General features: G+C 53.0%; 27 protein-coding genes across 27 annotated transcripts; 15 read left to right on the forward strand and 12 right to left on the reverse strand.

Annotated features, from left to right (window-relative positions):
- Positions 1-1,938: 1,938 nt before the first annotated feature.
- Positions 1,939-4,356, forward strand: C8A04DRAFT_39977 (autophagy-related protein 3; the record flags this gene model as incomplete). The annotated part of the gene is made up of 3 exons (XM_062784781.1): positions 1,939-2,179; positions 2,239-2,923; positions 2,985-4,356. 3 exons carry the CDS (start codon positions 1,939-1,941, stop codon positions 4,354-4,356), a joined length of 2,298 nt encoding a protein of 765 aa, XP_062633691.1.
- A 6,532-nt stretch (positions 4,357-10,888) lies between these two features.
- C8A04DRAFT_39978 (uncharacterized protein) lies at positions 10,889-12,071 on the forward strand (the record flags this gene model as incomplete). Its single annotated transcript, XM_062784782.1, has 3 exons — positions 10,889-11,127; positions 11,458-11,517; positions 11,612-12,071. The coding sequence occupies 3 exons, from the start codon at positions 10,889-10,891 to the stop codon at positions 12,069-12,071; spliced, it is 759 nt and encodes a 252-aa protein (XP_062633692.1).
- A 5,460-nt stretch (positions 12,072-17,531) lies between these two features.
- On the reverse strand, positions 17,532-21,764 carry C8A04DRAFT_39979 (uncharacterized protein; the record flags this gene model as incomplete). The annotated part of the gene is made up of 3 exons (XM_062784783.1): positions 17,532-17,706; positions 17,797-18,464; positions 18,528-21,764. 3 exons carry the CDS (start codon positions 21,762-21,764, stop codon positions 17,532-17,534), a joined length of 4,080 nt encoding a protein of 1,359 aa, XP_062633693.1.
- Positions 21,765-22,710: 946 nt separating this feature from the next.
- On the forward strand, positions 22,711-23,225 carry C8A04DRAFT_39980 (microtubule-associated protein CRIPT-domain-containing protein; the record flags this gene model as incomplete). The annotated part of the gene is made up of 3 exons (XM_062784784.1): positions 22,711-22,860; positions 22,925-23,048; positions 23,140-23,225. 3 exons carry the CDS (start codon positions 22,711-22,713, stop codon positions 23,223-23,225), a joined length of 360 nt encoding a protein of 119 aa, XP_062633694.1.
- A 391-nt stretch (positions 23,226-23,616) lies between these two features.
- C8A04DRAFT_39981 (Alpha/Beta hydrolase protein) lies at positions 23,617-24,675 on the reverse strand (the record flags this gene model as incomplete). Its single annotated transcript, XM_062784785.1, has 2 exons — positions 23,617-24,141; positions 24,226-24,675. 2 exons carry the CDS (start codon positions 24,673-24,675, stop codon positions 23,617-23,619), a joined length of 975 nt encoding a protein of 324 aa, XP_062633695.1.
- A 1,076-nt stretch (positions 24,676-25,751) lies between these two features.
- On the reverse strand, positions 25,752-26,935 carry C8A04DRAFT_15035 (pinin/SDK/memA/ protein conserved region-domain-containing protein; the record flags this gene model as incomplete). Its single annotated transcript, XM_062778335.1, has 4 exons — positions 25,752-25,865; positions 25,929-26,204; positions 26,272-26,340; positions 26,408-26,935. 4 exons carry the CDS (start codon positions 26,933-26,935, stop codon positions 25,752-25,754), a joined length of 987 nt encoding a protein of 328 aa, XP_062633696.1.
- Positions 26,936-27,565: 630 nt separating this feature from the next.
- On the forward strand, positions 27,566-28,085 carry C8A04DRAFT_39983 (PHF5-like protein; the record flags this gene model as incomplete). Its single annotated transcript, XM_062784786.1, has 3 exons — positions 27,566-27,582; positions 27,672-27,945; positions 28,047-28,085. 3 exons carry the CDS (start codon positions 27,566-27,568, stop codon positions 28,083-28,085), a joined length of 330 nt encoding a protein of 109 aa, XP_062633697.1.
- A 441-nt stretch (positions 28,086-28,526) lies between these two features.
- C8A04DRAFT_32141 (uncharacterized protein) lies at positions 28,527-30,110 on the reverse strand (the record flags this gene model as incomplete). The annotated part of the gene is made up of 2 exons (XM_062781989.1): positions 28,527-29,514; positions 29,587-30,110. 2 exons carry the CDS (start codon positions 30,108-30,110, stop codon positions 28,527-28,529), a joined length of 1,512 nt encoding a protein of 503 aa, XP_062633698.1.
- A 1,010-nt stretch (positions 30,111-31,120) lies between these two features.
- C8A04DRAFT_32142 (uncharacterized protein) lies at positions 31,121-36,640 on the reverse strand (the record flags this gene model as incomplete). Its single annotated transcript, XM_062781990.1, has 3 exons — positions 31,121-32,047; positions 32,112-36,207; positions 36,264-36,640. The coding sequence occupies 3 exons, from the start codon at positions 36,638-36,640 to the stop codon at positions 31,121-31,123; spliced, it is 5,400 nt and encodes a 1,799-aa protein (XP_062633699.1).
- Positions 36,641-37,155: 515 nt separating this feature from the next.
- On the forward strand, positions 37,156-39,222 carry C8A04DRAFT_32143 (nucleolar complex-associated protein-domain-containing protein; the record flags this gene model as incomplete). The annotated part of the gene is made up of 1 exon (XM_062781991.1): positions 37,156-39,222. One exon carries the CDS (start codon positions 37,156-37,158, stop codon positions 39,220-39,222), a length of 2,067 nt encoding a protein of 688 aa, XP_062633700.1.
- A 25,920-nt stretch (positions 39,223-65,142) lies between these two features.
- Positions 65,143-67,737, forward strand: C8A04DRAFT_15033 (STE like transcription factor; the record flags this gene model as incomplete). The annotated part of the gene is made up of 5 exons (XM_062778334.1): positions 65,143-65,266; positions 65,322-65,950; positions 66,023-67,035; positions 67,119-67,202; positions 67,431-67,737. 5 exons carry the CDS (start codon positions 65,143-65,145, stop codon positions 67,735-67,737), a joined length of 2,157 nt encoding a protein of 718 aa, XP_062633701.1.
- Positions 67,738-71,000: 3,263 nt separating this feature from the next.
- Positions 71,001-72,092, reverse strand: C8A04DRAFT_39988 (uncharacterized protein; the record flags this gene model as incomplete). Its single annotated transcript, XM_062784787.1, has 2 exons — positions 71,001-71,594; positions 71,691-72,092. 2 exons carry the CDS (start codon positions 72,090-72,092, stop codon positions 71,001-71,003), a joined length of 996 nt encoding a protein of 331 aa, XP_062633702.1.
- Positions 72,093-72,865: 773 nt separating this feature from the next.
- Positions 72,866-73,943, forward strand: C8A04DRAFT_32148 (uncharacterized protein; the record flags this gene model as incomplete). Its single annotated transcript, XM_062781992.1, has 4 exons — positions 72,866-73,165; positions 73,274-73,466; positions 73,527-73,845; positions 73,910-73,943. The coding sequence occupies 4 exons, from the start codon at positions 72,866-72,868 to the stop codon at positions 73,941-73,943; spliced, it is 846 nt and encodes a 281-aa protein (XP_062633703.1).
- An 861-nt stretch (positions 73,944-74,804) lies between these two features.
- Positions 74,805-79,208, reverse strand: C8A04DRAFT_15049 (cell division protein anillin-domain-containing protein; the record flags this gene model as incomplete). The annotated part of the gene is made up of 5 exons (XM_062778339.1): positions 74,805-75,532; positions 75,581-76,135; positions 76,194-76,545; positions 76,696-79,017; positions 79,110-79,208. 5 exons carry the CDS (start codon positions 79,206-79,208, stop codon positions 74,805-74,807), a joined length of 4,056 nt encoding a protein of 1,351 aa, XP_062633704.1.
- A 1,350-nt stretch (positions 79,209-80,558) lies between these two features.
- Positions 80,559-83,272, reverse strand: C8A04DRAFT_32150 (L-Aspartase-like protein; the record flags this gene model as incomplete). The annotated part of the gene is made up of 18 exons (XM_062781993.1): positions 80,559-80,717; positions 80,797-80,880; positions 80,937-81,016; positions 81,077-81,182; positions 81,232-81,263; positions 81,361-81,371; positions 81,437-81,540; positions 81,596-81,619; positions 81,678-81,800; positions 81,862-81,927; positions 82,000-82,166; positions 82,236-82,254; positions 82,313-82,455; positions 82,516-82,531; positions 82,611-82,646; positions 82,754-82,789; positions 82,875-83,093; positions 83,249-83,272. The coding sequence occupies 18 exons, from the start codon at positions 83,270-83,272 to the stop codon at positions 80,559-80,561; spliced, it is 1,449 nt and encodes a 482-aa protein (XP_062633705.1).
- Positions 83,273-84,720: 1,448 nt separating this feature from the next.
- C8A04DRAFT_15042 (pyridine nucleotide-disulfide oxidoreductase-domain-containing protein) lies at positions 84,721-86,409 on the forward strand (the record flags this gene model as incomplete). Its single annotated transcript, XM_062778336.1, has 2 exons — positions 84,721-84,805; positions 84,863-86,409. The coding sequence occupies 2 exons, from the start codon at positions 84,721-84,723 to the stop codon at positions 86,407-86,409; spliced, it is 1,632 nt and encodes a 543-aa protein (XP_062633706.1).
- A 174-nt stretch (positions 86,410-86,583) lies between these two features.
- On the reverse strand, positions 86,584-87,540 carry C8A04DRAFT_15048 (uncharacterized protein; the record flags this gene model as incomplete). Its single annotated transcript, XM_062778338.1, has 3 exons — positions 86,584-86,679; positions 86,731-87,421; positions 87,485-87,540. 3 exons carry the CDS (start codon positions 87,538-87,540, stop codon positions 86,584-86,586), a joined length of 843 nt encoding a protein of 280 aa, XP_062633707.1.
- A 5,165-nt stretch (positions 87,541-92,705) lies between these two features.
- Positions 92,706-101,069, forward strand: C8A04DRAFT_15044 (uncharacterized protein; the record flags this gene model as incomplete). Its single annotated transcript, XM_062778337.1, has 11 exons — positions 92,706-93,429; positions 93,519-93,672; positions 93,732-96,450; positions 96,517-97,193; positions 97,252-97,480; positions 97,538-97,650; positions 97,710-97,921; positions 97,975-98,544; positions 98,612-98,663; positions 98,720-100,893; positions 100,957-101,069. 11 exons carry the CDS (start codon positions 92,706-92,708, stop codon positions 101,067-101,069), a joined length of 7,737 nt encoding a protein of 2,578 aa, XP_062633708.1.
- Positions 101,070-104,224: 3,155 nt separating this feature from the next.
- C8A04DRAFT_15031 (uncharacterized protein) lies at positions 104,225-106,411 on the forward strand (the record flags this gene model as incomplete). The annotated part of the gene is made up of 3 exons (XM_062778333.1): positions 104,225-104,904; positions 104,965-106,141; positions 106,286-106,411. The coding sequence occupies 3 exons, from the start codon at positions 104,225-104,227 to the stop codon at positions 106,409-106,411; spliced, it is 1,983 nt and encodes a 660-aa protein (XP_062633709.1).
- A 288-nt stretch (positions 106,412-106,699) lies between these two features.
- C8A04DRAFT_32155 (mitotic checkpoint regulator, MAD2B-interacting-domain-containing protein) lies at positions 106,700-107,992 on the reverse strand (the record flags this gene model as incomplete). The annotated part of the gene is made up of 1 exon (XM_062781994.1): positions 106,700-107,992. One exon carries the CDS (start codon positions 107,990-107,992, stop codon positions 106,700-106,702), a length of 1,293 nt encoding a protein of 430 aa, XP_062633710.1.
- A 717-nt stretch (positions 107,993-108,709) lies between these two features.
- C8A04DRAFT_32156 (stress-activated map kinase interacting protein 1-domain-containing protein) lies at positions 108,710-111,319 on the forward strand (the record flags this gene model as incomplete). Its single annotated transcript, XM_062781995.1, has 3 exons — positions 108,710-108,732; positions 108,793-111,100; positions 111,200-111,319. The coding sequence occupies 3 exons, from the start codon at positions 108,710-108,712 to the stop codon at positions 111,317-111,319; spliced, it is 2,451 nt and encodes an 816-aa protein (XP_062633711.1).
- A 1,324-nt stretch (positions 111,320-112,643) lies between these two features.
- Positions 112,644-113,234, forward strand: C8A04DRAFT_32157 (uncharacterized protein; the record flags this gene model as incomplete). Its single annotated transcript, XM_062781996.1, has 2 exons — positions 112,644-112,688; positions 112,791-113,234. 2 exons carry the CDS (start codon positions 112,644-112,646, stop codon positions 113,232-113,234), a joined length of 489 nt encoding a protein of 162 aa, XP_062633712.1.
- Positions 113,235-114,391: 1,157 nt separating this feature from the next.
- Positions 114,392-115,738, reverse strand: C8A04DRAFT_15053 (uncharacterized protein; the record flags this gene model as incomplete). Its single annotated transcript, XM_062778341.1, has 3 exons — positions 114,392-115,232; positions 115,485-115,539; positions 115,612-115,738. 3 exons carry the CDS (start codon positions 115,736-115,738, stop codon positions 114,392-114,394), a joined length of 1,023 nt encoding a protein of 340 aa, XP_062633713.1.
- Positions 115,739-119,847: 4,109 nt separating this feature from the next.
- Positions 119,848-123,203, reverse strand: C8A04DRAFT_39999 (uncharacterized protein; the record flags this gene model as incomplete). Its single annotated transcript, XM_062784788.1, has 3 exons — positions 119,848-120,224; positions 120,258-121,884; positions 123,060-123,203. 3 exons carry the CDS (start codon positions 123,201-123,203, stop codon positions 119,848-119,850), a joined length of 2,148 nt encoding a protein of 715 aa, XP_062633714.1.
- Positions 123,204-128,439: 5,236 nt separating this feature from the next.
- On the forward strand, positions 128,440-129,783 carry C8A04DRAFT_32160 (uncharacterized protein; the record flags this gene model as incomplete). Its single annotated transcript, XM_062781997.1, has 2 exons — positions 128,440-128,869; positions 129,302-129,783. The coding sequence occupies 2 exons, from the start codon at positions 128,440-128,442 to the stop codon at positions 129,781-129,783; spliced, it is 912 nt and encodes a 303-aa protein (XP_062633715.1).
- A 2,773-nt stretch (positions 129,784-132,556) lies between these two features.
- C8A04DRAFT_15052 (uncharacterized protein) lies at positions 132,557-134,380 on the forward strand (the record flags this gene model as incomplete). Its single annotated transcript, XM_062778340.1, has 4 exons — positions 132,557-133,283; positions 133,357-133,630; positions 133,684-133,890; positions 133,963-134,380. The coding sequence occupies 4 exons, from the start codon at positions 132,557-132,559 to the stop codon at positions 134,378-134,380; spliced, it is 1,626 nt and encodes a 541-aa protein (XP_062633716.1).
- Positions 134,381-136,365: 1,985 nt separating this feature from the next.
- C8A04DRAFT_32162 (uncharacterized protein) lies at positions 136,366-136,803 on the forward strand (the record flags this gene model as incomplete). The annotated part of the gene is made up of 1 exon (XM_062781998.1): positions 136,366-136,803. One exon carries the CDS (start codon positions 136,366-136,368, stop codon positions 136,801-136,803), a length of 438 nt encoding a protein of 145 aa, XP_062633717.1.
- Positions 136,804-137,901: the final 1,098 nt, after the last annotated feature.

Raw genomic sequence — 137,901 nt, forward strand, 5'->3', positions numbered from 1 at the left:
TCGGCCACGATCCAACACGACTGCTCATGGCCCTAGGCCTGAGCCCTTGACAGAACTTTCTATTATATATCCTAGGTATGTGCTTAACATATGTAAAATATTCTATACTTTTTATGTATAAAAATCCACCCCTCCTGAGCATATGCCTAGCATATATACTCTGTTACCCGTTTTTTCACAACCCACTTATCCCTATAAAACTGGTCAGGGTATCAAACTCTTATCAGTCTCCACTTTTGATAAGTGTTTGACCCCCCGACCAAAAATGCCGGCTTAAACGGAATAGCAATAAAAATCTTGGACCTAGTCCTTACCTAAGCAACCAAATACCGAGGACTGTCTTCCAATCAATTTCTCCAAACTCTATCAATCTAACCCAGCCGCTCCTGCGTTCTAAGCTGCATTCTAAAAGCAACTCAATCGTCGTTGCTTGATAATTTGCGATGATCGCCACAGAATTGCGACCGAAAGAACAACCCCGAGTGTTTTCGTCCATGCTGGTACTGTGTGTTGCTGGTGAGCTTTGGGGGTATGAAAGCTTGGTACGCATATTGCAACGGTGCCACGCGAGCTCAGCCCTACGCCCGTGGAGTGGGGCGGAACGGAGGTGGTGTGGTGAACTTATCACAGGGCAAGACAAAAACAAGAAAGGGAAGAAACAATGGAAAGAAAAGGGAAAGGGGATTGGCAGAAGATTATGGGAAGTAATAACTTAGAATTAGATTGGCGGTCTTTTAATTGTCAAGCCCTGGTGACCGGTTCCTGAATTGATCTTACAAGCAAGCGCGATCGATAACAACTCGGCAGGTGTTCAAGTCGCCATTTCCCCACCAACTTCACTTGTTCGGGTCCTGCCTTCCCATACATGTACCTAACGTAGAGGTAGACTTCCAACCAATTTGGCAAATCTCAATTCCTACAAGTTAGGATTTTTACCACCTTGATTTAATACCTCCAATTACCCGTTCCTTGCTGCGTCACTTTCAGCGGCGACCGTCCTGTAGGATACAAGGGTCGCTTACCTCCCCATTCGTCTTCCCCCCCCCCCCCCCCCCCCACCACCTACTTCAATTCAGCTTCCTACCTCAACCGACCCTTCTTGATACTTTTGCGCAACGCCTAAAATCCTGCAGATACGCGTGGATTAGATGAAAACAACGGCCGGAGGCCAGCTTTGTGCGCCTTTGTTGCTCCGTGGCCGTCAGGGGTGGACGCATGGGCTCGGCGGATCTGCATAAAACAGAGGCCCTCTCGCCAATTATTTCAGATCTTATTGGGTCTTCGCCAGGAGCACAACAGCACATCAGCTTTGGTCTCCGGAAACTTGGCCAAACAGATGCAGGAGAACGATTTCAGGCACCGAAACGCCGCATTACCGCATTCGCGCAACAGCGAGCGACTAGACACTCCTCCCACTCTGCGCAAGGTCGTTAGCCGCCTTTGTGCCCTTTTGATTGAGGAAAATGAGACTATTCCGATTTCGAGCAGACTCGGTAGTTGCTGGGTCTCCGACACTTTGGAAAGGATCCAGCTCACCGCCCTCAGACGCGTCCACGGCCGAGAAGAGCTAGTGAAATACGGGGCGAGAGGGTGATCGGCAGCCGCAGAGAAACTGAGCCACTCGCCTTCGCAATCGAGGCTGAGAGATGATGCACGGAGCCGGAGACACTCGTGTGAATTTGAGACGGTGTGTAACGTGGTTGATAGGTTCCCCAAAGCCCAGTCTCAGGCGCCGACCGGTGGTAAGACGCACTCGCGATCGTCTTTTGTCGCCCACGTCACGCCTCTCACCAACTCTTCTCTTCTCTCCATTGTGGCCGTTTCAACCATGCTACTATTGCCCTTGAGGCCTTCTGCCCTGTTCAATCGCCAGCCCTACTAGCAAAGCATGGCGTTCACCGCCAAACGTCCGACATGACGCTCCTTACCGCGGGCATCATGCCTCCTTGGGCAAAACGGGTGTGCCGTGTCCCACAATTGCACCGTCACTCGCGTCTACAAACATCGTTGTTAATTATCTTCCTCTGCCTTTGCCATGGGACCTCGGCTCAGCTCGATCCAGTGAGAAACTTTTGCCGGCGGTTCGGCCACCAAACGGCTGTTATTGATAGGAAGCTTTACATCGACGGGGGGTTCATCAACTACAACCCCATCTCCCAGTACCCCACGAATTATTCCAGTACGTGCTGTTCTAGGCTAGTTCTGGGCGCGTTGCTAGGGATTAACCGAGGTTTCTAGACACCGGTCTTCTGTACCATGACCTTGATACCCCTGGCGCAGGGCGAATGCCTCAACTCTACGCCAACTTAACCAAGAACTCCACCATCCCGACCGTTCACGGTGGCACACTATGGGCGGACGATATCAATAAGCGCTTTTACCTGTTTGCTGGGGAATACTACCAACAGCCCCCCACGCCGCAATTTACTCTGTGGTCGTTTGACACCATCTACAATACTTGGGAATCTTTCGGCTCTCCGGCCGAAGATGGCGTTGCTGCCGTGTCTTACGGTGCCGGGGTTTCGGTCCCTGAAATTGGCGAAGGGTTTTATTATGGAGGATGGAAATCGAACAACACCGTCCCAGGGTGGTCCGGTCCGCCAAAAGCTGTGTCAGCCCTGGTGAGATACAACATGGACTCAAATACCTGGTCCACCGACAACGGTCCGGATTCCGTTGGAAGAGCAGAGGGTTCAATGGTGTTCATCTCCATTGGAGATGGGGGTATGCTAGTGTACTTTGGTGGTATTCAAGACCCTCACGGCAACGGGACCTGGATTGGACAGCCGATGACGACAATTCTTCTCTACGACGTGCTTAGCTCAAAGTGGTATACCCAGAACGCGACGGGAGACGTTCCCCAAATGCGAAGACGTTTCTGCGCTGGGTCAACGTGGGCCTCGGACCAGTCAAGTTACAACATGTAAGTGAACGGGAAATATTCCGGCATTAAAAGGGACGTGTCTTGTTGACAAGATTGACAGTTACTTGTACGGCGGTGAAGGTGTAACCCCTGATACGCCGGGCTTCGATGACGTTTACGTGCTTTCCATCCCCTCGTTCCAATGGATCAAGATATATCCTCCCGACGGCAATGCAACAGGACCTTATCTTCACCACTCACTCACCTGTAACGTAGTCGGTAAGGCGCAGATGGTCGTCATCGGTGGTACATTCCCAACAACCAACGACTGTGATGCTCCTTCTCAGTACGGCTTCCACAATCTTGATTTGGGCGAGCAGAACCGGGAAAAGGCATTATGGCAGATATTTGCCCCCAACCTCACCGATTACACTGTCCCAGCGCCCATCATTGCCGCCATCGGGGGTTCGAACAGCGGAGGTGCCACCAAGACAGCTCCCGTAGGGGGATTCAGTAACTCCGACTTGCGCGTACTCATGACTCGCCAGGCCAACGTCCCAACCCGAACCCCAACACGTTCGATACCCAACGCCACTGGCAGCCCGGGTCGAGGCCAGCCCCTTCCTACAGGCGCGATCGCCGGCCTCGCCGTGGGGTGTGTCGTGGCGCTGATACTCTTCGTCATTGCCATCATCCTGATCCGCCGTTGCCGTTATCGTCGCCGCCATGATCTCCCGCAAACTTATGCCGCAAACTCCCAATCACAGGCGAAACGAACCCTCCACGCCAGCACTCACGAATGGGGCAGCAGCCGCAACACTCAGAGCCTGTTAACCACGCAAACACCCAGCAGCCCCAATTTCCAAAGCCCGTTTTTGGTTCAGCACCCCGAGGTCGACGGGAATAGTCACTCCTCCCGACCCGCGGAGCTTCCCGTAAGAAACGACACAATGGCGCCTCCAGATCCAGGGACGACATCGTGGCTATCCCCAGATGACAATCCCTACACGCCCGGCCCAGCAGCGGCAGCGGCCGCGGTAAGCAGCGAAAGTGTTGGGCCTGAGACTAGGATCGATGCCGAAGGCAGATTATGGGTCCAAGTACCGCGGCACTCAGGGGCTGGCGGCATTTTACTGTCCCCATCTTCACATGGTCACGGTAGCCCTGGTGGGAATGTCAGTCCTGCAGGTGAAAGGTCCGGGAGTAGGAACGAGGAAAGAAATACGGGGTGGTGGGGCCGATATTTCCGGGTCGGGGGACAACAACACAAAGGGAGCTCGAACCTGAACTCGAATGCAAACTCCCCTGTGGTCGGTGTAACGGAGACAGATGGTCCGCCGTCGCATGGGCGACAAGAACGAGAAGTCGAGCTTGAGCAGCCTGCGGCGCCACAGGAACTGAGCGGCGAACCGAGACTGGAAGGGGACGGGCCTTGGGAGGAGAGAGAGGAGGAACATGGCCGGCCAAAGCACCTTACCTTTTACCATCCATGAAGCCCGTCTACAGCCGTGGCTCGGTGCGTTTAAAGCGATTTGGTGTTAACTCAACTTGGGAGGAGTTATAGAGGTGTATGGAACAGGAGGAGTTTATATTTGACGTTGTGCTCAACGAGTGTTAACATAATTCCTTACGTACTCCCGAGATAACGGTTTTTTTAGGATGCAATGTACTAGAATTTTGTTCCATAATTAAGAGTAGAAACAGGGCATAAAGAGACAATGATAGGGGACGGAGCACCTCTACCAAGAACAAGAACAAGCCGAATAATTGAACATCCGCTTGCACCAGTTATAGCTCTGTCATGTTATTACATTGAGGTTTGATCCTTCTATGGCATTCAACAAGGTGACAGTATATCTTACTGTATGGCCACTGGGTATAGAACAGACATCGTTCCTTCCTTCCTTCCTCTCCCCAGCCCCGGCCCTCTATAACCCACTTCTCCGTTGCTCCTCCCAACCGCCCCCCCAATATACCGGCTACGGTCGCATGGCGTATTTGGGGGAGCCATGGGCGTCCAAATGGTACATCACGAAAGCAAAGCCTTCAGGTTCAAATCCTGCGTGCTGCGCCAGCCGAAGAAAAAACCACCCGGTTTTTCGTAACCGTCCCCCATTCCTTGACCCCTACGGGGGATTGAGATGATGGGGCGGTGAGCTTTTTGACTTTTTTTCTCTCTCAATACTTAAATTACTAGTATCATTTTGCTTCAGCCATACACCTACTATAAATCTCAGTCCATTTTTTTTTCCCACTTTCGGTCAAGAAGTGAGATATTTCAAAGTTAAATACTTCTTAACTTTCAAAATCTCAAAAATGACCATACCGCCGACTAGGACGTCAGCGAGCACTGCACGGCCAGCTGGAAGCCCTTGTTCGACCTCGAAATCATAACGAAGGTTTCGAGCAAAGCTGCTAGGAATGTTATTTAAGGACAGTGCCACTGAGCAAAAGACTTTTAACACTGGGCTGGTAGTTTGGGTTGGTGTGCTATGGCAGGACCTCGAGAACAACGACCCATTTCACACGACACTTATGATCCTTATGCAAGATTAACCAAACCAACCTTCAGCGTCCCAACTGTGGCACACCGGCCATAGATAAAGCCCCGCGAGACAGCGAGTGTCAGTCCTCCACGCATCTCAGTTCCACAGTCGGCTCATTTTTCTTCGCCCCGAGTACCCTCATGGCAGCCGTCGACCCGTGACAAGACCGCTTACGGCACGTCGCGCCCCGAATCAGTTCGGACATATCTCGCAGGAACATGCCCTTGCTTTTGGGTATCACATGCGACTCCTTTGCTGAGGAAACGTTTATTCCCGTCTCCTGATCGGATGGAAAGGTCCGACTACGGTTGTGAAAGAGCATGGAGTGTCTTTGTTAGGCCCCTGACGAGACAGATGATGAGCATTACACCATACAACCAAGACATCATCACATCGCGGGGAGCGAGACACAAGATCGAAATATTGATTGGGAATCATAAAACAAAAACACAACGCGGCACACACCCGCGTGGGGTTTTTCTTTTCGTCGCTCATCATAAAAGGATCGGCCCGGTCTATCATCAGCTTGTTGGTTAGGCTGTCGGCTGGTTTCCTTGCCGGTCGATCCGATCCTATTTGATCAAGGTCCAAGTCCTTGCCAAAGGGGGGTTTGTTTCACAGGGAGGGAACAAGTACTATGCATTTCAGTTTCGGTGAGGAGGACAATGGGAATTCTCGGGAACGGGATCTGCCTTGTTCCAACCGCCATCCAAGGGGACCTATCGCGTGACGGACGCGGTTGGCTGCACCATCGATCGGGAAAGCGAGGCGTGCCTCCGCGAGCGGGCGGAACCGAACTGTCGGGAACGGAATGGCTGGGGGGAGGGGGGGCTTGTGCAGGGGTAAGGATCTTGGTTTCCGTGTTGGTGGCTGACCTTGAAGAAAGCGTTGGAGGAAGCCAGTCGATGAGTTGATCCCCGGCTTTGCTTTACGAGACCGGCGCTCAAACCAGCAGTTTGAACTTTTACCTCTTTTTTTCTTCATTTCCTCGCCCAGAAATACCCGAAAAGAACTTTTATCGTCCCTCTTGTTTGCGCCGAGATAGGCAACAATGCTAGCTGGTCGGTGCTTGCGACATCGGAGGCTTCGGATGACACAATCCAAGGCCTCCGGACAAGCCTCCGAAAGTGGGGCCGGGGCCGGTCCGAGGACGTTCGCTAAACTTCCTCTTTCGGGTTCGCAGTCGGCACCCTCCGGGCCGTCCAACAAATGGTCTACGGATGCTGATAGCAGAGGAGGGGGAAGTATCGCAGAACCTAGACCCGTCGGTCTTAACTTTCTCACATGGAAGCGAGTTCGGCGCACCAGACAGGGTTCCGCTGGAGTTTGAGGATCCTGCACTTGTGAGCCGGTTTGGCTCAGCCGAAAGGGTGCGTGTCCGGCGAAGATAACGGGGGGAGAGAATCGCAATAATTAAGTATGGGGGGCGAGTCGGATAGGGTTGCAGGGCCCGTCGCCGTCGTGGGTCGTTGCAAGCCCTCAAGAGAAAGGGAAGCCTGGCTTTCCTTATCTTTGGCCCTTTATAACCCTGATAAGAAGCCCACCACCACCTGGATCCGATTGAGGGCATGAGGAGTACCTGCAGCATTACATCGGAACACGGCACGGGCTAACCACTCGGGATCGATGGAGAAACCGTCGTATGGTTGGGTCAACGCCGACGTGGTGGTGTCGAAATGCGATCGTGACCCCCACTACAACTACCCCTGCGTCTTCAGTTCTTCTTTCGGTGACTTTCTCATGTTTCCGGCGCGAACGAGCCCACTCGAAGCAGCTTGAGTCGTTGAAACCCGCTGATATCCGGGCTGTGAGATGGTGGGGGCCGCCCCAGAGCGCGAGATTTCTCTGAACTCAACCTGAAGAATCGGAAATCACGAACGTGGTAGCTGAATTTAGCCAGCACGTCGAGGCATACTCCAGTGACCGTGTCCTGGCATGCTAAAGAAGCTCTGAGAACGCCCCCCTCCCCTTTAAACAAGTTCTGAGTGTTTTCATCGAAATGACATGGCTCGCGGATTTCGACTCAGGTCTTGGGGAACGCTCCTCACAAAAGACATAGGGCGAGCTAACGGTAGTGAATGCTGTGGGCTCGGTGTCTCAGATTAGAGGACTACGAACGTGATTCGACCCTCGTGGTGAGCGAACTTGTGGTGGCCGGCGGCTATTACGCTCGGATGCCGGAGATAGGTTTGCATCATGTGTCTTCAAAGGCTGCTTTGTACTTTCGAAGCGGCCGGGGATGCACCTCGCGGCGCCCGCAACGCAATGAGTCTGCTGATGCGTGGGGGGTTTGCCTTAAATGGTGGGGGTAGCGTTCGATGATGCCAAATGAGGAGAGACAGTGTTGTTTGCTCGTATGCCACGACTATGGAAGTAACGGGCGACGCATTCAAGCGGCAGGTAGTAATTGACCGGATGGTATTTATTAGAGTGGCATTCGCTTCTGCTGCATCCCGTGGCCGTGCCGGGAAAACTTGCTCTTGACCAAGTTGGCCGGGCGTAATGCCCCCCACGCGCGAGAAGGAACCTTTACATTCACGGGTTGAGATTGCTCGTCTCCAAGAGCCCAAATCCCTTTCAAAGGATCCCACATGGGTATGGAAGAGGCGATGCACGATCCCAACCCTGCTCAGCATGGGAGTGGACCAGAGACCGGATGACGCACCCAGAAGGTCGAATGAGGCAAGGCGCGCAATTCGATGCAGCTTCGGCACCATCTGGATTTCGGGACGCCCTGGGTCGGAAAAACCCAGGCCCAACCAGGACCAGCATCAAATGGTCCTCTTGCGGGATCTCAGCGGGATAGTGCAGTTAGATTGGTGCCGGCATTGAGAAGGTACTCCTTGTGAATGGTACATACGGATATCCACGAGCAACAGTGATCGGATGAAGGGGGCGCTGTCAGAACTGGTGGTTGGTGGGGGGGTTTTGTCCAATTGGCAAACGAGTTTGAAACTTCATGAGCAAACTGAAGACAAACGTCCCGGACCCTTCGTCCCCGGTCCGTACCTGCCTTCTAGGGAGATATCTATGAGACAGCCTGATAGTTGAACTACCCTGATTTGTATGGATCTGAAGGATGTCCCTTCCAAAGGCCGACGCAAAGCCAGATCGAGTGGGGCCTAGTTGTGCGCGTTGTGGCAAGCGGCTCATGGCGTGATGTTTTGACAGGCCGTCGTCATCCGACGATTCGTTTCCAGCACTGTCGCAGCCGGCCAAAACGATCGTGGACATCAGGTGTGCGGGTCTACGAGGATGGAAGAACCCAGCCAAGGCAGGGAGGGCAATTGAGAAAAATTTTCACAAAATCTCAGGCTCCGCGCAAGCTGACAGCAGGTAGGGCAACAGCCTTGTCGTGCATCGGAAACCTTGGAGGATCGCGACCGCCCAAAAACGTGCCCAGGGTGATGGATAGGAAAGGGCGATGGGCAGGAAGTTCGATGGGGCCTGTGCACCCTGCTGGTTCGACAGAGTTTTCTGGAGAGCACTCCCTGGAATCGTCGAGCAAGCACGACAGTCAGATTCCTTGATTGGCCCAAAACCCACACTCATCCTTGGCCCAGGCTTCTTTTCTGGTAATGGAGAGGATCCAACGGAACCGGACGAGTATCACTTTGAGCGCCGCGTTATGACTATGCAATCGACAGCGCCGGGGACACCTGCAACCCGAAAGTTGAAGGGGGTTTCAACGAGCACCCTCGCGGCTGGCCTTACCATGCACACCCTCCACCGTGAGCAAAGTTGAACACCAGTCCACGGGAAGCTGGAGGTCAATGGCAGCGAAATATCACAACATTCTTGCAACATGCCCGTAGTATTGCCTGCTTCTCTGGTCCCGGTCTTTCCAGGCTTCATCATCAGCCTTGTGTATTTGTCACCGGATCGACCCCGGGACCGCTTCTATGTCGCTTTCGCTGTCTTTCTGCTGACACGATCACAAACTTACACAGTAACCTCAAGCATCCGACAGAGCCGACACTGCAACTCGGCATGAAGCAAGGACAGGCACGGGGACGGAGAACATGATCAGGGACAGGGGCCCCCGCCAGAGCTCCCCACACTGCTGGCGTCAACCCCACTGAAACCCCCTCCCGCTCAGCCCTCGCGGGACAGCTGTCGTGCTCCTCACCTGCTGCAGCGCCTCCAAGATGCCAGCTTGTTAGCTAATCGATGTGACAGGCGGGGACGGCATGACCTACAAGAAGACCGTAAGCCCTCTCGGAAAGAACCCTCGCGAGTCCTTCCTACCGCTTCATTCTTCCAACTTCCCATCTATCGACGCTTCTTCCCGTGGTGTCTACATACACAAGTACACAACCTACCATCGGCGGGGAACATTCGAGCCTCACACATCACAGCAGTACCCCCTGCCCTGGGACTTGCACCGACCGTTGCCCACAAAACGGATCCAGGTGCAACCGATCACCACAAACTGGGATCGCTCACCGCAGCACCAACGACGGGGCAAAACGATTGGCCCGCTCACACCTCCGACGATCTCCGTTCTCGGCTGCTTCCAGGAACCGTCCGTATTCTGGGGTTGGTGGGGGATCGAGCTTTGATGAGCAAAGCAGTCATCCACTTCAGATAACAAAAACGGGTGATCTGCCTGTGAGAATCACGAAACTTCTTTCCCTCACTCGTTTCCTCCAGCGGTACAAAGACTTCGACTCGTTCCCGTTTGTGTAATCCCATTCTGGAGGACTTAAAAGACTGGAGCATTGTTGGCCCATCCAGGATAGCGCCTCTGTCACACAAGGCACAAAGGACATATCGAGCCTTCCACTCCTTGTCTCATTGTCTCGCCTACTTTTCAACCCCCTTGCCTTGAAATCTTTTCAATTGACCCTCACTGGAACTTCAATCCTTCTTGCCAAAAAAAAGGAAGCCGTTTTTGAAGCTGTGCCCTTACAGCTTGCGTGAGCCGGCCCGTTACAACACCACGCTGCGCAGAGCTCACCAACGAATCGATCGCCCCGGCGGATCACAAGTTTCATAACACCCACGCCCCGGCAGTGGGATATCACTTCCCGACGACAGCCGAATCGAGATTCTATTCGGCGAACTTTTGTCAGTCAATCTCGCCCATCAGCCCCACGAACCATCCCGCGGAACCGCCAGACGGGGCACGAAATACGCTGGCAGCCAACGCGACAGGCTGCGAAAATTTCTGCTTGCAGCATACATATTTGCCACCGCACGACACCACTCAAACCGCTAGCTCGTTGGACGCAGTTATTTTTTCCCAAGCTGCCTTGGAGCACGCCGAATTGCGAGCTCAAATACGGCCCGATACATCTGGACCGCCTTGACTCATCGTCTTCAGTCTTGATTATCCTCTCTTCTTCCGTCGGATCCTGAGAAAGCTCTGAGCTCTTTGCCCCTCTACTAGACTTTTGAAGATTCTGGACGGAGAACAGCCGACTCAGTCCCTCCCTTTTTGACTTACGGCGCCTCAACCAATCACCGGCTCGCCCCAATGCACCAGCACCGCAGAAAGTCCGGTCACGCCTCCGGCAACCCGTCTTTGACAGACGTCCGCAAGGCCGTCAGCGCGACAGACCCTTCATCAAAGAAGTACTCGTCTCGTCCCACGATGTCGAGGAGGTCTACACCACAATCACTCCCAAAACTAGGGAAAAACCCCCGCGACCGGGAAAAGGAGTTAGACCAGGAGCGTTGGTGGGACGAAGAACGGGAGAGCTTCCCGGAGTATTGGTACGTCACCACGAGTTTTGCACCCCGCCTTTTTTGTTGGTGTGTTTCACGGCTTGCCGTTTTTTGGTTGTTCCTTCACCTGCCCCCTCAGGGAGAACGTCCCTTTCCGTCCGACTGCATCGTCACCTGACATGCGGTTGATTACCTCCCTAATAGGACCCCAAGTTTCCCCCACAAAGTGCGGAAGCACCAGGCGGGTGAATAGGGGGAGGTTTTGGGGAAGGTGCCGAGTTGGTCTTTTTGGGAAGGCCAAGTGTTTTGTGTTCCTGCATATGATCCATTTCACACTGGAATTGAGGTGGTCCAACGCTAACAAGTTTCCGCCTCTAGCATGATTTGCGAAAAGCAGTTCGTCCCATATGATGATCAGTCTCTCTACTGCTCTGAAGAGTGAGTTCGACGCAAAGGACTTGGAATCCGCTTTTAGTTGAGGATGGTTGACTAACGCCAGCTCGCTTAGATGTCGCATGCACGACCAGAACAGCGCCAGTATTTCCTCTGTGCCGAGCCGGTACAGCAGCAGCAGCTACCCAGCTACCACCCAATATCCCTTCTACTCTGGGCCGCCAGAATCTAGAGACATCATCCCCCGCGCTTCCCCCTCACGGCCGAGTTCAACGCATGTCTCCCCGCCCGTCAACCCCGCATCAGCCATCGCAGCCCTGAAGTCGCTCTCAGTCCGGCCGGCAAGCCCCACGTCGCCCGTCGGGACCTATCACCAGGGCATCTGGCCCTTCGCGCGCAGCACGACGGCTACCAGCCCCAGCAGTTCGTACACGAAACCATCTCCGGGCTTCTTCTCATCCACGTACGACGGCGCCTACTACGGTGCCGGTGCCGATTATTACGGCACAAGCTCCGATCGGCCACTCCCCTCTCGCCGGCCAACGGCCTATTCGAGGCCAAAGAGCATAGAGCTCGTGACGCCCATGTTGGGGCGGTAGCGTGCCCTCCACAAAACCACCAGCACCCCACATTTTGCGTGGCATGGCGGGGGCTGCGCGGAGAGCGCCTTGGCTGGCCTCGTGAGACGGGCTGGGCGCACATATTCATTATATTCATTCGGGTCACCAGGTGGTGTGAGATTCAACCGGTCGATTGCATCATGGCCCCTCACCACAACGGTTACAATCCGATCGCGAGAGCGCTCGTTTGCTTTACTCGGTGTGTAAGGCGGGCGTCCCTTTTCCATGGGTGGTGCAACCTCGGCGCGGGAGGAACGGAGGAGAAGGGGGGAAATGTGGGCGTCCCTTCTCGGGGGTTATCAGACCACCGCCCATCATGCATCTTCTGCAGCGATCGAGACCAGCCTATCTTCGGGGGTCTCGGTTTCCCCGCTCTCCCAGATCGAAATCAAGCACGAAAACTGGCATCAGCAGCATGCCAGCAACTCACTGACCGACCGCCCGTTTCTCTCGGCTATCTCCTCCCCGCACAATGGCCTGAGATCACGCCCGTGGCTTTTTTGGGGGGCAGCCACCGGTGTACCCCCCCTGTGCTTTCCTGATCCGTCTTGGGGCAGCCAGTGTTTTCTGGGGTAGGCCAGGGGTTGGCCTGCATTCCCACGCTACGTTAGCGCGGGGTTTTCGGAAGTGGTGCGTTGGCGCAATGGGAGGAAGCGAACGCCTTTGTCGGTGTTTTTCCTTTCTGGTTCTTTCTGCAGCACTGCGCTGCAGGACGAAATCACCCCCTTGCATCTTCGTGCTCATCTTGTCGTTTGACTCTGATTTCTTTTTTTTCTTTCTTTTTTTCTCTCCCATATTTCCTTGTCATTTGTTATTCAACACGCACGAATGGGGTAATCATGAAAAAAGCGGGTTAGGATTGACTTGCGGGTATGGCGCGATGTTAGGATTAGATGGGAAAAAGCAACTGTTTTCTTTTGGTGCATAATTTTTGCATTGGCGAGAGCCTGGGGACATTTCTTGGCATCACACGGAGAGAGACAATGCCCTGTGCTTCGGGGCGGATGGGCATGACATGACACCTCTGAATCCTGTCGTGGATACGGAGTATCATACTCGGCCTGGAAGCTTATGGGTTTTCTTGGAACTATAACGTATTTTCTGCTCTGATATTTCTCATGCTCATCTTTTTCCTTTTTGGGGGACTTCCTCATCAACGGTACCGACCGGTCGTCGGGTCGAACGCCCAAAGCGGCGTCAGCTAGATAGCATTTTTCCACTCTTCTTTTTCACTTCCCTGCTCAGCCTCCTATAATTGATATTCACCGCACTATTGGTATTTCCAAACCACACACCGTCTCCGCAAGACCACCTGCCCTCCTGCTTCATTCCCTGCCGAGCTGGTGTCGTTCTGTTCCTTGCAGGGTTAATGAGAGACAAGCCAGTCAAGTATCAACCAATTATGAATTAATGTGGAGCCTTGACAGCACACACAAACTCATCAACTCTGTTTCTCTTTGTCCAAAGCCATGCAGCAACATCATGCCCGCCAATCTGCACTACAATGCTGCCATGTGGAGAAACCTACTGGGGTTGGTCTTCTTTTTTTCTCCTCTCTACCGCCGTGTTCTAGCTCGGCTTGAAGCTTGATGCCCCTGTCAACTTGTCAAAGAAAGATAAAAGTACCATGTCAAAAGAAAAAAAATCTCCACTCCGGTGGAAAACTTTGTTCAATCGCCCCCTTGTCCGCACTCGGGCCGGGGAACGCTAACCGGTGTTTGGGGGCCACTCTTGTGGGGGAAGAATGAGAAAGTGAAAAAAAAAAAAGATGAAGAGACTCCTTTTACCTGTCTGCCTGCTCAGAGTCTAATGGTCTAGACTGACGGGGGGATGTTCAATCTGCTTTTCTCAACGGAGACAACTAAGACAAGCAGGTTCAGCATTCTTTTCCGTCTATTCTTGGCTGGCTGGCCGGTGGTCAGCTCAGCTGAGTGAGAATGGAGACGGAACGGAGGTGGTGGGGTTTGGTCAGATGGCTTTGATAACGGAATGAAGTTTTTTTTCTTTCTTCTTTCCAATTCTTTTTTGGGCATTTTCCGATTATGCCTTCCTTTCAGTGGAGAGCTTATTGCCACACACACACAAAAGAGATCTCGGTTAGTTAGTCAGCTTCCAAGGTAATTATAATCATAATTGGGCGACCTGCATGCAGATGGTGAGTGAGAGAAGGCGGTTAGAAGCAGGGGGGGTTAGACATCCCGTGGAGAAAGTAAAGTTTGGGGGTTTGACGTCTTTGGCCCTGACTAGAAACGTTTTTTTTTTACTTCCGAGGAGCGGACCGAGGACACTGGCCGACAGGTCGGTCGGCTCTGTGCTACCTCCGGCTTCGACCTCGGGCTTGGGTAGAGACCACGGGCTTTGGGGTGGGATGCCATCAATCCCCCCTCGCATTGAATGTTTTATCCATAGGCAGCGAAGTAACTGGTAACTGATCTGACTTATAACTCTAATCATCAAAGTCCACAAGCTCTATGTACTTATCCCAACCCCGGCTCCTCTCCTTTCAATTCCCTCTTCCGAGACTCGACAGCCCCATCCCCGCCAACCGATCATCGATCACCACCACTCTTTGCGCGCCTCTCTCGAGCACGTGTGTGTGGGTGGGTGTCAAACCTCATCTCATCTCCCCATCAAGCCTCATCTCATCTCCCCATCAAGCCTCATCTCATCTCCCCATCAAGCGCCCCCCGCCCCCTTTCCCCCCTTATTCGTCCCGAAAAAAGCCACGCCGAGTCTCAAAACGAAAAAAAGTCCACTCAGCCCCCACGAAAGCTAAAAAATCAGTAAAACGTTCGGCCCGGACATATTGTGGGGTAGGCTCGGCGGAAAGTCCCTCTCGATCAAGAGTCCGAGGCCGGGTTGGGGATGAGATAGTGGAAGAGAATACTGTGTATGATAGTTCTGCTTCGTGTTTGTGGGGAGAGATAATAAAGATAGAGAAGAGGTTGGGGGAGCGGAGGCCGAGGCGGAGTTGGAAGTGGAGGATCGTGGGCCGTTAGGGTGAGGGGAAGCGGAGTGATGTGGAGAGAGGGAATATATCTATCTTTCACCTATGTGGGTTGGTGGGTAAATCTGAGTTCACTACACTAACGCTCGGGGCTTGAGTGGAGTCACGATGTTTTGGGGAATTTGGGGTGGTGGAGAGGGAACTTTGTAGGTCTCGGGGGTAGATTGTGAGTCAGGGCGAGGGAGGCCGTGAATCGGAGAAAGAAGTAGGTATGGATGAAGGGGAAGTGAGTGCCCGGTGCCTGGGGAAATTTTTCTGAAGGTTTTTTGACGGGTTAATACCACCTATCAAGCTGTGTATGTGACGGGTTGTAGCATGGTTCCAGGCTCTTCATGGTAGGACTTGTACGGGGCGAATACCTACCGAGCATGCGATATTGGTCTACTCGGCGTTCTTGACCACCGCGAGACGGATACTTTATCCAGGGGCATTCATATCAACCTAACAGCATCACACTTTTAGCTCATGTCTAGACAGATCAAAGTCAGTTGCGTTGTCTAACAGCAGCCCCCTAGACTAGAACCCTCATAGCAATCGCAGTCAACAAACCTCAGCAACATATTCCTGCAACACACCGGCGCTATTCCCGTCTGTGTAACCGTCCGTATCTCCGCCGAGTTGTGAGACAGCCGACTGGGCATCTCCCAAAACGGGAACCGGGGAACGAGAGACTGAGTGATCGCCCGATGGGTGTCTCTCTTTTGTCTCTTGTTCTTTCAACGTACACTAGATGGGGAAAACGGAAGAGGGGAAAGAGCCGGCTTCCAAACAAACGGAAAAGACGGTGGTGCCCTGTTCTGTCTCTCGACTTCACCTGCGTTCAAGCTTCCCCCGCCAATGGTTATTCTTTACGGAGAATGCCCAACCCCGATGTCTGTGTTCGGGCAGCATGGAAATCACACTCATGTGCTCCTCGGATCGTCATAGACGCCCACGTAGCGCATGGTGTGTGGGCAGCTTGGGAGGTCTCTCTTTCTTCACAATCCGGGGTTGAGACATAGCCGGTCACACAAGCAGTCCGTTCGTCCATCCCCTTGCTCCCTATCGGGTGTAGTGTAACGATCAAGCCACCGGTCTTTGAAGACGAAGTCTTAACACGGCATGTCAGTCTTAATAGTGTACATATCAACCTGCTTCGGAGACGGGATTCCCTATCTCGACCGGATCAATTCTTCAAGATTGTACGCGTGCTTTCCCTAACCGGACCATTCACATCGAGACGGATTGCTAGGCAAAAAAAAAAAAAAGAAAAAAGGCATGGCATCTCTCCCATATGAAGTCCAGTCACGAGACGCCCGTTCCCTGCGAAGTCACAATGCAAAAGAACCAAGCTTGCGCCCTTCCTCCTTCCCCGCTCTTTCCCCCAACTCCTAGAGAGGGAGAGAGAAGAAAAAGCGGTTAGGCCCGCATCGATCGACGCCCAAACGATCGGCGCGGTCCTGTCGGCAGTGCACTGCATCTGGAAGTCGGGGAAACCGACTATCGTTACTTAAATAAGCAGGGCCCGCGAGGCACGGGTACATACGCAAGAGGGGACACTGGTAGCGGGAAAAGAGTCCTGGGAAGAAGAGAGCGGATTTAGGGAAGGGTGAGGGTGTTGTTGTTGTTGTTGTTGGTGGTGTCGATTGGTGGAATTGGTATGGATAAATAGAGATATTTCGGGGGTGGGAAGTGGATGAATAGGTAAACAAGCAGCAGGGCAGCAAGGACCAGGCGAGATCAACGTTGCTACCTACCCAGCGGGATCAATAGTCGGAACCTTGAGAGAGGGACGAAGTACACCGGAACCCAACCACTCATTCCGTTCAGTGATTTCCTTAGGTCAGGGTATATCGGAGGCACAGCGAAGGAATTGTTACGAAACGTGACCGAGTTCAGAATGAACAATTATCCCGGGATACAAAAACAAACACACCCTTGCTACACCGTAAAGCAATCAACAAGCCTCGCCCGAGCTTTTGAAGAACCCATCCACCTTGCCAGTGCCCAGTCTGTAGCAAGACCACAGACATCCATCCAACAGGTAAAAGCCTCGAACCGGATCAAAGTGTAGAATTTTCAAATCTTCTTTTTGGACTTGCAAACCGAAAAAAGTAAAAGGCTCGGAACCGCAATGTAAATCCATCCCCCTTATCCCCAAACATAATCACATCAAATCAGCCTCCATCCACCCCCGTTCCTCCCAGTCGCAGTCGTCATCAAAGCACTTCCCTCCTCAACCAAAAAGGGACAGGCAAAACCCACCCCCATCACCGCTGACCTCCCTTCCCCCAACCCATCAAAGCCACGGACGGGCCCGAACCCGCGATATCCCAGAACAGAAGAAGAAGCAGAGAAGAAAAAAAGCAGCCAGCCAACTCCACGTTTCTCTCTACCCACCCCTTCCTAGTCGTATTATTTATTTTCATTTATTTTTTCTTTATTTATTTTTTTTATTGCGGTCGCGAACTCGCCATCTCGCCATACCGCCCGCGGTGCTGTGTCGTATCATAGGCCTGTAGCACACGGGTCTGGGATTCGTCGGCTTGCGAGAAGGCATAACCGCGTTGCTTGCGCATGCGCTGCACCTGGCGCACCTTCCGGATGGCTTTTTGGAATTGCTCCATCCTAGTACACAAGTTGTTGATTAGTTAACCATTTCCAAGCCCACGTATGTGAGGATGGGTAGTTATAAGAGAAAGAAAGGGGAGAACATACCTCGGTCGATAATCCTGAATGTTATACTTCTGGATCTCCTGCACATGATGGTACGGCTCCGGCCGCCACAGACGTTTGCTAAACTTCCAGGCAAAGTCCCTCGCCAGCGACAGAATCGCCAGCGTCGGCATCTGAAGCCAAAACGCCGGGCTGGTAAACAACCGCGGGATCACGCCGAAGTACTCCACCGAGAAACCCAGCTTGGGCGCCACGGTGCCGTAGACAGCCACAAATACGATCCAGATCGCCATGCTGCCGGGGATGGCGATGACGTGGTACTTGGTCCAGTTGTTCGTGACGAGCGCGGCTTTGCCGAGCACGGTCAGGAGCACGGCACCGTACATGGCCGTACCCCAGACCCATTTGCCGGCCGGGTAGCTGTCGTTTTGGGGCCCGTCGTTGATGAAGAAGGCGGAGCCGCCGAGGTAGAGGATGACGGAGTGGTAGACGGCGTTTATGATCCACGACGAGAAGACACTGGCCTTGAAGAAACTGTTGTTCTGGCCGAGGCTGTATAGCTGCGGATAACGGTCTAGCAGGCGAGCGGAGACGAACTGGTCCAGAATGCCGAGGACGAGAGGCGGGAGGACGGTGTAGAAGACGTTGTAGAAGGAGAGCGTCCAGGATTCGTAGATGACTTCACCAGAGAAGACGTTTTGGAATACGTACTATAACAGGTTAGTGAATGTCAGCTACCGTAACCAAAGAGGGAAGGGCGGTGATATACGCACCCAAAACTGCGTCAGATAAAGGGTAATGTTCTTGTAGAACGAAAACAAAATAGCCTTGGCCACGCGGTGATAACTCCATGCGCCATGGACCAGAAGCAGTTTGCGGAGGAAGCGGAACTGCGCAATCGAGACGTCGGCGCTACGGGCAGCTTGAAGACCCTCCATACCGCTGATACCAATACCAATGTGCGCAGCCTGGATCATGGAGACATCGTTCGCTCCGTCGCCAATCGCAAGAAGAATAGACTCCTTTTGGTACTTCTTCACCAGCTTCACGACCATAGCCTTCTGCAGCGGTGAGACACGGCAGCAAATGACGGCCTTGCACTTGATGGCGAGGTCGAGGAAGAGCTTTTCCAAGTCCTTTTCCAGCGCGTAGGTCAAGGATTTCCCGTCAATGATCAGAGCCAGGGTGCCCATCTCGATCGACTCATCGCCCTGGTTTTGAATCGCGTCGAGCTTCTTTTGGATATTGTCCCGTGTCGCAGCGGCGTTTTCCTCGTTGACGATGAGAAGCATCATCTCCTCACTGAGCAGCTTGCAACTCATACCAATGTTGATAGCCGTTTCCTGACGATCACCCGTCAAGACCCAAACCTTGATCCCAGCTTCCTGAAGCGTGTGGATTGTCTCAGGCACGCCGTCCTGCAGACGATCTTCGATTGCAGTGGCACCCAAAAGGTAAAACTCCTTCTCAATAAGCTCGGCAGCCTTGTCCAGCTCCTCGGCACGGTTTCCGCTCACAGTCGTCTGGGCCTTATCGTACACCTTGTGCCACTCCTGGAACTCGTGTTCAGGAACCTCACGCATAGCCAAGCAGAGCGTCCGCAGCCCTTCCGAGGCGTACTCTTCGAGGTGGCGGAGGGTCACATCGACGTGGGGGTTGTTGTTGTTCAGGCGCTCGAGAATGACTGTATCGGCGCCTTTGGTGTAGCACCGGACTTTGCCGTCGGGGCAGCGGTAAATGGTCGACATTCGCTTTCGGGTAGAGTTGAACTCGCAAACGGCTAAGAGCTCGTACTCGAGCTTCTCGCCGTTGACCTCGATAATGACGGCGCGGGGTTTACGCGCAAAGAATCTGTAGCCCAGCTGCACTGCGCCATCGACAAGGGCACCTTCGTCGGGAGAAGCCGCCTGGTATTTGATGTTGTCTGCCTCGTCACGCTCTGGAATGACGGTGTGGCACACAGCGAGCAAGGTAAGGAACTGGTCGATTGCTTGAGCGGTCGGGTGGCCGTCTTTGAGATTCGCCTTGAGCTGCTTAAACTCGTGGATTCCTACCTCAACGCCGTCCTCAATGGTCGGGACGCGGTCCTCAGGAACGGTCTCAGCGTACATGATGCCGGCAATCGACGACGCCTTGAACTCCATTTGGTTGCAAGTCAGGGTCCCTGTCTTGTCTGAGAACACGTACTCGACCATGCCCAGCTCTTCGACCAGACTTGACGTGCGGCAGTTAGCCGGAGTGTCAGTAACGTCGTGGTACATGTCCAGGTCGTCGTTGATGAGAATACCGTGCCAATACTTGATCAGCTCAAGCGTGACGAAGAGGGAGATAGGCACCAACGCCGAGAACAGCACCCAGTATGTGACCATGTCCTTGATGAAAATGCGGAAGATGGCCAGGGCATCGCTCAACGTCTCCAGGTCGAGGTAAACGAGCCCGTCGCCGGAGACACGGCGCATGATGAGATCTCCGGCGGTTGAGATAACGCTGAGAGCCAACAGCATACCAACAAGCACCAAGACGAGTTTGTTCAGTTGCCTCTCAACCTTGGTCCGCTTGATGGGAGCAGCGGTTGCGTTGCGCATGAGCTTGGTCTCGTGGCCCGTGAAGACCACGACGCCGTGGATCCAGGGAGTGTTTCGAAGAGTAGCGCCACGGAGAAGCAGCTGTTCCGGGTTCAGCGACAGCTCCTTCTCGCCCCCACCAGCCTGCATGGTTAGGGTCGCCTCGTATGTGTACAGGCTGCTGTTGGGCTGTTCGGACCGGATACGGCCACCGAGCCGGCTGACCTCGGTCGAGCTAACCATGGAGGAAGTCTCGGGTAAGGCCTGCTTGATCTTCAAGTTGGTCTCACCATCCAGGTTGGCGGTCTCGATGTAGCAAAGTCCTTCGGGCTCGGAACTGGCTAGGAGAACTAGATCGGCCGGGAAAGGTTCCTCAGACTCCACGCGGATGATATCTCCCACGGCAACGTTAATCCACTTCGTCTCCTCGAAGCTCGAACCGCGCAAAACGCGGGCCTTGGACATATTGAGCGATTTGTCGGCCTGCTTCCGGCGATAGTCCTCCACAAGTTCTTTACCGGCAGATACCAAGAGCACCACAATGAGCGGGCCGATGGTGGTATACTGGTTGGTGGGAGAGAGTCCTGGGATCTGCTGCAGCGCGGCGGTGAACAAGAAAAAGATGTTGGCGAATTTGGAAAATTGTTCAAAGAGGAACTTGACGGGGAACGTCGCGACATTGTACTTGGCGGTCGAGATGTGGTTGTCGACGTACTTGTTCGCAGCATTCGCGGGGGGGTTGTTGAGGTGGATGATGCGGGGTCCGAGGGTCGCCGGATCGACTTTCGCTTTCCCAAACCCAAACTTGAAGTTCCCCATGTCGAACTTCTTTTCCTTCCGTGGGGTAGGCACTTCAACGGCCGTGTCTGTCCGGGCGCCCGCGTTGGCTCGGGGATCTGTCAGTGGGAGGTCCATCTCCGAGTACCCCTCGCCCATTCCTAGCCTATTTTTGACCCGCCCGAGAAACCCGCCGCCCAAGCTTAGCACACTATTCCTGTTCCTAGCATTCCCGTGTGCGGCCGAGGAGGCCTCTCCGCCAGCCACCGAGCCCCCCCCGTTTTGGTAGTATCCGCCATCGTCGGGGTAGTCATCGAAGTCGTCAGCGTATCGTTGGTAGTTGCCCAAGTCGGATGTTTGGCTGTATTGCCGGTTGATCTCGGGGCCGTAAGGCCCAACTGGACGCAACCCCGCGCCCGATGGCCCCGCGGCTGGCGGGCGTCCGGCGGGCGGTCTTTGTTGCCCGGAACCGACAAAATCATCGTAGGACACGGAGGGTCGGGAGGGCGCGCCGTCTTGGTCGTAAGCATAAGAGTGGAGAAGGTCGTCATCGGTCAGAGCAGATCGCTGCCCGGTGCTGTATACTGGTTGTTCATGATCAAGGTCTAGGAGAAGGTCATCGTTCTTTCGTGGGGCCGAGGAGCCCCCAGGAGGAGGGCGGCCAGCCATGCCGTGCGAGGGGCGGCGCCGCTCACGGCAAGTCGGGCGGAGGGTTGGGGAGTAAAGATCGGGTTGGGCGTCGGACCATCGATCAAGGGCGGTTGGGATCGGAACGAGAGGGATCGAGGGTCGGAATCGGAAATCGTGAGGTCGTTGTTAAGGTCTGGGAAAGAGCAGACGAAAATGTGGTAAGTTCGGTCAAAGTTATCGATGGTCAATCAGGGTAGGTGGTGAGAAGTCGTCGTGTTCGATGCTTGCACAGCCTCCTTTCAGCAAAAGGCCTGCGAATTGGGGGGGACCCCTGGGCAGCAGTGCTTGGCTTCGTCAGCCGCAACCGTGCATAGGAGTTGGTTGAACTTGCAGACGCCTCACAAAAAAGGTAAAACTTGGGGAACCAAAGCCAATCAGAGAAGGCACACAAGCCGCCGACAGTTTTTGATTGCACGCGTTGGTTTGCCAACGATGCTGTCGTCGTGAAGCCCTTGAACTTGTCAAAAGCTACATCTTTAAATTTATTATTCTCCAGCTGCAAATGATACGAGACGGGCCTGGGCGGTCGATGCAGGGTTAGCAAGGGGCTGCGACGGGCTCCGCTTGGTGACTTTCATTCTTCCGAAGCTTTCTATTGGCCTGAGTTAAAACGTCACCCCACCAGAGAGAAGTTGCTTCAAGCCTTGCACTGAAGAAGGTGTTTCGGGAGGTTGACCGACCAATCAGAGTGCTGCTGCGCTTCACTTGTCTTGCAGTCGCACAGATGCTGTGCCCGTGGTGACGAATTGCCCCAGGCCCCAGCCACAGCGGCTTTGCCTCCTCGCATCTTACAAGGCTCGCACCGCCTCTTAAGCTCGCAACCTCGCCAAGGTCACCTTCAAGACACGAACCGCATCACGACCTCTGTTCAAGGCAACCCTTTAACACGACAATAATTATAGAACAATTTGGGATAACCATCACGATGGTGTGTTCCAAGTGCCAAAAACTGAACAAAACTTCTCTTGCCACACCTGGGGTCAAGAAGAAGGCTGAGATGTACTATGGTTCTCCCGCATCAACATCATCAACAGCGAAGAAGTCGGCAACTCTCGGGCAAACGGGCATCTCAAAAGTGAGTTTAAGTTATCACGATTTCCCTTTTTATTTTTCTCTGAGTATCACTAACCATTCCATAGAGCAAACTCCTTTCCAAAGCGGCTAAGAACCCATATGCGCAGTATTCCAGCGCCTGTGGCCGCTGTAAGACCAAGGTTGCCCAGGGGCACACATTTTGCAACCAGTGTGCATATCGGACAGACTGTGAGTTGTTATTTTCTCTCTCCATTCATTTCCAAAACGGGAAAAGCTCCGTTATCTCTTTGAGGTTGACATCCAGACTGATCGTTTTCAGCATGTCATATCTGTGGGAAAACCAACAAAAAGAAAAGTAGTACAGCCGTGCCCGTTGTGGACGGTCAGAAACGGTCATTCAAGTGAATAGTTATGCGGTGGAATACGCAGTAGCAGACGACAAATCATAGCACCGTCAAACACGCCGTCCAATTTGATGGCGGGCCGGGCCACACCGCTGGATGGTGATTCTCTGCTTGGCCTTACGAGGCCACGAACAAGCGGAATGGCATAAACTGGCATGCCGTGAGAAGAAAGAATTTGGAAAGTCATTCGGGGCGGCTTTTCTCCTGATTTATTGGGCGTTACGGCGTATCAAGCTACTTTAAATTAGACGACAATGTCTAGGCGTGGTAATAATGAGGCACGGGAGGGATCTGTGGAAGGCAGCGGGCGCGTTTGTACGGTGTTGAGGACTTGGATTGCCAAGTCCAGATTGGTGCTGCTTCGCAAGATCACAAAAGATACTATCTTACTCCTAAATTGAAGCCTTCAGGGGCTGCTCCTTGAGCACCCCTTGCAAAAAGTCCTTGAAATGCTGGTTGGTCTCGCCCGCCGCCTCCCAGAGCGCCCAATGCGTGGCATTCACCTCCTTCTTGGTCAAGTTGGTGCAATACTCATGCATGTTGGCCGACATTGCGGGCGGCAGCGCATTGTCGCGAAGAGCCACCACCATCAGCGTCGGCAACGTGATCTTGTCCCGGCCCTCGTCGAACAACACCTTCTCCTCGTCAAAGTTGATCTTGCTGGTCTTATACCAGGACAAAGGCCCCTTGATCCCGTTCCTAGCATACTCATCCGCATAGTACTCCAACTCCTCCCCATTCACCAACGGACTCTCCCCAATCTTGTCCACCTCCAGCGCCTCCAGATCCAACCCCTTCGCCACATTAAACACCTGCTTCCCGTCATCCCGACGCGCGCCATACAACACCTTCAAAAACGCCCTAATCTTCTCCCGCCCAACAAGCGCCTCATCAACCTCCGTCCCAGCCCACTGCAACTGGTACCCAAAATTCGGCAGCACCTTGATAAACTCCTCGCGCGGCAGGTAGGTGCCCGAAGCCGGGAAATACGGCGTGCACACGCTAATCACACAGCGCAGCGCCTCCGGGTGCCACAGCGCAAACCGCCAGACCACGGCACCACCCCAGTCGTGGCCCGCTAGCACGATTGGCTCGACATCGTCGCCTTCGGCTTTGCCTTGGACGTGCCGGACGATGGCGAGCAGGTCCTTGACGACACGCTGGAGAGAGTAGGCGTGCAGATCGCTGGGGGCGTCGGTGCGGCCGAAACCGGCGATGTCGGGGACGATGACGCGCAGGCCGAGGGAGAGGAGGAGGGGCACTTGGTAGCGCCAGCCAAAGCTGAGGTCGGGGAAGCCGTGGACTAGGAGGGCGGTGCCGGTGGTGGGGGTCGAGGAGGGCGGTTCGGCGAGGAGGTAGTGGTAGGTGGTGTTGTACGGGTTGGAGGGGATAGTGTAGGATTTGTGTTGGACGCGGTGGTCGTTGGGGGTGAGTTTGTCGACAGCGGCCATGTTGGTGGAGTGTTTTATGTTCTAGTTACTTCTTATTGTTTCGTTGTTTACTTTGGGGGTGGTCGTTGTTGGTGTGAAGTGGATGGAGGAGGGGAGTAAACTAGGGGGAACGATGAAATAAATAGAGTTAAATAGAGTGATGGAGCTGCCGAGGCACCTCGAAGTGGGTTTTATAGGTATCCTGGCTCGCAGTATGTACCCCTCAGAGAACCTGTCAAGTACAGACGTCGAAGAGGGGCTCGAATGTAACTTACACGGGCACGACAGGACGAATCGAGATGCGAATTGGAGAGCCTCAGACACCAATCGATTCCTGACTCGGCCGTCATTCCCCGCTCTTTCGGGGGCGGGAGGAACAGAATGGTCCGGCCCGAATTGTTTCTCCCGCCTAACCACATATGACGGGAGTGGTGTAGAAAAAGTTTATCGGTCTGGGATTTCAACGGTCCCAAGCCGAGGCACACCCCTACATGGCAATTGGCATGGTTTACATCCAAACCGGTATTCTCAGTCGCCCATTGCCGTGGAGGACGCCTCGGCATGAAGGGAGTTGATTGTATGTAGTGTATTCGACCCGCTCGGACACGCCGGTGAAACTAGAGGACCTTTTGTCCCCGCAGACGGGAACGGATTTCGGTGGACGGATCAGACTGAGTACGAGGGCAGCGGTCCGATTCGTAAAACCGGACCCGCTGCACGGTGGTATCGCATTTTACTCAAAGCGAGAAGCATCGAGCCAATCCGCTTAACACAACAGCCGGTGTGCATACCCAATTCGGGAGTCTCAATGACGCGGCTGGGTGTAGGTCAAATTAATTCTTGCCTCGGATCTCACAGTATTTTTCTTCCTGGGGTGAGACAGAAGGTAATTTTCAGCGTGTCATCTTGTCCGAACTCTGGTTCGCATCTTCGGATCCGCTTACCAGAATACCCACTACCTAAACCGTTAATCCCTGAGCTGCAGATGGAACTCCAGCTTCCCTGGAGTAATGATATAGCGAAATATTATAGGTATTTACAAGCATAGATGACGCAATAATAATGGTATGTCGTATAAGGCGAAAAAATTTGAAGGATTAGTATATCACCGTATCCTCCTCGTCGTGCAAGACCACATCGCCTTGCTCGTCGTGCTCTGTAGTATCTCCTGTTTTTGGTGATGGTACAGCTATGCCTTTTGTGCTTGTTTCCTGCACCAGCGGCCCGGGGTCATCAGGCACGGCTTCCTTGGTCTGGGTCTCACTCATGCTGACTGGCTTGACCTCTGACTCGGTCTCCGCTTCCGGCCCAGGTCCCGGCCCCGGCCCCGGCTCAAGCTCCGGCTCCGGCTTTCGGTCAGGTTTTTGCTCCGACTTCTGGGGAGGAGGTGAGGGAGATCGTGGCCGGGGTATGACGCTCAACGCCCGGAGCCGCTGTTCCTTGCGCGCCTTGAAGTCCGCTCGTTCACGGGCGACGGTCTCTTCCGCCTCATCGACTTGGTCCTCGACAATGTCGTCTTGCTCTATCGTGGTTTCCCACGGGAGGTAGTACTGGGACAGAGTCAGTCAGATCACAAATGCGGGAATAGTAGATGCGGGAATGAAAGAAATGGCTTACAAGTCTCGGCTCGGCCTTTGTGTGCAGACTGTGGGCCTTGTCTAGCATCGCCGCGTGCCGAGTATTCATCTACACAAGCAAACCACATCAGCCCCTGTACAAACCTCATCTCGAAAGGCAAGAGATAGTAACATACCGCCTGCTCATCCAGCTCAACCTGCGCAATCTCTCGCCTCCTCTTCAACCCCGCCAGCTTCTCCGCCCGGCGCTTCTCATCCTCCACCCGCCGCTGCTGCGCTCTTTCCTGCTGTCGCTTCTCAATCTCACGCCTCCTCTGCTGCTGCGGGCCGGACGCGGACCGATTGAGCGCGCTGACTAGCCCGCCAAACAACCGCTGCCCGCGCTTCTTCTCCTCCTGGCTCACATTGTGTCGTGTTGGTGGGCCAGCGGCGACGGTTGCCGACGGTCGTCTCTGCGCTGCGGGTGAGCGTCGGAGTGATGGATTTCGGTCGGTATGGCGCGTTGCTGGTGATTTCCCCGTGAATGATTCATCTCCGTTGCGGGTTGAATTGAAGTCATCTGAGGCGCCCTCGGCCGTCAAGGTATCGGCGTTGTTTCTTGGCGGCGCTGGTGTCTGGTCTTCATCGAGCCTCAGGCGCTTGCCAGCAGCATCGTCTGTGGTGATTTCTGGTGAGGCTTTACGTTTGTTTGTGGCGTTTTCCATTCTGATTTATTTCGTGTTCATGAAGCGGATTGAATTGCGGCGGTGGTGGCGGATGCCCGGCTTGAACGTAAGTCGAGGCTGTTTTGCATATGCGCAGGCGCAAAGCTCGGTGGCTGGCGGGGCTGGGGCTCGCAGCTTAAGAGGAAAGTTCGCGACAGTTGAGAAATCAGCGGACCAAAGGTGTAACGTTTGGCGAGGTGGGGATTTAATGGCAGGATCAAGGTGCCCAATACAGCTGCAGCCTGCATGAAACCACGGAGTTTGGAAGATGTACCTCAAGGGAAAGGGGCGGCGCGATTTGCGATATGTTCAGGTTCATGTATGAGCGGACTGCCCCATGTGCTGCGTCGCTGCCCCAAATTCCTGGATGAGATTGGACCCGATATAACCCTAACCCTTTGTAATCCACCCATTACATCTGGAAATTACTGGAAATACGCCACCTGAGCCGCGGCTTGATCAGCGACACCTGTGACGTACCGAAAATATATTTCCAGTCGCGTGCATCTACCAGCCTTTGCATCCAAACCGCGGCAAACACTACGAACAACGACCGAGACCTCTCCCCGCCTCGTATTCTAGCTTCCTAACAAACACGACCTCACGAACCAACCATAGCCACTAGCCAAAATGTCCCGCCATCACCCGTACGTCCTCCCTCAACTCCCTAAGCCTCTCTCCCAATCCCCCTCTCCCGCTTTCCCACTACTTACTAACCCGATTCTCTCACTCCCAGTGACCTCGTAATGTGCCGCAAGCAATCCGGCATCGCCATCGGCCGGCTCTGCGACAAATGCGACGGCAAGTGTCCCGTGTGCGACTCCTACGTGCGGCCAACGACGCTGGTGCGCATCTGCGACGAGTGCAGCTTCGGCAACTACCAGAACAAGTGCGTGGTGTGCGGCGGCGAAGGGATCTCGGACGCTTTCTACTGCTTCGAATGCACAAGACTGGAGAAGGATCGCGATGGGTGTCCGAAGATTATTAATCTGGGTAGTAGTCGGACGGATGTGAGTTTTCCCTCCCTTGCCTTGTTCAGCTTGGCTTGCGATGAACTTCAGGGCATCTAAGAAAATATGTGGATATGTGCTGACATCGTTTCTCTCTGCAGCTGTTTTACCAGAAAAAAACGAATCGGACAGGGTTCTAGTGATGCTGGGGCCCGGGTATGGGCGGTCTGCTTCTCGGCACGGTGGACTTGGGAAAGCATACAGAAATTACTTACTCAGTTTGCGCCTCATAGCACATGGGTACGGAGTTGATACTAGGTTGACGGCGTTCAGGCGTTTGGTCAAGGGAGAGTTCAAAGCAGGAAAATGGGATAAACACCATCTAGCGGCACAAAGAGCCAATTTACCACTTTTGATATTTGAGACGATGCCTATTTGTTTTGCTTGGTTGTGCTAAAGTGTACTAAATACTACGGTGGACGTTCCATACATTTTGCAAAGGGAATGGAAAACAAAAGAAAAAGCCACCAACCGAACACGATGCTTGACTACGAATTCGGCCCAAAAAAAGGAACCGAACCCCTATCCAATAATACCGCGGGGCCTCGGCCTGCCGGCGGGTTATGGCCGGCGGAGTTGGTTTAAATATAGCTGACTTTGGTTCCCATCCCCGCCGTAGCCTTGATTTTGTTCCAGCTCACCCCAATAATCCGTACCAGCCTTTCCCGCACCTTCTTCCGGCTCACCAGCAGCAGCAACCCAATCACAAATGCCAGCATCCGCAGCAGCACGTACGGATTCGTCTGGAATGCCCGGGCTACTTCGTCGACCAATTTGCTAAGATTCCCCAGCACCGTTGTCGCCCGCGATATGAGCGTGGGTGGGGCAACAACCGCGCTGCTACTGCTGTTCCCGGCACCCCCTTGCCGCGGCAGCGGCCTCTTAGACCGCACCGAGCTGCTGCTGCTTCCAGTCCTAGTGGTCTTCTTTAGCGCCGGCGTTGTAGGTGGCGTCTTGTCGAGTCCGAAATCACCCTCCGTCGGTGACGACAATGACGACGCCGATGAGGACGATGCAGTCAATTTCTGTTTTTCCTTCTCCTTCTTCGCATTCCTCTCCGCCGTCTCCCGTCGCACTCGCTCCTCCTCCAGCCGCTTCTTCTCCCTCGCCTCGTTCTCCGCCCGCAGCCGCCGCGCCTCCTCGATATCCCGACGTATCGCCTCCTCGCGCTGGGCACGCTCCTCTTCCTCGCGCCGCTCCGCCTCGGCCTGCTCGTCATGCAGGGTGTCGAGTGCCTGCAGGAAGGCCTCGCGCCGCTCGTCGTCGAGCACGGGGCTCACGTTGATGAACTCGCGCGCATACTCCCATTCGTTGTTGCGTGGGAGAACGTGAAGTGTGTAGAGCTCGAGGAGCTTGACACGTGCGGCGAGGTCGCGCGGGGTGTCGGCACCGCTAGGGGCTGGGCGACGGGGCGTTTGTTGCTTCCCTGGTGATGCGTACCGGCGTGGGGATTCGGAGAAGCGGTCGGCGGGGATGTCAAGATTAGGGGTGCGGGCCGCGGCGAGATAGTTCTCAAGCCGTTTCTGGTTCAAAGCCTGGGTTTTGGAGTGTGCGAGGAGGAGGGTGGCCCTGCGAGGTGTTAGTCTCAAGCGAGAGCGAAAGCAAAAAAAGTAAAAATAAAAATAGAAGGCCGACACCTACAAATTGATAACCACCTCCGCATCCACGTCCCCCTCGACTCCATGATACCCATTGCGAATGACTTCCTCCCAGATATCTCCCGAGCGAACTTTGTAGCACAGCGTCCGCCACTCCTGCGCACCGAACGCGTCTTTGCCATCGTCCGGCTCCAGCTCAGCAATCGCGTTCAGCACAGTCAAGTACAAACTCCACACCTTGACCCGTGATGAGCGCGACGCCCGGATGACGGGTGCCGGCTCTGTCGGCGTCACGGTAGCCGTCGACCCGCTAGCATTAGACGCGCGGTCATCGCTGCCGTCGTTTGGGGATTGAGGCGGCGTGACTAAGGGTAGCACAGTCGACAGTGCCTCGGGAAGCCGACGCGTGAGGAAAAGCGTGGAGGCCTGTCGGTAGGTCTTGGAGATGTGCGAGGAAGAAGGATGGCGGGTCGAGGGGCTCGAGGACAGCGAGGTGATGGACGACGACAGGCCGCGTGCCTGCGAAAGGCCGTCCGCTGCCAGGTATGACGTTCGGTTGCTGGCCATAATGATGCCGATGGTGGGGGGTGAGCCACAAGAGAGAGTTGGAGGTGTCGTGTGTCGTGGAAATAAGGTCTTGTCACTGGGGGTTGACTTCACGTCATTCGTCCAGCTCCCGACAAAATCCAATCAAAACACAGTGGCGGCGGTGTCGTGTTTATTGTATTTTATTCTCCTTTTACTGTCCAGCCATCGTTATCGCCAGCAACCAGGAGACGCGCGCCCAGGATAAACGAGTCGAAATGTGTTGCGATAAGGTCGAATCGTCAAAAACGCGAAGCAGGTCCAAAGTTCCACTTTGAGTCCCCTGGAGACAGCAAACATGTGTCTGAGTGAAGCCCCGAAAGCCGCAAATTGCCTGCAGTCTTGAGCCTCGGCTCTTGCTGGGGACAGCTTGGGCGTGCCGATTGGATCGGGGTTCTATTGGTGGGGCAACGCCTGTTAGTGTTCAACCTCGCCGCCAAGAGAGGTTCTCTGATGGGCAGGGGTACACCGCTAACTCCCCACGCTCCCCGATCGTTCGACGACCCACTGAACGTCAAGAAAAACTTGGGGAAACCACATGCGCCCGATCAGCGGGGTGCAGACCGTTGCATGAAACCTCATTAAATGTGGTCGGACAAGAGTATGTAAATAGCTAGTAGTACTACATCATTCGGGAGAAGCTGTACAGAGCTGCCCGATCTTTGAGATCATCATCAAGCAAGCCGAGGGAAGTCCATGTCGGCTGAGGGTTAGGGTTAAACACACCATCCCTTCGGTGATCCCGACATGAGTGGCAGAAGAACTCCGAGGCACGTTGTAATATCCGGGTGACTTTAGACGATTTTCATATGGAAGAGTTTCATATGGAACAATGTTGATTTTTTTTAAACCTGGCTTTCCCAATCCAAAGAGTTCCCGAGGCAAATGTCTGACATTATCACCCAACTGCCATTACACACACAAAGGCACACAACTCAACCATAGGTACCTCCATTCCATTTCGGCGATACCGCTAAACAAGTGAGAGCCACTTATTGCAACATAGAATCCAGACTCTCGCCCAACTTCTCCTCAATCTCCACAATCCACCGCCTATTCTCCCTCTCCACCACCTCATCATCATCATCCTGCAACTCACTAATATACGGTAACATCTCCGGCAACGCCTGCAACCACTCCTCTCCCAGCCGGACCGTCAGGGCCTGCTGGCACCGGACCACACCTACTCGCACTCCCGCCTGCCCGCTGCGCAGGTGCTTAAGCAGTGACCCGTTGAGCTCCTTATGGTGCTCCTGCGAGTCCGCCGCAGCAGCTAGTTCAACCACAGCCGCGATCAGAGTTTCTTCCTCTTCCGAGGGCGTAGCAGCGGCTGCGGTGTTACCAAGTAGAAGGAATTGCTCGACTAGCACGGGCGCTACGACACCAAAGTGTGCCGGCGCCTGCCAGAAACCGTCCTGGTCGTGCTCAAAGCACTGCGCGAGGGTGCGCAGCACGCGCTTCCAGAGTGCCTTGGCATCGGCGTCTTGGAGGTTGGTTGACGACAGCACGGCGATGGCGCTGTCTGTGATGTAGGAAGCGTAGCTGGTGACGATGGACTTGAGGTTGCCGAAGAAAGTGTCGAGGAATCCGTAGACGGCGAAAAGACGGAGGGCACGACCGGAGGAATCGCTCTTGGGCAGGCCGCTGGCGGCCCACTCCATTAGCTTGGAGAAGACGGGCCGGAAGGCGGCGTCGTTGAGCTTGTAGATCATCTTGAGCGCATCGTCGCCGATGCGGGCCTCGATTTCGTCCAGTTCGGAGAGGGTAATCGGGGTTTGGGCCTGGCCTGATGCCACCGTCCTTCTCAGGTCTAACAAGCTTAAAAGGATGGTGGAAAGCACCGTCACGTTCTTGGACACCACCGCCTTGGAATGCTTATCGAGGGCTAGTCCCAGCACGTAGAGATACTCGGCAATAGCCTGGTTGATTCCCATGTCAGCAAATCAAAACTTGAAAACGAGTTATGAGTCGAGTATAACTTACCAGAGCCCCATGGCCAGAAGCGGAAGCCCAGTTTTGGTTGAGCGCATTGTAAAAGACCTTGGGCTCCACCAGCTTAGCCAGGAACTGGAGGCAGTGCATCCGGTTGTCGTTGGACTCATCATCGAGCTCCACAGCGGCCGAAGCGTTGGAGCAAGCCAGAAGGCGGTCGAGATACGAGCCGGTAATCATGTACGGGATATGCTGCGCCAACGCAGCCATAAACGCATACGCCGCGTTGTGCAGTTCGGCGTTCGGCGTCTCGCCCACCAGGCTCTGCTCCAGATATGCGAGCGCCTTAGGGATAGCAACAGGTAGAACTGGGACGATGCCATCTTGCAACACATCCACAAGCGACGCAAGGCACAGCAAGGCCATGACCCGGAGGCTCTCAGATGACTGGCCGAGGCAGTGATCGCCCGCAATGGTCGTGGCGGCCGCAGCCACTGCGTCGAGATCCTTCTTGCCGTATTTCTCCGAGATCTTGTCCACGCAAGTCACCGCGGTGTGCTTGTAGTTCATGTCGTCCGACTCACGGATAACGGCGGTCAACTGCGGTAGGAAAGCAAGCAGCGCTTCACGCGACTCTGGGTCGCCGGTGTTCTCGCTGTCGACACGCAGCTCGAGGGCCCGCAGAACCTTCTGTCGCAGCCCGACGTTGGGGCGGTCGAGCAAGGCCTCAACACTCTTAATGAATTCGGCAATGGAAAGAAGGTTGAGCAGGTTCGAGAGCGCGTCACCGCAGCGGTTGTGGAGGGCCTTCTTGCACTTGACTGTGGTCGCCAACGTCAGGATCCTCTCTAGCAGGGACGCATAAAGATCGCGGATCTTGCCCGTCTCCATGTCGTCTCTTTCTGCCAACTGCGTAATCTCGCGCTTCAAGCGCCTATTAGAGAGCAGGTGGGGAAGCAGGTTTAGTTGCTTCGCAGCGACCTTTTGTGTGTCATGGTCGCCGGCGGAATCGCCACCCAACAGAACCTTGGACAACGTGGGTTTCGGCTTGAAGATGTCGCTGATTAAATCCAAGAGCTGGATGAGCGTCTGCAACTGAATCTCAACCGAGAAAGAGCTCATCATCTGAGTCGTGAACAATATCATGTTGTCGGTCGCAGCATACCGGTCAACAAACATAGCTAGGATGGAAAAGAGGAAATCTTCGGCCCCGAGGTTCTGGACTAGAGAGATGAACAGGTCGTGCTTCCGGTGCGAAGGGATGTGTTCATATGCCGTCACGAAGCTAGCGAGGAGATCCTTAGTGCTGGCCACCACGTTGCGCCCTCTCTTGCGGAAGGTGTCGATCAGGGGCGGAATGACCTCCTTGATCGTTTGGTTGACAACATGAGCAGAGTAGTCGTCGGCCTGCTTCAACACCGAGCTGCCCATGAAGGTGAAGATAGGCATGACGCTTTGTAGCACAACATCGGGAGCGGTCCGGGCGAGGCTCGCGACTAAGAGGAGTGCTGCGTTGATCACGGTTGGACTAGATGATTTCTGAATGCAGGTGGCCAATACATCACCATACCCGACGGAGGCATCAATGGACAAATCCTTGTTATCTCTGTACACCGGGATCATGGCGAGGAGACTGCTCAGCACGAGATTCTGAAGGTAGCCCAGCTCCGAGCCGATCAGAGTGCCGAGACTATGAAGATCTGACAAGGTGGTGAAGAGACTTGGCAGCAGCTCGGGGTGGTTCGCTGGCTCAGACTCTTGCACAAGTTCCAAGACAAACGTCGTCTTGTTCAGTGCCGTCTTGACTTCTTGGTTGCTCTGTAAGGCGACTGCACGGCTTTGCTCCGTGGTGCTAACCCGTCTTCGCTTGTTCGCTGGCTTTTCGGCAACCAGCTTGACCTCGTCTTGCAGTGAATCAATAAATTCTAGTAGGATATCGCTCGTCAGATCCACCTTGCGCAAAACGTCCACGGCCTCGGCAATAACGAGGTTCTGCTCGGATGGTGAAGGTGTTTGGGTAATGTTGAACATGGACCGGGCCGTGGAGGACTTGACATCAGGCTTCATCGCGGGCCACATCTTGGTGATGCGGTTGAAGATAGCCTGGATTAACCTAGGCCGAAGAGTCGTTTTAGGGTCATTGATGAGCTGGAAGCAAGCCTTGAGGCCAGCGGTATGGTTCGCAATGACAATGTCCACAACCGCATCATCCACAGCAGCTTCGTCAACGGATTCCTGTGTGGCCAGAGCAGTGGCGTCTTCGGGACTGAGAGCCGCCCACCAATGCAGAAGTGGGAGCAAAAGATCGGTGCGGGAGGTGCCTGAAATGCTCCGTATCTGATTGAGCGACCGAAGTAACCGCAGCTTCGTCGCTAAGATCGGAGTCTCCGTAGCGTGCCCGCAAAGGAACTTCAATATGGAGAGTCTTGCAGCGTGGGAGAGATGACGCTTTTCCCCGTCTTTGCCAGACGAGCCCTTTGAACTCTCGAGAGCGCTGACGAGGGCCGCAAGAATGTGCCCATCGTGGATAACGGACTCTTCCAGGGACGGTACAAGCACCAAGCTAACTAGGGACTTGAGAACCTCGGAGTCAAGGGCATTCGGCACGCCGGTTTTCCCATACAGAACCTTGCTAGCCCAGAGCTGGCGTGGCTGTGCCTTCAGAAGTGAGGCCAAAACCGCAACAAGATCAGCGGTAGCACGGCGAACCTTCTTCGCGGGATCGCTCAGAGCAACAATGCAGTAAGGAAGAACCCCCTGGAAATCCGTGTCAACCGAATCACTTTCCTTGAGCCGTAGCTTGACCCGATCTAGAGCTGCCACCTTCGCCAGTGTGGGAAATGGCCCGGACCAGATGCGCATGTAGAAAGTGAGGTAGAACGGATTGCTTGTGGCCACAGGCCGACTGAGTACGGGAGTAGCATCGAATTTCTCCAGATCGCCGTCGGCAGCTGCGGCGGATAGGAAAACCGCGCAAAGGTCGTTTAACAATGGCGTCGGCCCCTGTGAAAGGCACGAATCCGTAGTCGGCTTGAGCTTGGACAGTTCCTGAAGTGTCGAGTCTAGACTGGGCTTCTCTTCAACGGATTCCACCCCATTTGCCTCCTCCTCGGCATCCAAGCCTTGCTCAAGCGCAAGTCTCGGTCGGATTGCCGCCCCAAGTTTAAGCTCAAGCTCTTCGATATTGAAGTCGATCTCCTCGATGGCGGCCCTAATAACATCTCCGGTATCTCCTCCGGCTTGAGATAACCCAACCAGACACGATCCGATCTCCTTGCGAATTTGTCCGTCTTGATCAACTGTGTCGTTGACCTTATGAGCAGCCAGAAGCAAGGCCTTGTAGATAACCTTGATCTGTTTGTCCTGCAGCAAGTTTGCCAGAAGGAGTGAGTTGACGGCGGGAAGACTCCTAACGTCGCCTTTCTTTGACAACCTATCAACAAAGGCAAGCGCAAGGCCATTCGCCAGCTTGTCGACCCGGTGTTGGCGGCCGATATCTACCAATGTCGGGACCAGATCCTGGACCTTGATAAGGGATTTCGCAACCCGGCCCGAAACCTGCTTTGCCGACCGGTGCTGTGCGAGGATGCACAGGCAAACGAGACCCGGGCGGTGTGTGTCGACGCTCCACCCGTGAACCAGCTGGTCCATGAAAGCCGTGAGGGCGGAGTCATTGAGGCTGCCCTTTGCGCCTAGAATTGCGACTATCATGTAGCTCGCTATCTGCGCCCCTGGGACCTCCTTCATGATCATGGCCTCGCTCAAGACCGGCCCAATCTGCTGGAGGAGGATGTGGTCATTCTGCAACTGTATGTTCTTCCTGCCTGAGCGCATTTTGTCCAACATCCCGTTGACAGCCTCCGCCATGACACCGCCCCAGAACGATACAAGAGCTGGGTATTCTTGTTTCGCCCGACATGATTCTAGGGTGTATTCGGAAATAATCGACAAGAACTCTGGTCGGTTCGTAGCCTGCTGTACGATCGCCGCCCGAGGAGGTGCTGTCAAAGACCGAATATAAGGGTCTAGAAATCGGTACTCTAAGGGGAACTTCGGGGGCAAAATGGAAAGAAGTGTGACGAAGGCCGGGATGGTGTGATATGGCAAGAAGGTCGTAATGAGCGTTGCGGTGTTGAACTCGTGAATCCTAGACGCCCATTAGCACCGCAATCAAATCCGGGACGCAAAGACAGCGGTACATACCTAAACCTCCGGATCAACCACTCAACGGCCTTGATTGCGGGCATCAGGCGCAACCGGCTTCCAACGAGGTGGAGAAACGAGTCGACCCGTTTGTCCAAAGCAGCATTATCCTCGGCGTTCATCTGAGTTCGGTCGGCCTCCTGGCTCTGCTCGCTGAAGAGGAACGCGCCATAGTGCGCAAAGCGTGGGTCCAGACCGCAGAGTTCCTCAAATCCCTCATGGCACACCTGGTAGATCTCGGCGAAGGTCTGACCGGCGGCCGCCCGGGGCTCCCAGATCAAGGATTTTGAGTGTGTCGCCTTGAGGGTCTTGGCGTTTAGGCTTGTCCTCGAGTTGGCGGCGATTTGCGCCAACTGGGCGGCGAGAGAGGACGCCATTTTGATCTTGTTTTATCGTCCCTGGGGGGCGTATTGGTCCTTCTTTCCACTCTCGTTTGTTGTCTGCGATGGTGAAGGGGACCCAGGCGCGTCGAATATGACGAATAGGCGAAGGGGCGCTGGTCGTCGACGCGAGATCGTTGGTCGCCAATTGAGTGCGTAGATACGGACTGCACACTATACCGTTGAATCGGACGAAAAGCGGCGACAAGGGGCAAGAAGTGGAAGACACTTCTCGCTGTCCGCTGTTCGAGAGACTCGCTTGATTTCTTCGGCAGCCTCCAGACCGAAAGCATCGTCCGTCCAGAATTTTTGCTGGGTCAGAGGGGCCGATAAGGCTGCGCTAGCCAACCAGGGGCTCTGGATAAGCTGCACCGGGGTGGGCTGCTCTCTGCAATCTTGAGGGTCTCTCCAAAAAAAATCCAACTGCAGCACTCCAAAAAACCACAGCAGCATCAAAGCACGACACGCAAACTCGTGAATCTCGGGTTTCTTGCCGGCCCGCGCCATTTACAATGAATTCCCGGCCGTTGAAACGGAGGAAGGTTACACCCCCGCGCGACGATATCCAAGATACCGGAAACACCGATACCAAGGTCCAGAAAGCGTTTTTCAAGAACGCCGCCGGCTGGAACCTCGAACAAAACTACGAGTCGAAATCGAGGAAAGCCAAGAAGAAGGAAGCAAAAAAAAATGGAAATGAGGTGGGGGGGAGACTCCCGGTGAGAACCGCTCAAGGGTCATGGCAAGTTCACGACGATGCCGAATCAATCGCTAGTGACGCCGACTGGCTCGAGGGCGAAGGAGACGACGGAGGCGCTGAGGAAGAGCCCGAGACTGCTGCGCCAGAACCGCCCAAAATTCCGGAGCGCGAGCAGATTCGCAAAGCTCAGGAAGAGCTCGCCAAAATAGCAACACAACTCAATGAAGACCCTGAGGAATACCCCGGTGCTTTCAAGTCCTTGGCCCGTATTGGCGACTCGCCCATCCCGGCCGTACAGAAGCTCTGCATTGTTACGCAGATGACTGTTTATAAGGACGTCATACCGGGCTACAGGATACGACCGGCTTCTGAGGAAGTTGCTGGGGAAAAGGTATCCAAGGATGTGAAGCGGTTGCGGACCTACGAACAGGCGCTGGTGGCAGGCTATCAGGGGTACATCAAGACATTAACGAGGCACGCGGGTTCAACAGTCGTCGAGACTCGGAGAGGAGGTCAATCGGTTTCCAGCATCGCGTTTACTTGCGCTTGCACTCTTGTCAATGCCGTCCCACACTTCAATTTCCGAGGCGAACTCCTGAGAATACTGGTCAAGAAGCTCAGTGGTCGCAAGGTGGACGACAACTTCACCAAGTGCCTACAGACTTTAGAGACACTGTTCCAGGAAGATGAGGAAGGGAATGCGACTATGGAGGCCGTCTCTCTTCTCATCAAGATGATGAAGGCTCGCGAGTACAGGGTGGATGAGAGTGTGCTCAACATGTTCCTCCATCTACGCCTACTGTCCGAGTTCGCGGGCAAGGCCTCGCAGGATTCGGTCACCCGTCCCGGCGACCAGCCAGTTGGCAAGAAGCAAAAGGCGAAAAAGGAGTTCCGGACCAAACGGGAGCGGAAGCTGCTGAAGCAGCAGAAGGAAGCGGACAAAGTCATGGCTCACGCAGACGCAGCGGTTAGCCACGAAGAGCGGGAGCGGATGCAGTCGGAAATCTTGAAGATGGTGTTCGCCACCTACTTCCGCATTCTTAAGGCGCGCACGCCGCATCTTATGGGAGCAGTCCTCGAAGGCCTCGCCAAATACGCCCATCTTATTAACCAGGATTTCTTTGGGGACCTGTTGGAGGCGCTCAAGGATCTTATCAGGGAAAGTGAGGTCTCAAAGCAGCCGGCGGACGGCGAGACGAACGGCACTGAGGAGGAGGAAGAAGAAGACGACGAGCTCTCAGTGATCCGCGACACCAGCAGAGAGGCCCTGCTTTGCACTGTAACGGCCTTTGCCCTCCTCGAGGGCCAGGATGCCCATAACGCCCGCTCCGACCTCCATCTCGACCTCTCCTTTTTCATCACCAACCTCTACCGTAGCCTTCTCAGCCTCTCCGTCAACCCCGATGTTGAGCTCGGTGCCAAATCTCTCCACCTTGCGGATCCCGATGACACCTCTTCCGAGAACCCAGCCAACCGCAAAACCAATAAAGTCAACCTCCAAACCACCACAGTCCTGCTCCTACGCTGCCTTACCGGAGTGTTGCTGCCGCCCTGGAACATCCGCTCGGTGCCGCCGCTCCGGCTGGCCGCCTTCACCAAGCAGCTCATGTCCGTAGCGCTGCAGCTACCAGAGAAGTCGTGCCAGGCAATGCTGGGCGTGGTGCATGATGTTGTGCACACACACGGGCGCAAGGTCAACGCGATGTGGAACACTGAAGAACGCAAGGGCGACGGCAGCTACAAGCCGCTGGCTGAGACGATCGAGGGGAGTAATCCGTTCACGACGACTGTGTGGGAGGGAGAACTGCTCAGGAAACATTACTGTCCCAAGGTTAGAGAGGAACTGAAGACCATGGAGAAGGAGCTGAAGGGGATATAAGGGGTAAAGTCTTTGGGTGGTGAAAGGGCAACGATGTGCGACTACGGGATGTGCAATTCACATTTGGGTAGATTTGTTTGATGGCATTGCAGTTGTTGGGAAACATTTGAGAACTAGATCATACCCCGAAGCCGTACGAAGTAAATCGTAACAACTGCATTGTCTCTCCCAAGCTTAACTGGTATCAGAACCCTGACTGGCTCGCAATCAGCCGCTGACTGACTGTAACCCTAACCCTGCCCCGCTCCCACAGGGGATATTGGCTAATATCCACATATACGCTCACCTGGCAATGTGGTTATTCTGTAATATCCACATCTACCGCTGATCGGGCGGTTCCTGGCCTTCTGATTAGTCAATTTGAGCTACTGTGATGGTGTTCTATATCATCAATACCCTCTGGATACGCTACATTGCCTGCATCTTCCAACCCTATATCCTATACAGGCTGCAAGATGGCCCGCCAAACCCTCCGCAAACTACAGCCAGCACCGGTGGCAACTGCGGTACCGGCAGCGGCGCGAGCGACCCGGCCGTCTATTACAGTATATACCGGGCCTTTGGAACCGGAAGAACTGGGCCCCGGCGACGCAGTCGCGGTCACGGCGCCCGCACGCTGCGCCGCGTAGAACCGGAACATTACCAACGACACCGAGCTAAAAGACAACCTCTACCATATATATACTACTATCTACGCCGAGCGGCCAATAACTACTAAGTAGGCATACGTACCGAAGCAGGCGGAGTTCTAGAGCTTCTACCAGGGCTATAGTTTCTAAGATAGAGAGACCGTTACAGAGAGCAAGCTGCTCCTGTTCCTTAAAAAGGAAGTTATATACCGCCCGCTCCGAGGTCCAAGCCAGAAGCTAGCGCCCGGTATACCGGCTACCGAGGCCCGGTTATACTAGCAGTCTATCCGGGCATATATTACAGCAATTATAGATCTATAGCAATAGTAATAGACTCTCGATATAAATAACCACCTATTACCCCGGGAGACTATAGCCCAGGAGTATATATAGACCCTATAATAGTAATATATAGCCTAGAGCCGGTCTATCTATACCGATAAAGGCCAAGATATACTTCTCAATAGCTATTTAAAGCCAAAGCTCTAGAGGATTACTAAGAAAATATAGGGCTAGACCGCCAAGACCCTAGCGAACATTAAGTAGTACCTCTAAACGTTAATAGACCTCCTCCTTAGCTACTATATACTAGCCTAGAGTAACAACTATAGGATAGTTAAGCTCTTAGACCTTTTTACATTTGAATTCCCCAGCAAAGGGCTAACCTAGTATATACCTCTGATCTTTATTACCTATACTAGGAAGACGAACTAATATAGCTAGCTTAAGACAGCTAAAGTACTTTGGAGCTAAGACCCTAGGATTTACCTTCTCGGTATACTTACCTTCTACCTCCTCTTCTAGTAGGACCTCTTACCAGAGCCGTTCCTAGACTTTAGAAGCCCCCGGCGTTAGTATAGTACCTACCTAATTAAGGCGGCCGATGCCGATCTATCTACTAGGATCTCCTATAACATTTAACAGAGCTAGGTTAACCAGGCTTTTAACTATACCGGTATAGTCTCTATAAAGAAGACCTATACTAGGTAAAGCTCTAGGGTAAAGACCACCGAGTTATAGGGTATAAACAAGGTATAAATCTGGCATACCGGGCAATAGAATCTGGACTAAATAGTTAGATATTATCTTAATATACTACCCTATAAGTTTATATAGAGTATTACCAGCTACCTAGTATAGATAAGGTATTTCAACCTACCCCAGGCTATACCGCTACTGTCAATACTCCTCTCGATGATCTGGCCGGAGCTAGACCAATAGGCTGATAGTACCTAGAAGCTAAAAGACCTAGCTAGTATAGGTACTATAAACCTCCTTATCTATCTCTATAAAATAATCCTCTAGGATTTGATATTCCTAATCGACCAATACCCTAAAAGCCTAATATAGAACTACCTAGTCTTCTAGTATCCTAAATATCAGCCCTTTATATACCAGATACTCACCTAGGCTAATAGCAACAAGGAGCTAGACCAGCTTATACTACTTATATAAGTACTCCTATAGTTTATAAAGCATCTATTAATAGTAGAGGTATAGTATATAGTACAGCTTATAGAGGTAATAGCCACTCTAACTACCGAGATAGCCAGGCTAGAAGCCCAGCTTATAAGTAGTTATACTAACTACCTCTAGTAAGTACTTACTAAAGCTATACTCTAGATCCAGCTACTAAAGGCTAGGCCAGCCAGGCTAATATCAGGGCTAGGGCTAAGGCCAGGGCCAAGGCTAGGGCTAAGGCCAAGGCCGGTACCAGCTATAGCCATAGTTATAATACCAGACCTTAAGCTTAAGCCAGTGTTGATAGATAACTTCTATATCCCCAGTACCAATAAGACCCTACCTAAATACTAAATAAGCCGGGCTATTAAGACCGTTAAAGCCCTTTAGCAGAAGTAGATAACCAGCTTACTGGGGTAACTGGCTATCTTAGTACTAGATACCTAATAGGGAAGCCAGTAGTAAGCTAGTTGACGATCGGAGGTATAGTAGTACTCCCTCTGCCTCGAAGCTATCCAGGAGATCCAGCAGGTAAGCAAATCCTAGTATATCGTCAAGATCTCAGCAATATATACTATAGCAGTGGACTACCGGTAGTCAAGCCGGTCGTTAGATATCTTCTATAAGTAGCTCTAGGTAAGCTATAAGCTCTGTAAAGCTAGGGCTGGCTAATAGGCCCTGGCTAACAGGCCCTAGTAAGGGCTAGACAGGGTATAGATATATAGATCTAAAGCTAGTAAATAGAGTATTTTAGCTATAACTATAGCGATATAATATATTATATATATTATAAGCAATATAGTCAGTCTTATAGTATACTATATTTACAGGGTATAGGCATAGATATTATAGAATATTGCCAGCTACTGATTAAAGTAGGCTAAAATTACGCTATTTTTGGATCAGCTGCTAGATCAGCTACTATAGGGTAGGTATAGTTATCCTCCTAGTATTAGAACCCTAACTGGCTTATAATCAGCCGCTAACTGACTATAACCCTAACCCTGCCCTACTCCTATAGGGGATATTAGCTAATATCTATATATACGTTCACCTGGTAATATGGTTATTCTATAATATCTATATCTACCGCTGATCAGACAGTTCCTAGCCCTCTGATTAGTCAATTTAAGCTACTATAATAGTATTCTATATTATTGATACCCTCTGGATATACTATATTACTGTCACGGACTGATGGCCAGCACGTTAGCTGGGCGCACGGACCCGTCAGCAGCAACCAATCAGGAACCAGCACGGGAGTGATCGATGGATCGATGGAACGATCGCGGGATCACTCAAAACGCCAAGAATAGGTGATCGATAGATCGTAGAACGATCACCACGATCAAGGTACAAAGGTACTTAGGACACTCTCTCTCCTAGATAGTATATAGTCACTCGTTCTAGAGGACTCTGGGAGTTCTCCAGTAAGTAATACAACTTATTCGCTACCAATTACTACAAACATTAAGACCAGATCATTATCTTATTGTAAACCTTTTAGCTTCACCGAATCACAACCCTAGTACACTACCTTCAGTAAACCCTTATAGAGTGTAGTTGAGACGGTTTGTCACACGTTACTTACTCCCTTTATTCTATTACGGTTCAGGCGAAGGTACCGACATTATAAGCACCGATATTACCATAACTGAAGACGGATATCAGGTCCCGTAGACCGACGAGCAGGCTAGAACTATATTCGTCGCGTTACAGAAGAAAATCAAGGAGCTCGAGAACGAAACCAAGACCTAAAAGGGGCAGCTCTCGGAGTACGAAGACAAGGTCGATAGTGTCTAGAGAGCTAAGCTTAAGATCAAGGCTCCTGAGAGGTTCGACGGCAAGAAGGAGGACCTTACGCGTTTCCTTACGGAGTTAGCCTCTTATATCGAATACTATAACGACCGGTTCCCCGATGAAGGAACCAAGGCCCGCTATGCGGCTTTAAGGCTTACCGGCTAAGCTGTACGATAGTTCGAACCGACTCTCAGCAACTACGTCGCGTATAAGGACGTTGATAACACCCTACCGTTCACCTGGAAGGTCTTCAGCAACTTTGACGACTTCAAAATGGAGTTACAGAAGGTGTTTGGCGATCAGGATAAGAAGGTTCACGCTCAGGACCGGCTCGCTCGACTACACCAGAGCAAGTCCGCCGTAGCCTACGCTATACTGTTTCGACAAGATGCCATTTAGGCCGGGATCAACGAAGACGGACTGATATCCCTGTTCTACAACGGCTTAAAGGAGGAGGTAAAAGACGAGCTCTATAAGGAAGACCGCCTAGATGACCTTAATAAGTACATCGCTAAGGCCATCTACATTGACGACTGCCTTTACGCCAGAAGACAGCAGAAGAAGGGACAGCAGAAGCTAGTGGTCGGGGTAAACCACGCTAATAAGGGGAAGAAGCGATAGGGAAGTACAGCCTACGGTACCTAGTCTAGACCTATAGAGGTTGACGCGATCTAAACCCGGTAGCCTAGTAAACAGCCTCGTAATAAGACCAGTGTCACTTGTTACAACTGTAGGAAGAAGGGCCACTATAAACACGAATGTAGGAGCCCGTAGAGGCAAGGTAGAACGCCAGGCTAGTAGTCTTCTGTACCAGGACGTAAAGCCGCTGTCATTGAGAAAGGAATCAAGTTCAAGGAAGTTACTACCAGCAGCTATAGGTAGGACGACTTAGAGGATATATACGATAGGGAGGTATACCGGCACTACTTTGGAATAGAGGAACAGTTCGAAGGTGAGAACTCGGACGAGGAGAAGGACTTAAGGACCTCTGAGGTCGAGCTCTCGGACGTCGAGGAAAAATTCCATATATATCTATAGGAGCCTATCGACAGCGACGACGAACGGCTCTAGGATGATCCGTATAGACAAGTAGCGCCGCTGTACGCTATAACTACTACAACTGAGGAGTAGGGTCTTACTCTAGTACAGGACTAGTAAGGTCATTGGGGAACTACTGAAGAAGGATAAACCCCGGGACCTAACCTTCAGTATATAAGGAAGAAGGTACTTAAAGGCTGAGGAGCAGTTGAGCACCTTAGGGAAATACTATTCGGCCTGAAGTATGACTATCGTCTGCTATAAAGACGACTTCAGTATAAGAACCGTATACAACGAGAGTTCTAGGCAGAATATATATATTAACAACGGGAATTCGAGGATAAGGACAACGAGTTAAGGTAGGTACGAGAACTCTATACGGTATACCTTGAGGAACTTATCAAGGTGGTGAAAGAGGGGAAGGGGATTCCCTCGTAGGTAACGGAATAGGTGGCCGAATACTAAGCCATAGGTGCTATACACTACCAAGAAGATTTAGGAAACGACTTCAGGCTCTCCGAGGAGCCTGTAAACCACTAAGCTTAGAAGTAAAACGACAGGTCGTATAGTACAGGCAGAACTGGCGTAAACAACGACCTTATAATGATCTCCCAGCCAGCCCAGTAGAGGTGGCTGTAGTTCAGGACCAGAGCCAGGATAACAGGCTCTAGGTCATCGCCAAATGGAACCGCCTATAGGCCTTAATACTAGTGGATAGTGGCTTACAAGCAGACCTTATCAGCCCTACCCTAGTTAATAAATGTAGGATCCTCTGGAGAATGAAGAAAGTACCTTATCCAGTACGAGGACCGTTCCTAACCCAGATGGTCAGGAGGGAAACCAAACCCCTGGATATAGAGGTAGAAGGGAAAACCACGAGGGTAGTGTTTGATATCGTAGATATAGGAACTACCAAGGACATGATCTTAGGGTTACCCTGGTATAAGGAATACGACCTAGATATCAGTTGGAAGGATAGTGGCTACCTATAACCGCGTGACCCGTGGGAGTATCCAACCAACAAGATAGGAAGCGTAAGAAAGGAGCCACAACAGGGCGAAGCATAAGGGAATACAACCTCTATAGGCCCGCCGTAAGAAGCAGCCAGTAACGAACAACAAGCTCTAGATTCTAGGAAACGCAGTCTACGACAATAAAAGAAGGTACGGGTAGACTAAGAAGTCGCCGTCGTCTCAGTCGATATAGAAGGGAAGCTTACGATCGAATAATAGGTCAGCCCAGTTAAGGCGGTAAGTATTGAGTGTAGAGGAGAAAAGATCAATATACTCGAGGTTACAAACGTCGAAGCAGGGAACAATAAGTTCACCTACTATAGGGGGACTACGAAGACTACTATAACTGGTAAAATTCCCCAGGAGTATAAAGGGTACCTGGCATTTTAAGCCAAGCATCTTAAGGGACTCCTAGAATATGGACCTTAGGACTATAAAATCAAGTTAAAGGAGGGAGTATAGCTTAAGTTCTTCAAGGTTTACTATATTAACGAGAAATAAGACGCCGAGTTGAGGAAGTATTTAGACGACAACTTGAAGATCGGGTATATCCGGCTATTAACTTCACCCGCCGGATATTTAGTGTTGTTTATCCTAAAGAAGGATGGGAAACTCAGGATATATATAGACTACCGACAGCTAAATGACGAGACTATCAAAAATAGATATCCCCTACTACTGATTTCAAGACTCCGAGATCAGTTGGCTAGAGCTTGATACTTTACCCGTCTCGACCTTCTAACAGCGTATACCTATATCTACATTAAAAAGGGGGATAAATGGAAAACAGCTTTTAGGACACCTTACAGATACTTCGAGTACCTGGTAATGCCCTTCGGCCTTACCAATATACCTACGACGTTCCAAGCAGCAATCGACTATATTATTCGACCCTATCTCAATAAGTTTACAGTATACTATTTAGATAATATTCTCATCTACTCTAAGATACTCGAGGAACACCGACGGTATATACGACAGGTGCTTGACGTACTATATAAAAGTCAACTATCGGTCAACAAAGAAAAGAGCGAATTTCACGTCTAAAAGACAGTTTTCTTAAGCTACGAAATCTTACCTGGTAGAGTTAAGATCGAACCTTAGAAAATTCAGGTGATCGTGGAATAGCCAACGCCTACCAACACTACGGAGGTTTAAGGCTTTATCGGATTTACAAACTTCGTCCGGATGTTTATCCAGAACTTCGGCGATATTGTACGACCGCTATACGAACTTACCAAAAAGGAAGCCGAGTTTAAGTAGGAAGACACCTAGGAACAGGCATTTAGGGAAATTCAACAGAGTATCCTGGTAGATCTAGTACTCTTATTGCCAGACCCCAATCTACCTTTCGAGGTAGAAGCCAACGTGTCGAACTTCGCAATCGGGGGATAACTCGGATAGAGGGATAAGAACGGGAAGTTACATCCGGTGGCTTTCTTCTCGAAGAAACTAAACGGGCCCCGTCTCAACTACCCTATCTACGACAAGGAACTGCTTACTATCATCGAAGCATTTTAAGAATGGAGACCGTACTTCAACGGGACGACCTATCCGGTATAGGTCTATACCGACTATAAAAACCTCAAGTACTTTACGACGACTAAAGTCTTAAACGGGTAGTAGACCAGATAGGCAGAATTCTTATTGGAATTCAACTTTATAATTAACTACAAGAAAGGCACGGAAAACGTACGAGCAGACACCTTAAGTAGAAGAACTGATCACCAAGATAGTAACGTACTGGAAGACTCGCCAACACTACTATAACAACGGACAGATAGTACGCTCTACTACGCCTTATAACCGATTGAAGACTACAAGACTGTAGCCGTTTAACGACAGACAGAGGAGGAAACGCCCCTATAACAGTTGGTAGAGTATTATATAGTCTTTAGGGAAGAAAAAGGAGGACGGGAATTTCAGGGAACTATTGCCAGCGGGGAACGGGCCGACTGGGAAATAGACCTAGAGGCGAATACCCCTAGCCTATAACTGGACGGAACGAGGCTCTAGTACTACGATAAAGCCTATATCAGGACCCGAGATCAGAAGGACCTCGTGCTCGAAGTATACCAGTTAAAACTTAGGGGATATATAGGAATCGGGAAAACAGCTGCCAAGATTAAATAATACTACGACTTCCTATACCTTAAGGAAAGGGTCAAGGAGGTTATTAACGAGTGTAACCTCTGTAGACGGAGCAAACCAGGACGATACAAACCCTATAGACTATTATAGCCATTACCCGTCGCCGAACGACCATAGAGTTTAGTAACCATAGACTTCATTACTAAATTGCCGGAATCTAAGGACCCTACGACATAGGTGAAGTACGACAGCATCCTTACCGTGGTGGACAGACTTACCAAGTGGATATACTTCCTACTATATAAGGAGGCTTAGACAGTAGAACAACTCGCAGATATATTCTACCGGTACGTCACGTCAATCTACACCTGGCCGAAAGAATGGATCACAGACTGGGATACTAAATTCGCGTCAAAATTCTAGCAAGCACTTATAACGAGGCTCGGAACGAAAAGCAAGTTGTCGACAGCGTACCACGTATAAATGGACGGCTAGATAGAACGACTTAACCAGATTGTTAAACAGTACCTACGACTTTACGTCAACTTTCAACAGGATAACTAGGTTAAGCTGTTACCTGTTGTACAGCTGGCTTACAATACCACGGAAACCGAGATAACAAAAGTCACGCTATACTTCGTGAACTTTGGGTATAAACCCGACCTAAGATAGGGACCCAATATCGAGGTGCCCTAGGCCGCTGTTAAAGCAGATAAAATAAGCTTACTATACGTGATGCTTAAGGAAGAACTCGAGTTCGTGAGGAAAAGGATGAAAAAGTTCTACAACTAGAAAAGGCTTAAGGGACCTTGCCTAGAAAGGGGAGATAAAGTCTACCTCAGTTTATGAAATCTTAAAACTAAACGACCTAGTAAGAAACTCGATTTCAGGAAGATTAGGCCGTTTAAAATCGACAAAAAGATTTCGGAGAACAACTACACCCTTATACTTCTATTAACCATAAAGCTAAGAACGAACGTTTTTTATATAGTACTGTTGGAACCGGCATCTAAGAACTTACAACTGGATAAAGATACTGAAGCAGAGGACGAGGAAGAAGAATGGGATATAGAGGAAATCCTCGACTTAAGAATCACAAAAGGGCAACTGGAATATTTAGTCAAATGGCTAGACTTTGGCCCTGAAGATAACTTATGGCAACCAGCGGGAAATTTAGTCAACTACCTAGAGAAGTTACAGGATTTCTACCGCCAGAACCCTGATCACCCTATATACCTAGAAAAGACCAGTTGAAGCCGTCGTTAAAAGGTATAGAGGAACTAGGAACGAGGAACGATGGTCAGCAAAAAAAAAAGGGGAGAAGAATAAAAAGAAAAAAGGTCATAGTAGGGGTTGAACCTACGACCTAGTATAATAGCAGCCCTGAACCCCCCCCTCTTAGAGGTGTTCAGGACGGCTAACGCTAAGCATATACACTACTACTGTGCTACGCGACTATTTTATTTGTTAAAAGACGACGAAACACTCACTTAAGAAGGGAAGGGTCAAGGATATTTGGGGAAGAAGGAACGGCCGAAGCAGAAGGGCCGGTAAAGGGTTCCGACGCGGCTAACGCCTCTGTCTCCTCCCGTTCCACGTACTCTAACTCCTCTACTAAGTCAATACCCCTCGATACGGCTTATATCATCTTCTCGAACTACGTTCGCTTTTGCTTTCGTAATCGAAGGACCTACTCCTCTACGGCTATAAGTTCGTCTTCCAGCTTTTGGTATTAAGCTACGATAGTACGAAGCTACGAAGGGGAAATACCAAGAACGTTGTAGTTCGGAAGCTTAAGACGGACGTACTTAGCGTACCGAGAGGAGTCGGTAACGGAAACCTCGTAGGAACCGAGGCCGTACGACGAACAGGAGGAATAAGGCTGTATGACGGATAAACTGTCGGATAATAGTATTATAGCTAGGAGATAGTTAGCTCGGAGGGTCGAGGAGGTAGACTTTCGTTTAGATACCCGACCCGCTATTTTGGACGAAGAGTGTATATGATATAGGAGGGAAAAACAGAATATATACTAACAAAGAACCTATAGCCTTTCGGGACGAAAGCCTTAGAGGAGGGGCATCGTATCACAGACTGATGGCCAGCACGTTGGCTAGGCGTACGGACCCGTCAGCAGTAACCAATCAGGAACCAGTACGGGAGTGATCGATGGATCGATAGAACGATCGTGGGATCACTCAAAACGCCAAGAATAGGTGATCGATAGATCGTGGAACGATCACCACGATCAAGGTACAAAGGTACTTAGGACACTCTCTCTCCTAGATAGTATATAGTCACTCGTTCTGGAGGACTCTGGGAGTTCTCCAGTAAGCAATACAACTTGTTCGCTACCAATTACTACGAACATTGAGACCAGATTATTATCTTGTTGTGAACCTTTTGGCTTCACCGAATCACAACCCTAGTACACTACCTTCAGTGAACCCTTGCAGAGTGTGGTTGAGACGGTTTGTCATATAAGGCTAGACCGCTAAAACCCCAGCAAATACCGAATAATACCTTTAAATATTAATAGACCTCCTCTTTAGCTACTATATACTAGCCTAGGGTAATAACTATAAGGTAGCTAAGCTCTTAGACCTTTTTATATTTGAATTCCCTAGTAAAGGGCTAACCTAGTATATACCTCTAATCTTTACTACCTATATTAGGAAGATAAACTAATATAGCTGGCTTAAAATAGCTAGAGTACTTTAGAGCTAAGACCCTAGGATTTACCTTCTTAATATACTTACCTTTTACCTCCTCTTCTAGTAAGACCTTTTACTAGAGCTGTTCCTAGACTTTAGAAGCCCCTAACGTTAGTATAGTACCTGCCTAATCAAGGTAGCCGATGCCGATCTATCTACCAGGATCTCCTATAATACTTAACGGAGCTAGGTTAGCTAGGCTTTTAGCTATATCAATATAGTCTCTATAAAGAAGACCTATACTAGGTAAAGCTCTAGGGCAAAGACCGCTAAGTTATAGGGTATAAGCAAGGTATAAATCTGGTATACCAGGTAATAGAATCTAGACTAAATAGTTAGATATTATCTTAATATACTATCCTATAAGTTTATATAGAGTATTACCAGCTACCTAATATAGATAGGGTATTTTAACCTACCTTAGGCTATACTACTGCTACCAGCGTTCCTCTTAATAATCTAGCTGGAGCTAAACCAATAGGCCGATAGTACCTAGAAGCCGAAAGACCTAGCTGGTATAAGTACTATAAACCTCCTCATCTATCTCCGTAAGATAGTCCTCCAGGACTCGGCATTCCTAATCGACCAATACCCCGAAAGCCTAATATAGAACTACCCGGTCTTCTAATATCCTAAATATCAGCCCTTTATATACCGGATACTCACCTAGGCTAATAGTAATAAAGAGCCAGACCAGCTTATACTACTTATATAGGCGTTCCTACAGTTTATAGAGCATCTATTAACAGCAGAGGTATAGTATATAGTACAGCTTATAGAGGTAATAGCTACTCTAACTACCAAGATAGCCAGGCTAGAAGCCCAGCTTATAAGCAATTATACTAACTACCTCTGGCAAGCACTTACCAAAGCTATACTCTAGATCCAGCTACTAGAGGCCAGGCTAGCTAGGCTAGCATCAGGGCCAGGGCTAAGGCCAGGGCTAAGGCTAGGGCCGAGGCCAGGGCTGGTACCAGCTATAGCTATAATTATAATACCAGACCTTAAGCTTAAGCCGGCGTTGATAGACGACTTCTATATCCCTAGTACTAACAAGACCCTGCCTAAATACCAGATAAGCCAGGCTATTAAGACTATTAAAGCCCTCTAGTAGGAGTAGATGACCAGCTTACTAGGGTAACCGGCCGTCTCAGTACTAGATACCTAGTAGGGAAGCCAGTAGTAAGCCAATCGACGATCAGAGGTATAGTAATACTCCCTTTACCTCGAAGTTATCTAGGAGATCCAGCAGGTAAGTAAGTCCCGGTATATCACCAAGATCTCAGCGATATATACCGTAGCAGCGGACTACTGGTAGTTAAGCCAGTTATTGGATACCTTTTACAAGCAGCTCTAGGTAAGCTATAAGCTCCGTGAAGCCAGGGCTGGCCAATAGGCCCCGGCTAACAGGCCCCGGTAAGGGCTAGGCAGGGTATAGATATATAGATCTGAAGCTAGTAAATAGAGTATTTTAGCTATAACTATAGCAATACAATATACTATATACGTTACGAGCAATATAGTCAATCTTATAGTATGCTGTATTTATAGGGTATAGGTATAGATATTATAGAATATTACTAGCTATTGATTAAAGTAGGCTAAAATTATACCATTTTTGGATCAGCTGCTGGATCAGCTACTATAGGGTGGGTATAGTTATCCTCCTAGTATCAGAACCCTAACTGGCTTATAATCAGCCGTTGACTGACTATAACCCTAACCCTGCCCTGCTCCTATAGGGGATATTGGCTAATATCCATATATACGCTTATCTAGCAATGTGGTTATTCTGTAATATCTACATCTACTGCTGATCAGACAGTTCTTAGCCCTCTGATTAGTCAATTTAAGCTACTGTAATAGTGTTCTATATTATTAATACCCTCTAGATATACTATATTACCTATATCTTCCAACCCTATATCCTATATAGGCTATAAGATAGCCTATCAAACCCTCTATAAACTATAGCCAGCACCAGTAGCAACTATAGCACCGGCAGTAGCGTAAGCGACCTAGCTGTCTATTATAGTATATACTAGGCCTTTGGAACTAGAAGAACTAGGCCCTAACGACGTAGTTACAGTTACAGCGCCTATATACTATGCTGTATAGAACCAGAATATCACTAACGATACTGAGCTAAAAGACAACCTCTACTATATATATACTACTATCTATACTAAGCGGCTAATAACTACTAAGTAGATATATATACTAAAGCAGATAAAGTTCCAGAGCTTCTACCAAGGCTATAGTTTCTAAGATAGAGAGACCGTTATAGAGAACAAGCTACTCCTGTTCCTTAAAAAGGAAGTTATATACTGCCTACTCCGAGGTCCAAGCCGGAAGCTAGCGCCCAGTATGCCGGCTACCGAGGCCTAATTACACTAGCAGTCCATCCAGGTATATATTATAGCGATTACAGATCTATAGCAATAGTAACAGACTCTCGATATAAACAACCACCTATTGCCCTAGGAGACTATAGCCCAGGAGTATATATAGACCCTATAATAGTAATATATAGCCTAAAGCCGGTCTATCTATACCGATAAAGGCTAAGATATACTTCTTAATAGCTATTTAGAGCTAAAGCTCTAGAGGATTACTAAGAAAATATAGGGCTAGACCACCAAGACCCCGGCGAATATTAAGTAATACCTCTAAACGTTAATAGACCTCCTCCTTAGCTACTATATACTAGCCTAAGATAATAACTATAGGGCAGCTAAGCTCTTAGACCTTTTTATATTCGAATTCCCTAGTAAAGGGCTAACCTAGTATATACCTCTGATCTTTACTACCTATACCGGGAAGACAAACTAATATAGCTAGCTTAAGACAGCTAGAGTACTTTAGAGCTAAGACCCTGGGATTTACCTTCTCGGTATACTTACCTTCTACCTCCTCTTCCAGTAGGACCTCTTACTAGAGCCGTTCCTAGACTTTAGAAGCCCCCAGCGTTGGTATAGCACCTACCTAATTAAGGCGGCCGATATCGATCTATCTACTAGGATCTCCTATAACATTTAACGGAGCTAGGTTAGCCAGGTTTTTGGCTATACTAGTATAGTCTCTATAAAGAAGACCTATACCAGGCAGAGCTCTAGGGCAAAGATCGCTGAGTTATAGGGTATAAGCGAGGTATAAATCTGGTATACCGGGTAATAGAATCTGGACTAAATGGTTAGATATTATCTTAATATACTACTCTATAAGTTTATATAGAGTATTACCAGCTACCTAGCATAGATAGGGTATTTCAACCTACCCTAGGCTATACCACTACCGTCAACGCTCCTCTCGATGATCTGGCTGGAGCTAGACTAATAGGCTAATAGTGCCTAGAAGCTAAAAGACCTAGCTAGTATAGGTATTATAAACCTCCTTATCTATCTCTATAAGATAGTCCTCTAGGACTTGGCATTCCTAATTGACCAGTACTTTAAAAGCCTAATATAGAACTACCTAGTCTTCTAGTATCCTAAATATCGGCCCTTTATATACCAGATACTTGCCTAGGCTAATAGTAACGAGGAGCTAGACCAGCTTATACTACTTATATAGGTACTCCTATAGTTTATAAAGCATCTATTAATAGTAGAGGTATAGTATATAGTACAGCTTATAGAGGCAACAGCTACTTTAACTACCGAGATAGCCAGGCTAGAAGCCTAGCTTATAAGCAGTTATACTAACTACCTTTAGTAAGCATTTACTAAAGCTATACTCTAGATCCAGCTACTAAAGGCTAGGCTAGCCAGGCTAGTATTAGGGCTAGGGCTAAGGCTAGGGCTAGTACCAGCTATAGCTATAGTTATAATACTAGACCTTAAGCTTAAGCCGGTATTAATAGATAACTTCTATATCCCTAGCACTAATAAGACCCTACCTAAATACCAGATAAGCTGGGCTATTAAGACCGTTAAAGCCCTCTAGCAGGAGTAGATAACCAGCTTACTAGGGTAACTGGCTATCTTAGCACTAGATACCTAATAGGGAAGCCAGTAGTAAGCTAGTCGACGATCAAAGGTATAGTAGTACTCCCTTTACCTTAAAGTTATCTAGGAGATCTAGTAGGTAAGTAAATCCTAGCATATCACCAAAATCTCAGCAATATATACTATAGTAGTGGACTACCGGTAGTCAAACTGGTTGTTAGATACCTTCTATAAGCAGCTTTAGGCGAGCTATAAGCTCTATAAAGCTAGGGCTGGCTAATAGGCCTTAGCTAACGGGCCCTAGCGAAGGCTAGGTAAGGTATAGATATATAGATCTAAAGCTAGTAAATAGAGTATTTTAGCTATAACTATAGCGATATAATACGTTATATACGTTATAAGTAATATAGTCAATCTTATAGTATACTATATTTATAGGGTATAGACGTAGATATTGTAGAATATTGCCAGCTACTGATTAAAGTAGGCCAAAATTACGCCATTTTTGGATCAGCTACTGGATCAGCTACTATAGGGTAGGTATAGTTATCCTCCTAGTATTAGAACCCTGACTGGCTTATAATCAGCCGCTGACTGACTATAACCCTAACCCTACCCTACTCCTATAGGGGATATTAGCTAATATCTATATATACGTTCACCTGGTAATATAGTTATTCTATAATATCTATATCTACTATTAATCGGATAGTTCCTAGCCCTCTAATTAGTCAATTTAAGCTACTATAATAGTGTTCTATATTATTGATATCCTCTGGATATACTATATTGCCTGTATCTTCTAACCCTATATCCTATATAGGCTGTAAGATGGCCTGCCGAACCCTTTATAAACTACAGCCAGTACCGGTGGTGACTGTAGTACCGGTGGCGGCGTAAGCGACCCGGCTGTCTATTACAGTACGTACTAGGCCTTTGGAACTAGAAGAACTAGGCCCTGGTAATGTGGTTACAGTCACGGCGCCCGTATACTATACTGCGTAGAACTGGAATATCACCAATAATACCGAGCTAAAAGACAACCTCTACTATATATACACTACTATCTACATTAAGCGGCTGATAACTACTAAACAGGTATATACGTTAAAGCAGATAGAGTTCCAGAGCTTCTACTAAGGCTATGGTTTCTAAGATAGAGAGACTATTATAGAGAGTAAGCTACTCCTATTCCTTAAAAAGGAAGTTATATACTACCTGCTTTAAGGTCTAAGCTAGAAGCTAGTACCTAGTATACTGGCTATTAAGGCCTAGTTATATTAACGGTCTATCTAGGTATATATTATAGCGATTATAGATCTATAGTAATAGTAATAGACTCTCGATATAAACAACTACCTATTACCCTAGGAGACTATAGCCCAGGAATATATATAGACCCTATAACGGTAATATATAGCCTAAAGCCGGTCTATCTATACCGATAAAGGCTAAGATATACTTTTTAATAGCTATTCAGAGCTAGAGCTCTAGAGGATTACTAAGAAAATATAGGGCTAGACCGCTAAGACCCTGGTAAATACCGAGTAATGCCTTTAAATATTAATAGACCTCCTCTTTAGCTACTATATACTAGCCTAAGGTAATAACTATAAGGTAGCTAAGCTCTTAGACCTTTTTATATTTGAATTCCCCAGTAAAGGGCTAACCTAGTATATACCTCTGATCTTTACTACCTATACTAGGAAGATAAACCAATATAGCTGGCTTAAAATAGCTAAAGCACTTTAGAGCTAAGACCTTAGGATTTACCTTCTTAATATACTTACCTTTTACCTCCTCTTCCAGTAAAACCTTTTACTAGAGCTGTTCCTAGACTTCGGAAGCCCTTAACGTTAGTATAGCACCTACCTAATCAAGGTAGCCGATGCCGATCTATCTACCAGGATCTCCTATAATACTTAACGGAGCTAGGTTAGCTAGGCTTTCAGCTATACCGGTATAGTCTCTATAAAGAAGACCTATACTAGGTAGAGCTCTAGGGTAAAGACCGCTGAGTTATAAGGTATAAGCGAGGTATAAATCTAATATACCGGGTAATAGAATCTAGACTAAATGGTTAAATATTATCTTAATATACTACCCTATAAGTTTATATAGAGTATTACCAGCCACCTGGTATAGATAGGGTATTTCAACCTACCCTAGGCTATACTACTACTACCGGCGCTCCTCTTAATAATCTGGCTGGAGCTAGACCAATAGGCCGATAGTACCTAGAAGCTGAAAGACCTAGCCGGTATAGGTACTATAAACCTCCTTATCTATCTCTATAAGGTAGTCCTCCAGGACTTAACATTCCTAATTGACCAATACCCTAAAAGCCTAGTATAGAACTACCCAGTCTTCTAGTATCTTAAATATCAGCCCTTTATATACCGGATACTCACCTAGGCTAATAGCAATAAAGAGCCAGACCAGCTTATACTACTTATATAGGTACTCCTATAGTTTATAGAGCATCTATTAATAATAGAGGTATAGTATATAATATAGCTTATAGAGGTAATAGCTACTTTAACTACTAAGATAGCTAGGCTAGAAGCCCGGCTTACAAGCAATTATACTAACCACCTCCGGCAAGCACTCGCCGAAGCTACGCTCCAGATCCAGCTACTAGAGGCCAGGCCAGCCAGGCCAGCATCAGGGCCAGGGCCAAGGCTAAGGCCAAGGCTAGGGCCGAGGCCAGGGCCGGTACCAGCTATAGCCATAATTACAATACCAGACCTCAAGCTCAAGCCGGCGTTGATAGACGACTTCTATATCCCCAGCGCCAACAAGACCCCGCCTAAATACCAGATAAGCCAGGCTATCAAAACCATTAAAGCCCTCTGGCAGGAGTAGATGACCGGCTTACCGGGGCAACCGGCCGTCTTAGCACTAGATACCCAGTAGGGAAGCCAGTGGCAAGCCGGTCGACGATCGGAGGTATAGTGGTACTCCCTCTACCTCGAAGTTATCCAGGAGATCCGGCGGGTAAACAAGTCCCGGCGTATCGCCGAGATCTCAGCGATATATACCGTAGCGGCAGACTACCGGCAGTCAAGCCGGTCGTTGGATACCTTCTACAAGCAGCTCCGGGCAAGCCGTAAGCTCCGTGAAGCCAGGGCCGGCCAACGGGCCCTGGCTAACAGGCCCCGGCGAGGGCTAGGCAGGGTATAGATATATAGATCTGAAGCTAGTAAATAGAGCATTTTGGCTACAACTGCGGCGATGCAATATGCTATATACGTTGCGAGCAATGTAGTCAGTCTTGCAGTATGCTGTGTTTGCAGGGTATAGGCGTGGATATTGTGGAATATTGCCAGCCACTGATTAAAGTGGGCCAAAATTGCGCCATTTTTGGATCAGCCGCCGGATCAGCCACTATAGGGCGGGTGTGGTTATCCTCCTGATATCATCCCCGTTTCCGTTCCCGCCATCTTCTCTGTTCAGGTCTGGACTCTGCAACACCGCCAGATTCAATCTTGGCTCTTTTCGATCCACCACCTTGCCCGCTCCGCCGTGCCAATAACACTTAACCCCGTTAGCCCCCTTGCCCCCCAAGTAATGGAACCCATCAAGTTGTTTCTGTCAGCATCGTGCTCCCCGGTGACGGATTATGGAAGCGTTCCCCGAAAACAACGCTAGCCTGTCAGAAGAAAAAAGGGGGACTTAAGCCCAGGGGTCAAACGTATTGGTATGCATGTTAGAGCTTTCGCCTGTAAGAACGGGCATTGGTTCCGAAATAGGAAATCAGGTCCCTGAGCTCCTGGTCAACGGTTTACAGTGCCAGGTAATGTGAATGTCACCCTGGGTTGAGTGCTGAGTTCGCTGACGTGTTTGATTGCAAAAAAGCAACGCAGGAGTAGGTGGGGGTTCGGTGAGTTTGTGACTGTCACTTTGTTGGGGTTTGACAAGCTGACTTGTGAACATGAGTAGTTGAACCACTTTTTGTCAACGAAGAGGTTGAGACGTGATACTTCGGTCCGATATTATCATACGTTCTTCAGCAATGGTGGCGAAAAATTATATCAACAACGAGCCCGGATAACGGCGAACTCCATCCCGTCCGGCGCAAACGCCCTGACTCGTAATGATTACTCCTCTGTTCCCTTTGTTGACAGTGTCATCGCGGGTACTGAGCCACGCTGCGGGCGGACAGCCAACGGTTCGAACGGCTCAGGCATATCCCAATGATCATCTCAGGCCATAGCACCGCGTGGCTGTTCGGAAAGCGTTTCCCCGAAGACTTCATGCGTCCCTCGCCGCCCACTTACCGATCCGCTTCGGGATCCTTTGCCACGCTCTCACGCGGGAGACACTACTGTCCGAGCGTCTCGATGATGCCCGCGGCCTCGAACCCACGACAAGGATAGTGGGAATCGCCCGTGATAGTAGCGATCATGCCGCCAGGGTTCCTGGTTTCAGGAGGCCGATCTGGTTGTTGAGCCTGTTGCTGGGGTGTTGATGGTGTGCCGTGTGAGGGGGACCTGCATAGTCCGGACGAGCACGGGGGCTTTCTGCAGGGCGAAACTCGGCTCACGAGAGGGGGGGGCAACAAAAATGGAAAGAAGGCTTTGGGACTGTCATCGACGGGAAAACGGTCGTTACCTCTTCTGGGTCAAGGAGACACTGCCGGCATCGCTGACATGGCCGGGGTTCTCTGAATCGAGTTTTTCGTTCGTGCTGGAAGGTGGTGTGCAATGCTACCACTCGGCATTCGGCCGACACGAGTAATACTTGCAAGGGCGGATCATAGCAGGATCCCGGGTCCAGGGGCTGCCCCGCCGTGGTCGACCGCACGCACGGGGATCTGTTGGCCGCGTTGGTGCACGGTGCTCGATCCAAGGCGAGGAATTTCGAATTCGTAGTCTCTGGGCGAAGGGACCTTACGTTGGCCGTGCCTGGGTCCCGGCGATTCGGTTCCGCAAGGAGAAGGGGAGAAGGGCGGGGAAAAGACGCACCGGAGCTCGGTCATGGCCCTAAATACAGGACTTGGCGGTGATGTTGTGGTGGTATTCCGAGAGCTGAAAGTGGCCAGGCCAGGGGACACCATACTCATACGGGTTGGGTTTGTAGTGTGGGTTGCTGCTGTTAACCCTACACTAGTGTACACAACCGAGAAATGCCAGTCAGTCGGCATCTTGGCAGTATAGAATGACGGCGAGAATCTAAAAAACGTTCGAGCAAACGCAAGTCAGTCAACATCGCAATAAACCTCCGGCCTATTCTCGATTCTCAAACACAGAGTTGAGCCTCCTGCTTCTTCAACCGGAGTCAATTTCCACTGTTGCATCATCACGTTCCTACGGTGCACAACAATCGACATATCACACTGTTTGGACAAGCCGTCCTTCTGGAAAAAGTTGTGACAAGTGCTGTCGAGTTTCATGTCTTTTCCCGACCCCTGAACTCCACGCCCGAGCGCAACGGCGCTTGTTTCGTTCTCGGCTCCCGCCGGACTAGGCCGAATTGGATAGATGTCCCTTCCCTGTTCTGGCAAATCCGAACAATGTTGCCCCGCCTTGCCCGCTGTGAGGGCCCCATGATAACCCCGTCCCTTGAAAAAATAATGGGGCCGAGCAACTCTCCGATTTCCCAACCTGAACTTCCTTGTCCTTTTCCCCCTCCCTCGCGTGGGCTAGAACATTCGCATTCAACGGCGGAACAAGGTTCCAACTCCCAACGGCAACGGGTCAAGTCCTGCATCACACTGTTTGCTGCTTGGAATTGCTTTTTGGTGTTCTGTGCAACATGTTGCACTCGCACGGCCGAGAGGGAACGCCCCGCTTATGCAGGGCTGCCGGCCACTGTCAGGTACACCAATCGAAGCTGCAGGAACCAAGAGCGAAAAGCACGAACCCACCATCTTTCCCCTCGTCTGCGCCGACCTTTCCCCCAAGATCACCTCGTCCTCGACGACCCGACGCTGTTACCGTGACCATCGAATCTGTTTCGAGATCTGCCCGCGACAAAACACCCCCTTTCTTTCTGCGTTTCGCATTCTGATCTCCCTTGGCAACCAGCGGGATGCCCCAGGGTCACGAGCGCGTGGTGTTTCGCGGGTAAGCCGGCACGAGGATGGCTAACACGGCACTTGGCATCGCTTGCGTGCTGATGAATTGTGAAGGGTACACCACACTGACTAGCCGAAGGTTTCCTAACATCCATTGACGGGTCCCACGAACTAGTGAGTGAGGCTGGTGTGTGGCTCTAATTCTTGTTCTCACAATACGTCAAAATGACCCTCTGACTCCCCTACACCCTCCACATACTCCGTTGTGTGTACGCCCTACTCCACTGCACAACGTTGGGTGAAAGAGGATGGACGGCTCTGCCCGACCACAACCTCGGCCACACATAGATCGCTCGCTGCAGGAACCAGATCTTGACCTCGCGTTGGGCCATACACGTAGTTGTTTGTGTTGTGTGGGGATGAGGGTGTGTTCCCCACACACGTCTTAATTCGCGGGCTGTCCATACACACACGGGAACATGGACACAACAGATATCTTTTACCGCCGTCCTGGCGGGTAGTGCAACAATCTGACTGATGAAGTGACTCTAGTGTCCCATGTGTGGCTCAACCTGCTTTTTCGGATCGCACAGCGCGTGATCTGAGCAGATCTGATAGGGCAGATCGTTATTGGTCGCCAGCTCACCCACCCACGCGGCCATCTTCTGCGGCCACGTAAGATACTATTCTATTCCTAGCCGTAAGCTATCAAACGGCTTGGGCAGCTCGTCCCCGCCCGCCAATGGCGTTAGCTATGTCTTCACTCTCACACCGCACTTTCTACGCGAATGTCGCTCTGCGCTCCTACTATAGTGTATTAACCAGCCCCATGTTCGGGAGTCCGACGCCGAAATGTGTATCACCAAGTTCACCTCCTGATGCGATAGATACCCGCTATTGGACGGACAAGCAATCATAACAGCGCGAACTTTTCTGAGCTTCCGCCCTGGATATGTGAAACAGCACCTCGTCCCCCTTGGGGGATGAATCAATGAGAATGATCACCGGGGTGGGAGGGCGCATCAACACCGAAAGGGAATGCTCCCCGGCAGGATGGCATGGTTAACACGAGTTTACCTTGGTAGCGTGACGGGGGAAACAGCAGAATCATACATAGGACATGCGGGTTGATCAGGAGAGTCCAAGTTGGCGCTTTACCGAACGACACTCATTCGGTACTCCGTGTCATTGAATGCTCTCGGCTCCTTGCCAGCGTGTTTGTCCTGCCGTGCCTGCCGACTGGATGAGCACACGGACGGGATAAACCTTCCGCAACATCCCCCACCATCGGCGCGATCGGGGTAGCGCCAGGGGTTGCACAATACAACCTCACTCGACAGAGAACGGACGCAGCTAGGATCCAACCGGGGAAACAAAGACAAGCCTAAACAACAAGTTGCCAGGTGACGAACAGCCAGCCGGGTCTAGAGCTCGCATGACATGGTCCATGACCGAGAACATACGAGAGGAGAAGACCTTTGTCTGCCGGTCGTGGGGGGTCAGCTTCTGAAACAGAGAGCTTCTGTGTTTCAGAGATGCTCTGGTTGATCAGGCGGGAGATACCCACCTGCCGGATAAGATGCTTTGCATAAGGAATCTGTCGGGCGGTGACGCCAGCCCACCAGCGCAAACAGCCATACTTGAGTTTTCGCATCATCGATTCTAGAAGTGAGTGTGAACGCAGATCAACACACACGGCCCCCGCATGGACGGCGTAGAGGGCGCGGAGCTTGCCGTAAGTAAGCCTTGCAAAGTTGAGAAGACACAGCCTTGTCGTCTTCCACAATGCGCCGCCGGGGAGGATTGAAGAGCAGAGAGTATTATGTAACGGGAGAACCGATGTCAACGCGAAGGTGGCCACAGCCCCTGCGGCTTCCTTTCCTTTTTAGCGGAGCAAAGACCCGAAGAGCCTCCGTCGATCCCGGCCGAAAAAGCCGCCGGCAAAGGAGACGGACGGACGGACGGACGGGGCTGGCCAGCTTTGACAAATGCATGACGCGATACCGAGTACACACGCGAACGGGGAACTCGCCGGGGCAAGCTTCTGCTCTCCTAGCCCAGCTGACTTCGTGTCCAAACGCCGCACACTCTTGCCGAGTCGTTGTTGCCAAGGAATGGGCTTTGGCCCAAAGAGAGGAAGACGACGAAGAAGTGGAGTGAGGGACCCCTGGACCCTTGTCAACAGTGCAGCGCTGAGCTATTTCTGAAGCATGTTTCAGACCCGACCAGGGTGGGTTGAAAAGGCACACCAAAATGCTGTGGCTGGAGCTGTGGACGACACCGCCCGCCCGCGCCAACGCCAGCGTTCGGTACCTGACCCGACCTTCCCAGTCTGGGATGTTGGGGGGGTCGAAGCGGCACAGTTTCGTGGGACCGTTCTTTCGCTCACAGCCAGGCTGAGGCCAAGCGGGGAGCGGGATCGAAAAGTGAGCGACGGGTCAAAGAGGATGGGCTCCGTTCAATCCATCAACTCCACCGCCGGTAAGGCACTCACGCACTGAAGAATCGATCTCCCCGAGCGCTACCTGACGGTGGAGATGGCGAAGTGGTTTGTGGATCGGGAATGGAGGCACGAGATGACCAGGCACGCCTAACTCGGTCCGTCGTGCGCGAAAATGGAGTTGTCAACTGGGGAAGCACTAGGCAAAAACAATGATGAAGCGGAGCACGCGGGAAAAAAGCTGTTGGTTCTGGTCGATGCGTGCTCTTCCAAGATCTCTCAGATCTCACTTACCCTCAACCACTGCTTCGGGCCGCAGCTCTGCCGCGCTGGTTGGTCCCCTCTGCCATGATTTCCACTTGTGGTAACAAATCTGTCCGTCGTCCCCGGGGGGATACGCTTCTGAGATCTCCAACTGCGCCGCTTTTGTCACGCGCAATTGACCGTGACCGGCAAACGGCTAGAACACCGATGTCCCACGAAAACATGGAATAAGACACTGGGACGGGGAAAGCAATCTTTCCTCCACGCCGCATTCGCCGTCTCACAAACCCTCTGGCTTGCAGAAAATTGCAACGCTACATTGGCGGTTCTGCCCGGTTGCGAAGCCCCAATCAGGAAACGGGGAGAATGAGCCCTCAGGTATCCCATTCGTTTTCCTGAACGGAGGAGTGCTGCGCGGTGCTCACTCTCTCCCAAAAGAAAGCCGCGAGATATTTTTATGAACAGCCAATTTCCCGTCATCAGGACAATAATAAGGTTCGGTCGGGCCCAAAGGTACGACCTGCGGCCTGTAATCAAGGCCGCAAAAGCAGGCCCGTCTCGGTTACGTTCTTTCCAGAGCGCTTCCACAAGACGGTGCGCTCATGGCCAGTGCTTTTGTCGACAGGAGAAGCAGAAACAGAAAACAAAGGTGTATTGGCTCGAAGACCCCGGCGCTGGGCGCCACAGAGTGGGAGGTTATCCAATCACGGCTGCACACACCAACAGCATAATGTAGCGGACTGACCCGCAGCGCGTCAACTGAAGCCTGAGGTCAGTCGGACGAGGCGCCCAAGGAAAACGAAGAGAAAATAGAACCACGAGGGGTTGCCCGTAGGGGAAGAGTGAGCGGAGGGGAGACTGAGCGAGGAATTTCGAATGGCCTTGGAGAAGTGAGGTTGATGTGTGTGTCGTTTGCATGCCAGCATGTACAATTCTTGCTCCCTGTGCAATGCGATGCCCTCCACGGCCACGCCACCCATCGTCCCCCATCGCCTCGCAGTAACGAAAAAAGACTTTCAATCTTGCCATCGGTGGAGCGACACCAAGCGGGTAATGCAGGAGAGGCGAAAGTTTGCTGGGTGCCAGGGAGTCCCATCTGTCACTCTGCTTCTCTGCTTGAGTGGTGTCATGGCGCCAGCAGAGGATCCCGTCGTGCATGGATGGATGGGTACGTTTTGCCCGTCGCGGCTTCCCACTGGGGAGACCCCATGAACAACAGGAGATCATCGAGTCGTCGCTACGCTGCGAACTCCACCCCAACGGTTTGTTCCTTGCCTCCGGCTGCAATGCATTCTCCGTCAAACCCCACGACCTCCCGAATCTCGGAGCGGGAGATCTTTGGGCGGCGTGGAGTTGTGCAGGTTCGGGTGTTGGGCGAAAGCGCCAGCTGATGATTTGTGGACACCGGGGTGGCTGGCCCTTCCCACTTTGCGGCTTGCAGACTTCTCTGGCGCAGACAGGACTGGCTCAAGGTCTGTGCTTCCATTTGCAGACCCCTGCGGTGCCTCCTTCCTCCACTTTTGCACAGCAGAGCAGTTAAGGGGATCCGCTTTCTATGGCCCGGTCACTCTCAGCCATTGGCTCATGCCGCTGGGAATCCCTGAGCCAGGCAAAGTCATTAAACCCCCCCAGGGCCGCCCACTTGCTCGCCCTTCTGGTCCATCTCGCGATCCTCTTTCCAAGCCTCCCCTTCATCCCCCTCTCTTTCCCCTTCGCTGGATCCCGTCGCAGGAGGCTACCCGACTTTTCTCTCTCCTGCAACAACGTGCACTGTGTCTCTTAGTACACTTGCATTACCAGCTGTTCATTTTTATTTTCTTATTCTCCCGATCAAACGTCCCAGAGGCCAAGTCACCTCGTCGCCTTGCAGCCGTCTTCTCGCCTGAGTGCAAGCGCTCCTGGTCAAGCATCCGACAATTCACGTCGCAGCCCATCGCCCACCGCCACCACCACCTTGACGAGCGGCTCGTTGTGCCTGTTTGATAGACGTCGATACCTGGGTATCTGCTAATCGGTTTCGTTTCATTGCACCAATTGTTTCCCCACCGATTTTAATCGACTTGCGCGAGTTGCAACCGACACTCGCCCGCCGTGCAGACGTCGTCGCTTGCATCGCCCTGTAGTGTCAAAGACTTGGGTCGCGTCCTCGAAACAAGCCGTCTCTTTGCTCCGCTTTCCTACACCGCACTAGTCGGCTTATATCATACGCTGCCGGTGTCCCCCAACTCGCTTGAGGCAAATTGGGGAGAGGATTGAAAAGAAGGGCTGGAAGTGTTCTCTCCTATGTTACGGGCTGGCCTCGAAAATAAAACGACACCGAAAACCGAAGTCGCAGTTGTTCCCGGGCAGCGCCTGAGAACAAGAAACGCCTCCCTGCCTTGCTGGGTTCCAAGGTCGCATATCAATAGGGTTGGCTTCCGAGCGTCTCACGACCGTTAAAACCCCCATCACCAGCGTGCTCTACGCTTCTTCGCCAACGATCCACAAGCTGCGACTGTTGCGCAATGTTTTCGCAGCAGAGCGCGAGTATGGCGTCGCAACAGATTCCAGAGACGTTCATGCTGAGCGCCGAGGCTCAGCAGTCGCTTCCACAGGACGCTCAGGTAGCGCTGCAACAAGTAGACAATCGTGAGTGCTGGCCTCCGAGCGAGCTCAGGCGCGCCATTGCTAACCCTGTCCATAGTCAAGTATTTTCTCCTCTCGGCCCCAGTTGATTGGACGGCCGATCAATACATTCGGCGTTTCCTTCTTCCCACCGGCGAGTACGTGTCCTGCGTGCTGTGGAACAACCTCTTCCACATCTCGGGTACAGACATTGTAAGATGTCTGTCGTTCCGCTTCCAAGCCTTCGGCCGGCCGGTGAAGAATTCCAAGAAGTTTGAGGAAGGCATCTTCTCCGACCTGCGCAATTTGAAGTCGGGGACAGACGCAACGCTCGAGGAACCGAAAAGCGCCTTTCTTGATTTCTTGTACAAGAACAACTGCATCCGTACACAGAAGAAGCAGAAGGTTTTCTACTGGTACAGCGTACCCCACGATCGGCTTTTCCTGGACGCCCTAGAGCGGGACCTGAAGAGGGAGAAGATGGGCCAAGAAGCGACAACATGCGCCGTCAGCGAGCCGGCGTTGTCCTTCCAGTTCGATTCGTCGCAGTCTTTGTATGAGCAGCTTACAAAGGCCCAGCAAGCCAACTCGTCCTCGTTCAACCCGCAGCCGGTGTCTTTTTCCCAGCAGCAAAACACCTCCCCGGTGATGGCTCCGATCGACTCGATGCCTCCTCCGCAGATGATGCACCAGCCGATCCCCCAACACGTCCCTCAACACGTCTCCCAGCAGCTCCCTCAGCAAGTTCCCCAACAGGTACCTCAGCAGATTCCGCAGCAGATTCCACAGTCGGTTCCCCCGATGCCGCAATCGATGGCCCCGTTAGCGGATGGACTAGAGAACATGGCAGCGCCCTACGGGACTATGACCATGCCGACGAGCATCGCGACATCCCAACCTGTGATCAAGCGGGAGCCTGACTTTGCCCGGGTTCAGTACAACCAGAATGGCGTCCCGATGGCCCAGACCCACCAACGCCACACCTCGATGCCGGCATTTGGTTTGGAGTACTCGCCTGCGCCCTCCTTCGTCTCGTCCCACTACGAGGATTACAGCCAAAGGGGTCTTTCCTTTGAGCCCCTGACCCCCCCTCAGCAATCCCTCGGTATTGGTGGCGAGCCCGCCTACATCGCCAACGAAGAGACCGGTCTCTACAGTGCCATTCCCGATCACGTCAACCCCGTCGGCGCCCTGAACGGAATGATCCACCTTCCACCGTCGAACTTGGCTGGCCCTTCGTTCCAACGGAGTTACGGGTCCAACAATGTCTACTCCTCTGTCATCGAAGGTTCGCCGACCTATAAGCAAAGAAGACGCCGTTCATCTATTCCTCCTTCACTGTCTGCTAACACTGCTGCTCTCGCGGCAGCGACTTCTGGCAGCCACCGGCCCTCCGATCTCAAGAGATCAGTGTCGGCCTCGGTTGGCCCCGTTCCCGAGGGGGAAGAGTCCGGAGACACTTCGCCGCCTGGTCTGACGTACGGCAACCCGGCCCTGCAACAGCATAAGGAGGTTCTCGAGCTGTCACGGCACGGGACCCCTCTGTCCACGGTGGAAGGCAGCCCCGCGCTCAACCCGATGGCGCTCCATCAACACGACTACTCTCCACTCCCCGGTGATGAGTTGGGCCCACTAAACGACTCGCGGCCGCTCATGCACGGTGGTCCCAGCGGCGCGGTACGCCGGGCCCGGTCCGCAACCGTCATGGAAATCGGTCCCTATCCTCAGAAGTCTCACACTTGCCCCATCCCCTCGTGCGGCCGCCTCTTCAAGAGATTGGAGCACCTGAAGCGGTAAGATTTTGAAACGCAACATTTCATTTGTGAAACGAAACCATGCGAGTGCCTGCGATGCATATCTAACCAAAACCTTCTAGACACGTGAGGACACACACACAAGAAAGACCCTACACCTGTCCTTATTGTAGCAAGGCTTTCTCCCGATCAGACAACCTAGCACAGTATGCTCCCTATTTTTCCTTGGTGTATCATTTCCTTTTTTGTCAGTCGACAGTTGGGAAGTTTGAGTAAACATGTTGCACAAGTGGCACGCCAAGAGCAGCTCACGGGAAGAAAAACCATAACCCAATTCTGCAGACACTACCGATTTCCACAACACAACACATACAGAACACACGTCCCACCCATGACCATGGGAACGCAGACACTGACAAGCTGTGTTTCTACAGGCATAAGCGGACTCACGATCGCAATGATGGCGCTGAGGGCAGCTTCAACTCGGGCGAGGAGGAGGAGCAGTACTCGGGCGAAGACCAACTGTCCTCGATTGACGACGCCTCGCCAACATCGGAAGGCGGTTACATTGCTGGCTCGCTTGACGCGGCTGTCAGTGGTAACAACAACCCGACGTCAAATCCCGCGCCGACCTCGAACCAAAGTCTCGGGCAAACGCAAACGTTCAACAGCCTGCAGACGCTGAGCATGCCCATGACGATGAGCCAGCCTCATGCTATCAACACAAGTGGCTTGGCCTAATTCTGGAACACCACCGATACGACTACAGAGCACGAATCGGATCTATATCGCGACCCTTGGTTTTATTTTTTCGGGATGTGTATCCTTGACTTTATTGGACACTTCCTACCGCATCACTGCGTTGAAACGCATCGCCAACGACATGGCTTGTTGGCTCATTTGTTGTTGCCGACTGGCATCCATTCAATCTCTTGAGAGAGATGTACCGATGTCACATTTTCTTTTGGTTTTTTTTATGTCTGCATTGCAACTGTCCGAAAAAGATGGATTTATGCTAGAAGACAGGGGTGTGTGGGTGGATGGATTGACAAGAAGAGCCAGATGTTGGGTTTTGTTATTGTTGGAAAATGGAGGGAGTTCCGTGGGTTGGATGGACTAGGTATTGGGCGGCACTGGGAGGGACATGAGCCGACGAGGAAGAGGAGGGAAGACAGGCCCTGTCTTTGTACATATACAGCTTTCGTCTTCTTCCTGGCCTCTTTGTTTTCGTTGTTGTCACCATTTCCCGCCTTTTCTTTTTCTTTAACACTTCATCTTTATTTTGTCGTTATTGCCCTGGTTTAGCTATCAGGGGGCAGGGGCGCACTAGACGCGCCCCTCCCTGCGTTGCCGTGCTGGTGCCGGAGAAAGCATCAGATACCTGAGTGTGATGAAGCAATTAAAAAAGCTTTTTCCTCAAAAGTTGTGCTCTTAGTGATGATGTCCTGTGTGTCGTTGTGGAGGTGGCTTTACTCATAACTTCGCAAGTTGATGTTCCCGATCTGAGATCAGGTTCAGAACTACTTGGACCCTGAAACATAGGGAGGTCGTCGCCCTTTCACTTTTTCTACACTTTCGCTGCCTTCAAACTCAATCAACGAGATATCCCCCTTCGACAGTTCCCCTATCTCTTATCTATGTCATAACTTGACGCACTCGCCTCGCCTCTTTCCGACAAAGAAAATAAGCACAGTAAACTAAACTGCATATGCATTCTGTTAATTACAAATAGTTCTAGTCTAAACCCACCTAGGACTCCTCCCGTAAAATATCTGAGAAAATGGTCGGATCTGATACAAAGCTGTATTAAATATCCTGGGTCAAAGATATTTTTACGTTTCGGCCTTACACAATCGACGCTGGCAAGGAAGTAAGCAGCTCGCGACATGACACCTAAGTGCGCGTTGGTATGCGTATGTGTGCGTATGCCTTCCGTGCCGGGGTACGATGTAATCTTCTCCGTCTCTTCCGCCTGCAGCCTTACTTACCCGTACATCATAAGCACGGCGTCTACGGATACTCCCATGCATATTCGTACAATACATACGCACCTGCACTTAAACCCTGTTCTCTGCTTTGCGCTCTCCAAACAGGCTCCTGTCCTTGCTTGCCCTTGATCGTATCCCGTCAAACCCAGTTTCTACCTGCTGTAGGTAGGTAACCTTGGTAGCCTTGCATCACGCACCTCCAAAGGGGGAAAACGTGTACGACCAACTGGCATCAAAAATGCCCCGACAACCATCTCATCGGTCGTCATGTACGGTGCCTCTCTCCTGCATATCCGCCCTCGCAAATAATCACCCAGTATCTGTTTCCTGGGCCATCCATGTTTCTGTTACCGCGCCGTCTCTGTGCCGGTCTGTGCCGTCTGTGCGGGACAGCACGCAAGGTATGTACATAGATACATACATACACGTGTAGGGACATAAGATTCCCACACACACACACACACCGAGCTTAGTTCACCGATCGGGATCGGGATCGGGATCGGGAATCCGGATCAAAATCGAAATCGGGCTGACTGAGTGAGAGAGGGCTAGGCTAGGCAGATATTGGGAGGGGGGCTGAAAGGGGAAGGAGAGAGGGTTATACAGAGAGGGGAGGTTGCTGAGGCCGGGCGGGCTGCCTGCGGGCTTGGTTACATAGTAACGACCTACTTAGAAGCCTGTGGTTACCACGGCCTACCTAGAACAGGGGCACTGGATCGGCCGGTTTGCGTCACCTGGGTTGTGCAACTTGAGGTAGGTAGGTAGATAAGTTGGTTATACGGGTGGATGAGTACAAGGTAGAACAGAACTCACACATGACTTGCGGCTCGTGTGCTGGTGGGAGGGAGGTTGTGTGTGGTTGGGATCGATCGGTTTGTACATTTGATGACACGCGGGCCGCTTTCTTCTTTTTCTGGGCCGGTCACAGGCACAAGTACCGACACGAGCACAAACACGAGCCGCATGGCCAGGAGATGGACATGTAACAGGGAAATGACGGGATTCTACCCCTACAATGTGTTGTTGATGTGTTGTTGTTGCGCTGCCGGAGAGTGGGCCGAGCGACCCAAATTATCACCAAAACGGCGCTCCTTCCTCCATCAAGTTACACCACACAACTAAGGGGGATTAGCTGCTTGGGATGATATCGAGGTAGCACAGAAGACGTGACGTAAATGATAATCATTATTTTGTGTATTACAGTTCCGTGGCCCGTTACTAGGCCATGAGGGCTCCATCGGGCCGGCTGACAGGCTAGATGGCCCAAGGCGTCAGCCTTCTGCCTGACGTATTTCTACCGAACATGGTATTATCTTTCGGATTGCTTGTTTGTGACCATGACACTTTGCTTTATTCCTGAACCCGGAAATTAGGTAGGCCAGGAACCCGCTGTACAACAACGGCCCGGGGGTGCGTTTGTCAAATAATGCGAAGAGTATCTTCGTTCCCTTCTCCAATATTTCGTTCCCCACACGCTACCCAATACCAGGCTGCTGACTATCATGTCGTGCATACGCACCTCGTCATCGGCAAGCGAAAGGCCGCAGGGCGGCCCGGCGGCCCATGGCCCAGGCCTACCGAGTAGAATTAAGGTTAGGCGGGAATGACGGGCTCCTAGGTCGATCGACAGCCTGGCCCCAGGAAAATTGCGCAGAGAGGCCGGGATACGACAGGCAGGGGTATGCCTGGCCGGGGGAAATGGCGAAGTCGATGTTTCAGATTCCTCCCAAGGGCCTGGTGGGCATCTGGGAGGGCCCGGACGCTGCGGGACCGAGGCGGGGATGGGAGCATTGCCGTCGATGGTGAAGGATTAGTCGTCCGTTCCCTTCCCCAACAGGACCAGGCTACTTTCCAGGAAATACCGCAGAAGGAATACTCCTTTTGCGGAGGTAAGCGGAAGAGGAGGGAAAGTGGACGAGGAAGAAAGATATCTCTCATCCCAAGTCCGGGCTCGAGTCGTAGGCAGCGAGCAGGGTAAGGAGGTAAACTGTGGTGTGGATAAACAGAACGGTGGTGTTATCTCCTCCGCTTGCGTGCTTTGCCGGCTGGCCCTCTCACCGACGCGGCAATAGCGCGCGCCTCTCTGGCGCTGACTCGTAACTCGGCGCCTCTCATCCTGCCCACCGCAGGTGCATCGACCGGCCGGTTACCCTTCCCCTTCTTTTGCGCGGCGGCCGTCTTGGGCTTCTTGACCTCCCGCTCGAGGATAATACCATTCTCACGGGCTTCTCGTCTGCGCTTGCTCTCCTTGGCCACTGCCGCGCCCGTAATCCCCTTGCGCATGGCCATGGGCATCTTGGCCTGGCTGAGGACACTCTCCTTGGCACCCAGGGCCTGCACGCGCATGTCGGTGGTCTTGCGCGCAGTGCGGCCAGCGGCGAAGGCGCGCACGTTGGTGGCGGCGCCGGCGGCGTGTTGGGACTGCCAGTGGGACGGGTTGGCACCGGCCGCGGAAAGGATGTGGGACTCAGAAATGAGCCGCTGCAGGGCCAGGTCGTTGGCCAGGAACGCGGCGCTGTCTTCGGGCTGCTGATCGCCGTCGGTTGAGGGCTTTTTGCTGTTGGGGGCGGACTGTGCCGCTTGGAGGCTGTGGTCGGGCGGGCGCGAGGACTGGGGCAGGTAAGGAAGAAAGGAAGTGTCTTGTCAGCAAAGAAGACCTTGGCAGAACAAATCGGAAGAATTAGATGGGCACAGCGCGGGGCATACGAGGTAAGCTTTGAGCTCTCGCTTGCTCATTGACGCCGCTGCGTTCGATGTGGATGATGTGTGGTCGACGACCTCTACAACGGGCGTCTCGTCCGTTTCCTCATCATCTGACACCCCTCCCCATTCCGAGTCGGATTGATCCTCGTCACTGTCATCACCGTCATCCCCACTGCTATTGCCATCAATCTCCTCAAGGTCCCCGCTGTCGGGATCGCTGTCGGGATCGCTATGGGCCTTGCGGCTGTTGGTCTTGGTTGTCTTTGTCTTTGTCGTGGCGCGTGCGGCACCAGCCAATGGCTTGAATCGCGCCTCAAAGTGCCGTCGGAGGAGCTCCTGCGCATCGACCGCAGCCTCGGGGGTCTCCACGGGCCGTGATTTTCGCTTTCCAGGGACGGTCGGCATGGCGCGCGGGGTGGTTGGGAACCGGGTAGAAGGATGCCGTCGGTCGGATGTTATCTCGGGCTTCGAAGCTGTCGGGGACGGATTCGAAAAATAAAAATTAATCCCAGAACCTCAATGGCCAGGGGTGTTTCTTATCTTATCGCCCTGCAGCTTTCATGCCAAGACTGCTCCTCCAAGGTCGACGACGGGCTTGAACATGGATTCCTTAAAAAGTGGCAGGACACCTGCTGTAAAGAGGCCCCTTTTGATGTAACTTCTACCGTGTACCTTAATAGTACATATCTGGCGGGGTAATTAGTGTTGGCGCGGGACCGAGGCGTATACGGGAGGTGATGCACAAAGTCGATATATGTGAAGGGACAGTACCTCGCACTGGCATTGAATGCACCACAAACGAATGGAAGCCGAAGGCACAGTATCCAATGCAGCTTCAATTACACCGTGGGGCTCATATGGCGTCGAGGCCCTGGATATCAGAGTTCCGTTCGACCCAGTCCTTAATTTAAAAACTTTTCTACATCGCTCACCAAAATTGAATGGGATACCTCGAGGATACATCTCTTCATAGTAGCAAGCAGCAATCTCTGTATATAATTACGTCAGCGCCAAGGAAGAAGTGGACCAATTCACACGCTAACGCTAATTACCCTGGCTCGCGAGGTCAAGGTATAGTTGTTGTATTGCTCGCTGAACCAAAACACCATAATTCACGTCATGAAACTCAAAACATCAAATACTTCTCCCACAATTACAACCACAATACACAACACAATATGACCCGCTTCCGCCCCTGCATTGACCTGCACGCGGGGCAAGTCAAGCAGATCGTCGGCGGAACCCTCGACAGCAAGACCAGCGAGCTGCAGACCAATTTTGTCTCACCGCACTCGCCGGCCCACTTTGCGCGCCTGTACCGCAAATATGCCCTCGCCGGCGCCCATGTTATCATGCTCGGTCCGGGGAACGGTGATGCCACGCGTGAGTCGTTGGATGCTTGGCCCGGGGGTTTGCAAGTCGGCGGGGGGATTAATAAAGACAACGCGAAGGGGTGGATTGAAGCTGGGGCTCAGAGTGTGGGTTTACTATTCTACTCCAATGATTCGAAGTTTATTTCACCTCCTTGTTCTTGAAGTCTGTCTTGATAATAGAAAATCTCGAGCGCCTACTGACACTCCCAAAAGGTCATCATCACATCCTACCTCTTTCCCAACGGGACCTTCTCACAGCCCCGTCTCGATGCTGTGCTGGACGCACTCGACGGCGACAAGGCCAAGCTTGTCATCGACCTAAGCTGTCGACGACATGGCGGCGAAGAGAGGTGGTTCGTCGCTATGAACAAATGGCAAACCATCACCGATATGGAGGTCAACCAAAGTACGTATTCATTACCCTGTCCCCAACAGACACACAAATGTTTCTAACAAAAACTCACAGAATCCATCCGCCTCCTCGAACCGTATTGTTCCGAGTTCCTCATCCACGCCGCCGACAACGAAGGCCTCCAGCGCGGCATCGACGAGGCCCTGGTCACCAAACTCGCCCAATGGTGCAGCATCCCCGTGACCTACGCCGGCGGCGGACGGAACCTAGCCGACTTGGACCGCGTCAAGGAACTGAGCGGTGGGAAGGTGGACCTGACGATTGGGAGTGCGCTGGACTGTTTTGGTGGTAAGGGCGTGAAGTTGGTGGAGTGTGTGGCGTGGAATCGACTGCAGGAAAGGGAGGAAAGGAAGAAGGAGGCGTTGAAGTCGGCGTGGGTACTGTTGTTTCTATTGTCGTTGCCGCTGTTGTTGATGGTTGCGTACAGCCTTTGGAAGGATGGCTACGAAGTTTATTGCCTACAAGCGGTGAAGACTTGGGAGAGTCAAAAGATAAAGTTTTGGGATGCTTGGGAAAAATGGACGGAAAAATGGACGATCTAGTTGGAAAAGTATATATTTCTGGGTACATATTTATGGCGGGACATCGCTACATACGATCTTTGCAAATACACTCAATTTGGTGATGATTTCTATTATTCCCTTCACCCAACATGTTTACAACACTTGCTACACACACAAGGAGGGTTAGTGATAGAGCGTAACATTGACTCCCATTACAAGCTTACATAGACACATCATGCATTAAGAATAAGTCAAAATCACAAACGCTTTGCTTAAACCTAGACTGACTGACACATAATCACATAATAAAAATGATGACAAGACAAATAGATGGGGAAAATTGGTGTCGGCCCACCCTCAGTTCAAGGGCTGACGGACAAAGGAAGGTGAAGAAGGGAAGAAGAATCATGGACAAAGGAAAATAAAAAAAGACAGAAAAATAGAAGAGAATAGAAGAGGAAAAGGAAAACATGAGTGAGCGACGAATATGAGAAGGAGAGGAAGACGGTTACTAACCGCTCAACTCTCAGGACCGCGTATTGCCAATATGCTCCTTCTTCCCAACATCCATCCACGGTATCCATCCATCCATCCAGCCAGCCTGACCCAATCGATCAACCAACCAACCCCATACTCCAAACACACGATTACCCAGTTGTTCTTCCCTACCTTCCCCTTCCCTCTCACCATGCTATCCTACTGCAGCAACACCACAGCCAACTAAGCAACCAACTTGCCCCCTGACATCATCATCATCCATCCCATCATCATAAAAGCAAACAAGACAAAATCACACACACTCGCGCACGCCGTCACTCACCCTCCCCCCTTACACATACATACTCTTAGTACGAGAATGCACCCTCCTCCCCTCAGCCCTCTTTTTGAGCGTATCCTCCCGCTTCAGCACCAGCTCACACCACTTCCCCTTCATCCGGCTGCCACTGACCGAATTCCCATTCAACTCCTCCAGCGAGCCGCCACCCGCCAGGCTCTCGCGTCCAATGACCTCGCCCAATACGCGCATCCAGCCTTCCTTGTCCTCCGTTGAGTCGGCATAGAAATCAATCACCTCGCCATTGTTAAAGCGAATCCGGAACCCTTCCTCGACAAACATGTAGCCCTCTTCCTCCTCAGCGAAGGCTGACCGTCTGCGCCGGCCGCCCCGGCCGGTAGTTTCCTTCTCCATCAACGATCGCTTGTCGTCAATGAGCCGCTTGGCGTTGGCGAGGTTGATCGTCGCGCGCGGCTGGCGCGTGGCTTCGTGGTAGGCCGTCAGCTTGGTGCCGACTAGCTTGAAGTAGCGCCGACGCCAGTAGGGGCAGTCGCCGCCTTGCTGCGAGAGGTGGCCCTCCCAGCAGCGCGCGAGACGCTCCTCGGCGGCCTTCATCTCGCGGATGCACGAGTTCATGCTCTTGGGCATGTCCTCATCGGTGGCGCCCTTAGCGCGCGGGACGAAAAGTAGCTGCAGCTCCAGCTTGCCAATCTTGTATGGGGCACGACGCATCACACCCGCACCGCCGGCACTGCTGATGGTGTTGTTTTGGGTGTTGCTGCCTCCACCGGTGAGATGGGCGTTGGAGGTGCTGCCGGTGGGGTGGTGACCGCCGCGCTTGCTCTTGATGCTGGACGCAAACGCGGGCTCCTCGGTCGCCCACTCGTTGAAGGCGGCCACGTCGACGAGGTACGGCCGGCCAAAGCAGCGCGGCTCGTGCTCCTTGAGACAAACATACGCACGCGCGAAGCTGCCGTCCTCGGCGGCCAGCGGGCTCAACAGCTCCCAAGCAGTCGGCTGCTGCGAAGCCTTGAGCATCATCTGCCGGGCCTGCGCCTCGCGTTGCGCAGCGAGACGCTCCTCTTCCTCCTGCTGCTTTTGGCGCTGCTCCATCTCACGACGCTTCTTGGGGGAAGCAAACACACGGCTGAAGGCCGAAGTCTTGGGCTTCGACGTCTTGGTGGGCGAGGGGAGCGCCTTCTTGTTAGTGGGCGAAGGGGCAGGCTTCTCCAACTTGACATTCAGGGTCAACTGGAACTCGAGATCATTGGGCACGACGAGCTCAAACTCTTGGCCGATGGGCGCGTTGCGCGCGAGTTCAAGCCAGGCGGTCGTCACACAATGAACACCGTTGTCCAACGTAAGGCTGAACCAAGTACGTTCATCTGCTGCTGTTAGCATCTCAAATCCTACCGGGATACGTGCATATGTGTGTTAACCTACTCTTGGGAATTGGCAAATCGAGATCCTTGACGCCCATCACCTTGACGAAGAGCCGGCCGCGTTCGCCGCTCTCCTCGGTCGCCATCTCGACGGCCATGTCCTCCTCGTTGACCTGGCCGAGCGTCGCGGCATTGCTCTCCTGTCCAGGGAGGGGGGGCACGGGGCCGTTAGTAAGCTGCCTCTTACGGATGCTGCGCTTCCGCTGGCCGTTGCTCCACGGCTCGACGGTCCACGACTGCGGCCGGGCGGCCTTGACAGGCGAGTTACCCGCCGATCGGGAGCCACGGACGTCTTCGGAGTCCTTGTCGCTGGCCGTGACCATCTTGGTGTTCTGGCGCATTAGGTAGCCGCGCTGTTTACGTTGTGCTATGTTAGTATTACTAAGGTCGCCTGTGGTTGCTGTGAGGGGTAGATCTTGGGGCGGTGCAACTTTGCCTTCCGCTTGGAAGAAACTCGCCGCAGTCGCAGAGGGCGCAACAGAAGGAACTAGGTTAAACGCAACCTTTTGGGCTTCAATGACCCTGTCAAAGTCCTGATCCAGGCTGAGGCCCAGGTCCAGGTCGAGCGTCAGGCTGCGTTTCTTAAAGCTAGGATGACGCTCGAGGAAGTCACCGGTCACCTCGCCAATCTCGGCCTCCATATCGCGCGAGATCCGGTTACGGTGACGTTCGGGGATGGGCGGCACTTCGCGGCTGACCTGCCGACGGGCTTCGCGCATCGCAGCCAAATCCGACGGCGTCGCCGAAGGCCGGGTCTTGAGCTTCGACCCAGATGCAGACTTGATAGTGGCCAACTGCTCGGGAATCGCAGGGGAGTTGCGTGCTGCCTCCTCTTCAACCGTTGGGATAATCGGGTGGTGGATAACGGAGTCAGGCGTGCCAGGTTCCTCATCAGAGACTTCCTCGGCTTCATCACCCTCCTCTGGCTCGCCCCAACCCGACCCATCATACTCCGGCTTGGTAAGCGATCGGCGAAGCCGTTGGTCAGGCGTAAACGGGCGGTCGACGGAAGTCCGGATAGCCGGCAAGATGGGCTTCTCGGGCTCGGGAGCAACCTCAGGCTCCTCAGGCTTGGCGAGGATAGCCGAGTCAAAGCTCTTGGAAAAGTCGCTCTCCGCATCGCGGTTGGAAAGATCAAGCGAGGGTCGGTTCTCGGGTTCCGCGATGGCAGCAGGAGGCTCTTCCACGGGGGTAGTCGCACGCGGTGTAGGGGCCTGGTCGTCCTCAACTTCCGGAAGCTTGGGTAGCTCGGGCTCCTCAGGCTCCTCCTCATTGGAGTACTGACTAGAGCTGTCGTCTTCGTACCCGCTCTTCTCATGGTCCAGGTCCTCTTCATCAAACTCCATAGACTCCGAGTGCTGGTACATGTCGGTGATGGAATCGCCATCATAGTCGGGCTCTTCAACATCACGTGTGATGATGACGCTACCATCATCGGACTCATTGTCCAGGATGGAGTCTTCTGTGGTGGGAATAGGCACGTCGGGGTCATACGCCATGTCATCCATCGAAGTTGAGGGCCCAGCAGGCGACGAGAACTGGTACTCCGACTCCTGCTCCAGCTGCTTGTTACCGTTGACGCGACGAAGAATCGACTCGCGAGAAATACGAGGGGGGAGCTGGTACTCCTCCAAGGCTGAGATATCCCCGACAGTGTCCTCCTCCTCATATTCCGAAGGGGCTTGCACGCTGGGGCTACGGCTCTCCCGCTCAGGAGTGTGGCTCCCGGTACGGGGCCCGGCACGTCGCATACGACGCTCCCTCTGAATCTCAGCCGCGGACTTGCCGTCGTCAGATAGCATCATAAGACGGAGACGCTCCTCCAGCGGCATCCGACCGTTTCCAATGTTCTGGGACTCCTGGTTGGCGCTAAGGGCAGGCGGGGGCGAAGGCAGGGTCCGGTTGGCCGCGCCCATGCCAGGAAGTGGTGGAAGCGGGCGACTCTCGCCCGAGTCGCTGCGGCGGCTTGGTGGTCGCTGCACAGCGGCATCGAAGGGGTCCTCATGGCTGTTCTGCCTCCACTCATCCGGGCCCACAACAGGGGTTTTGTCGGTATCCTCAAGCGATGCGTCAAAGCTGTCATCCGGGTCACCGCCATCATGGATCATGTAGTGCTCATCGTCCTCATCCTCCTCGGAGTCGTAGCTGCCCTCCCGCGAGTTGCTACCAATAGAGGAAAGATCAGGTGTGGCCATCTCGTACTCGTTGATCTGGGGCGCTGTGTCGAAGGTGACGCTCTTCTGGTGGCGGTGGAGAGACTTGCCCTCAGGGAGGTTGCGTTCATCGCCTGATACTTCGGACCAGGTGCCAGTTTCAGGGTCGAAGCTGCTCTTGAACCGGCTAGACAATGATGACTTCATAGGCGATGGCTGATCCTTGCTCGGTGTCGTCGGGCGCAGAGGCGGGCTCATGGGGCCAGGTGACGAGGCCTTCGTCGGGCTCAAGATGGGAATGCCGGTCTTGCTTTCGCTCCGTTGGTGGCCCATGGGGCGGCCTTGGTTCTCTACTCGGTTCCCGTTGGAGCTGTTGCTGTTGCCAAAGATATTGTTGCTCTGGACCTTAGCCAAAGGGCGCTCGATCTGGGGGACCTTGGTCGGGTCGTAATCCTGTTTATGTTCGAGGGCGAGAATGTTGCTGTTCTTGACGCGGGAAGCCTTTTGCAGTCGCTCAATGGATGACCGCCTGTGGGGAGAAGGGGAGCCGGAGCGGCCATCAAAGCTGTTTTCCGAATTGAAGCTGCGGTTCTGCCAGAACATGCGCGGCGACGTGGTGGTAGCCTCCAACGGTGACGATTGGAATGGCGATGAGTCTGTAAGTGACATTTTCTGCGTGGTGGGGTAAACAAAACCCAGTTAGCGATCGGCTCCCCGCCAATTCCAAAACATTACACCGCGAATCCATGTCCCGTCTGTCTCACCTTGGTGTGTTGATTCCAGCTGGGGGAGTTGCGTCGCTTCTCGGTCGGCGACAGCTCCGAAAGCGGGCGCGGAATCGCGCTCTTCGCCGGAGAAGGCATGGTGCTGCTCTTGGATAGACGCAAAGGCTGCACCTTCAGCGCGCAGTGTTAGAGGCGGGACTCTGAATGGCGGCGCACTTTTACCGAGTATCAGATGTTGCAACCTACTGGTTCCTCCAAGGTCATACTCAAAATAAAGACGTCCGTTTCAGCGCGGGGTATCGAAGCCGATGTCGTTCCAATCTTTTGTTGCTTTTTGGTCGTGATGCGAAATGCGATGATTTAAAGATCTGAGCGGCGCAAAATGCGGGAAAGTAAAAAGGGCGAGGAAAGTTCCCCGGAAAACCAGTGGCACAGTGAAAAAAAAGAGAGCCTGGCCGGTCGCAGTTGCGAAAGGAAGGAAGGACCCAGGCGGTGGTTTGGGATATCGAAGCAAAAATAAACAGCTGCCGCTGAAAAAACGTTGACCGCAACCGCGCAGCAGCTACTTCCGGGATCGGTTTTGCTGAACAAGAGAGAGAACGTAGTTGAAGTCAACGAAAAAGGTCACTGTGCTGGTTGGCAGGGTTGGATTTGTGGTGTTTATGGGATCTTTTCGGGTGTCTCAGCCAGCGGTGCGACAGGTCATTCAATCGCCGTGCTGATTGGCTTGGGGGGGAGTAAACAAGGCAGAATGCCCCTCGTGTGCAGCTTGGCGCTGTTGCCCAGCAACCCCACCGAGCCCACCAGCAAGCAGCCGCTTCCAACTTTCCACTCAGCAGCGCCCACAGCCTGCAAAACTCCACCGCGGGCACCGGGTCAGCGCCTGGCACACACACCCATGTCAACAAGCCGGATTGTTGCCGCCCATCCCTGGTCCCGCGCCGCAGACAGCCAATCATCGAACAAAACATTGTCTCGCCTCCTTCGAGCATTGAACACAGCAAAACACAAGGGCGGCAGTCGAAGCCCCATCCGCCGGGTTTGAGATATATCAATGTAACCCTTTTGACCGGGCAACTGAGCCGAAAGGGAGGAAATCGAATTCAACGGCCCAGAGCCGCATTCCTTCGGCTTCCTCCGCAGCTATTCTAGGGTATTTTCTCACGATACCATACATTTGAATCTCCACAAAGCAGCACGGACGTCATTGTTGGGCTTCCTCAAAATAGACATAAACCTCCACCACAATCTGACAGAACGGGTGCGGTAACGGTCTTTTTTACTTTCTGAGATGTGTTCTCAACTAGTTATTTTAGTTAGTCATGCCAGATACCATCCATTCCCGATGATCTCTCCTCGGTACTCGCTATGTGCCTCACTTACACAAACCAGAGTTTTCATTTCCCAATCGAGCGATCTATTTTGTTTTTCCCCCTCCCCCTAAACCATCTACATGCACACACTACACTCATAAAAAACACCTCAAGTCTAGATAGAAAGTTGGGCCGTCAACGCCTTGTCGAGCGAGGTCTTGTACCGGGCCAGCTTCTGCGCAACTTCGCCGTTGCAGTAGTCCTCGACAATCTTAGGCGAATTGCCGATGAACAGCTTGGGGTCGACCAGGCTGTCAATCTCGTCCCAGACGGGCTGCAAGGTACACGAAAATGTCAGTTCCATTCTTGGTGTGTGAAGGTTCCCTTCGACAATGACAGACGCAAATGCATACCTTGAAGAACTCGGCCTTCTTGACCCGCTCAAGCAGGTCGTTGCGGCCGCCCTGCTGCTTGACAACGTCGCTGGCTTGGTGGGACTGGCATATGTCAGCTCCCGCCGCTTTGATATTTACATAGGCTCGTGTTATCCTACCAGAACGCGGATCTCCTCGTGGGCGTCCTGCCGAGAAACACCGTGAGTGGCGAGCTTCATGAGGATGGACTCGGTTGCCACTGCGAGGAAGGTGACATTAGTACGCTGGCTTCACCGCATGGATTGCAACTGTAACGTACTGAACGGCAGCTCCTGGTCGATGCGGGACCGGATGACGTTGGGGTAGATCACGAGGCCGTTAGTCACGTTGTCGAGTGCGAGGAGGATCGAGTCGGCGAGGAGGAACTAGAGGGGTCAGCAAGGCAATGCAAAGGAGGGACGTCTAGAAACTGACCATCTCGGGGATGTCCATCCGGCGAATGGCACCTGAGCGGGGTTAGCAGAAAGGGATTCCGTGGTAAGCTCTGAGAGGTGTAATGTTGAGGGATAATGGGCGGGCTAGGGTTATAGGTGCGAAACTGACTGTCATCGAGCCTGGATTTTGATTACATGTTAGCCAGCAGGACCGGGCTGTGTATCAAACATCGGGCGTAACTTACGTCCTCTCAAACCACTGAGTCTCGAACGTGGCGGTAAAGTTGGCAGGCAGACGGGCGAGCTTCCGGCCGAGGGCAGTGATACGTTCGGACCTCATGGGGTTACGCTGATGTCGTTAGTTACGGCGTCCGCATAACCACTAGCTATCCTCATTGTCTTACCTTATAAGCCATAGCAGAGCTCCCCTGTGTCCAGTTAGCACTTCTACTCGGATTTTCAGGAAGGGAGATTCAGTAAACCGACAATCTGGCTCTTCTCAAAAGGCTCCTCCATCTCCTTCAGGTTGGCAAGGTGTCGGATGTCGGAGCAGATCCGCTCGGCGGTGGCGCCGAGGGCGCACACGGCGTTAGCCACCCGGAGGTCGACCTGTACACTGTCAGTCACTGATGGTGTCTAGGGCCATTGGGTGCTGAGTAGGCCTGCTCACCTTGCGGGTGTACGTCTGCGTCGAGATGGCGTAGGTCGAAGGGAAGCCGGCCTTCTTGCAGAGGATCTAAATACATAGACACATGGATGTTAGGCCAATTTTCGAGACATGAGATCGGGCCAGTATAATTCTGCTGACCTCATTGAGCTGCACAATCTTGTCGGGGTTACCCTCGAACAGCTCAAGGAAAGTGGCCTGAGACCCGGTGGTGCCCTGGGCGCCACGGAATTGGAGTCTCTCGCGGACCGTCTCGATGTCCTCCAGATCCATGACAAGCTCCTGGATCCACTGGGCGGCACGTTTGCCTAAGTTTCACGGTTAGAACTCGTATCTCGGGGTGGAAGTGGTCACGGTAGCGGGTATCACATCCTTACCGACAGTGATCAGTTGAGCCTGTGGGTCAGTTGTTAGTCAAGCAACAGTAACGAACTCAGAGAAGTGGTATATTTACCGGCTGGTAGTGAGTGAAGCCGAGCGTGGGGAGGTCCTTGTACTTCAGAGCAAACTCCTGAAGGTTCCGGATGACCTTAGCCAGCTTGGGGAGGAGGAGGTCTAGGGCCCGCTGCTGGAAGATCAGGTCGGCGTTGTCGGTCACTGGGTTTGTTAGTGGAAATCGGGAAGTAGATAAACGAAGGCACACAGACTTGGGCTTACCGTAACAGCTGGTGGCCTACGGTGTGCAGAACGGTCAGCGCTTGTGAGACTGGCTTCAACAGGGGCGTTCTGAATTGGGTAATTTGTTGACTTACACCAAGGTGGATGTGGCCAGCAGCCGCAGGGGCATCCTGATGAGTTAATTTTCATGATCAGTAACGGACCCTAGAAATAGTCCTTTACTCATTCTATCACCACACTCCTTCAACCGCCCCTCATGAAAGAGACATCGCCATACCTCGCCGTAGGCATGGACATGCGCCATGACATCATGCTACACCCACAAGTCAGCACATCTCACAACTCATATCTCACATCACCCCGACACCAAAAAACAAAAACAACGAAGGTAAACATACACGAAACTTAGCCTCATAATCTCTCGCGACCGAAAACGCCTGGTCGGACACAGTGACGTGGGCGCGCATCTGATCGAGGGCTTCATCGGGGATGGGCAGACCAAGTTCCTTCTCGGCCTCGGCAAGCCAGACCCAGAGCTGCCGCCAGGTGCTGGCGCGCTCGCGGGCCGAGAAGATGGTCATCATCTCCTGCGAGGCATACCTCGTGCTGAGGGGGGTCTGTGACGTCGTGTTAGTCAAGAGTGTTTTTTGCGTAATTTATTTTGAAGCTTCAATCTCGTTTTTTTCTTTTCGAACTCATTTTTGTATTCCCATGTTCCATTGCTTGGCCTCGGGGTGTTGTGGTCGCTAAAGTTGTTAATTGGGTTACATACTTGGTACTTATCGTAGCTCGACATTTTGACGTCTCTTACAATGCCGTTAAATGCAAAGTCTGAGTAAAAAAAAGTTTTGAGACGTGAGTGAGCCAAAAACGGCAGAGGTGAATGTGATTGCGGGGGAGGGGCAACCAATTAACCTTTTTACCGCTAATGTGGGAAACTTTACACTACGAGTACCCCACACCAACACCCGCATTTCTGGACAATGAATACACCAAAACATGGCTAGTATTTTGTACACATCTCGTGGACTGCTTTTCGACGCCTCCCATGCCTCCTTAACGTGCCCTTGAAGCCTATTATACGAAGGCTTTTCTTCAAGGCCATATTTCCCTTCATTCCAGTCCTTCCTCCACTTCCAACAACTCTCAACAGTGGCTGCCATGGCTGGGTTGGGAGGATGGCTGTTGAAAAATAGGGGTGTTATTTCGTTGGTGAAAACACGTTGAGTGTTGTGCCCCGTTGGGACCTGCGCAGAGGATTTTGTTTATGCACGCGACCAAAATTCCTCTTCACCGAAACGACCCTAGCGGTGTCCACGACACAATGGACGGGCCTCGATCGAAACTGAGAGCGGAGTTGTGGATGAGACTGCAGCGGATGGCGTGTTCGCGCTGAGACATTGTTTCGACCCCTGAACGACAACTGCCAAGAACTGGGACACACAGCAACGTAAACAATGGATGCAGACATCGTCACAAACACGGATTCCCGTACCCTAACCCTCGTGAGTTTGACCCGGAAATAATCCGAGGACCCCGTGATCTGAGAAACATACGGAACGTCCTTGCAGGAGCAGGTTTGACAATAGCTTTCCCATTCAAACCGGCCGGCCCCAATTTCCTTATTCGAAAAGAGCTGACCTAGAACTTTTCGCCTTGTGTTTTAAATAAGTCCGATATTTCCCGGCACCTGACCCGGCACGCCCGGGCGTTATCGGGACCCTGAGCCCGGGATTGAGATGCCAAGCCGGGCCGCCATGACGCACCGTTGGTTGGTGGGTTTTCCCCGAAACGGCAAGACTTTTACATGTGAGAAAAAACCTTCGTCCGGACTCGAACGGAGGCATTGAGGCTTATTCTAGGACGTGGATTAGTAACATATGGTCTTACTCGGATATTTTTGACCTTTGTCTATCAAATTGAATCTCATTGCCAGACTGCGGCCTGGAGTAAGCGGGTTGAGCCGGGTTGAGTGAGCTTTGTTGGTCATGGACGTTTGACCTGAACCCATGACATCAACGGCGGGCTCGGGTGGTTCCGCTGAGTCCGATCTTCGCAGTCCACATAGGGGCGAGCGAGACATGACAAATATTTCACATGCGTTAAATGTTGATCTAGGATGGCGTTTTCTATACTTTAACCACGAGGAGAGATGTAACTTGCGTCCGTGAAGAATATCCTCTTCCATCGATTCAAGTAAAGATCCATATAAACAACATGGCGACCTTAAGATATCCGTCCAAGATGTCTCGAGGAGCCCACCTCACTCGATGCAACAATTTTACGGCCAACTCGCACGCACCAGTCCGATGTTTCAGTCTCGCAAAGAGTTAGTGGCCAGCTGTCGGTGTGTTACCCCCGAATCCATCTACTGACAGCATCGTAGATAAGAACACCCAGAAGGAAAGGGTGGTGATTCTTGGCTCAGGGTGGGCTGGGTATGGCTTCGCCAGGACGCTTGACCCGGCCAAATACGAGCGAGTCATCATCTCTCCACGCTCATACTTTGTCTTCACCCCATTGCTAGCCTCTACCTCAGTCGGGACGCTCGAGTTCCGCACCATCCTGGAGCCTGTTCGCCGAATTCCCGGCAAAGTCGGCTTCTACCAGGGCTGGGCCGACGACATCGACTTCAACCGCAAGACGATTCGCGTCGAGACCAACGCGGCCGAAGAAGCCGCCAGCAAGACCGTCATTCCAGGCCCGTCCGTCCGAGATCCGACTATCGAAGTCCCCGGCCGCAGGCCCAAGGGAGACATCATCGATATTTCGTATGACAAGCTAGTCATTGCCTGCGGTGCCTACAGCCAGACCTTCGGCATCGACGGCGTCCGCCAGCACGCCCACTTCCTGCGCGACATTGGCGATGCTCGCCGCATCCGCCTGCGCGTGCTCTCGCTATTCGAGCAGTGCTCCTACCCGCGCGACTCCGACCACCTCAGTGACGCCGACAAGCGCCAGCTGCTGCACTTTGCCATCGTCGGAGGTGGGCCGACGGGCATCGAGTTCGCCGCCGAGCTGCACGATCTGATCCGCGATGACCTTGCGCCGATCTACCCGGACCTGTACAAGTTCGTCAGCATCACCGTGTACGACGTCGCCCCCAAGGTCCTACCCATGTTTGACCAGGCGCTGGCCAAGTACGCCATGGACACCTTCACGCGGTACAAGATCCAAGTCAAGACGGAGCATCACCTCGAGCGACTGCGGTTGGCGGATGGAGAGTTTGGTCGCCGTCACGGGGCGCTCAAGATCAAGATCAAGGAGTATGGTGATGAAGAAGTTGGCGCGGGCATGGTCGTCTGGAGTACCGGGCTCATGGCCAACCCGCTGATTGCGAAGTTGGCGTCGAAAGATCTGCATCTTCCCGGCACCAACCCATTTTCCACTTCCCCCTCCACACGCCGTCGGCTTCTCCGGGATCCACGGACCGGTGGGATTGTGACAGACGAATACCTACGTGCTCGCACTACTACCACCTCCACAAAGGAGGGCGAAACGACTAAGACAACACCCGCCACCACCACAGACGACATCCTCGACGACGTCTACATCATCGGCGACTGCGCCATCTCCACCCCCTCCCCATCATCCACCAACAACGCCAAGCAACCACCGACCCCACCACCACTCCCCCAAACCGCCCAAGTAGCCGCGCAACAAGCCACCCACCTCGCCAAGCGTCTCAACGCTGGCGGCGCGGCCGCGGTCGCGCAGAAGCCCTTCAAGTTCCGCAACTGGGGCACGCTGACCTACCTGGGCAGCTGGAAGGCGATCCACCAGAGCGAGGCCGACGAGTTGCGCGGGTGGGTGGCGTGGGTGTTGTGGCGGGGCGCATATTTGACTAAGAGCATGTCGTGGCGGAATAAGCTGTTGGTGCCGGTGTATTGGGTGGTTTCGTGGGTGTTTGGGAGGGGGATTAGTCGGTTTTAGGTGGAGGTGGGTGGATGTACATGAGTTGTAGTTGGGTTATGGGGTTTAGATATCTGGCTTATGAATTGGTGCTCGGTAATAGAGTTAGTTAGAATGGCAAGCCGGAGTATAGAGGTGCATAAACAGGAATAGGTAGATTTGCATGGACATGATATACACACAGCTCAAACCTATTTACTTAGCCTTGACTTTCTTCACACCAACCTTAGTCGGCACCGCCTCAATCCTCGTCTCCAAGAACCCCCCTTTCCTTTTCCCGACCCCCCCTTCCTTCCCACCCATCTCAACCCCCTCCCCCCCTTGTCCAGCCTGTGCTTTAACCTCCCTCAACCAAGCAACATCCACCGGGGCCACCCGTTCCCTCACAAACTCCACCAACCCCCGGGCCTGCGACACGCCTTCTGGCCCCGACGACTCAGCACCGGCACGTAGGGCCACGCTCGACACCCGCGGCACTCCGAGCGCGGCGCTCAACCTGTCTTCGCACGCCCTGGAGAAGCCGACTAGGCGGATGGCGGGGTCCGGGTTGGAGTTGGTCGGCTGCTGGGTCTGTGAGGCCAATGCGACCATCTGTGGGAAGTGGCAGTGGAAGGCGGAGGATTGGCCGGAGCGGGCGACAAAGACGATGCTGTACGGTGGTGGTCTGGTTCTAGAACCGGGCTCTGCGATTGGTGGAGGCGGCTGGGGTGTCTTGGATTCTATTTTGGTGGTGTTCTTGGTCGATGATGGGCTGGGTCCTGACGGTGAATTGTCCTCCTCCCGTGACATCGCCTGAAGGCCGCGGGAGATGACGGAAAGGCCGACGTCGACGTGGGCGGATATTGGTGGAGATGGGGGGATGGGTTCGACAGGCTTCTCCGTTCCGGAACCGGCTGGGTTGTTGGCCTTTCTGACGCGTTTGCGTTTGCCCTTGGACGGTGTGATGAAGGATTCGCGATGAGCTCCGATGGGGGCTAAGAGCTGGCAAAGCAGTTCCAAAATAGTATCTTGGTCATCTTGAGAAATATGCGGCCTTTTTTCTCGTTAGTTGAGAATTTCAGGTATAGGACGAAAACAGCATCCTGGGTTTGCTGACCATTCCACCGCAGAATACGGCGTATCGAGGGCGTGCACAATCTTTTTGCGCTCCATTGCTGCAAAGCCGACCAAGGTCGTGCGTGGCGGAGGTGTAGCGAAATAAAAGGCGTTTTCACACTGCTTTTGGTGCTCATACAGCCCCCAAACGCTGCTTGAAATAATTATTAAAGAGCGATACCTTTGGTTTTCGATCAAGTTCCATTGATGTTGTTTGCGGTTGATGATGTGAGTCGCGAGTTCGCAGGTTGCAGCCGCTGTGTGAAATTCGAATAATTTTTTGCAGAAGATGAAAACAAGGTTACAGAACAATAAAATACCACCTTATCGGTATTGAGACGTTCAACACCGTGATCCGTTGTGAGAACAGCAGTTTACGGCCTAAATAATAAATCTGTATTCTCACGAAATAGATACAACAGAATCACGTCTCCTTTGCGATTATAGCCGTCCCAATGGGGTCGTTGTTCCGGAGCGGATGGGAAAGCGAAGCGTTGCTGCAATGATACCCCTGTATTAATAGCGTATACACGTATTTATCACATAACCACTAACAGACGATGGGTACATACAGCCCAGCCTTAATTTCTATACTAACACCGACCACTAACTTCATATCCCAACCTTCGACCCAGCGAAGAACGCTATTTTTCTAGCCGTAGTAATGCTGCCCCGTATTACCCCAACCGCTAGTGATCAAAGTAAGAACGCCTTGTCCCGCTTATGATAAAAATTTCAAGGTTTGCCAATCCAAAAGCCCATGTTTCCTCCAATGCATGTGCTGGGTAAAACACTCCCAACTAGGTACATCTGGAAAATGGCGAGAATAACGCACACTCAATGTGCTGAAATACCCTCCAATACCTCGGTCTTTAGAGAAGAGATCTGTGGGTTGCACGGTAGTCGACTCTAGTCCCTGAGACTCGGAGCGTCGTCGGCAAACCACCATTTTCCTTTGCTTCTAATTTTACGTGGCGAGTGATGAAAACCTCCTTCTTGGAGTTCATCAAACCCATTTAGAACTCGCTCGTTCAGGCCGCCTAGATGTTTATTGGCCGGCGCTTAGTATTCGATGAGCGCGGTTCATCATATGAAAGTCCCGACGGAGCAGAGGAAAGTGAGTCGTTACTTACGGGCAGCAGCTTGTGCCTGCTGTCGTAGATCACGGCGGCATCTTGAACAGAAGTCGTCCACCAGAAGGGTGGGCATGTAATTGGTGTGCGTTTGATGGCATGGCACTTGATCACACCATTCCGACCACTCGCTGACCGTTTTTGTTCTGGAATGGCCACATCGCTGGTAGAGGGTGGTTCGTTTAGCTTCAATACACATGGTTAAAGTGTGGGAAACGGAGTGCATATAAAGACAAGGCGGGGTGGTAGTCTTTTTAACTTTTTGACCACGATGTCTGTGGTGCCTGCGGTAATAGAGTCTAGTCGGCTAGAATGAGCTGATAGGAAAGGAGATACTGATAGCATGCTGTTGTGGTGTGTAGGATTAACCTCGCGATTTATACACTTTCACACCCTATTGGAGACTCATGTTGCCGTTGTTATTACTGATCGGTAGGTTGGTGTGGCCCACTGCCTCGCTCCTACCGCTTTGTTGACACCCCTTTCGTATCCGGCTCAGCCACCCAGCCGGAACCAGGACTTAATCATAAGAACGTGGTGTGCGTTTTCGAAGCTTTGCTACAGCCACTTTGCGCAACTCTGCCTAGCCGGACAATGTCAACATTTCCCAAGGTAGAGAAATGTGGTTGCGCCTGCGTATCATTCACTTTCATTGACCTTGCAACAAAGCTTACTGGTGTTAAGGGAGTAGTACCGCCGAACATTGTGGTCTTCATTGTTATATTGTGAAACACCACTGCTAGCGAACCACCGAAAGCAGGACCCACGCGCAGTTCAGTCTTTCGACACTCAACCGCTTGACGGAAGAGTAAGTCGGGCAAGACTTGAGATGATTTATCGAGGCCAGGCCTTTGAAAGTGAATGAATATTACCCCTGACTTTAGTGTATCCCTCGCGGTTGCTCTAAATGCTGGTGCCACATAGAAGCCGTGGAATATTGATCAATCGTGAAGTTGTTGCTGGCACAAGCGGGCTTCCCAAGATGGATCGGGAATGGAGGCGAGAGTGGGTATCACTGAGTTCACACGTGGCAGGGCCAGCCACACTTACTATGTAGGTACTTTGCGGATTCGGCAAGTTCGGTCCCCTTTATAGAGGCGAGCTCCTCACCAGTGTTTCCCCCCATATTTTCCGAACTTAATTTCTGCATGTCAAGGAAGCCCTTTACACCGGTATTGCTTCAAAAAAGTACAACCATGAGTCTATGACCGCTGATCTAAACAATGTGCTTTACGAGCTTGGGGTTAATTTATTGGCAATTGCTCGACATTTGCTGTCATATGTCAACCAATTTGCTCAACCAGCGGCCAATACGCGGAGCATGAAGTATTGCATCTCTTCGGAGATAACGACGACCTAGCGTGTTAAGTGCTGGTGGGCTTCCAAGCATTCGTAGACTGGTACCGAGCGCGTTTGCTAAGGGGAATTATATGCCTGATATCTTCACTACAGATGTCCCAGTTAATAAGGTGTTGGGAGTCTATCTTTGGCTAACATATGCACGGCCGCGTCCGGATCGTTGCTTTGGGCAGCAAGGTGATGGTTCCCAAACTACTTTTTCAGGTTTTTGAAGGTACACTGCCTAACTAATGAGCTCGGTGTATGTTTAAGATTAGCTATAGGCCCCTCTTAGTTAATTAGTAGTTTCTACCCTACGGTTTTTGAACGCAAAGGTGGCAAAATTTCCTGAGAATTGAATGGCCGGTTAAGGACATTGTAGCTAACCCCCCCTCCCCCCTTCGGCCTCCCATAAGTACCATGGCCTTTGCGTTTTGGTCGAACCAGGCACCGTCTTATCAGACGACGACCCTGTGATAGTGCTCTGAAAAAAGTGGGTTGTGTAGAATGTCAAAGCAAAGCATCGTGTGATTGGGAATCGCCTACTGCGAGTCCAAGACTATCTAACAATGACATTATCAAGGGGGCTGGGGAGGCCGTTATGGCTGATTTAGGCGGGTCAACACAATGCGTTAGGTCCACCGACAAATTCACATACCTCTGTATCGATGTATGTACATACAGTACATATGATGGTGCAGGGCGAGGCAGGGGTGGAAAACGAGTGTGCTTTGCGGATCGGCCACGAGAGCAACTGGTGATGTCAACCCCCAACAAAATGGCTATATTCCAGTGTTTAGCTTTTATAAAGTAGTTTTCAGGTCGTTGTTTTTTGCTTCTTCTTTGCTTGTTCTTTGCGCTTTTCAATGTTCTCCATCTTGCCCATCTAGTGGGGTCATTTGCGCCGAAGGCATCTGTTTAGACAGACTCAAGGAAAGGGACCAAGCTCAAACAAAGAGCGACAGGGGCCGCCCGTTTGCGTGCCGCTTCGGTTGCTCGGGACCTTTGAGGCGAGGGAAGATCTGGCGCAGATGGCGAACATGAGATAGACAGACACCGGCGTGTAACTATCCTCTTAAAAAGTCAAACGGATCTCGACACTTCGTTCGTTCGTTGGCTCAAGGCCTGCGTTGTTGGAATAATTTGGTCTCCCATCTCCGTTTGACAGTAGACTGTGTTGTAAAGCATGTGAATGACATAGTGGTACGCTATGACGGGGACTGCGGTGTTGGCTGCTCATACAGCCATCACCAAGCTGGTCTGAGCGTTCATATTTGAACATCCCGCCTCCAAGGATTGCAGACCTGATATTTCTGACTGAGGTGACTTTCGATTAGTTTTTTTGCTTTCCTCCTTTACAGCCCTACTAACTAAATTTGGGGCGGGCTGCACTTTCCGTCGGCTACCTACCATCAACCTTCGTTACCTAGACATGCTTTCCAATTCTCCTTCCCCACCTTCTTCTGCCTTTCGTTTTTGTTGTCACCTTAAACCACCAAACTACCTTGCCTCAGGTATAGGACTCTACCTCGTTGCTTCCGAAACTAGGTAATTTACAAACAGCTAGCAAGCATTTGGCTTAATCGCCAGACCGGAAATCATCCCAACTTTTTGCTTTAAATCTCTTGGTTTCGAGTGGGCGCTCTCACGTGCAGTCCCGTCGCGCTGCCAAGGCGACTGATATAACCACCCCCTCCCCGCAGTCTTTACCTTTGCTACACCCCGCAGGCCACGCAGCCCCCCCTCGTTTCTTCCCGCAGTTCCCATCGTCACCAAAGCACATTGTGGGACCCACGAGCTCCCGAATGCCCTGGTAGCTCCCTCGTTCAGGTTCCCACCTTAGCAACCTTCAACTTTGGAAAGATACCTTACCTCCCAGTCGTCGAGTTGCCGAATTGCGGACCGCCATACTTTTCCTTGGGCCTGCGGCAACATCTACCTAGGCTCTATTCATCATCGCACTCGTTTATCAACGGTGCACCGCCAGCTGTCCTGCAAGTATGTTTAGGTGCATTTCTTTTTTCCCGCCTTTTCCTCAAAGCTTTCCCGTTTTCTGCCGCGCCCCATCTGCCTGCTTTTCCCCGCTTGGAGCCCGCAACCCCAGGACACGCGCAGCCCTGCCTGGGATTAGAACCGTCGCAGCGAGCTTGTTGATTTCACTGACATCAGCGCGCCCCCAAAACCAAGCTCCTGTCACCCTGCACTCTCCCCACACCTGCCACACCCAACCCCAGCTGCTTGTCGAGGACAGGGGGAAGAAAGAAGCCCATCAAAGAGTGGAACGGAAGCCACGGCAGCTTACCGTCCGGGCAGTGTCTCTGCTGTATTTCTTCAATTCCACACAGGGAGTGGGCTCGAAGCTTTGTCTTGGATCGCTTCCCCGGACTAGCCCCTCCACTCGCAGTATCAGCTTTTACTTTCTTTTCTGCCTTTTTTTTTTCTCTTTTTTTGGTTCTTTTGATTCCAATCCGTTTCCCCGAGCAAGGCATTGCATCCAACCAGGCGTTGCCCCCCTGCTTGGTGGGTTGCTGCATCTCATTGCTTGCCCCAAGCAGTTCAAACGACCTTTCTGCTTGCACTGCTCACAAGCACCGAAAACCCCCACCTTCCTGGGCATGCACCTATCACAAAACACCACCACATGCTAACAACGACGCGACCCAGACGCTGCCACCGAGCCTCCCCGAGCGGAGCTCTCCCCTCTGCGGAGCTGAAGCCATTTCCCACAGGTTTACCTTTTGCGCAAGCCCGATGGCTCAAGCTCCGTCGGCCGACCCGAGAGAACGCGCCATCTCGTCCGAGCCCTGCTCGACCCGCCCTAATCCCTTCGACGACCAAGACGTTCTTTCCCGAAAACGGCGACGCACCTCCCTGGCCAGCGACTCGCGAAGTCGGTCGGCCGAGACGCTCGATTCTTCCCCAAGCTCACCCGTCGTGGTTACATCAACCCCCGAGCTTCCGAGCGACTCTGCCATGAAGATCGACTCGGAGCCCATCATCCCCACGACCCCCGAAAGACAGCAGCGCCCTGCTGTTGAGCCTACTTCAGAGCAGCGATCTAGTCGCGTCACGATAAACGTGCGGACGCCATCCCGACCGCTCGAAGCGATTCCTCCATCCCCTCCGTCTCCCTCCCCCGACCCCCGACCCGTGGATTCTACCCCACTATCCGTCGCATCCTCCCCCGATGTTGTCAAAACGAGCGTGGAAGAGGCTGATTCCACCATGCCAATAAACGGCGAGTCGTTGGAGGCTCCGACCTCGCCAAGGTCGGATAGCGACAGCCCGCCGGTTGAGGTCGTTTCTGTCAACGATGAAGATGACGCCGATTTCGACGACGACGACGAGTCGATCACCATGTTGGATGAACCCGGTCGGTCTTTGGAATTCGACCCTTCACAGGGATTCCCATTTCACGATGCTACGGAATCGTATTTTGAGACGGTGGTTCGGTTATTGCAGTATTTGCCAACGCGTAAGCTCATTGATCCTTTCCCCGGCCATTAATTCATGTTCCCAAGGTCCTGTCTTGTGTCAACCATAACTTACACATACTCCTTACAGACGAGCAAGTACCTCGATCCTTCATCGATTGGATAGACAAATACGTCAGTTTTGTCAGGACTGCCTCTCCCCGGGCTATAGACGAGTCCTACCTGTTGTACCGGGATATGTGGCAGTCTGTGCCTCAGCTGATTCTTCACATGGTAAATCGAAAGTGAGTCACAAAACTTGACTCAAAAAGTGTTTAACTTGAGACTGACCTGGCCGGATTAGATCTATTTACCCCCGTTCAAAGGAGCTGCGTCATGAGATCTTTTCTTTCTACCGCTCTTTCGCGCGGTTGACGGCCATCTTCCTCGACATCGACCTTCGAATCATCCGAAACCCAAGTTTGGACGACCAGGCACGGCTCCAAGCGCTAGCTTCACCGCCTTACATCCATGCGCTTGGGGCACTTACACGGCGGGAAGAGGTAGTCATGCACAGTTCCTCGCCGCACTTCCGCAATGGGGACGAAGACTGGAGCTATATCTCAGAGGTCCTTACGATCATCGACGCTTTCCAAACTTTCCCTTCAGTGCAAGGTGGCTCCCTCTACAACATCCGCCAGTTGGCTGCTCTCGAGGCTCGTGTGGCCTCCCAAGCCCCTAGACTGGCGATGGACCACCTTGGGAATATGTGCCTTATCTCGGGCATCATCTTGAAATACCTCTTCCGCACGGCGCAGTACGCTGGCCAGCCGCTCGACCAGAACGCAGCGCGAACCTTAGGGCGTATGTATGCCTTCTTCAACGGCATGTCGGCCATTTTCTCAGAAATGGTTGACAAGAGCTTGAATCAGCTGTCACCCGAAGGCTCCGGAAACTTGATCGAAGGGTTGACGGAGGTCTACCAGACTTGTCTTTCTGTCGACGGTGCCGTCCCGGCTGAAATTTTCACTCGCCATTTTGAGGCGTACCCAAAATTCCCAGCTCAGTGCGCCCCCGAGGCAATATCTCTCCACTGGAAATTCACGCATTTCGTCAAGCTCATACGGTCCGGGCAGATGCAGTTGCGAGTCATGGCCGTCAGTACTATGTGTAGCGACTTGGTTGCTCTCTATCGCAAGAATTCCGACCCACTCGGCGAGGAATCCACTGCGATTCTTCATCGCTTTGTTGCCGACTTCCTTCTCAGCACTGGACTGGTGACTTATATTCTCGGCCCAACGTGTCACCCCGAGATTACCCTTGAGAGCAGCAATATCATTGGCTTTCTGGTTGTCACGCAGACCTATCTAAAGGCGCATACCGATATCCTTTGGCAAACTGTCACGTCCACGCAAGACCCGCGGGTATCGGATGCGCTTCTCCGCATGATTGGCCGCATTGCGAATCTCTACGCCGAGGAGTCACTAATGTATTTCCTGGAGAAGCTGAGCACGGTGCCCGTGGAATCCTTCGGCGCTGGAATGCGAGAGTTTTGTGATCAGGTTCTCAAACAGATCCTTACTCGGTTCCCGGACAGCCTACAAACCGAGTCCACACCGTTCGACCTCTTTATCCGCCTCATTCGCCACTCTTCAAAGCTCGGATCGCAGTCTCAAGTGGCCTACCCGGACATTCAGCAGTTCGCAATCCAAAAATTTGACATCCTCTTGGGCATCGGGCCCGGCGAGGAAGGCCGCGTGAGCATCTACCTCGATTGTCTGGCCGACATTGCCGCAAAGTCCCCCTTCACATTGGGGAGTTTGTGGGTCCTCAAGTTGACAATTCGGCAATACCAAGCCCGGGACATGCACCGATTAACTTCCCAGCATGAGCTGTCTAAGCTCCTCGTTGATGAACTCGCCGCCGCCATCCCGGCCGTGAAAGCTGCGGGGTTTTCGGCGGCCCTCAGCGGCCCTCAGAATGCGCCTCGGAAGGATATGATCATTTCATTGATCTTCCAGGAGCCCACATCGATTACGGAGGAGCTCGGGCCAAAGCTGTGGAATTTGCTTGTTGGTCCAGAGGCGGCTTGCCAGGAGGACCGTGACTCCGCCTGGCAAAGCTTGTCGGTTGCGATCAAACGAAGCATGGGTGAAAATCCCTTTGCTTTGCTGTGCTTCGCGGAGTACCTTCCAAAATTGGATCCCAAGTTTTTTTGCAAGGGCACACTCGAGTTTGTCAAAGAAGGGGTACTACCTCTTGTGGATGAGCCTAATTCCATTATTCTCGATGACGATGAGAACCCGAACCACTCTGGCATCGAGAAATTGTGGCGAGTCGCCCTGACTGCGCCTAAGGGGACAGTGGAGACCGACGCTATTCATGCGCTAGCTAACGATGTTTACATTGAGAGCCGATCCATTCAATCGTTCCCTCCGTACAGGGCTCGAAAGGTACATCTAGCACTGGTCGACCGGTGCCTGCGACAGCTCTCCTCGGCAGCTACGAAGCTGAAGAGCTTTGCGAACGGCGTCACCACCGGGGACGATGACGACTCCATGGCGATTTCTGCGAGTGATGAACAAGTCCAGGAGCAAGAACTGCTTTTTTCCCGTTCCCTGGCGATCTTGAGGGAATTCCACAACCTCCACAAATCAAGGCCGGAGTTTGCTGCGCCTTATGTGAAATCGCTCATGCTGGAGACTCCCAAGGAAGTAGAAGGCGAGTTGGCGGAGCTCAAATATCAGTCATTCGACGGCACCAGCCAAACAAAGATCATGCCTCTCGCCATTGGGAAGCGTAACACGGCCGCTTCGCTACTTGCAAGCCTTCGCGACGTCACAGGATTTGACAGTTACCGGATCTACTACCGCGGCAGACCGTTTGTCCCTCGGGTACACGATATCTGCAGGTCTCTTGAGGATCTCCGCATCGAAAATGGCCTAATTCTCGTCAAGAAGGAGGCCGAAGGGCCCGCCTCACCACGGGTACCGCAAGGCGCATCCCCGGTGGAGATTGAGATTCTGAGCCATTTTGAGGAGCTGTGGGACTATCTCTCGTTGGATGAGAAGCTTTCTCGCGAGGTGGGGAAATAACATGATGATGCTTTGATTCAAGAATGCAACAATGCTAACTCAAGGTGTTGATAGATATACGGGTTCCTGATCAAGCTTCCTGCTGATGTTAGTATCCTGGAAGCTATCGCGAACCCCGCCGTATCCTACGCGGACACTTTTTCCTTGGGCCAGCCACTCAAATCGCTCTACGCTGTGCATGCTCTCAGAGAGTATCTTGACTCTTGGCGGCCGAAGTCGTTCTCCGGATTGCCCAAGAAAAAGTTGCCGGGGACTATGACCGATACGAATCCCAGCCTACGCTCGGCTGCTTTGATCCGGGCCATGTCTTTGGTCGTTTCAGCCATCTCTGACCCCCAGATTGTCGCGCAATGCCCGACTCAGGAGCTGCAAATCGACATTGGCTCTTCCCTTGTGGCGCTGTTTGTTTCTCTGCTACAAGAACCCGAGCTTCCTGCGTTGGTTGGCGAATCTCTCGACGGACCCCTTCTGGAACGCCTCCTCGCGATTCTTTCGGTGGCGGCGACATCGACCGCTTCGTCAGAGATTGCCATCAAACACATATCACTTTGCCTGCAGGGACTTCTGGAGTCTTGCTGCAAGAGTGACCTTTTTATGGCCGCGTTCACGGCTCACCCGGATGTCCCTCGTATTGTTGGAAATCTCCTGCTCCATGATTCGCGGGACCTTGTCAGACAGACAACAGCCATCCTCATCCGAGACAAGACTTCCACGGTGGCTGAAGGTGAAAGGTATGGCTTTTCAGCGGGATTCCACTCGTGAACAACGGTATGCTGACTCTGCCTTTAGACTCCCCGTAAGGGTTCCTGAAACAGTCTCAAAGTTCAGGGAGTTTTTCTGGCCTCTAATCTCGCAGCTCGTCAGGCCGGCAATGGCCAATCCCGCGAACTCAACAGATACGCTCGACTTATGCTTTGACATGCTCCAGACCCTTGAAGACGCCCGAACCGAAATCCCGAATCTCAAGCAGCTTTCGAACGATTGGTTCCTCCAACTTCTTCGTTACACCACATTCGAGGTATGTGCGGGGGGTTGTGGACTTAACAGCGGTGTCATATATCTAACTTACGCACAGGATCTCACGAAGCCAGCCGAGACTGATATGATTGCGGCTGGCATGATCCGGCTTGTGCATGTCATTGTGTGCAGGAGCAGCGAGAGGGCCGGACGGGATATTCTCCCCTCCAGGTTAGTGATCTATGCTGTTCCACGCTCAACGTTCTGCAGTTGCTCTAACCCTTGATTAGGGGCATGGCTCGGAAAATATTCTGGAAGCACCTTTTCCCCCCTCGGGACGAGGTGGCCAGGGCGATTGGACCAAGCCAGCCTATTGCCTGTCCCCAAACTCGGGGTTGGCTCATGGAGATTATATTCACGCTCGTCAAAGACGATCCTACCCAGTACATGTGGCTTCTTGAGGACATGGATGAACTAGTTCCAGTCTTCTTCAACCAAGACGGTAGGCAATCGGTGTAAATTACTAACTTTTAGAGTTAAGGCTGACTTGCCCAGGCGAACATTATGCATATGAACTCCCGCAGCAATTTGATCGGTCAAAGGCTATTAGGGCGGCCTGCGGCTACTCTGGTCTACGGAATTTGTCCAACACATGCTACTTTAATTCTCTGTTGACACAGCTGTTCATGAACGTGGACTTTCGCGAATTTATGTTGGGAGCTACCGTCCGAGACCGGCAATATGGCCAAAATTTGCTGTTCCAAACTCAGAAGTTGTTCGCATTCATGCAGGAGAGCGTCCGGCCTTTCATCAACCCCGAGGAATGTGTCGCCAGCATCAAGACCTATGAAGACACCCAGATTGATATTGTCATTCAGATGGATGTCGATGAGTTCTACAATCTGCTTTTTGACCGTTGGGAAGGCCAATTTGTCGTGAGCGACGAGAAGAACCGCTTCCGCGCGTTTTACGGGGGTCAGCTTGTCCAGCAAGTACGCTCTCAGGAGTGCGAGCATGTCTCGGAGAGGCTGGAACCTTTCTCGGCCATCCAGTGTGACATCAAGGGCAAGACATCGCTTGAGGAGAGCCTGCAGGCTTATGTTGATGGTGAAATCATGGAGGGCGGTACGTATTACGTTGTTTCGGGGATCGGTTATGTGAGGTGATCGCTTTGAAGACTAACGGTATACAGACAACAAATATAAGTGTTCCACCTGCGACCGCCACGTCGACGCCGTCAAAAGGTTTGTGGAGACTGTAACCCTTGATGCTTTTGGCTTGCTGCTAATTTCGCAACTAGAGCTTGCTTGAAGGATATTCCCGACAACCTCATCTTTCACCTGAAGCGCTTTGACTTCAATCTTCGAACCATGCAGAGAAGCAAGATTAACGACTATTTTGCATTCCCAGACAAGATCGACATGCGGCCGTACACCATTGACCACCTCAGCAGCCCTGATGAGGAAAAGCCCGAGGACGTGTTTGAGCTCGTCGGTGTTCTTGTTCATACGGGCACAGCAGAGTCCGGGCATTACTACTCGTACATCCGCGAACGCCCTAGCAGCGGTGAGGTCCCGACGTGGGTTGAGTTCAACGACGAAACGGTCACGCCCTGGGATCCGGCATCGATGGCGAACTCCTGCTTTGGCGGCCAAGATTACCAACCCCAGTTCCAGGCAAACAGTGCCGTGTTCGAGAAGCAGTACAGTGCCTACATGCTGTTCTACCAGAGGTCATCATCGCTTGCCAAAAACCAAGCTTTGCAGAGCCAGGGCTGCTCAATTCCATTGGGTGTGAAGATGCCGGAAGACATGCACGAGTTCATCCAAGACGAGAATGCTTGGCTGCTTCGGAGACACTGCCTGTTCGACCCCTCACAGATCCAATTTGTGTCGTTGGCTCTTTTCCAGCTGAAGACCCTTAACTCGAATCGCTGCTCGGCCGACCATACTCTGGAAGGGCGGGCCATCGCCATGGCTCTCAGCCACTTGGACCAAATTGCTTCGCGAACCAAAGACGTCCCCGACTTTTACGCCCTTATCAGTCGCCTACAAGCCATGTGTGAAAGCTGTTCCCACTGTGGACTCGCAGTGCACGACTATTTCACCAAATGCACCTTTGCTTTCCGTATGTTGGTTCAAAGGAATCTTGATGAAGATGTCCGGCAGGCCACAGCTAGCTTCTACATCCAAGTCCTCCGGTCGATCAAAGAACAAGACCCCGCGCAATACTACGGCCCCGAGCTAGATGTCGATGGCGGAGACGACGTGGACGAGCTCGACCCGCAGGCGTCCGTCATTGGGGGGGTGATCCATATTATGGAACACTTATGGCAGGGGTTTCACATGAACTTGCGCTCGTGGCAAGAGGTGTTTGATTTCATGCTGTCGTTTGTCCGGCTAGGACGCCAGGAGCTCTCAGCCTTCTTGCAGCATCAAAGCTTCTTTAAATGGCTCCTCTGGATTATTTGGGCGGATACCAACGCTGAGCCCTTCTTACCCCCGCAGTTTGCCAAGTTGGTGAACGTCATTGCTCGTAGGACACCCAACCGGCCGCCTGCTTACGAAACGATCATCGGGTTGTTAGACTTTGTGCTAGCACACGTGCGACTGCTGCCCAGCACCGAGTCGAGTCCTGAGGGAACGGGCGATAGCGACGATGAAGACGTTCCTACCACAGACCCAGAACCGTTGTTTGAAGTCCCAGCCGAAGAGGCCCGCATCCTCCAGCGGATGGGCCCCAACACGATCCCCGTCAACATCTTTGTGGACCGGCTCATCACGATCTCGCAGAACCAGGAAGCTACGCATTCGATCATTGCAAATCTGATGAAACAGAACGTGGCCATGGAGTCTAGCGTGTTCCACACCCTGGTCCATCGAATTACGGGACAGATCGGCCACCACGTTGCGCCATACCTTCACATTGCCGGCACGGTGTTCTGTCGTGTGTCGCGCAGCAAAAAGAGGATCAATGATTTGGTCCAACACATCTCACGGCAGTGCCGCGCATTGAATAATGCTGAAGGCAAGGCTTTCTTGCAGTTTCAGCGGGAAATCTTTGATGGCCCACGTGAGAGGACGGGGCAGACGCCGCACGAGGTCATCATGGACGGACTCGACAACATTCCCGAGTGGGCCCCGGGATTGCTTGGATACTTTGACACGTCAGTCGTTGACGGCACAGAGGTGTTCCTTCAGGAGCGAATCTTTCAATACCGCACCTTCCAGCCGCCGCCGGAAGAGGAGACGGAAGAATCACGCAAGATGGCTGATAAACTGAAGGAGACGGCGAGGTCTCTTGGCTTGAAATGCTTGTATTTCCTGCGCGATACCTACGTCGCCCGTAATGCGGACGTCTCGGAGCGCGCTGTGATCGGCCTACAGCGGGTGATCAAAATTTGCAGCCGGTACTTCAACCTTAAGGAGCCAACTGAGGACCCGGAGGCGACCAATTTTATGGAGCTTAGCCAGAGTAAGTTTACCTCAGAAACCTCAGACATCGTTCAATTTGTGCAGAGAACTGACACTTGTATAGGCGTTATGGACGCACTGGCCGGATTGATGGTCGTCGACGAGTTGGAGGAAGACGGCTCGGGTATGTACTACAGTGACGACTCGAGCGTTGCCTCGAGCAACACAGCCGGCTGATGACCGGCCTCTCTTACAGACTGGGGCAATTCATCGTTTGGGTCTGGGCAACTGGATGGTGTTGGGGACTCCGATCCGTGATCGGGAGTAGCGAAGAGTGAATTATCATGAGCAACACAACGATATGAGACCATGACAAACGACAAAACGACAAATGGACCGTCTAGGTTTCCAACGCGATAGATCGGGAACACAAAACGAGTCCGGCCTACATCGAACTACAACACTGGGTGGGTGCTGTGGGTGTTATTATTTTGTGTAAGGAGTCGAGGCGCCCTGGAGACAATTGGGGGAACATTGGCCAACGATCAGCTTTTTCATTATTTGCAGTTTGCATTTCCCGGTATTGCGAAACGCGGACAGGCCTGCTGCTTTGAGGGAGCAGGAAGGAATATTACCCCGGATAGAAGAAAGCAAGGCTTTTGTTTTCGGAAAACTGATCGGGATTCAGATCAGTATGTTTCGGTTGGGTCTGGGACTGGTCGGCGGTTTACTGGCTTACATGTACTGTTTTTGCTTTCCTTTTCTATTTATTAGAATGCCCTTTGTCCTTGGCCGGGACGGATGGGGGTAGTTCCCATAGACGGTTGGCTGCCGGGCATAACGGGCGCGGATTGTTACGCTGACTAGCACGATCGGTTCCACTCTTACACATTCTCGTTTTTTTCCTCTTGCTCCTTTTTTTTCCATTTTTCATTCCTCCTTTTACAGGCCCTGTTTGAAAGGCACTAGGGTTGGTTGGCTGGCGTTTTTGCGGTGGGTTCCCGCTATGCCCCGGCAGGCCTTTCGAATATGCCACCCGGGTGATGAGAGCCGCCAGGCTTTTTTCCAGGGACGGTCAGGAGAGGGAAAGTCTCTGTAAGCAGTAGTGAGACTTGGTCAACATTACAGAATCAGCTGCTACTTGATAAGAAGTGGCATTTGTGTAATAGTGTATTCGTTTGAGATATGATAAGAAGCTGGGTGAGCCTTGTTTCGGCCGGTGGACAATCGAAATAGAGAGACATGGAAGAATGCGCACTGAGTACACACTACTGCCTCCATGTCGCTAAGTGAGGCCAAAATAGCACATCCGCCCACCACCATCATTGAGTCCTGGGAACCGTGTGACCCCCGTCGATAGGCGCTTCTTGCGGTCGGAAACACACTACCATGTATAATCACAAAGGAGGAGGAAACGAGGGGGAGGTGAAGGGGAAAAAATAGAACACCGCAGATCTAGATCTTGAACGGTGGGCTCGCGAACCAGGGAACGAGAGAACGGCGTAAAGAAAGTTCATGGTAGCTAGCCACCAATGAGATGAGGCATTCCTGCGTCTTCCGTGATGGCGGTTTGTGATCTTGAGGAGGAAAAGGGGCTCGACGCTCCCCAGGCCCTTGGTCATGAACGGGACGCCGATACGACGCACGCGGTGAGCGAGTGCGCGGATGGCGACGACCCGACCAAAAATAGCTGTGCCTCTTTCCTGTTGGTCTCCCACCGCCCAAACCCTCTCTGCTCTGGTCCTCGACGATGATCTTTGTCCTTGTTCGCTGGCGAGCGAACCAAATGCGGGTTGGTTGGTTCAAGCTAACGTTGGTTGCCCTCTTTCTCCCCCGAGCTGTTGGGACCTTTTGGCTTGGCCGTCTGTGTGTGCTCGTGCGATTTTGGTCTTGGCTTGTTGTGTTTAGGCGCCGGCGCGGGTGGAGGGGAGATGATGATTGGTCGGAGCTGGCGACATCCGAGAGAGGGAAGGAAAGCGGGAGCTTCCAACGAACCTGACAGGTTGACAGGGTTGAGGGGAGAGGGTGGAGTTGAGATGGGAATGGGGGTGTTAAACTTTTCTCCCCCGCATTGCAAGGCAGATTGGTCCACTTGGGCGGGCGTTTGATGTGGGTCTTGAATTGGTCTGGCCTGGGGTTTAGCCGCCGGGGCTTGCTTGGTTCCTTCCTTCGCTCGGTTCCTCCTTCCATCGGGAGGAGCGAATGTCTGTCCACCTGCTTGCTATTTTCTTGTTCTTTGGGATTTGTGCATGATGAGGGGAAAACACGGTGTGTTTGTTGGGAGAATTCCGGCGTTGGCCGTTGTCTGCGTTGTCTCCTTCCTCTATAGTTTTTGCTGTCCGTCTTGCTTCCGTTTCAATGCTCGGTCTCTTGGTTCCTTTTCGTGTTTGGAACAACCCAATTGCCAGCGCAAGGGTATGAACGACGTCTCGGCAGCTCGCCCCTGAGCTTTGAAGCTATCGCGATACCATTCTGTCTAAAAATTATTCCTTCCCATCGTTGAAGTCCCAATCCAATGGCAAGCTCAGAACTTTCCCAGCACGACGGCGGGACCGGGTCGGCTGCCCGGCCACACGGAAGCTCTGCTTTGCCGACCGAACCCCTGTCCACTGTAACGCTCTTTTGAGCTTCTCTCGTTCCCGAGACCCTGTCTCGTCACACATCAAACATCGTGCATGACGTTCCCTGTCGCTCGCGCGAGTGAGAGAGGGAAGGGAGAACGTGGAATGGACCAACTGCATGCCTGGGGTGCACACACCGCACATCACGCAGCACGCGGGAAAAACGCCCGTTGTGACTTGTTAGGAAAAGAGGAGAGAGGTCTGAGGCTCTGTTTATTTTTATTATTTTGTTTTTGTTTCCTCGGTCGTACCGGCCCAATATGGTGGGGAGGACGCGGCCGGTGTTCCCACCCGAAACGTGGACACCGTGGACACCGTCGTTCCCTTTCTGGTGCTCTCCGTCGTCACGGTCACGGCTGGTGTAGCCGCCCAGCCTTTTTTTATCAGCCCCCGGCCGAACAACATCTCACTTCCCCTTTTATTTGCCACGCTACCCAAATGTTTCGTGCTTTGTTTGGAAACAATTTCTCATTTCCGAATTGAGATCTGAAACAAGGTTTCGGGAGTTGTTCTCAAACGGCGGGGGAAGATTCTGTATAACTTGCAGAGCTGCCCCGGTTTTTGCTTGTGTTTGAGGTTGTTGGGACCATCAGCCACCAAGACAACTGCACCGGCCAACCGGGTCAAGTCAGCCTTCCTTCCCACGCCCGACTCCGCATCTTGGTGGTCGTTCATAAGTGGCCTCGACAACGCCACTTCCGTACCTGGGATTTCCTTCTCTTCTTTGGCCCTTTCATTCAGGCTCCTAAGCTGTCCGAACACGCCGCCATCATGTCGTCTTCTCCGTGCCTGAGGACTCGCATCTCCTCGCCCCTAGAGGCCGGGCCGTCCATCGCGAACGGCCACCATCTCCCCGGAAACGTCACGGAGGCCCTCGAGTATGCCTCGAAGCGCCTGAGGAGGAAAGCCGCACACATCAAGCTCCTGGTGGTCCGCCGGGATTATCAGATCCCGACCTCGCCCACCTTTTCGACATTCACTCCCGGTCCGCTTCCTGTCTCGGCCGTCAGCACACCATCCCGGACCGTCTTCCCCCCTGTTTCAAGGATCGAAGCTCTCAAGCAGCTCATCCGACCCAGCAACCCTTCAGGAGAAGGGCAAATACGTGAAAGGATAGTCCACGCTCACCTAGACCAACTCCGCAATGGTACTGCCTCGCCTGCCTTCAGTGAGGCTTCCGCTTTTTCAGCCTCGACCGTCTCATCGGCATCGACGACCGATTCGACGTTCAGCCAGCAAAGGTCACGGTGGCCGGGCAGCCCGACGCCATATGGGAGTGTACCCGTGACACCCGCAACTCCCTTCACCATCATGTCGTCATTGTCTGGGTCAGAGGCCAGCAACATGACTCACTTTGGCACCAAGCTTGTTTACGCGCACCCGTTGAGCCCTCGGGAAGAGAAGAGTCTTTCTCAAGCACTGGAGAAGGCGGCTAAGAAGTTCAAGCTTGAGTATGTGTTCGGTCTCAGTCAGGATGTACGATGTGGTACACAATACTAACACATTGATAGTCCCAGCTGGCTTCCACAAGCGGTATCCCCTTCAACGCTTGGGCTCCCAGTCGACTTGGTCTTGAAGTCTACTACGCAAAACGAAGTCCTCTTCACCTCAGAGCACCTCACTCTCCTCTCTCTCGACCACCTGTACACCTTCCGCGCGGCCCTGCAGGCCTACGCACGATCAAAGGCTGTCTGCCGGCTCGAGGACGCTGTCGACGAGCTGCGACGACTCTTCCTCGCGAATGGCCGCCGTGCTGTGCGGAAGAGTGCCCTCCTGGCCGCCTTCCGGTGGCTCGACCCGCTCAACGACGCCGCGCTGGCCGATGTCTGCCGCATGTACGAGCGGGCGTATGGGGGGATCGAGAGGGAAAACGGGGTTGAGAATGATGTTGACCCCACACCGGGGTGGCCGCTGTGTGACACCAAGCGCAGCTCGGGTAATACCGAAGGGTCGCTTGGAAGCAGGACGAAAACACCCACGCCCACGCCCGGATCTATTTCACGTAGCCTCGCTCGTGAAGCCACACCTCCATCTCAAGATGAAGAACCGGAACCGGAGCTCCAGGTTCTCGATCTCACCAATGCCCTCGACAAGGAACTCCTGCTTTCTAGCCACGATCTACACCCTGACGACCGCTCGGACCTCGACGACATCGAAGCCTGGTACCGTGAAATCGAACTCCAACAAGAAGACAACAGCCCTACACCCGAAATTGAAATCAGCATAACCCCCTCTGAGGCTCCAGAAATCGTCGAAATCCCGCCACCACCCTGCACACCACCTCCTCCGCCACCGACATCTGCGACCTACCGCAACCGTCCATGGCATCAGCCCGAAGAACCTAGCCTCTCTGAAATGCTCCGCACCACACCGCGTCTACGTCCGCCACCACCGGGACGTTCGCTTGCGCTCAAGCTGCAGACGACATTTGAGAAGCCAACGGCAGTAGGGAAAAAGGAACTGTTGGGTGTGGGGAAACAACAGGGGTCTCAGGCGGGGAATAAGGGGCAGGATGAGGAGGAGGAAGAGGAAGAACTCACGGCGCGCCCACGCAGCGCAATCAAGTCATTCTCTAACGCGCGATGGACGGTGGCACATGGAAATGGAAGCGCCGCAGCGACAATTGATGAGATGCTGCACGGTGGAGCGTCATCCTCATCAACCTCGCTCGACCAAAGTCAGAATCAGGTCCCGATCCGCGTATCTCTTCATGGTGATAGTGATGAGAGGCGCTCACGGGTCTCCGGCTTTGGACTGATTCGGGGCGGGTTGGGGTCACCTGGACTTCGCGGGTCAGAGAACGATTTGCAATCACCGCAGTCTTTTCTTCAGTCGCCGGAGGAGAGGGTCGGGCCGATGACGCCGAACGGGTATGATGATATTTCGCCTATTACGAGAGGGGAATGGGGGTTTTTGATGTTTGGGAAGGGGAAGACGGGAGGTGTGGAGATGTGTTAAGACACTCGCTTGCTCGCTTGCTCGAATGTTTTGGGCGATTTTGCCGTTTCTTCCAAGCTGTATATACCTTTTTTACTGGGCAGATATTTCTGACACTTTGATATTCTTCCTAAAAGAACGGTGGATGCGTCACACGCAAATGGGAAGGGACAATTTGAAGCTTCATAATTTGGGTATCAATTTTAAATTACTTCCATCCATTACTTTCCGTGCCATTCAAATCACAACCCGCTACCCTCCAACAAACAGTCACACACCTCTCAGATCCATACCTCGGGATCGATCCACCTACCACCCATACCGACCAGCCGCATCCCTCTGGTTGTTCTTGGCCCGCGCAAAACTCTCCTCCAACGCCTCCCGATTACTCTGCGCCATGTTGACAACCTGCCGCAGGCTATGCTTGCCTGGGGCGATCGAGCGCACCGGGTTGTGCGCCTGCGCCTGGGCGGCGTCAGAGGTGCGGAAGGCTTCGTTGTGAGCGTATTCGCGTTCCATGTTGAAGGATATGACTTTGGCGTTGGGGGGTAGGAAGGAGGAGGAGTTGGCAGAAGAAGTGCCGGATGTGGGCTCACGACCGAACAGTTCGCGGCGCGCGGCGCGGGAGAGGTTGCTGGTTAAGGAGGCGAGCGAGTGCGGGTCGTCTTGGGGTGGTTCTTGTTGGTGTTGTGGTGGGTAGTGGTCGGTTGGTTGTTGGGGTTCGTACGATGGGTAGGCTGAGGTCACGTCGCTTTCGTCTCCTTCTGGATGTTCGGAGGTGGTGAAAAGCGGTTCGTAGGCGCTTGTGGATTGCTCGGTCGTGGTAGTCGCGACGGGCTCGTCCTCGCCCATGGAGAAGAGGGAGATTTTCTTCTTGGGAGCCGGGGATGCAGCACTTGGCACTTCTGCCGATGCTTCTGCCGTTGCGACCGTCGAAACACCATTCTGGGGCGCGGCTGCACCAGGTGATGGCCTGGGAGCTGCTGGATGCCCATCCTTCTTCTTGTTCTTAGCCGGAGCCTTTTTCCTCGCCACGGAGAGGGGCTTGAACATGAGCGGCTTGCCCACGAGTTTCACCTCCTCTGCCGGCTTTTGGCCTTCTGGTATCGAGGGACCATCACGGGCGTTAGAGCTCGGCGCGGGGAGGTTTAGTCCCGACGCCGAGGCCGTTCCTTCGTCCCCAAAGCCTGATGTTGCATTTTCCTCATTACCACCTCGAACAAACGCTGGCTCGGCGCCGGTGCGCAGATGTACCCCGGGCGCGGGCACTGTGCCCCATCTACTTTCGGCCGCAGCGGACGCTATGGCAGCGGTCTTTTTGGGTGGTGGCAAAAAAGAGCCTAGACTGCTGAACCTGCTTCCTCCGGCTGTCTTGACGCGCTTCGCGGGGGGCTGCTCGTCTTCGGCGTTGGAATCGGGCGCATCTGCCGCTGTTGAGAGGCTGATGACTATTTTTCCGGCGCCGGACGAACGGTTGAGTAGTTTCTGAAATGGCTTCTTCGATGTAAGGTTTGACGCTGACGATGCTGCAGCAGCGGGAGTCGGCTTCTGTGGGACAGATTCGGTCTCGGATTCCGAGTCGGAGTAGTCGACTAGGCCCATTTTAACGGCCTTTCGTTATTGATTCTGTGAGGTATTGTGATTATCGGATTGTCGGTGCAAAAGGTGGATGAGTGAGGAGGTTGAGGTTGATGGAGGTTGTTTTCTTTACCCAAGTTTGGAAAGGCTCAAGATCGAAACGGGAGCGCCAAGACAGTGAAGGCAGGCGATTTTGCCAAGCCTTTTCCTTCGAAGGCGGTCTCGTGTTCATGTACTGCACAGGTACCTATGCTTACCAATGAAAGCTCCTGTATGCTTTTAATTGGTTAATAACTTTGTTTGGTACTTTTATTTGTAATTCTCACTTAGATTTAGTTATATCATATTCTTCTTCACCTTCCTTTTGCTTCCTACTTGAAGTTTCCTGTTCATTCATGTTCAATCAGTTACTTATATGGTACTTATCGTGAGCCCCACTAGCTTGCTTGTGCAGCGCCGTTTCAACCGCAGGCGCTGAGGAAACGCCCCCCACTCACCAACACCAGACAACATTACGCCAACCAGGCCTCAACAAATATCGATGCTCAGGTTGGGGCTCACTTTGATGTTCGCCAGCAAGTGGCTTCAAGAGTTTCTTGGTTTTCAAGGCCCATCATATTGAATATCGAGCTCCCTGGCTGTGACAATCACGGGTCTCATTTCTTTGGCAGTTGTCGCCGGCCGACAACCCCGATCTTCGCCAGTCTTCTCACGGACCCTTCATCCCCAGCGGCCGCGACTATGTCGGTGATTCAATTAGAGGAGTATGTGCTGCTAAATTCATTTCCTCTGGCTTCATGAATATCATATCTAACCTAACCTAGCCTGGTCTTGTACCAACTACGGACAAGCTATCTCAACGATGTTGCCGACGGTGTTGGAGAACGCCTCTTCACGTTAAATGAAGGCTTTCTGAATTCGGCCCCTTTCAAGGCCGCCGGATGGCGCACCAACCCTACCCTCATCAAGCGAACTCACTCACCCCCAATCCCAACAGCAGTCGCCTCTGAGTATTTCCAGGCCCCGCGACGCGCCGGGTTGACCCTCGAGGATGAAGGCGAGGAAGCCGGTCTGTTCTCGGGCAGCGTAGCCGAGGCTGTGGGTCCCAGCATGGCCACAAAGCGCCGTCGTCGACGAGAACACATGGAAGAGGATGACAGCAGTGACCTCAGCGACGAGAGCGACGACGAGCTGGACCAGCGCGCCGCCCAGCAGATCAAGTTCGCGAAGATGCCGGTGAGGAACCGCTCGGGGTCTTCACCGCTCCAGTCGTCCAACCTACGCCAGGCTACGACCACGTCGTCCCCCCGGCCGAGCACAAGGCGGGGGTCCCAGTCTGCGCTTGAGATTGTTAAAGAAAGGGCCCGGCGCGATACCGTCACGAGCAGCGAAATGTCCTCGGAAAACGAGTTCGACGCCTCTGGATTCCACAAGCACCGGGAAGCAGCGCGGGCCGCTGCCGCCCGGGCCCAGAAGCTATCGGCCAAGCTCAACACGGAACCTACTGAGGGCATGGGACTGCTGGGGGCAGATCTTGCGGGGGCGGAGGAGGATGATGATTCCGACGCCTCGGACTTGTCATCGGCCATTCTCCCCAGTGTCGGCTCGGCATCTATTTTAGAGGCGGTCAAGAACCCGCTGAATGCGTCGCTGACAACCACCCAGGTGGTGGGCACTCCGCCCCGTGTGTATGCGAGGAGATCCACGATACGCAGGTCCGCCATGCCGATTCCATTGCATCGGCCCGTTGGCGACTTGCCACCGCCACGGCCGATGAGCACAATCCGGCCCTTGAGCATGGCGCAGCCAAAGAGTCTGCTCTCCACGGCGTTAAAGGTCAAGAAGACAAAGCCAACTCTTCCTTTCGACAGCTTTGCCTCGCTCTCGGGACAGGGCGACCCGAATCCGATCATGCTCCGCATATACGCACCCTTCTCGGACACACCCTCTCGGCCATTCGAGGTCCTCATCCGGAGAAGCGTTCACCACGGCGAAGGTGGAGACCGACCTGTCGCAGTGGCCGATCTGATCGGGTTGAGCCTCTGGCGCTACAACGAGGAGAAGCGGCAACCGGCGCTGCCCAGCGACAAGCTCAATGTGAATTGGTGGACCCTACGCATGGTGGAAGAAGACGGCGAGATTGACGACGATTTCCCACCTCTGGAGCGCAAGAAGGGACTGCTCACGTACACTGTCAACAACAAGGCTGGCCGCGCCCGGTCGAACTCGAGACTCTACGACATCTTCGGCCTAGTCCAGGCCTCGCCGGATGAGTTTGAGGACAACAAGCGCAGTACGCCACAGTTTGATCAGGAGGCTGAGGCGGCTGAAAACAGCAACAACATCATCGAAGAGGAAGACAAGGACGCGACACCACGAAACACACCGCGGCCCGATGCTATGGCCCTGCCACCAGACCGCCCACGGGAAAACCCGCTTCTGAACACCGCATACCGCGCAAATACCACCATATTCGCGGATGCGCCGCAGTCCACTCAGCCAGCAAACGTCTCGTCACGCGGAGAGAAGAGGCTCTTGCGCATCCACATCCATTCGTCAGATGTCGCGCCCGGCCAAATGATCACCCTCGATGTGAACACCGACACGTGGCTGGCCGAGGTCCTCGACATTGCTTGCCGAAAACGACAGCTCGACAAGGCCAACCACGTCCTGAAGCTCCCCAACTCCGGAACGATCGTGCTCCTAGACCGTACCGTGGCCTCGCTCGGCAATGTAACAGACCTGGACCTCCACCGACGCCGTTTCGCCACCGACGGGCCCTTGATGACCGGGTCGCTGAGCAGTTCGTCGCCCCGGCCGCACCTCTTCACCGAGAACGCCAGCTGGACCAAGGGCAAGAAGGGCAAACTCATGGGCACGCACCCGCTGGCCAAGGAGGTGGCGAAACAGGAGGAACTCGGGGTCGCGCCGAGCTACAGGAAGTACACGGTCTGGCGGAAGCAGGCGATGCGGTTGCTCTCGGAGAAGCTGTTTGCCATTGATGGCGAGTATGTTCACATCATGCCGGCGTCGGGGGGGAAGCTGTCCGAGGGCGATGGGAAGTCTACGACCGTCCACTTCAGTAATGTGGTTGGTTGTAAGGTCTCGCGGAAACATCCTACGAATTTCAAGGTATGTGAAAAAGAAAATGAAAAAACACAAACAAGTCTTGTCATAGGATTCTCGGCTCGTTGCAGGTTCACACTAACGGAAAAACTTTCTACCTCACAGTTGGTCGTATACAAGTCAACGGAGAGCAAGCGGTATGACTTTGTCACCAGCAGTGCAGAATATGCGGCCGAGATTGTCACTGAGCTCAAGAAGGGCATCTCGCCATACCGGGAGGTCTGAGCCGCGCCTGCTACATCGCATTTATCTTGCCCGGGGCGAGTCGAAGACAAAGTTGATGCCAGCGCTTGTCCGAGTGCAGCTTGAGGTGGATGTTGCGTGACATTGCGTGTCCTCGGCCAAAGCGTCGAGTCGAAATCTCTCGCCCCATAGTTACCTCGGGAGTACTGGGTAATTGCGTGTAACGGATCGACATATCCATTATTACGGCATTTCACCCGTGTTATGCACTTCCCCAACCACGCAATTCCTCTGCGCCGCGTTCCCCGTGTTTTCATTCCCCTCCCTGAATCAACATTTACCACATTATAGAATCGAACGATTCACGAGAAGGACCAAACGTGCCTATGTTATACACTGCAGGGAGCGGGTACCGAGCTCGACACTTCTGTGATAACTGTGCAAATATGCGGCTCATTATTTCCAATGTATGTACGTACAGTACACTCCAATATGACCTCACTTAGACCCCAGACGGCCGGGCGACAAACTCAGCCACAAAGGTGTCGCAACACACGCAGGGACATCAAGCCGCTATGGCTTTCTGACCGCGCGCCACCGTCGGGAGCCGCCAAATTACTTCCGGGCGATCCTGGGGGGATATCCGATGCAAGGTCTGTTTGTCTACTTTCTGAGCAGCCGGTTTCGTGGCTAGAGGGTTGAGTTCCCGTGTTTCGATCTCTCGGGATATTGCTTTCCAAAAGACGTCAGTCAACCCTGAAAGAAAGATGTCCTCCATGGCTTCCAAAATTCGCTGTGCTCAGGCCCCCTGCTATAACATGCCATGAAGCTCTCTTTGCCCACGTGGCACGCAGCGTTCAAGCGGCATAGCGAACGAACCATGTCCCCGTGTTCCGTGTCCCGTATACATTATACGTTTCAAGTATGACGCGTGGGTGCTCTGCTGCTCTGTTCCTGTCCACCCGAGCCGCCGCTCTCCTTGCCTTGCAAATTCCACGGACTGCGGAATGTGGCGTGTTTGCGTCGGTTCTTCTGCACGTTTGCATGAAGGCTGGTGGGAATTGGGGGGCGTCTCAAGGCCCTTTTACGTCTGATCTTTGCCGCGTTTTTTTTTTTTTGCTTGCTCTCTCGTTCCGCGTAACATTCTTGCGCCTGGTTTAGTAGGTATTACGTACGTGAGTGAGTCTTTCGGCCCGGCTGGGGAGAGAGGGCCTGGGTATAAAAAGGGGTGGTTTGCTGTTCGTGTTTAACTTGGAAAAGTTTTCTTCTTTCTTTTTATGTTCTAGGTTTTACTCCTTACTAATAAGTCTATCGTCTCATCCTCTTCAAGTCGTATCCAAGTATTATCATCACACCAACCATCAAAATGCGCACCTTCGCTATTCTCGCTACTATCGTCGGCCTGGCCGCGGTATGTTCTCTTCTCTTTCACTTACCCCTTTCTCGTAACACTACAATCGTTTTATGTACGCATGGAGGTACATCCCAAACTAACTCTAACCCTCCCCTCCAGGCCCAAAGCACAACAACCACCACGGTCCCCGCCGTAGCCAGCTCCGCGACCTCCGCACTCGGCAGCGCCCTCAGCACCACCGACAGCTCCGCAATCGCCTCCCTCTCCAGCTCGCTGTCCTCGGCCCTCTCCTCTGCCAACTCGGCCGCCTCGTCTGGCATCAGCTCCATCACCAGCGACGCCTCCAGCGCCATAGCCAGTCTCTCGTCCGAGCTGTCCACCGCTACGGGGCCCGCCCGCTCGTCCATCAGCTCCGAGCTGGCTAGTATTACCAGCTCGGCCAAGTCTGCGGCGAGCTCGGCAGCCAGCTCGGCGACCAGCGAGGCTGGAGCTACTACTACTAGCGCGACGGACACCGGGAATGCGGCCGCTGCGAGGCAGACGGCTGCGGTTATGGGGTTGGGCGCGCTGTTTGGGGGCATGGTGGCGTTTGCTAACTTGTGATTGTTTGTTTGTTGGTGTCGTTTTGTTGCGAGCTGGGTTTTGAGGGGAAACAAGTTCTTTTTCTTTCTATGGCGTCGAGGATACAACGTGGAGAAATGAGTGGGAATTGTGTGTGGGTGGGATATTCTGGGACAAGCTCAAGGCGATGATGGGTATGGATGGCAAGGAACCAATAATCGATAATTAGTGTCAGGGGCTGAAAAGGACAGAGTTTCACCAGGGATATGGGCGTGGCCGGTGTTCAGGTCAATGCCCCGAGTGGGAGGCGGGATTCAATAACCATTACGACTTCTCTCAATCCTAATCATCTTCATCGATGTTGCTTCCATTTTTATCTCGAAGGCTCGGTATGCCTGCCCGGTTCCCTAGGATCTCTTCCTATTTAAAGGAATAGGAAGCAAAAAGCTCACAGCCAAGCCTTATCCCCATCCGGAGGGATAGGCGTTGGCAGTTACGAAAAACCGGTGGTTTTTCTTCGCTGGCCGCGGGAATCGAACCCGCGGCCACTTCGATTTACGACGGTAGTTGGCGGGGCCAGCGCCCCTCCCAATACCGCTGCGCCAAACACCGCTGTTTGGCGAATTGGGAGGAGATGGTAACAGGAGCAGCGGGCTGGGGACTTATATCCTCTAGGCGGAGGGAAAGTGCGGCGAGTTGGTCCTTGGTGCCTCAGGTAGTAGGCAGTGGAGAGGTATTACCTAGGTATCTCGATAAGAAACTCTATCTCAGCTTTCCATACTAATAAGCTCTATCCGCAGCTTTGTAAAGAGTGAGAGATAGAGAAACCAAACATTGACCTTCATGCTCTTCAATGACCTGAGGGAATAACGAAATGAAAGACACATGACGCGGATAAAGCACAATTCCACATCATGTCCGCCCATACCGTTACCATCAGTTGATGTCAATGCATAAGCCGAGGTATTGGGTAAATTTACATACCTACTCGCGTAACACTGCGTAAGACACAGACAACCCCAACGAAAACCATCTCGGCAGACCGCCCGGTTGGAACACCGGTCACATGTATGCGTGTCTCTGCTTTGTGTGACCGGAGATGCGAGCAAAAAGCGTTCAACGTCGATCTATTCTAGCCCGCCGAATCTAAGTCAAAGCCTCGGAGCACGAAGCCGCAGTGCATGCCATATATGGAACGCCTAACCGCTCTTCTTCCGGGTATCATTCCACAGCGCATCAACCACCTGAAAAATCGCCGTCACGTCCCGCATGATCTTCTCATCCACCTTTCCTCCTAGCCGCCGCTGCATCTTGTCCGGGTGCCACCGAACACGCTCCTCCTTTAGCTGCGCAGCAAACTCTTTCTCCCCTAGCTCCTCCAACCCGATCCCATTCACAAAAAATGCTCTGACCGCTTCCCCATCCACTCCTTCGTCGCCGTAGCCCCGGGTAGAACCCCCAGAGGAAATGATCGGCCAGGGGATCTTCTCCTTCAAGAGCCCAGCATCCCCATCTTCACCACCACCACCACCAGCAGTTCCTTTCCCCCCTTCACTTTCCCACACTGTCCACCGCTCCAGATATTTCTCCCACCTTTCCCGCCACCCCCGTCTCTTCCTCCTTTCCTCCCCGCGCCGCAGACTCCTCTCCATCTCCCGGTTCACGCGCGCCCTCTCCTCGGCCTTCTCCCGTTCCTCCTCCTGCTCCCGTTGCCTTCGCGCCCGCGCCTCCATTAAACCCGCGTGCGTCTTCTCCCACATTTTCTGCCGCACGTACGCGGCGTACTCATCCTCTGTCATCTGCTCGAGCATGCCACCCGCGCCAGTACCGCCGGAGGCAGTATGAGGGGGCGCGTAGATGTGGATGGGCTGGCCGTAGACGGATTCCCAGTAGGCGGCGCCTTCATCGTCGGCCATAGCGTCGAAAAGGGATTCGCGGAATGCGGTGGTGGGGGAGAGAGGGGGGTCGTTTTCGGGTTCGGGCGCGGAGTCGGGCCGGGAGGGATGGCTGCGGCGTCGCCGCCGGTGGCGGTGGTGGTGTCTGTGATGCCGACGGGAGCGTTGCGAGGAGGAGTTGTCACCGTCGCGGATGTAGTCGGCATCGCCGTGTTTGCGCCGGTGTCGCGCTCGTTCTGTGAACTTATCGCGCTCCCGGCTACGGTCTCGGGTTCGGTGCGAGCGGCTTTCGTCATCATGGCCGTCTTCGTCTCGATGTCGGTGATGGCGATGGCGACGGTAGCGATCATCGTCTTCATCGTCCTCATCCCGCTCGCGCCGTCGCGATGATCTTGACGATGAGGATTTGAAGCGGAACTTGGTCGCTTTTGGTTCCCGTGGGCCGTAATCCGCTTCGTCTGATTTGCCCTTTGCGCCATCCTCGTCATTTATTGATGGCTCGCGGCTGTCTCTTCGAGGTTGACGGGGGCCCGTGGGCGTCATTGAGCGGTCGCGCCTGGGGTCTCTCGGCGCGTCGGCCGCATTGTTTTGTTCTGGGGGATTGATCGAAGAGAGAATGCGCCGCCGCTTGGGCGATCGAGGCGACTCCATCCCTCCGTCCCAATGTTGTTCGCCGCGACGGCGTTGGATGAGGTTGAGATTTTGTTGAGCCGCCGACAAGTGACGTCGGTGGAGTTTTCGTTGTGATTTGAACTGTTTGTTAACAAATGGCCTCATTTAATGGCAGCATCAGCTGCAAAGAAATTGAGTTTCACTAACAGAAGATACATTGACTAATCATATTGCCAAGGCTATATTTTGTGGGTCCAATTAAGCACGACCCCGCCATACCCGCCCGGTGCCCACCACCGATCCTGCTCGGCTTCCCAGGCCTTGCCTGCCAGTCGCCCGATCAAGGAATAATGCTTTCCCTGCAAGTCATGGATAAGCCTTGGAGCAACTTCCTCGTTTATCTAGTGTTCGGTTGCGATACCCGGTAGTCACTACCAGCATCCACCTATGTTTCCTCTCAGCGCTCAGTGCCTAGGGGGTAAAAAGGTAAAAAGGTAAAAACAAGGGTCAGCAAGGGTCAGCACCATTGAACCCATCCTGTCCTCTCCGACTCGGGCGGCCATTATCTATCGGGGGCCGCCAACTGTTTTATATCCGGAGCAAGTTTCTCGTTATTGAACTCTTCATCCTCGTCTCTCAGTTTCTCCTTGCGACTTGCCACTTTCTTCCACGGGGTTTGATGAGCCCCCTGCAATTTATCCTCCACCCTCGGAGGTACCTCCGTAATTATCTCTTCTTCTCCCATCTTCCGATAAAAGCCCTACCTGGGTGGCAACAAAGACGTTGTCTCAATCCAGCCACCCAACCGTCTCCCAGACCAGTTCGCCCATTCCGAGATCCGCCGGGTCAGGCGTGCGCCGTGCATCAAACTGCGGACCCCTGTAACGGGGACCCGACAGAGCGGGTGATGTAACGTCGCTAGGGACGGGACGAGAAAATAGCTTCGTCCCCAGGTTCGGAATCGCCGCCGACGTATTCGCATCCGGACTGTGGACACATCAATCATCGCTGTCCAACAGCCCGTCTTCGTCGAGTGCGCCGGTCTCGGAATTGAAAACGGATTTTTGCCCTCGACCAACACAGCCCACCGTCGCACTCCCAGAAACGTTTTGCGTTACTACCGGCCCCCAACCCTGGTGTTTTGGGGGCTGTTTCGGACATTGCGCTCTGAGGCGAAAAGTCACACCAAAAGGCATGCACGGTTGGCTGCCGGCTGCGTGACGACGCACCAAAAAAAAATCTTCCGACCCTTGATGAGGAAGTCTACTAGTTGATTGACACGTTGGCTGCAAGTCAGGCAAAAGCAAGCAATTGCAACTGGACAGCAGAGAAATGTGAGACATAACGGCGGGTCACGCATACTTTAGTTGGGTTGTCCACCGATGTGCTTTGGAGGTGAGCAAACCATTGTTATGTGTTCCGTTTCCCGTTATCTGACTGACAAGACCTAATGTTATTTGTTGTTGTTTTCTTATTTTTCTTTTCGTGTTATGTTTCGGGTCGGATAACCCACAACCCGTGGTTGTGTATCAGGGTTGATGGGTGGGGGATTGACTCCCGTTGTTCCGTATGGAACTCATATCGCCTTGCCTCAGCTCAACGACTTATTGTCAACTCATTACCTGAGGCTGCACGTATGATTTTCTCTCTCTTTGAAACAAGGTGATAACTTGCTAATGGCCACCTACCGACATCACACGGGGGAGCGTGGATCCTTAACCGCTCTCTGATTCCTGGACTGCGTATGGCTGAAAAGGGAAAGAGGGGACATCTCTCCCAAACCCCCAGGAAGCTTGATGGTTGGTTCCAAGGGTCACCCATAGTGTCTTAGCTGACGCTACGCGGGACGGGAGCGGTGACATGCCTCAGCGAGATGCTTTGCCCTTTTCTTCAAGTACAGCGTGCTGGGGGAAAGGGCCGAGTCTTTTTGGTGTCGGTAAAAAATCAAATCAACCTATCATGTTACGTCCGGAGTGGGACTCTCCTCCGATCGGCCAGTCGTTGCTCGGTAGGTAGGAATTATACGGAAAACCCTGGCTGAGGGGTTTTTCAAAGTTGAAAGTTCTGTTTCCGGTTGGCTCCTTTCTTTTTTTCTGTCGTCTTTTCCCATCCTTCGACCTTACCCATATGTGACGTCTTATTCCCCCCACACTATCCCCCGTTCCTTCTGTCCGAAGGCCCCCCGCGCGGCCCGTGGGGTGGGTAGGAACGACCGAAGGAGGAGGAAAAGAACAACAAACTTGGGTGGCACACGACCCGGCGTTGCTGCAGCGGAGTGCCTAACGTAGTGCGCACGCTGCAGGTAGTTCTGTCGTGTCTGTGGGGGCTCGATGCACCAGCGTTACCGCGTGATCGCCAAGGCAGCCGAGCAAGGTTGCCTGCTGTTGTTGCTGTTGTTATTGTTATGTTATGTACTTGGCCTGCGGGCCTGGGAGGGAGCGGGAAAAAAGAGACGCAGTGACGCAGTGCTCTCGGTGTGGGCTTGGCGAATAACGAGTGGGAAGCATCAAAATAGGAATGCCGATAACTAGTATGATGGGCAGCACCGTTGTTTTTTTCCTGGCGGGATGGCTGCGGTCGGTCACAGACGCATATTTGGTTAGGTATATCCCGTATTGGTCCCCCAATTGGGCGAGAGACGACGAGGGGGTGCCCCCTTTCTGGATCATATTTCGGATTTCTGTTTTCGTGGCCTTCCCGTTCGGGACAGCTCCCAGCCTAAGTTAGGCAGCCCGGCACAAACCCGGGGGGCGTGTCCTCGTTTCTGCCCGTCGAGGTTGTTGTGGGACAAAATGCGGATTTGTCCGAGACATACAGATGCTCGGCATGGTTCGAAAACATACCACAGTACACCGCTCAGCCTCTCTTCTATCTCCCTTTTTTCCCTCGAGCATTCAAGTTCCCTGCCAGCGCGGGTAAACCACCCACCACCCATGCATCAGGGTGCGTATCGGGTCGCGTGGAACAAGGTGAAATTGGCCCCCAAGAAACACACAACACACACGCACACGCAGGCGCGCACGCGCTGGGAGCAGCAAAACAACCCCCTCTTCCCCCTCCACCACCCCTCGCCTTGCTTGGGCTCCGATGCGGCTCCCCGCTTTGAGAGGATCCGTCCAGGGGCGTGTGGCGACTTTCTTCGGTGTTGCCCATGTTCCCCACGATCCGGGATCCTCGCGCTCTATTCGTCCATTTCTCTAATAAGATACTCTCTTCCCCTCGGAACCTCGGCGGATGTCGGTATCTGATTCAGCCCCCGAGATGTGACGAAAAGGCCAGGGGGAAATGAAGACGAGAGAACAAGAAGAGGGGGAAATATGACGAATGTGAGAAAAATATGTCGTAAAAGACGAATTGTTTTTCAAACCAATCTGGTATCAAGCAAATGCTCCCGCCGGCCTGCTAGGTATGCGAATGAAAACCGAACAGAATACAAAAGAGAGACGAGGAAAGAAAAATATACACTGATGCCGCCCAAATATACTGAGGGACTAAATAAATAATCCATAACACCAAGTAATACCGGTACGTCGGAGTTGACGCCGAAAAACAAAACGCCTTTCCACCATCTCAGACCCCCCTTGACAGTAGCCCCCAGCGCCCGGATTGAAGGACCTAACCCCTTGAATAAACAAACATCAGATGGACATCCAACCGCATACAAATGCTGAACAACGCCTGGGGGTTGTGTGATTAGTTAGTTGACAAATAATTTCATGCCCATGAGGTGGCTCAAGCCAGATGTTTGTGTGTGCGTGTGTGTGTAAGTGGTATGTATGAATGTGGGTTGGGGGGGAGCATGACAAAATTTGGATAAAAGGACAAATCGGAAGAGACAATAGAAAAGGAGTGTAAAGAAAAGAGAGTGAAAACCAAGACCTAGTGAAGGAAACAGCTTTTTGGTTCATCCCCGAATTTCTATCCGAAAGGAAATAAAGAAAAAGGCCTTTCCTGGTTGCCCAGGCAGATGCTGTAACATTCTCTAATGTAAGAAGTGGGGAGAGTTGATGACAGGAGAAAACCCCGAAAGATTGACAAGAAAAAGAAAGGCGATAACAATGAGTCGAAGCCAATGGTGTATAGCAGACATAAGCCGCGGATATGAATTCCCCAGCAAGTATGGTATATATCGATGCGTCAGTGTCCCATCACCTAGGGCCGCTACCATCCCCCTCTGGACGTGGATCAGTCGCCCACCCGGTCTCGTACGGCAGCCTCCGGGTCGAAACATATGGGTTGTCACCAGAGTGCGGTGGTGGAATGCTCAGTTGCGGCGGTGGGGCGGTTCGGATGGGAGGCGGTGTTGTTGACGGAGTACGAGACTGGTCGAAGCGTAATGGAGGCAGTCGGGCCGCTCCTAGTGGCGGTGTAACGTGTGGTGAAGGGGGGATCGCAAAAGAGGCATGTGGAGGCAGAGACACAGATCCCAGGCCTGGACCTGTGATAGGTGGAAGGGATGTTGGCGTCATGAGGTTGTAGGAGCTGGTCGGGAGCTGGGGCTCGGAATCCGTCCTCCTCCGCCTTGCTGGGGGTTCAAGCGAAGAATCCCCGTAGGCACCCAAACGTGGGGGGTGCGGCTGCGAGAGCGGATGGAGGTGAGGGGAGTAGAACGGAGGTTGGTGATGGTGCTGTCTGGGGGAGTGCCCGTGAGAAGGGACTGGCGGAGGCTGGTGAAGCAAGGTGCTGCCCTCAGAGGCGGAAGGCCCTTCCGCAGTCCTGAGCATTGGGCTGGCCGGTTCCCGATCGATCCACTCCTGGCCGTTGGGCATCCGAGAAATGATATCCCGTAGCCGGTTCCGGCTCTCCCGGTAGAAGTCTCGGTCGGCCTCGAGGTCCTGACAATGTTTGACGAGGGCCTCGTTCTTTCGCTCCAGGTCCCGATTCTCGTTCTCCAATTTCTGAAATTCCTCCTGTTGCTCTCTCTCTCGCTCCTTCTTCCGCTGCCGGAACCTTGCTGATGCCCCGGCGTTACGCTGGCGTTTCTGGTCTGCCTGACGAGATCCCTGATGTACATCGACCGCGACCACAATCTCCTCGCCGTGCCGCGGGGTGATAGCCAGAAACGGCTGGCCCTCTACCATCGGGAGGTTCCTCGCTGCACCGCTGGACATGGAGCCGAGAAGATTGGATCCCCATCTCGAATCTTCCGGAGCCGCTGGAGTACTAAATGAATGGCTGGGCGGGAGCGGAGCCGCGAATGGAGGGCCAGAGAGAACGGGGCGTCCACTATGCTCGCGCTTATGGCCTGCTGTCTGTAGTAGCTCGTTCGGAGGTGCCGGGGATACGCCGTGGCTCAGGTTGGGATGCGACAGCGATCTGGACAGGCCAGATGTCGGCCGGGTCGTCGGGGGGTCCGTCGGGCCATGTTCAGGAGCTGAGTTCCGTAGATGCGGCGAAGACCCCAGGGGGGAAGGCACGTTGCCATGTATTTGGGTTTCATGAGGCCCTCTTGGGACAGGCGGCGGCAGGCTACCTACGAAATGTTGGCTTTCGACCGTCCTCATCGCAGCTCGGCTCAGACTCGCAGTCCGTGGAGACTTGGGCGTCAAAATCCGCCTCGCGGCCACAGGATACGGATGCATAGATTGGGGCGACCCTCGGTCTGCCGACGCCGACGTCGATGGGACCGCGGGGGACGTCGTGGGAGGGGCAACGTGGGCGGTTGATCGGGGCGTCGAAGAGCCGGAAGCTTGGTAGACGAAATGGTGGGAAGGCGATCGGTCCGCCCCGTATTGACCCATTGCCATGCTCGACTGCGAGCCTCCTCCCGTTGACGAAGGCTGTGGTCGAGATGAAGAGTGCTGCTGCCCTGCGGGGCTGTCTCCGTATGAGCTAGCTGGGTTAAAGCCGCCGCGCGTGTCCACCACCCGGTTTGCGCCCTGTTGATTGATCGTCTCGCTCTGAGCTAAGCCAAAGCTAACGGGGTCACGATGTGGCGTGGCTCTCGGGCCATCTTGCTGGTCATGAGTCTGTCGAAGCGGGGGAGAGGACGCGGGCTTTCCTGCCTCTGTCGGAGACCGGGAAGAATGACGGGAGATGGCACGAGGCGCCGAGTCCCCTTGTGACATCGCGGCCTGATCCCCTTCGTTATTGTACCGTGGAGGGTGCTGACATGGACCTGAGCGGGCCGTCCCAGGAGCGACTTCCCGCGTGGATCCTTGATTGCAGGGCGCCGCCAACTGGCGCTGCAAGGAGACAGCACCTGCCCAGCTCCGCGCCGGTTCTTGGACCCGCGACAGATTCGACTGGATCGCCACAGTGAGAGATCGGGGTCCAGAACGGCGACGTGCGCGCTTCTCTGCAGTTGTGAGCAAGCCGGGAAGCCCGGACGGCAGCGTCAGCAGCGTCGGCAGCGTCGGCGACGGAGTGCGTTGTTGTGCAACGGGGGGTATCACCTCGCCAAATGCTCGGGGCAGAGAGGCCACGGCCACGTTGACAGCAGACGGAGGGTGGAAGGATGACGATGCGAAGCTGCTGCGCAGCTGGGAAAATTGTCCAGAGAAATATGCTGGTAACGTGTCTGGGGCTCCAAGGGTAGTGAGGTGTGCTTGCTTGCGTCAGGTTAAGCCAAGTGTTCCACACAGGCCGGTGAATCCGTGCCGCCAGTTAATCGAACCGGGGGAAAGCAAGTCGTCAGACGTGAGCCAGGGCCAAGAAGAGGTGCCAAAGTGAGGGCCAGCGATCGACGCTCAAATCGTTGTTGTGATGGGCCGGGGACTCGTATGCTACGGCTCGAAAAGCCAGTGGTTACCTCTCTCTCCTCGAGCCGAGTCTGGGACAGCAAATGGGAGCACCGGGCCCGGAGTGGGCCAAGGGGGCTGCCCGGAGACAAATAGTGTACTGGGTGTCCTCTCAACCACACACTCTTGTGTGCAGAGGAGACGCGGTGCCGGCTTTGGACAAGCTTCAAGAGGAGGGGCGAATCCCAGGGTTCTGTTTAGGGTGTGTTCGAAAATTTCGGCGGCGTCAATGTCTCAGTATCGGAAACCTGCGCTTGCCCTCAGACCGTTGATCTGTTTTGGTATTTTCTTTCACTTTTCTCTGGCGGGGAGAAAAATGATGGATGCGAGCTTACCCCCGAGGCCGTTGAAAGGGAAGAGTTATGGTCGAACTCGGGCCACTGCCAAACGGCGTCATGCTGCAAAGCCATTTAATTATTATTCGGCCCAAGGGGGGGGGGGTTGTCGTAACCCCGGTGCTCTGGGGAAGTGAACGTCCCGCCCGCCGCGGTTGTCCTGATGGAGCCCAAATCACACACCCCTCGATGCCTTGTCTGGAAACTGGGCTCAGCCGTCAAGCTTAGGGCCCGGGGTGCAGAAACTCAACCAGGGCCCCCATGCTGGGCGGATGGTGCTCAGACCACAGCAGGGCTTGGAGGAGTGCTTCCTTCTGGAGATTGGTTGGACACGATAAATCGGCCACGGCCCTGAACTTTCTTATTATTGTTATTATTCGTGGGGTGTGAGTGATATGTAGACGGGGGTGGAGAATGGTTACCTGGCATCCTACGGAGTCCACGACGGTCTTCGCAGAGAAGGTAACCTTTGGGTTCAGACCGCTTGGTAACGGGCCGGCGCCGATTGAGCGGAAATGTGGCTCACATCGCGCCCGCAAGTTGTGAGCGGGCCTTTGCTCGCCTTGAAAATCCATACGGCTAATACAAAAGAGGTAGCATTCAAGCTTGGCACGGTCCCTTGTCCTGGGCCTTTGAAGCGCCCATAACATGACGCGGCGGATATCTCAGCCACAGGTAATACTCAGAAGACATCTTGTACGGAGGATATCAACTCAGAAACGCTAAAAGTTGTCGAGCGAGAGCCGCATCTACCAGACGAGCATGAGCTCGCAGCACTCCTAGCCCTTTGGATATCGCGAGCGATTAGATTTGGTACTCGGGACCCGCGCATGTCCACGCCCACGCCTCGCCGTGGGGCCGTGGGGATGAGCGGTAAGTGAGAGTGTGGGACAGACAAGAATTGTCCTCACCGACACGGCCGCCACGATGCCTTGTGTGGTTGTCGGTGGCAGATCTTTCGCGGCTCCGTGTGAAGGGGAGGCGTTTAGGTTCTGCCACACCCGCCCGCGCTGTTCCGAGAGCATGGCAGCCAGGTGACCTCCCGAACAGTCGGGATTGAGTTGAGTGCCAGGAATCAGGAAACTGCGTCATCCGGGCGTTGGTGGCCCTTTTTTAGACGAGAAGAGGATGCGAGATGAGATCTGCAAAAGCCGAAGGAAAAGATTGTCCGGGGTGGCTCGGAATAACAAGCAATCACCAGGGTTCTGAACTTCTGATCAACCATCAGTTCTTGTTGACGCCGCGCCTTGGAACAGCAAGCTGGCCGATGACGGTGATGACACTGATGAGCACAGGCGCTGCTCTTTCCTGGGCACCTGGGAGAGATGAATTTGGGGGTGTGCCAGGATCCGCCATGCCCGTCATCACCCATGGCCTGAGTTTGACCATGCTGACGCGACAAAGCCGACCCGAGACGGTCCGCACCCCTGTTGCCGAGCTTGTCGAACAAGCTGTGGCCGAAAAAGAGGCATGCGAGTGATCAAAATATTGGAATCCACCGTCGAACCCATCAGAAATCCACGACGGGCCGCGGGGATGAGATGCCGGCCCCCGGTGAAAGCGTTCTTATGGTTCGCGCTGGGATGCTAAGATGGGGTGGGTGGAGCGGTTGCAGACAGAAGAGATTCTTGGTGCCAGATTTTCGTTCTCGTGCAGGTCGAGGGAGTGAGGAGACAAATTCGTATCTGTTGGTGGTTTCCCCCCCCCGGCGTGCCCGGTTCAAAATGAGTGATATTTGGCGGCGTGTTTTGCCAAGTGCTCGTTTTTGTGAGCAATGCGATCAAAAAGGTCACGAATTGGGGACCAACGACACACTCAGCAAGATAAAGTTTTCTCAGCCAGCGTCGACCGCCCCTGAGAAAACGGGCTCCCAAACCGGGTCGAGGCTGCTTCGAATATTTCCGTTGTCTTTCAGAAAACGATCCAACCGCGTGGCAGCTTCCCGATGGGCCAGTCCCTCACTGTCTGCCTGCCCTCAAACCCAAATTTCCGGAAAGCGCATTGTGAAGATTGGCTGCCAACGCCCAAAGTGGCCCCGCTCTGCCCGCGTGGGTTGTGGGCCTGTGAATTCGAACCACAGCAGGAGCGGCGCTGCCGAAGGGGGTTTAGCTCCTTCCCACACAAGCGCCTGCCAGCATGCTCCCGGAAGGCGGAACCGCCTGATGGCCGCTTCGAATAACGTCACCAGATCCACGTTGTATCTCCCGCTTTCACGACAACGGTTCCCCAGCGGGCAGTGCCCCCTTGGTCCCCGACTTGGACCACCAGGCCTGTGCGAGAGCCGAGGAGGAGCAAAAAGCAAAGAAAAGGCCTTGAGAAGCCTGCCGAAAAAGACGAAGGACAACACGGCCCGGCAAGCTGTGGTGAGATTGGATCAGGTGGTGTGCTCTCGAAGGTTCGAAACATTCGCTATCCCACGCTTCTAACCACTCTTGTCTAATACGTGAGCTCATTGCCTTTCTTTTCCAGCTTCCGCTCGCACACTGCAGACTCGCACCCCCATGGAATGTTGAGAATGGTTCAATGGGAATCGAGGCGGGATAGGTTGAGGTTCTTGCAGAACTGTCTTCCTGCGAAGGCCGACAACAGCCTAAGAGCCCTGGGAGAAGCGAACTCTCCAGTCGCTCAACGGAACCACTCCCACCACTTCTCCCACTTGAAAATAATTTCTGCAGCCGGCATTGAAGCCTGATGAAGTTGCCAAGTTCACTTTGGGTTGTCGTGCAGATAATGCCTGTGCACGATTCTCTGGATCCCCGTCCACACAGGCGGGGCGCCGGGAGGCTGCCGATCCGGGCTGCCTTGGCCAGCGCTCATTCGCAGAGAGAGGAAGGGATGCATCCGTTCCCAAGAGAGTGAGGCGGCTGCGAGAGATGTTCTGCGGCCGGCATGCGGCCCCCAGCCGTCGAGCTGGCATGAACAGCGAGGTCGTCGGCAGGCGTTTTCACCTTGTTTTGGTGAGCTGCCGGTTTCGCTAACAGTATTGTGCAGGTGCCGAAGCACCGAGGCTTTCTTCCGTTCGTGGACTCCGAATAACTATTGACAATCCACACCGCTCCGGGTTCGTCATGGCGTGCAGAACCACACACCGACTCGCAAGGGTCCAGGTCGAAACCTGTGCAATGAAGGGCAGGGGTTAGATGCCAGCGCCATGAATCGCCCAAAAACCAACCAGCCCGTTCACCGCATCAAACCCTGGGCTTGAAAATTGCTCAGAATGACGAAGGAGTCGTGGGCCGTGGGCCACGGGAATGGAAGGGAAGGGAAGGATTTACTTGGTAATTGTGGGCGTTTCAAACGGTAGGGATGTGAGCAGGACTTTGAAAAAATGCAAGAAAAGAAGACGAGCAGCCGAAACTGGAAGTTGAGAAAACGACCGCCAAGAGCTCCATCTCTGAGCTGTCTTCACCCTCGCCGCTCCCGTCCCTTTGCGCAACCGGTTCGTCTCGTCCCAAGTTCCAGTGCAAGGGATCCTGGGCTCTTGGATGATGTGATGTCCCCAAAAGAAGAAAATCGATCTAACTTGATGAATGCTGAACAAACCCCCACGGCAAGCTCGATTGAGAGCCCTTGTAAGCGGTCACGGGATCGCTTCCTTCCCGTTTAGTTAAACACTGTTCGTCCACCGGACCACCCTTCTGATCGCTTTCAAATTTGGGTTGCGACGGGAAGAGTAGTCGCTAAACGCCAACCAACTCCCCACGCTCCCCGACACCGAGGGACGAACGGGTGGGCGGGTTGCCATGCCCAACCAGGGCTTCGGGAACAGGTGGCATGCATGAAGGGAAGATGTCTCGGTGCCAGCTCATACGCAATCTTCTCCAGGTCTGCATCGATTGCATGCAGCATGGGTGTGGGGCCCCTTGCATGCGCTGGAATCCGCCGAGAGAAGCCCAACGTTTCCCCATCCGCAGGGACCGACATGGGGCCCGCACACGAAATACCCGAGAAATTGGACCATTTGCCAACGCGGCATCGAACGCCTGCGAGTCAGCGGTCCCGGCGGTTGGCGGTCGTACAGCAGAACGGACCAGAGGATAAGAGAACCCCCGGTTTGGAAGGAAGCTACACTAACTAGTTAGTGTACAGGTAAGTTCTTGAGCTGTCAGATGTGCCAATTCGGGAACCAAGCTGGGACTGTCCGTGAACCGCCATCTGCTGTTCGCAAACGTCAATGACAGGATGGAAGCTCGTCCAACACAGAAAATAATGCAGGGGTGAAATGGGGTTCCGCACCCGTTGTCCGTGCGGTAAAAAATTTTTTTTTTTCGATTTTTCATCCTCGTGGAAATTCTCGTGGCCGGTTCCAAATTGGCATTTCTCCAAAAAGTGCCCGGGCCTTCAAAGAACACCGCCTTTTTGTTTGCGATGTACATGTGGACTAACGTTGGCCCCCAACGCGGACAACGCGGGAAATGGCGCTCGGTGCGCCGCAAATGACGGCCGCAGCAAACCTGAATCATCAATTGGACGTGGCTTGTCGATTTTCAACCGCAAGATAGCCTTTTCCCTGCGTACACCCGGCGGGTGTCGGGACAAATCTTGCCCGTGAATAGCGGGGATGAAATTGGACATCGGGCGTTCCTTCCTTCCGAATCAGTTTGGCCACCACTTACTATGTACGGGAAGGAACTGCGTGTTCAGCGGGATGCTGCAGCCCACTGTACATCCCGTCGACACAGCACGCAAGTCATTCCTCCTCTCATGACTTGACATGTGATATGCATGCATGCTCCCGTTTCTTAACCGATGTGGGGTTGCTTCTCTGTCAGGACGGGGACTTTTCCGCCAACATCTCTTTTTCCCCATCGTTTAGCAGTCGCCACAAACCACAGAATCGGCGGTGCTTTTTGTTTCGGCGCTGGTTTCCTTCCTACACTCCATTTTCAAGATTTGAACGTTCAATTTTGTATCAAAAACCACAATCGAAAGGGGGACAACGGCCCTTACCTCTCACAACTAACCTGTCGTGGCATCTGCTCATCCAAATCGGCCGCTCCCCCCTCACTCCTGCCGGCCTCACGCATGACCCGGACTGCGAGCGGATCGAAGGGGGCACAGTTTGAGGGTCCTCATGTTGTGAGGTCGGGCGGGGCTTGCGCTTCCGCTGCGATGTTGTGGTGGGCCGGCCACCCGGAGGTAAAAGGTGTCCATGGCGGGAATAGAGCGCAAAGTCTGAGGCGCCTGGAGTTCGACTGAAGCATTCCCCTCATAAGCCAGGGCTTTCATTCCCACTCAGGAGTTTCCCTTTCTCAGCTCCTCGGCTGTCCGGCCCTTACCCGGGACGGAATTCCAGGAAAGTTCACCAATATGTTCGACCGGTGTTTTCCCGTCGGCTGTCAACATCAACCGCCGTTGCGGATCTGAGGCCCGTCATCCGTGCTAGACGGTTTGGGGTTGCAACCCCGCGATCCGAGCCGCTCCTTTGGACTCCGCACTGAGGGCCGAGGCCAGATCATAAAATGGCCCGGACCTCTGCTGTTGGTGGCAAGTTGCGGACCGTTTTCTCCCCTGATGTCAATTGTTTGGTGTTTATAATAAGTACCCCCCGCTCGAAGCTTCAGGGCCCACTAAAGTGAAAGCTGGCCTGTGTGGAGTGATCTCACCCGAGACAGCCCCGCCAAAGAACCCCCCTCAAGCTTTCACCATAGCCCCAACAACTACAATGGCCGAGATCCAGAGCCTTCGGCAGTGGTCCGTCAGTGAGCCGTATCTCGAGACGCACTGCTCTCTCGGCGAGGGCCCTTACTACGAGCCCGGAACCAACACCCTCCGCTTCGTCGATATCATCAAGCAGCGGCTGCATACCGTCTCCCTAACAGAAGGCCCTTCCTCGCTAAAGACGCTCCAGTTTTCCGAGGCCATTACCGTCACGGCTGATATCCGGGGCCGTGACCCACAGGAGGCGTTGTTAGTGGGAGCCAAGCAGGGTCTGGCGGTGCTGGATAGGAAAACGGGCCAGTACGAGTATGTGACCAAGTTTGAGGACGAGAAGGGCGACCGCATCCGGAGCAACGATGGCGTGGTTGACCCGAACGGGCGATTTTGGCTCGGTACCATGACCGACTTCAACAGGGGCCCATTCCAGCCTGAAGGTGAGTTTCCTGTTTCCGTTATGCCTTTTGGGGGTTGAGGATTCGCTGTTTGGCCCTTGCTTGTTGTCTTTTGAGCCTTGGGGTTTCATCAGTCAGATACGTGGCGAGCTGCCAGGTTTCAACCCAGGGAAAGGGTCACAGCCACATCACTTGGAGACGAACACATGCATGGTTATGGTGAAAGGGATGTTGATGCTAGGCGTCACCTCTTTTTTTTCTCCAGCAATCTGTTGCCGTTGTTTTCTTCCGCACATTCACCTGTTACGTTCTCAGCCATGCCATGTGGCCTGATGTACTTCTCCTGCAACCCACAGCTACTCGCTTTGGGCCAATCATGCTTTCTACTTTGCCAAATATTTTTTTATCTGCTTCGCTCGCGTAACGACCACTGGACTCACACCCCATTTCCCTTTTTTTCTTGTGCATCGATAGGCTCCCTCTACCGCTTCACCCATGGCACCGCGGCGACTCGTACACGCTCCGGGCTCACCATCCCCAACTCGGTTGGTTTCTCTCCGGACGGCCGCACCATGTACTTTACGCACTCGACAGCACGCGAGGTGATTGCCTGGGACTACGACGAGAGCGGCGAGGTGTCCAACGAGCGCGTCTTCTACCGCCACGTCGGCCAAGGCGAGCCCGACGGCTTCCGCGTGGATACCGAGGGCAATCTGTGGCACGCCGTGTACGGCGAGTCGCGCGTACTCAAGATCTCTCCTGCCGGCGAGCTCATCGGCGAGGTCAAGATCCCCACGCGCAACGCCACCTGCTGCGAACTGATTGGCGGTGGCGAGCTGGCTATTACCACTGCTGGGGATGATGAGGGCGAGGGTGAGAGCAAGAGGCTGGGTGGTGCTGTTTTCCGTGTTCAAGTCGGGGCTGAGGGTACGGCGCGGTATGCCTACAAGCTGTAAGCTGAGAGCTGGCAGTGTCCGTGGCTTTGGCTCCGTGGGCGAAGGCTTGAAGCGAGGGATGAGTTGAGATCTGGGATCGGGGGACCGGGGCTGCTCCCAAAAGCTGGCAACCCTGTCAACGGTTGAACGGTAGTCACGAGGTCAAAGGGATTGGTGGATAAGCCGTTATGTGAGCGGCAGGTCCCGGGTGACACCCGGTTGATAGTCGAGACATGCGTTTCGAAACGGGACACATACATAGTGCTGCACACCAAATGTGTACTGTGCAGTTACCTAAACAGAGTGCCATGGCAGCATGGCCCGCTGAATACGGAGGATGAATCAGTCCCTCTGATTCAGGTGTAAGCAGTGTCTTGTTGTGTTTGCCATTGGATCTTCGGCGGCGTGAAGCATGCCCCGCAATGACACCGTCCCGTTGCGTCCCTCTTCTTTTTCACCCATGGTATGCCTGTCAAGTCTGTCAAGCCTGTCATCAGTTTTTCTTTAGGGTGGCGGAGTCCGCTGGGAGAGTGACCTGGATCTGCATCTGATGGAGTCAGTCCGCACATCTGAAGTGGATGGGCACCACTTACACACCACACCACAGAGTACATGTCCTATCCCTGTTGACCATCCGCCCCTCCTAGGAGACAAGCGCGGACACGACTGGCTGGTGAGATACACAGCAACACGAAGGCTTTGGTTCCAAAAAAGATCCATGTCCCGGAAAATGGTCCGATTCTTGAGCCATTCAGAGACCCTTGAATCGTCTTCACCGCTCTCCTCCGAACCGAAGACAGGGGACGAAGAGGCGGGGTGTTGATTGAATGAGAGCGGGGTGGGGGGTGACGATGGGGGCTGGGGCACTCCCCAAGATGACGGGCACAATGTTTTTGATTCCGTTCGGGATTACGCTGAGTAGTTAGTTAGCATGCCTTGTTTGGCCCCGTGGGAACCCGAGCGCGAGATGATCATGGTGAGGACCATGTTAGGCTGGAAGACCGGATTCAGCCACTCCCGCTCGCTTCAGGAACAGCCCCTCCTCAGTGATGGGGCGTGATTTTGATATGCCATATTATCAACCCCTCGGCAAACCGCTGGCCGTTGAATCAACGGTGATTCAACGGCTCGAGGTCCTTGGGGGTTTAGAGGGGTGTAGTTTGCTTGGGACAAACGAGCAACTTGTCCCCCCCCCCCCTCTGTCTCGTGAGAATGGGAGCTGCGTTGCGGTCATCCGGGAAAGTTGCCATCCGACACAACTCTCGCCATGGGCCGGCTGACGTTCCGGGTGGCAAAATGAATGTGATCTTCACGGTTTGAGGAAAGTTTGTTAAGCTCATGAGGGACTCCTTGGCGCCAACGGGGGGAAGAGGACCAGGGAAAGGAAGCGAAGGACTGCCCCATCGAAGTACCTCGTGATGACGGTTAGTCACAGCGGTCAGAGTTTTGGTTGGGAAGGGACCTCGTGGGGGTTACCGAATGGGCCGTTTGTTTTTGTGGGAAACGACGCATTAAATTCATGTTCTGCTTCGATAAAATCATAATTTTTTATCGTTTGATATTTATAACCGTTGCTGGCGGCTGCTAGGTTTGAAGAGGAAGGAGGAAGATTCCGTGATCATTGATGCGCAGCATGCGCTCACAGCCAGGTCCGCGCCCAACATTTAGGCCCCTCCGACGTCTGGCTTTAGGCCCTCAATCTCAAAATTTCATCAATGGGAAAACCGCATGGCACCGAGTGTGTGTGGGCGAGAGAGCATCCTCGACAATCCTCATTTTGGGCATCAACCCAATTTATTGGACTGGGACCCTGGGCAGCGAACCAAGCCCTTGGTTGCGACCCAATGGGCTTCTTCGCGTCTCGGATCCTCTTCGAACAGGGGATCAAAGGCGCCGCCGAATGTTTGGGAACCTTCTTTCGCTTCGATGGTTTTGTGCGGACTCACATGTCACCAGCGATACTGTACTGTGATTGATGCCAATTTGAAATGAAGAGGAGCCTCGTACCCCGGTCATTAAGGTGACCTTCCGGAGAAAGTCGCAAATTTCAAACATCCGACCACACTTTCGAAATGACCTCGAAGCTCACGAAGAAAGTTCCTCGGAAAACCCGGCCTCTTCGGTCCTATTGCCTTGGATGTCGTTTCCCCCCTTGCAATCTCAGCTTTCAGGTTGCCCATCCGCCGGTTGGCCTGCCTGCCGGCAAATCAATCGTGGGGGACCGAGCAGTCAAGAGAGACGGGAGCAAGCCACCAGAGGTTGAATGAGGGGTATTTTGTATCATATTATAAAATTGCGAAATTGAGAATTTGGAACCAGGAAAGAAGGCCCAGTCTGTTGACCCTTGGATTTCGTTCGATTGATACTACTAAGTAATTAACGTTAACTATAACTATAACTACTAATTCATTAGCATCATGAAGGGAAACAGAACTTAAAGTCTGTCATGAGCCACAATGCCATTGTGATGTCAAGTAGTTGAAACTATCATGTGATACATGTTTTTCCGTGCTTTTTGGCATCAATAGCCATCATTGACAGTCTCAAATTCCATTGTTCCGCCCTAACGTGACCGATTGTTGTTCAGATGCAGCCTCGTTTGCTATGCAATATGGGCTATATAATGGGGGTTAGGGTTATCCATGTTCGCCCTCGGAACATCCCCAAAAATTCCCAATCGATAGTTAACTTCCTCTCGCCGGACCCGCTTCTGCCCGCACCAACTCTCACCTAAACAATGCAATGCGCCCGCCGAGAGCCCCGCGCACAATTATCATTCCGATCACGATTCATGATGGCGGACTCATTTCCACTTGGTTCTCCCCCGGATTTCGAGAATGAGAACGACGACTTAGATTCTCTTTTCGGCGGTGACAATTTCGACGACGATCTGGGAGGCGACGCGGAGGGCTTCCTGGCCGGACTTAACCCGACTTCCCACTTTATGGAAGTCGGCGCCGCTGCCGAGTCTTCGCATGCGCTCGATCGTGAGCGCACAACTTCTTTGCCGCAACGACCGCCCCAAGAGGCGACTAACTCGGTGCCGCAGCTCGCCCTCCCTGGTCGATTCGCTGAACTGACGGCCGCAAATGCGCAACCGTCGCAGCAACTGGCCCTCCCTCCCTCGGCTCCGCAACTGCCGTTGCCCACAATCCCTGATCCTCCTGCCGCCTTTTTATCGCGCCAGGACGGACACACTTCAGGCGATTTCGTGGTTAGTACCCAGAGTTTTGCTTTTAGCGCACCCGGCCCTCAACCGTCAGGAACATTGGCTGAAGAGGAGTTTGATGAAGCGGCCCTTGAAGCCGAGCTCTCAACCCTCTTCGCGAGCGATCAAGTTACCAACGAACAACCAATTAATGCTCAAGACTCAGGAAGCGGACCGAACGACGCGATTGAGGTCGACGACGATCTCCTGACGACAGAAATTCCGGGCTTCCGCTACAAAGATAGCGCCACCAACTCCTTCGTGCGTCTACCCCGCCGCATTCATCTGAATCCGAATCTCGCCGAGGAATTCAGTCACTACATAACCCTCAGTAAGACTCTTACCCCGCACTGCTTCTAGCCATTGAACCGCTAACCAAAAGTCAGATCGGAGGACCAAGGTTGACGTCCTTTACAGCCACCTTGAGCTGTCCGTCCCCGAGGGCAAACGTTTTAGCGACGAGCTCAAGAGGGCTCTCAGAGAACCACACCTGGTAAAATACATCGAGCACCCCAACTCGCGCGGCCTAGACACCAAGAAACTCCTCATTAGGGTTGGCCTTCATCTGCTCGTGGAGCAAAACTGGGGCCGCACTTGGTTCCGCCAGAACAAGCAGGGAACGCCGCAAAGGAAGTACGTGTGGCCAGAAAACTCGACAGTGTAAGTGCAACCTTCGCCCCAGATGCTACGACCGTGCTAATGATGCTATCTAGGCTCCTTGCTGGGCTTGTTATGCTCCTATATCGAGTATACACCAACCAGAAGCAGATGTATCAGATCAGAGTGCGCGCCGAGGCCTCAGTCCAAAGCCAGGTTCAGGCCCAGATGGCAAACTCGGGCGCCGCCCCCTCGCCGTCGATCTCGGCCCCGTCTGCACCCGCCGCGTCTACGCCCGCCTCCCCGCCGCGGGCCCCGTCCACGTTCCTCCCCCCTACACCTGCTCCGCTGCAGACCCCGGCTACTTCGATCCAAGCGGCCGACACATCCCAGAGTTTCCCCGCCGCCTCCGAGGGCCAGTCCTTCTTTCATGCCCTTTCCAAAGATGTGACCGTGGGCAAAAAGCGCAAGCATACTGAGGCGCTGATGGGCTTAGGCGAGGAGCAGGAAAGCGAGCTGGTGGTCCCGGCCAACGCTAGGCTCAAATACTACATCTACGTCAAGGACAAGGCGGATGCTGTCGATTTTATGCCGCCCACCATCTATCGACACACCGATTTCATGATTTCCCGCGGTGCGTTTTCGAGCCTCAAGGCCGCCTTCGAGGCCGACGGCCACGCTCCCGAGTGCGTGATCCAGACCCCGCATGGTCGAAAGAAGATCAACACAGAGGAAGAGTGGAATGCGGCAGTATTGAGCATTTACGAAAGGAGGCGCTCGGGTGGGGTAGTTGAGGTGGACGTTTATGTTTGAGATAGCCCCAAGGCCGCTTTCTCAACACGGAATGAGGGTAACCTCAGGAGGACATCTGTTTCATGGAGTTCGGTTTGGTAGAAGCATGGCGCAACGGCTCATTAGAGATACCTAGGTTTCGGACATGGGGTATTAGGACAACGAGGCACGCAGATAGAAGTTGAACGCTAGAGGTCAGAAACCGAGAGGTATTTTGCCCACGTTTATGAAGCCACGATTCGAACAGTACCCTCTAAACAGTGATAAATGCTGAACACTCTTTCTCGGGCGGGAAGAGTGAAAACATAGCTCGTGTCGTTATCCACCGCGATGCAGCGGTTATCCCACCCACAGAAAATCATTCGCCGAGCGAGATCGAAACTAATTATCATGCGGTCCCTCAGCCGATCCCAATAAACAAGCTTCCTCGATGGCTCAATACCCTCCGCCCAGACTGGCCAATCTCGTGCCTATTGTTTTCTCAGGGCACACACATTATCAAGACGTCATAGGTATCTTAGATTCCCCGCCCCAATTCAAGTATGACCGTGGCGACAGCGCAATGCTCGACCAGATCAACAACCTCCGTTTACGAAATCTCTCGCGTTACAGATGCCACGGCGACTAGAATCACGAGCTTACCCAGGCCGATCTTGTCGACGGGCGTAGCAACAAGTCGCTCAATAATCATGGTCTGGAACTGTGACCTCCGCCTCGACTTTTTTCTTTTCCAAGCTTGAGAATCCTCACTTGCGCGGACGCCCATCAAGCATGGCCTCCCATGTCGCTCAATTACCAGAGCGTCATCCATCACAGAGGTCGACTTTTTGGACGCCTTGGAGTGGAAGGAAACGTATCTTTTATTAAGCTCCGTGATTCAATTCTCCAACTTTCCTTATCAGCCCCTTTGATTATCATTGCCTCCTATGTTAACCCATACTGCTACTGCTAGGACTGCGGATTTCTCTCCTCTCGGCCCTCATTGACATTCTGCGGGTTGCATCTGTCCTCAACAAGGACAGTCGGGATTTCCCGTCGCGCCAGCTCTATGCAACCCACGAGTTATCATCAATTATGCCGACTCCCACCTTCGAACTTCTCGCTGAACGCGTACGGTCGACACATAGCGCACGGTAGCAGAATAAGGGGATCCCGAATCAAGGCGAAGGCGAGCGAATCGCATACAGCGGGGTTTCTTTTATCTCTGGATCACAGCCGGTTTTCTGAAGGTCATAGCCCCGTTTTCCCTTCCAACACATCCAACATGCCAACACATCCAACATGCCAACACATCCAACAACGTTTCACACCCGTTATTTTCTCTTCGGCCTCTCCTAAAGCACTATTATCTAGGAAGCCAAGACAAATAGTTAATAGGCCTCTAAATGCCACTTTTTGAAGTAGACTACAACGAAAAGCGGTAATTACGTCGCGGGGCATTCGCGTTTATTTCCTCCCCACACCCTGACATTTCTCGAACGCCCTTCCGCACTTAACACCGCAATCACCAAATGCAGCCTCAAGAAACGTCGGAAGTGATGGATGCGGACACAATCCAGTCCAGCATTACATCTCCCGTGGAAACTAACGCCCCACAAGCACCAGAGCACGTCCGAGTTCGAGCCGTAGTACACCTCGGCACACCAGGCGATGTTCATTGTGGTCGTGGAGTCAATCAAGCGCTCGATGTTATCCGCATTTTGGATGACCACAGCATTCCTAGCTGCGTTGTAGGGGTCAAAGCGCTTGTCTATTATGGTTCCTACCGTGTTCCGATAGTAAGTCGCCCTTCAAATAAGCCCATACAGCATGATTCTAATAGACACCCCTAGGACTGGGAGATCTGTGTCCCAACTGAGCAGTTCGACCAGGCCATTGCCCTCTTTACCTCCAGCCCCCTCACCGAAACCTACGAAGTCTGACATCCCATACAACCGCAACTCCGTTCCCTCGTGCACACCTACCCGCATTTCCACCTCCGGGGCGTCGAGTTCTACTTCATCCTCATGCCCACCTTCGATTGTCTCGTCGACCCCAACCCAGACCTGTGCGAAAAAAGCCACAGCGGCATTCCCTACCCCAAACTGGAACCCTTTGCTCGCAGCCTACTTGGCACCCAGAACTACTCCGACCTTGAAGACCTCATCGACGCGATGGATCTGACCGCGGAGTGGGGCAACGAGCACCTGCCTCTAGACGACCCGCCAGATAGAGAGTACCTGGAGAAGAAGAACGCCATGTTTGAGGCCGCGTTGCCGGAAGATTTGCCCGGGGGGAGGCTTGGGTTGTTGTCGCTGTCGCCGAGGCCGCGGAGGGAGTGGGAGAAGATGGTGAGGGGTAAACAGCGCCGGATCGGGGATGAGACGCCAAGGGAGCGGTTCATTACGCGCTTTCGGAAGGTTGGGTCGAGTGATCCGAGGGAGAATACGAGGAGGGAAGTGTAAAGGTGGGGGGTTACAGGTGAAGAAATGTTGAGCATGAATTAACGCAATAGAATGGTGGGCTATGGCACTGTGTACGTTTGCTAAGTCGTGGTGAAAGTGAGTAGATATGAAAACAACCCACACACCTTTCTTCTCGGTTCGATGGACTACATTCATTTCCATGTCAAAGCAAATAAACTGTACTGGGACTGTTGGACGCCTAGTGGAACCAGTTATGAGGTAAAGTGCTCAGTCATTAAAGCCAACCAAGCAGGGTCTAACAGCCTATAGGCAGATGTACTTATAAAACGGCTTTTCCTTTTCAATTTCACGTTCTCACCTATCTTGCACCTCTCAAAACCTCTCAGCAGGGCGTGCCTTGGATGCTCGTCGGATGGCCCTCCAGACCGGGCCAAATCGCTTCTCTTGGGCCCTAAACTTGCATATGGTGGAGTGGTTGCCCCCGAGCATCATGGCTTCCTCGTTGGGCAGTCCCAACACCGCCGAGGACTTGTCAACAATCTAATCGACGTTTCATCACCGTCAGCTGATAGCACAAGACAAGACGAATAAGGGCACCTGGGTTAGATTAGAATAAGTAGAGCCCCGGACAACGGACCGCTGGCATTTACTGTGGTCACAACCAGTGAATGGGATATTACCGAGACAGCTGCTATTGTATCCTTAGACGGCGCTGAGGTGATCTCTAATAGAGCCTTGGATAACGGACTGCTGGAATTTACCAGGGGGGGTAGAATTGCAGGCGGCGGGGGACCGCTTGCCGATATAGACGGAATCGTGTCTTTGGAGAACGCTAGTAATCCTACTGATATGCTTAGCGATTGTGGATTTACTGATATAGTTATATCCTCGAACGATGGTGGCCGGGCGTTTGTTAAGATGGCGACAGTCACTTGAGGGGATGATATTAGATGGCCGTTTTATGATATTACGATGGAGACTCAGGGTAGCAGATAGGCGTTTCGTGATATTATAATAGAGGCTTGGGGCAGTATAACGGTGTAACGGATCGGCTCTCAACCACACTCTGAAAGGGTTCACTAAAGGTATGACGTAAGGGTTGTGATCCGGTGAAGCCAAAAGGTTCACAACAAGATA

This window comes from Dichotomopilus funicola (assembly GCF_033296635.1).
Source record: "Dichotomopilus funicola strain CBS 141.50 unplaced genomic scaffold C8A04scaffold_81, whole genome shotgun sequence".
NCBI classification, from domain to species: Eukaryota; Fungi; Ascomycota; class Sordariomycetes; order Sordariales; family Chaetomiaceae; genus Dichotomopilus; species Dichotomopilus funicola.